This window comes from Anthonomus grandis, chromosome 11 (assembly GCF_022605725.1).
Source record: "Anthonomus grandis grandis chromosome 11, icAntGran1.3, whole genome shotgun sequence".
NCBI lineage: Eukaryota > Metazoa > Arthropoda > Insecta > Coleoptera > Curculionidae > Anthonomus > Anthonomus grandis.
In genome coordinates this window covers 20968133-21112311 of record NC_065556.1, presented here as the reverse complement: position 1 = coordinate 21112311, position 144179 = coordinate 20968133, and the positions used below count along the sequence as shown (strand labels likewise).

At 29.3% G+C, this 144179-nt stretch overlaps 2 protein-coding genes and 1 pseudogene across 2 annotated transcripts; 2 read left to right on the top strand and 1 right to left on the bottom strand.

The window, feature by feature from the left end:
* Window positions 1–23739: 23739 nt before the first annotated feature.
* On the top strand, window positions 23740–29218 carry LOC126742290 (cytochrome P450 18a1). The gene is made up of 5 exons (XM_050448922.1): window positions 23740–24322; window positions 26566–26954; window positions 27150–27312; window positions 27399–27663; window positions 27988–29218. Exons 1-5 carry the CDS (start codon window positions 23959–23961, stop codon window positions 28385–28387), a joined length of 1581 nt encoding a protein of 526 aa, XP_050304879.1. The 5' UTR covers window positions 23740–23958; the 3' UTR covers window positions 28388–29218.
* A 4927-nt stretch (window positions 29219–34145) lies between these two features.
* On the bottom strand, window positions 34146–138710 carry LOC126742210 (cytochrome P450 306a1). Its single transcript, XM_050448811.1, has 8 exons — window positions 138562–138710; window positions 58735–59044; window positions 39938–40083; window positions 39688–39887; window positions 38651–38953; window positions 38125–38294; window positions 34399–34596; window positions 34146–34348 (listed from the first exon to the last, which is right to left on the bottom strand). Exons 2-8 carry the CDS (start codon window positions 59042–59044, stop codon window positions 34173–34175), a joined length of 1503 nt encoding a protein of 500 aa, XP_050304768.1. The 5' UTR covers window positions 138562–138710; the 3' UTR covers window positions 34146–34172.
* Window positions 107157–108784, top strand: LOC126742211 (uncharacterized; annotated as a pseudogene).
* Window positions 138711–144179: the final 5469 nt, after the last annotated feature.

Genomic DNA, 144179 nt, shown 5'->3' with positions numbered 1-144179 from the left:
TTGAACTTCTCCAGAAACTTGAAATAAAATATAACTTTAACTATCTGGAAAAATTTAGTCCCAAAAAATGTTTTTCTTTACTTCAAGCCAAGTTTTGAATTGAAATTTTGATAATTTCAATTAGGGTAAATTATTGACAGTGGATCAGGGATTTAATGACTCTTCTTACAGTGGACACATTATTCAAGATTGCAATAGAAAATCATGTTTTTTTGTAAAAAGTAACTTAGTTATTTAGTTTTATCAGATTTATTCATATAAACATTGTATTTTGACATATTTATGCGGATATATGAAGAACTTCACTCAGCTAATAAATAAAAGTATTCATTTATTGGAAAAAAACTTTTAAAGAATACTAAGTTCTTAGCATATTTCTATAAATATAGTTTCACCAAGACATTTCAGTCTCATCCATTATGCTCATCACCAGCTAATTAAGATAGGCAATATGGTTGTCTGATGAGTGTGCTTATCTGAGTATGAGACATATTTAGTGATTTTTTATAAATTGACACATTATTGAAAATAGTATTGGAAAATCAGGTGCGTTTTTAAAAAGTAATTTCGCTAACTATCTAGAAGACTTTTAGCTCCTTTATTTAAATAAACTATGGACGTTTCACTAAATCTGGGATAAAGGACAAAACTGTTAGTCATTAAAGTAAATGGTATCTTGATCATGCAGTATGCGAATGACACAGTTTTGATAGAAGGCAATATGATTGACTTTTAAAGCTTCTTTCTAGACGTAGACAACAACCTGGAAAAGTTAGAATTCCTAGTAATCATCCGCGAATTAAATGAGTTCCAGGATCCCAAAATCTTATGCGATAGTAAAGGCAGACAACGAGTAAAAAAGTTTAACCATCTAGAAACTTGGATATGAGAAGATTATTCTTCAGACGTAGAACTCAAATGCACGATAGAAAAAGTGAGGATCTCATTCATGAGACTCAAAAACGTCTGTACAAACTCTGACACTAACCTTAATTTCAGAATGAGATTTACAAATTGTTACTATGGTACTATTGTATAGTATGGAAAGCTGGACATTGAAGGGTAGTACAGTAAATAGGCTGGAAGCATTTGAAATATGGATTTATCAAAGAATTTTCCATAGAAGTCCCATGGACAGCAAAAAAAATAAACGAATACTCAACAGAATAAAACGCAGGAAAACTAACTTGTTTTCAAAAGATTTTTCGCATTTTTTCATTACAAAGTCGAGATGTTAAGGGGACTATTATTGACGTTTTACTGGATCTATCTATAATAGATGATTTCAATATTTTGCTTCCAGTCGACGCATTATACAAAAAGATCACAATTAGACATCAGAGTAATTGGCACATAGATCAACAATGCACAGATGACACAGTCGTAACATTAAATAATATGAATGACCTCCTAGATGTAGTTGGAATGCACGGCCCACTTATAAGAATTACCATGAACATAAAAGAAACGCAAATAAGATTAGAGCAGATTAGAGTTTTAGAATGCGAAACTGTAATACGATATTAAAGATATAGAACAGTAAAAAAGTCTTGATTATGTGAAAATAGATTTTCAGAAAAATGTTACGTACTATTGAATGGTATCGAAAACTGAACATTAAAAGTTAGGACAGTGAATAGGCTAAAAGCGTTTAAAATATGGATCTACACAAGAATCTTGAAATTCTCATGGATAACAAGAAAAACCAACGAGGAAATTTTAAGGATGATAGAAGGAGAACGCGAATTGTTGGGCACGGAAAAACACAAGAAAACAGCGTTTCTAGGTTACGTGTTTTACCATAAAAGGTACAAGTTATTCCAACTATTATTAGATGGAATAATGAAGGAGGCTTAGGCAGAAAGAATCCCACAGTATCAAATTTTGGACGGAAACAAGAATCACAGGAAAATTAAATGGCACCACCAAAGATATTGAAAAATGGTCAGACACAGAAGTGATTCCAAATATCTATTAATAGATATTAGCAGAAGAAGAAAAAGAAGAAGAGAAAGAACAAATTTTTTAATCTTAATAAGGATCGTAATAAGAATTTATGTTATTTTATGGAAACTAACTTGTCTTTCAGAAATAATCAAAATTTTTAATTACGAAGGCAATGCGTGGATTGAAAATAATAAGAATACTTTTTTGCTGCTTTCGTTAAAGATATTATTGACCTTAAACTGGATATGGGATAGATTTGATGATTTTTCTTTCAGCCAAAAAATTAAGGTTTGCAAGAAAGGTCAATCCTATGCTTTTGCTCTTCTTTCAAAAGAACTCTCTTAATTTGATGTTTTTATTTATGTGCATTGGCTGGATTGGAAACGAGCTAAATGCCTGGATAATTTTTAAGGTCTTTTTATTGAAGTTTCTCTGGATCGAAAATGATAATAAAGCTGGAATAAGCTAGATGATTTCTGTTTCAGTTAGCTCTTCTATACTAAATTAAAAATTGCAAGAAAAGCCAATGAGGTTTTGCTCTATATATTTCAAAAGTCCGTCCCATAACTTCTATATTTTTATTTATGAAAATAAGTTCTAATATTAATGGAAACAAACTGAATATCTGTGAATATTTCAAGCTTTTTTGGTAAAGGAGCTTTTGAAGTTTTTCTAAATCAATGGGACAAACTTGATAATTTTTCTTTCAGATGACACAAAATTAACAATTCCAAGAGAAGTCAATGAGTTTCTGCTCTATTTTGAAAGCAAGTTCTTTAGGCTGCATATTTCTATTTATAGGGATATGCTTGAATTTTAATAGAAATGAGCTGTATATCTGGAAAATCTTCATGCTCAGTTCTTAAATATTATTTGGATCAAAAAAAGAGTCCAACTAAAAAACTAATAAATTTCTTGTCTTTGAAAAATTGTACGTAAAAAAATGCCAATTAAAAAAACATGTGAACCAGCGAACTATGACTGAAGATCAATTAAGTAATGGGGAAATTCGTACAAACGCAATGATGACATAAATCCGCAATAAAATGGCACAAATAACCAAAACATCGATAAAGGTTATCAATGGTTTAACCGAAGCGACATGCCTACAAACGAAAAATCTCAAAATTGACCCTCACGTGGAAGATCCACGTGAGGGAGGTAACGCTTTTGACATCATACTCTAAAATTCCACATTGTTTTTACCCTCATTGTTTATACGGTCAACAGGCGATAAGAAGTGTGTTATTTGGTTATTATGTCATCTTTGCTGTTACACTTATTATAATTGCAACTAATTAGTTGATATTTTATCAGAAATTGTACATATTTGGTCAATTTCGTGGGGCCCCGAATACACTATAACCCACCCAAATGACGCAGCGCATATAATATATACCTACTAACCTTGACATTTTTTAGCTCGTTTTTTCTCGTGTTTATCCGTCTGAGTTACGAAATGCATTGTACATTAATTTATTATAAATCTTCTTAAAATTCCCAAAAAAAAACTGTCAAGGTTAACGATGATGGGACTTTAATTCAAAACGTAATAATATAAAACTTGCAAGTTTTTTTTTTATGCATAATGGAAACGTGATTGTTTTTTTATTTAAATTGAGTTAATTAATAATAAATGCACTTGGGTTATTGATTTTTCGGTTTGGGAGCTTGGATAGAGGTCTAATGCAATAATTACGTTAAATATAAAGAAAACATTAATGTGCATTTTAAATTCAATATTAACAAAAAAAAAAACACTTTTTAGAGCTTTAGAAAATGGTAGTATCAAATCTTAAAAATTCCAAAAACCTCTAGAGATATTCCAAAAAAGCAATACACGTATTTTATCTTCACACATGTTTCTTAGACCGCAGAATAATTCTAAGTTTCTTGCTCATAATGTTGACCTATATCAAGCAGTTTCCATGTAGAATTTTCTCTTCTAGTAAGTCATTTTTCAATATACAAAATGTCTGTGTGTTTATACTCATTTTTGTCATGTAAAATATTGACCAATTTGCCCTTCGTTACGACCTGTATTGCAAAGCAATCCACCTTTTCGTTCCCTTTCCATAGAAAGGAAGAAAGTTTTATTGCTGTAGTAAGCATATTTAAAATTTCTGGAATAAGGCTTAGGGAGATTAGACTAAGGAGCTTAATGTGTCAGTTATGTTATTATTATAAATTTATCCTAATTTAAATTATGTTCGTCTTTGATCCCTTCCTTACTAGCCAGGAGTGTACAGAAAACCGATGTAACTGCGCTCAATTTTAATATTATTAAAAATTCTTTTAATTACACCGTCGCTACTACACCTGCTGATGTTTTAGAGCTATCTGAATTGATCTGGACCGATGAATGGAAATGATTGTGTATTACATTATTAAATTTAGCTCTAATAATAATCTTTATTAATGGTGTCAATTCAGGGTATACAGGAGATTTTTTGAATGCCAGTTGAATCTAAGTGCTTGGTGTTGAATAAAGTATGTCAAAGAGTTTATAGATAACGTGAATAAGGATATGCTGAATATGTCAAAAGTATTAGAGAAACAAATTTGAAGGCATATGTTTGCAAATTGAAAAATCTAAAAGTGAATGATGACCCACCAGATTCAATTGTAATATAACAATTTATTTCCAATTAATATCATATGCTTGACTGATGTCCAGAGAACAAGTTAACAAACATGTGTTTCTATTGTACCAAGGAGTCCTGAATATCTATCATAAGACCTACCAAGTAGTCTATTGTAGTCCTGCGTTAACGAAAATTTTGCTGGTGTTAGATCAACAAGTCCTTTGGTTCTAATAATAAGACGATGTTAACCATTGTTTCTAGGATTTTACATTTATGATTTGTTGTTGATATAGCTATCTATCTGGTTTTTGCCATTTCATAGTTTATCGGACCTAGAGTAGCAAGGCTACAGCTATTTGGAAAAAATATTTTCCTTTCAAATTAAATTAGAAAACTCTATGATAAGTTCCAGGAATTTATTTAAAAGATATTATGAGAATAGGAATTCCGTCGAACTTGGCTCCTAAAGTTCTAGCTACCTTAATGGATTTTCTTAGTTATTTTATAAAAAATTTAAGATTTTATAATAATAATGGGTTATCCATTTTATGCTTGGGAAAGTAAAGTTAAATAAAACACACAAGATATTCAGAGGAAGACGAAATTTTTATTTTGTTTTATAGATTGAATCATTCCATTATATGTAAAACACAATATCATTTAAATGAGGTCTACGGCGGGATCTCTGAAAAACTTCAATCCTTTTAAGAAAATATTCAATCACTTTTCGGTACATTTCAGGTGATATCTCGGCTAGAACTTCACGAATGTTGGCTTAAAGTTCTTGAAGAGTTTGAGGGTTATTGGCGTAGACACGATCTCTCGCATAGCCCCACAAAAAAAATCCAAAGGTGTGAGATCACAGGATCTTGGGGGCCAATAGATATCATCTAATCATGAAATTAAACGTCCTGGAAACTCGGAAAAGAGCTCGGTTGGCCTGTGTTGTGTGACTTTTGGCCCCGTCCTGTTGGAACCACATGTCTTCCAGATCTTCTTATTCGATTTTTCTCCAAAAATAATTGGTCAACATGCTTCCATACCGCTCAGAGTTTACTGTTAAGGCTCTCCCACGATTGTTTTCAAAAAAATACGGACCAATGCACACCATACAGTTAATTTTTTCAGGATGCAAAGGCCATTCTATGATCACTTGAGGATTTTCAGAATTCCATATGCGGCAATTCTGTTTATTTACGTAGCCACACAGCGTAAAATGAGCCTCATCACTGACGAAAATTCTGCTCGAAAAATGAGCATCAGCAGCTTATTGTTGAAGCACCCAATTTCCGAATGTTTTGCGTTGTCCATGATCTGTAGGCTTAAGTTCTTGAGTGAGTTGGACTTTGTACGGATGGAGCTGTAAATCCAAATTGAAAACTCGCCACAGTGAGCCGTAAGACAAACCCAAATTTGGGCACGCCGAGGAATTGACAAATTTGGGTCTTCCTCCACACTTTGAGCCACAGCAGCGATATTTTCAGCTCAACTGATGCACGTGCCTGACAATATCAGTAACCGATCCAGTCTCTTCAAATTTTCTTACTGTGTTCGAAATTGTTGCTCTGTAGGACGATTATGTCGACCGTAATCAGCTCGTAAAGCTCTAAACGTTGACACAGGAGAATCACCATTTTTATAGAACAATTTAATAATTTTAGTACGTTGTTAGACTATTAAACGATCCATATTTATAAATGGCAAACTTTCAACTAAAAAAAACCGCTTCACATGACGTTTATTTTTGACAGGTGTCAAACGGCAGGGTTTTAATTAGCATAAGTACTAGCCAACCTCGAATTCGATAACCCGCTATATCCTAAGTACATAAGTGATTTGTATATTTTCACTTTTAATCTTATATTGCATGAAACTATTAAGTTTTTAAGTTGTATTTCATGAATTTACTTCATAATAAATAGCAAATACTTTAGTTAATAGGGTTTTATCCGTGACCCATAAACCAGAAGGTCATTGCTCTTGGAGGCGTTTAGTGATGCAGTAAAATTCCTCCAAGAAGACATTTTCGCTTGTTTTATTATTCTTTTTGTTAATGTTTCTTGTTTTTTTTTAATTAATAAATTTTTCAGGTGATTTAGTGCAGATTTCGTTTTTTTGATTCCTATTTTACATTCCTGGATCCACCACGAAACTGGAGATTTGTTTTGTGAAAATGATGTTTATTAGAGATTAAAATATTAGCAGCAGATAGTATTTCTATTTTAATAACATTTAGCAAAATATTTATATCCGTTAAGCTAATATGTAACAAAAAAAATTTTCAGTCATCTTTCTTTAGGTTTTCTTCCTTTATTGTTTCAGTGCCAGATGTATTTAAATTATTGTGCCTTAAAATAATTAAATAGTGCTAACTTACTATATCTTCTAGGCTGTCCCATTATAAATCTAATGCTGTTTAAGCGCTAGATCAGGAAAGGTAGAAGTGGATCCTATTATAGAACTTATTTATGTTAAGCATTTTTTATTGACTAGACTGTATTTTTTCAGTAATTAACAATAATAAACCCCAGAGAGTACCAAAGTTAGAAATGGGTGAGGAATTTGTGAGATGAGATTACTAAAGTCTTCTTCTTTGACTTGAATAGCAGGATATAGACAGCATATTGAGTTAAGTGATTTTAAGAACATGGAGGTGATAACTATTTCTAAGCTTAAGTTTAAACTTACTTTTATATTTTTAGGACTGATGAATGTATATGATGAATGTTCTGCATTAGTTCTATTTAATAGATGAATATTGTAATAATTTAGACCTAAAAAAGAAATATTTTTGAAATTAGTTCCTGATAGAAATAAGATGAATAATTTATTGAAATACTATATTATGTCTTTTCTTTTTTCAATCAACTAAAGTCATCAATTCCCTACAGGTAAATCAACTTTTTCATCTGTTAGGGCAAAACGAATTTTCCGTGTTTTCTAGGCATCTGGAACTCTTTGTATTTTAAAATGATAATGATAAAGAAGAAGAAAAAGAAGAACTCAGATATACTTAGGAATTTTTGTTTAGGCAATTAAATGATCATTTAAGATCATCAATTTAATGCAGTTTTCAAGTCAACTTTGAAGTCCGGTAAATCAAAAAGGAATTTTCTCTTTTTTTCCAAGCAACTAGAATATTTGCAAAATAATAATAACAAAAATATTTAAAAAAAGGAAAATGAAAAACAAGGTTATGCCTAAGTGTTTTTATATAAGCATTTAATGTAATTAATTAAAATCATGAACTCCATGCAGTCAAATCAATTTTTGCATCTGTATGGCAAATGGAATTTTCTGTTTTTCTAAATAACTGGAATTATTTATGTCTCCATATAATTATGTTAATAATGACAGAGAAAAAGATAATTAAGAAGAAGCGACAGATGCTAAAGAGAGTTGTTTCAGGAAAGTAATAGATCAATTAAAATTATTGAAAAGCTGAACAATTATTACACTTATTGAGAAGCTGCTTAAACTCGCTTAATATCTTTTCTGACTTCAAATAGCATCCAGGGATTCACTTTGCCTTCAAGGAAAACTCAAACACAAGTGATGCTATTTATATTGTCTGAGTAAGCCTTATCTCCAGATAAATACTATTATGGTTTTGCTCTTATTTTAAGGATCATTGACAGCGAGTGTTCTCCGCCTCCATAACCAGCTCTTTCATGTCATAAAAGAATTAACATTACTGGACATATTTAGGACTAACTTAAAAAGATCTCACTACAGTTTCTTGTATTTCTTTGTTTTAATAGTTTTTTCTTCCAATTTTTTTGTTACTTGTTTTAATTAAATGTTTTCAGTGGTACACGTGATACATGTATTGTATATTCATTTTTATTTTTGTTTTGTTGTATTGTTCTAATTATATGTAATTGTATTAATTACACCTATTTTTGGCAATGTATATTTACCTGTTATCAGTTTAAAATTTAATTACTTATTTTGTCTGTTTTAATTTCCTCCGGATCTATGTATCTATTTATTGTATTCTGTGTAATACTTGTGTAATACTATTTCCATTTACCTTGTTATTTGGATTTTATATATTGTAAAACAATAAAGTAATATCTGACTTGGACGTATCTATTTCAATCAATCAATGAAAGTCATTAATTCTATGCAGTTAAATCATTTCTTAGACCTATTAAATGAAAGAGAAATTTTCTGTTTTTTTCAAATACGGATTACTATACGACACATGTTGCTTTGGTATATGGTTCTCTTACTGACGAAAATATGTTATTGAATTAGGTGTATAAAATTTATTGTTACTGTTATATGTATTTTTATTTTTATAAATTTTTGGGGAAATTATTGGTTTTTGTATGTAGCTATTTATGCTTAAAAATATTTATAAATAATATTTATTTTATCAAATGAGAATAATAATAATAATGATAGAGAAAAACAACATGAAGAGGTTAACATTTGTAGTAGTGAGTATGTTAGCAGTTCTGCATGTTTCCTCGCTTAGGTACTTGATTATTTTTTCTTTATTTGTGTTTGTCAATATTAATAATTTATTGTTATTTAGTTATTATGGCAGTTTTAAATTTAAATTTGAAGTAAGAGTCGCTGAGGAGATTTAGCTTTTAAAGAAGTTAAAGATAAATTAAAATTGTCTATGCTGTTTAATCAACATTTAAATAAGTAAAAAAAAATAAATTTTTGTTTTTTTCTTACTTTTGTCACTTTTCTTACAACAATTTTTAGGAAATTTATGCAAAAATTGTCCTTATCTGAGCATTTTGTCTCTTTTATTAAAAATGTTTTTAAGGTTTTCTAGTTGTTCTGGAGAAACCGTTTATGTTGAACGGTTAAAAATAGAATTTTTGATATTCTTTCGTAGTGGAACTAAATGGTTAAAGAAGATCAGAAATAAAAAAAATGGAAGTTGAGATAATTGGATAAAAGCATTTTATTCGAAAATATAGAGAATTAAAAAAAATGATGATAAGCTAACGTTTTGCTCTAGTTCCATAGAAAAAACACATTAAATTTAAAGACAACTACGCTATTGGGAAGACTCTGGATAAGCTTAATGTTTAAAAGAGTATTTTGAGAGATGTAAAAAAAAACTAAATATCCAGAAGGAATTTTTTTTAATTGGAATTCTTAGAGTCTTTCTGAATCAAAAAAAATTCAAATAGTTCTACTTTACTATTAGTTTCAATTAAAGAGAATTCCGTTAAAATCAATTTAACGTTAAATTTAAGCCGAACTTATGGTAGAACCTCCCACTTACCGAAAGCAAAAAAAAAACCATCCAAGGTTAACCGTTTTGTTTTTGTTGCTTGTCAACTGTTAAAATGTCTAAAAGTATAAATTATAATAACGCCGGACATCATGATAATTTGTTTTAAGATTCAATGGGAATTAGATACCCATTGCGTCCAACTGTGAATAGAATGTTAACGAAATGCACAAAGAAAAATAAGATTGTTTGCCGAATGTCAAGGTTGGTGTGTAGCCGTCAAGGTGTTACGTCTCTTAGTAGTTTCTTTAACGTTCACTTTTAAATTTTGAAAAAAAAATGTTTGACCAAGTTTTTGGGTATGGAAATTACTACTGTAATATCTCTCTTTCTTCTTCATACGGATGTTAATTTAGAAGAACTTATTAGGATGACCAAACAGTTCAAATGTGAAAAGAGATACTATTCGATAGAGAGAAAAAGTAAAAACCCTAAATCTAGGTCTAATTTTTTTTATATGTATCAAATATTACATGTTTTGCTTAAAAAAGCATCATCAGACCTTAGAAACTAGTCATAACGCTCATAAGGTCTGATGATGCTTTTTTAAGCATATAAAAAAAATGAGACTGAGACTTAGGGTTTTTCTTTTGTATTTTTTTCTCTACTTACGTAGGTCTCTTTGAGATAATGGGCGAGTTCTCTTAATTCTATTGGTTAGAGATCTAAATGAGAATAACTTATTTTCTTAAGTCAAGAATAATATTTAAAGTTCTCATCTGGAAAACAATTTGTGTAGAACAATTCAAGTACTACTGCGAAAACAATGCAACAAATGAATAAAAAATGGAGAGTATTGATAAAATCTGAAGATATGAATTCGATAGAAAATTTTGAAAGTCCCCTACGGAAGGTTATTGACCAAGAAGGTCTTTAGAAAAATCTCGAAGATATACCGTTATCTTAGACAATTTAATTTGTCTAGGAAAACCCATGAGGGAGTCAAAAGGGCCGAAAAATTTTGGGTTCAATGGACTTAAGGCAAACGTTGAGTGTTCCGTATTAGGGATCCTGACAGAGATGGACTTGGCTTATCTTCTTATTTATACTTAAATATTATTGTATAAGAATTTTTGATATTCTAGGCGACAATACTCAAGACTAATTATTATTAGACTCAGCTCTTTTAATAAAAATAGATAATACAAAATACAAAAGAGACAGACCTAATACAAAAAGCGGTTTGGTAATGATAAAGTTACAGGGATTTCAATTATTAGAAAATGCTAGAAAACAATGTTACATCTAAATAAATTCTCTTAGAAAAATCATATTTTTTATGTACTATCCTCAAGTTAAGCTCCAAGGCAGTAACATTAATTCCTGCTATTTTTTTTATCTCTTACCTACTTAAAAAATTATGTTTGTTCATCATGTTTCTTCCGGACTTTCAAAGCCAATATCATTTACTAATTCTCTTTATGTTGATACTATTACCAATCCTAATTTTATCTTAATAGTACACTTAAACAACAAAGAACTTAGCCCTGACCTGAAGTGAAATTGAAGGGAAACGACCCTTACGCATCAGAAATTTATATCGAGGAATTCTAAGAAAATTGCTAAATAGGATCACTGAACTTTGGAGCGACCCACTGGGCGCATTTTGACCATATTTTATCTATTTAAGGAATTTCGTCAGGGTTTCAGGTATATTTTTGGAAAAAATACGAAATATATATATTTTGTGAGAAGAATTATAATGGAGATTCTGAGCAAACCGACGAAAAAAAAACAAACTCTTGCAATCATAGGATCGAGTGTAGAGACCGGAAGCAGAAGAAGAAGAAGAAGAACAATCAGAACTTGAAGTAGATGCATAAGAAGGTGTAGATGGAAAAAGAGAAACAGCATTATATGTGGAACTAGAAGTAGATTCAGAGGCAGAACAACAAGAATTGCATCATAAAGCTACAGCGGTTGAGCTGTTATTTTTTGAGAAAAAAATTATTCTGTTGAAATACTTAAAGAACATTCTCATACAACAAATACAAGCTCTTATTAAATATATAGTGCATCCCAAAAGTTATGTCTAAATTCATTTAAAATTCAGGGGTGTGTTCGAAAAAAAAACGCTCGGACCCGTCGATTTTTATTTCAAGTTGCGCACTTTTGTACGTGAAGTTTGTATATATAGGGTTGCTCAAAAATAAATTACGACCGGCAACTTAATTTTTTCAAATAAAAGCACCTTTTTTAATTTCATTTTTGAATTTCGCGTGGAATTCTACGTATATTTCATGCATCATGTCCTATACCTAAAGTCAACAGTTATCGAAAAAAAGACGACCAAACATTATTATTGAAGTTCACCTTACGAGTCACCTTATCTCTGAGAATTTTTATACAGAGCAAAATTCCATTCATTCGTATTTTTTTATTGTTGGCTAGTGACCGTGTATTGTCATCGGAACTGTATGACAGTTGGACGCCAAACAAATATTGTCAAGTGTGAAGTGTACGAGCAAAGTTGTGGTTTTCACAATAGTAAAGTGAACGGAACGAGAAAAAATAGAAACTCTGTGCATGGTTGGGTTTGGTGATACGTACTCAAAGAGAAGCTGGTCAATTATTCAATGAAATCCATCCTGATGGTCCTCCGATATGTCAAAAGGTGGTGAGTAGAATAAAGGCTAAATTTAGAGAATTTGGTAATGTTAGAGATGTGCCGATCTGGATTGTTTGCGAAATCTGGTTGTCCTGCTTGAGATTAAAATGAACTTGACGTTTTGCTTTCTTTGGAAGAAAATCCATGCACTCCTCTATCGCAGATTTAAATTTACACATGGCGAAATCTATAGTTCACCGAATAGTTAAAAAGCACAAATGTCACCCCTACAAGTTATTCCTGTGCAAGAGTTATTTGATGACGATTTCGATAGGCGAAATGAGTTTTGTGAACGCTTACAAAACATGTGCAATCTAAATAATAATTTAGTAACAGATATTATTTTTTCCGATGAAGCCACGTTCTGTTTGAATGGTAGTGTGAACAGACAAAATTATCGATATTGAACAACAGAAAATCTGCATTGAATGATGGAGGTAAACACCCAGTACCCTTAAAAACTAAATGTGTGGTGTGGAATAGTGCGCGGAAGAGTAATAGGTCCCTTTTTCTTTGAACATACTTTAACGGGACAAGTGTATCTCAATTTTCTCCAATTTGAATTAGTTCCAGCATTACTAGCTTTATTTCCAAATCCATTGGACCCATACTATCCTAACGAAGAACTAATTTTCCAGCAAGATGGCGCTCCTCCGCACTATGCTGCCACTGTGCGTACATTTTTGGATGAAATCTTTCCCAAACGGTGGATAGGAAGGAGAGGACCCAACGAATGGCCTGCTAGGTCGCCTGACCTAACATCAATAAACTTTTTTTGGTGGGGATATCTCAAGTCGAAGGTATTTGTCAATAGGCCAAATAATCTAGACGACTTGAAAGGCAGAATTTGCAGAGAAGTGCGCGCCATAACTCCGGAAATGATTGAAAATGTGCAACGAGACTTTATTGATCGCCTTGGATATTGTCAAGCCGTGAATGGCAACCATTTTGAACATTTAACTTAATTTTTGTTCTTTTTTTATTTGTTACATGAATCGTCTTTTTTTTTGATAACTGTTGACTTTAGGTATAAGACATAATGCATGAAACATACGTAGAATTCCACGCGAAATTTAAAGATGAAATAAAAAAAGGTGCTTTCATTTGAAAAAATTAAGTATTTATTTTTGAGCAACCCTGTATATACAAACTTCACGTACAAAAATGCGCAACTTGAAATAAAAATCGACGGATCCGAGCGTTTTTTTTCGCAGACACTCCTGAATTTTAAATGAATTTAGACATAACTTTTGGGATGCCATGTATTTGATTATATGTAAAAAAAGTAGATTGTAACCAAATTACAATGATAACAAAAATATGAAATCAAAAAAATCTTTACATAATTTTTAAATTAAAAGTAGAAATAGAAGCAAACGTAGAAATGACAAAAAAGTAGTAGATGTAGAATCATTATTGACATGATTACATTATAAAACTAAAGCTTTTTTATTAAAAATAGTACCTCGTGTTAATCAAATTAAATCTTCAGAAAATGTATCAACATTGTGACACAAGTATATTTAAAGCCTACAGATTTATCAGTTTATTGATCACTGAGTACTCTTATATGAGCTTTGACCCTGGCTCATGTCCAACTAAAAAAATATAAATAACTCAACAGTAAGATTTCAAGATTAATTCTACATACAGAAGGTTAGTGATACTAACTGACCCCTATAGCTCTAGTAGCTTACACCACTAAAGGGTACTACATTCAAGGATATGAATATTGCAATTATCTGAATAAGAGATCAAGCTTAAAGCAGTTTAAATATGCCAGGACATCATGCCTATGAAACTGTATTTAGGAATCACTCTCAGGAATATTCTATGTTGGAATATGCGTTACATTGAATGATTAAGCACACTTATGATATTAAGAGCTTCTATTAAAGCTGTTAACCATTCTTAGTAACACACTAATTTTTTTGTAAATGTGTAAGTTACTCATTTGATCTGCCTTAAATTAAAAGAATCTTTACTCCTAAATTAGGAGCAGAAGTAGAAGCAAATGAAGATGCAAATGCAGATGAAAAAACACATATAGGTGAAGAAGTTAAAAAAGAAGTAAAAGACGAATAATAAAAAATTGTTAATGTGTTATCATGAAACTAAAGAGTTTTACTTTTAAAACAGACCCCAGCACCTATTAAATACCTTTAAATATTTATGGCTACATACAGAAAAAAGTATGTTAAAGCCCAATTAAAATGATGTTGAACATTGAATAAAAAGAATGGTTATGTAGCTCTTAAATCAGAAATAGAAGTAAAGGTAAATGGACAAACAGAAACAGATAATAATGCAAAAAGAGAAGTTAATGCAGAAGTAGTAAATATAGAATCAGAGGAAGAATGATCATCACAGTGGCATCATGAAGCTGAAGCTTTTTTATTAAAACAAATCATTATTATTATGTTTACCTCGAAGTTCAATGCCATTAAAACAAAACCAGTGATACAAGCTTTACTTGAGAAGCTGCTGACAATTACGTCACCTACTAACCTCTTCATAGTTGGCTCCAATTACTATTCTCTTAAACTAATTCTGGATGGTGGAGCCTTTATCGCTAATAGCTTAAGTTTTAGTTTTAAAGATCTTTTTGGGTTCAGTGATCCAGCATTCTACGACTCATGAGCTCTTATAAAGTAAAAATCAGATTCTATGTTATGTACATTTTTCTTTCTAATTCAACTTGTTGTGCATATGAAACTTTTGAATCTCTAAAACACAAACATAAAACAAAAATGAAATGTAAAACTTTTGTTTAATCCTACTCATTTCATCTGATCAAAAGTAGAAGCAAATAAAGATGAAGTGCAGATCTGCAGACGAAAATATACGAGTAGATGTAGATGAAAAAAATTGATAAAGAAGTAGCAGATTCAGAATCAGAAAAAGAACGACCAAAATGGCTCAAGTCATAAAATTATTCTGCTAAATTGCTTGAGGAAATAAAAAAGCTTCCTCTATCTATCAAATACCTTGAAATATATTTAACTGCATAGAGATAAAAGTGGGTTAGAACCCAATTAAAATAATATTGAAAACCTTGAATAAAAAGAATCTTTACTTGTAAGGTCAATCAATTTAATCAGCTTAAGAAACAATGGTAGTAAGTATTCGGTAAATTGTTCAAGCTCAATTTTAAGTCGCCTTAAGCGTTATCGAGTGAAAATTAATAAATTCGATAATGAGTGCAGTTCAACGGCCAGTAAAGTGTCTTGTAATAACCCGCAATGGAGAAATATAATAAATTTTTTGCAAGGACACTGATAACGATTGTCAATCACTAATATTGTTGAATGTAATAAAATAGAATCAAAAATTTTCGTTTGGGGTCAATGAATTTATCGGGTTCGTATTAATATTCGAGAATCGATTGCATTATTGGAGTTTTTTTTTTTGACTTTATTGTGTAATTTTTATTATTATTCTTTTTATTTTTACCGTATTATTATTTTTTTGGTCTATAAGGACTATAACCTAAAAATTGATGGGCCCAATCAAGATTTATCAACTTTTATTACGCTTTTATAAGCGAATTACTCCCAGCCGGAAGTATTAAACTCAATTTAATCAAATCTAATTGATAATGTGAATATTTTTATTTGACGTTTAATCTGCAACGAGAGGTGCCTGACCCCGTAGATTTGGGGAAATTATTCGTTTGGCAGCGTTTATTTATTTTTATCCCTCGTATATTCTCGTAACTGTTGTTAAAAGTGCAACGACCCATAAGGATTTATAGACTTTTATTTGGAGAAGTTACAGTAAAAGCTTTTTACAAAAAATTAATAAATAAATATAGTAAATTAGCATTCTGTTTAGAATATTTATAAATGTTTATTTAACTGTACTTTTATCTCTTTTTGAATGAGAATAATGCCTCATGCTAGACGATGGCATACAAGTTTTACCATTAACTAGAAAGAGAATCTTCCACGGCAAAAACAGAATTTTTTTAGGCACTTTTTTTAGGTTATACCAATTAAAGGAATCTACGTCTAGTTCCCTAAAATTATACAGTCATATTGCTATAATATAAAATAAATATTTAAATATAGAAGTCTCTCCATCCATGCAGTTTGTCTAATAAAAACTGTCGAAATAGCAAAACCGCCTCTCGTGCGCATAATAATGTTGACCTGCTTAATAGCCGGGACCGTCTGCATGAAAGATTCTTATGGTTATCATAAGATGTTAATTGCATTATTATGTAACAAAAAAAAAAGAAATACAAAAAAATATTAATTAAATAATATGAACAAACTAAAAAAAAATTAAACTTTAACTGCCTGGACAAAATAAAAAATTATTTTATTGTGAATATTAAATACTTCCAGGTAGTTAAAATTTAGTTTGAAATAAGAAATGTATAATTGTTATTGAAAAAATTAGATTAAAAAAGATATCTTATGTTTTTTGCGTATCCTAGGATATAAAATTAAAAGCATTTTTCCACTTTTCTCAAAAATTATGGAAAAAACAGTACTTTTATTTCTGCATTTGTTTCTATGGATAAATACCTAAAATAAAGCTAAAATACTCTTTTTTTACAAATTGCTTAATAATAATTTGTTTAAAAAATCGCCAGTTTTGAGTCTAGTTTTTTTGAGCCAGTTTTTTTGAAAATTAAAATAGCAATAAATAATCTCAAAGTAATAAAAATTGTGCCCGCCATTTGTCCAGTTCGTCCATTTAAAACTGTCCAATCAACGAAACCGCCTTCGTAAGGCTAATAATGATGTCGGAACCGGCTTAAAATTTAGGATCGTCTGCATGGAAGGGTTTACGAGTCAGATTGCATATCTCAGGGTCGGACTGATTTATTAGGATGATTAAATTATGGATTAATATAAAATAATGCAGTAAAGGAAAAGTTTAATGTACTTACACAATTGGTGGATCTCATTAAACCTATTAATACAAGCTTTTATTCATTATATCCAAATATTTACTCGAGTTTTGACCTTAATTTTTTATCTTAGATTTGGTAATACATTTTCGGTAAATTGAATGTGATGATGGAAATATACGTTTCTTAGTTAAGTTTTTCAGATATATTAGTAATTACTATGTTTGATAAAATATACAAATAATTACAATATATCGATAATAAAATGAAAAAAAGGTAAAAATGAGAAATTAAAGATTTAGGTTTTTGGAATTTCATTTAGTATAGTTAAAAGAAAGTAGTATGACTCCTGTTAAAAAAATATAAAATTTTACAAGTTTCTTACTACAAAAGATCCAACACATCATCTTTTACCTTAAATTTAAATCGTGTTATGAAATAAAACAATTTCTAATAAATCCAAGCTTTGACTAAAAAAACAAACAAATAAATACATGTTGAATTCCTAATCCGACAAACTAAATCCTACATATCAAATCTGGCACTATTACATAATAAAGTAAACAAAAAATAAAAAAATAAAAATTAAGCGCAGTCTATAGTTACGCAACACAAAGGCCTTCTGAATTTACAAACAAATTCAAAAACGCCTATAATCTACTCAAAAATTGACTTATCTGTTTATGATTTATTAAGCGTTTTGTCAAAAGATATCGAATATCGTAAGGAAATAAAGCAATAACTCATTGTTCTATTGATTTTTCCAATTTTTGCCGGTCAACATTGGGTATATATTACGAAATTCGAAGATTAATAACGTTAGATGAACATAAGATGCCTTTATTGCTATTACGCATTACGCATAATTATATCTGAATATAAACAATTTTCAGCTTTATTAATTGGTTATAAAATAACATTACTAGTTTTAATTATTTGAATTAATAATGCTGGTAGAATGAGAAAGATGAAAAGCTTAAAAATTGCCATATTGACAAGTATCCTTTTTTCTCTTCATTATTATTATTATTGCAAATTAGTAATCTCAATAATTCTTATAAAAAGTGTGATAAAAATCATCAACATTTATTTTTGATGTCCTTACTTAACTATTGTTTTTAATTATTTATTTGATACTAATGCTTACTTATTTTATAACTTAAAATTATGTTGTGGCATTTTTACAGTATTGCTGAAAAATTCGTGCTCTAGGTTACTCTGTAGGTTGACTATCGACTGGGATTAAAAATAAAAACTAATGATACCTATATCTCTATTTATTACTGTAAATTATGTTTTAATAAACAGTAATTAAAAATGTAGGTGCCTTTTAGCTTTATCGTAAGAGGCACATCATGTTATGCAATTACTTTAGTTTTTATTTATCTCTTAGTCATTTCGAGATCCGCCAAATTCCTCTTATGCCATAAAATGGTGGTGTCATCAGCAAACATGCCATGCGTGAATCTTTTGTCTTTAACAGAAAGAGTAGTGGTCCCAAGACAGAACTTTGAGAAACTAGGACTTTACATAATGAACTTGTTCAAAAATTAAACCATTACTTTCCTCATCAATCTATTGACAACTTTGGACATGACAGGATAAGAGCTATAGGCCTAAAATTAGATATACTGTTGTGGTCATTTATAACATTTCTCAAAAATAGCTGATTCCATTCTATCCGGTTTTTAAATTTTTTAATATGTTCCTGATCCAACCTAACCCAACCCAACCACAGAGGAGATGCAGAGAAGAAGATGAGTCCAATATTCTTCATCCTGTTAATGAATCGCATTATAGACTAGGTGAAAAATGTAGGACAAGGTTACAGAATGACCGAATTCAAAGAACATATCATATGAGCATTTAAATATCCAAAACAAAATCTATGACCATAAAAATGAATTTTCGATTTTCTTTTGACAGTTTTGAAATATTTGCAAGAATTTCTTCAGTAAACACTATTAAATAGGTTTTAATTTTAAAATGCTAAAAGTTAAACGCTTTTTTTAAATCATAAAACTCCAATATTATAGCGTCTAGTTTATTCTTGTTATATCTTTACCGTACTTTGCATCAAATGGCTAAAAAAAATTAATTTGCTGCAAAGGTGTGAAATAAAAAAAAAATTACGATTTTCATATATTTTTTCGGTATTTCAAGTTTGGACCTTTTTTGAATTTTCTACTTTTTTTATTACTTTTTTGGTCTGGAAGCCTGAAAGAAATATTCCTTATTGTTCAAATACCTAAAAGAAACGAGAATTCTTTTGCTACAAAATTTTAAAATATTTTCCAAGCATTTGTGTTCTAGATTTTTTTCAAATTTTGTCAAATTTCTAGTATTAAAACAACTAACTATGAAAAAAGAAATTGATTTTTTTACAGGCATTTGTAACAAAAATCTTAGCTTAGTAACTAGGGGTACGTAGGTCTTCAATAGAAATTACTGAAGAGCATATAGTAAAAAACTAAGGACTTTAAAATATGAAATGATACACGTACATTACTACAGACTCATCTACAGAAGATTTTGCAAATAACTAGGAGTACGTAAAAAAACTAGGCGTATGTCTTCCACTATAAATTATAAGTTAATACTTTGCACCATTTTTTTTTCTTGCTTCTCTACGTGCTTAATATCCCTAAGAAATTTCGTTTTTATCTTTTTATCATGTGTGATAATTTTTCTGTTGAAATAATTGAGAAAGTTCGCCAAATTCATCTAATGTAAATTAATTTGAGTGTATTATACATAGAAGCAACTATGGCAATTTTTATATAAGCAATTGAACCCATTTTGTAGCACATTTATTTACAAAATTTACTTCAGTTGATTTTTTGCCTATACTCTCAGATTAGAAATGAATAACTAAGTCTATATTAAAGGAACAAAAATATAGATTTAATACAATTAATAATATTTCTAACATGCTTTTATTATTTCAAGTTTCTATTAAAATTTCCCATGAGAATTTCAACTTTAGACTTCAGTAATAATCTTTAAAACTTATAATTATTTTTTAACTGATTTAAATGAATATCTTTAAAGTAATTGAATTTGTCATTAAAAAATTAACTGAACTAGTTACTATGTTTTTTTTTGAAATTTTAAAATCAAACGCCAATTATAATTTTTTTTAAATGTTTTAAATATAAATATTACTATCTGCCATTAAGTTAATAATTCTATTTATAATTAGTAATATTTCATGAATATCGGAAAATGAATCTCTAAACACATACTTGAATAATTTTATTTTCAAATATTTAGATAAATTTCAATTTTAAATATTGGTTCAAATAAATTTTCCAAAATTTTCATTTAATAATATCAGTAACATTCGTTGGAAAATGTATAAATTTTACCAATTTTTACCAATAATAAGTTTTAATTAAGATTTTCGAACTTGAAATTAGAAAACATTTATAAATTTTCTAGTATGCCGTTATATTCTGTTGTTGCATTTTTTAAATGAATTCATTTAATTGAATTAACATTTTTGCAAATATATTTAAAATTAAGCAGGTATTATATTACAATTAAGCATTTAGGTATTTTTGACAATTGTGTTAAAAATTCAGAAAAAATATATATTTGATAAATGCAAATTTCGACATAACTTGGAAGTTATGTTGAAATAGTATTTATATTATTATTTTTTGTTGCTGTTAATTTTTATGAATTTTGCTCTAATCGCTTTAAATATTTTTTCAATTAAAATATTTTAATTTTTAAGGCTTTAGTCAATTGTTTTAGTTTTTTAGGATTGTAGATGTTTTAATAATTTTATATAATTAAATCAAAATAATTAAGAGTAAATAGTTGACAACGAATTTTGGCTAAATTCCAATTTCTATTATATTTCTTTCTACGCATTTTTGACACTGAGCTATAAAATTTAATAAAAAAATTATTTTTGATTAGTACAGGCTAAAAGTTGAATTGTATTAAAATTTAATTTTCTTTTGGCAAATAAAACTAGCCATCCTTGACACTTCTAGGCAGTTGACCATAGTTTTTAATGATTAACTGCCTGTAAGAATAAAGTGAATATTCCAGATAGTTGAAGTAATTTTTGAACGCAAGTTTGACCTGAAAATATACACCATTTTTCACATAAGATACACTAAGTTTAGGGTCTCAACTTTCTGGAAAAATAACAAAAACATTTTTGCCAGGCAGGTTATCACTGAACATCATTTGGCTCTTCCAGGCGGCTAAACCTTTTTATTCCCTACCTTTTCACGCAGTTCAACGCATTATGTTAATTATTGGAAGCAGAACTATACTGCTCAAAAAAATCCTGAAATTTTTAACCCTTGTTTGAATATATTGCCTTGAGGAATATAAAAAAGATATGTGTCAAAGCCCAAATGCCTTATATTATCTCAATTTAAGTCAGTTGATTACTTACAGTTTTTGGTTCTTAACTGCCTGGAAGAATGATGGGAAAACGTTTGATCCTTCCAGGCAGTTGACCATAGTTTTTAATGCTCAACTGCCTGGAAGAATAAAACAAATTTTCCAGGCAGTGGAAGTATTTTTTTTTTTATTTACTTCTATATTTCGGATTATATTCACATATTGTATGATGTGCCTTTATTATTAAAAGTTTCGATTAAATTTTTTCTTAAAAATCCTAATCTCGAGAAGTACTTCAGTTCTAATGTTTACATTTTATAATTGAAGACACAAGTGGATTAAGGTGTCACGTCACTTTTTTTTTAAATATATAGTTTTTCTTCATAAATATTCTTAAAAGATGCCATATTTTTTATATCTACGAGTTTTTTTCTTCTAATATTAAAAATATTATAGGAATTAGGAAATTAGGAATTTTTTATTGGATAAACGTGCTAACGTAACATGACACCTTTATCCACTTGTGTCTTCAAATATAAGTGATTTTACGAAAACATTTTGGAAGATAGTCAAGAAAATGTCAAGAAAAAGAGAAAAACTAAGTAATACTTTATTAGGTTAAGTAAAGCTGTTTATTTTGTGTCATAAGTTTAATAAATAAATGATTTTGTGCAAATAGCGTTTTTTCCATATGTTGCCTTAATTCTTTTAATTAAATTTATAATGGATAAAGGTGTTATGTTCATTCAAAGTATATTTTTTCCAAAAGTATATATTTTTTCTAAAATATTAATCCTTCCATTAAAAAGTGAAATAATATGTAAGATATCCCATTTGTTAAATTTAAAAATATAAAAAACATAAAAAAATCCAATTAAAAAACTTTAAACTCATTTATCTCAGAATAACAATTTTGATACATGACACCTTTATCCACTTGTGTCTTCAATTATTTTCTTATTATAAGTTTTTAAATATTTAATTTTATTGTTTTGAGTTTTAATGGTTGGGTTGGGTTGGGTTGGTGTGCTCAAGTGCGGTCAAGTAAAATCCAAGCCGTTTAAATATTTTTTCTTTATTGTTAACGTTTCGGCTTATATTAGGTCTTCGTCAGACGGTATAGAGTAAAGCATTGACAGCATAGAGTGAAAAATCGGTGTTTTTTTTGGTGATTCCATTAAGTGTCTAGTTTTTGAGGATATCGAAGTACTGGTGTACAAGCAACTGGACTAAATGAATAAATACTTAATTTTAGACATTGCTAGTTAGAGACTCCATCTTATATAATTTATTTTTTATTTCCATGATTGATTAAAATAATATATGTAAGTTTGCCTAAGGTTGCGATATTTGTTAAAAATTAAAAACGTGTTTGTATTGTATATTTAAAATATGAGTTTCTTTTTAAATTGTAACTAATTTTAAATGCACCAAATATTAAAATATATGAAATAAAGCAAATTAAACTTATTTGAAATAAAAATTTAATTGTAATTCTTGTTCATAAGTCACCAGTTCAGATTTTTTTGAGTTGGCATTTTTTCAATTTGTTATGTGAAACTTTACTTAATAACTTTTTTAGTAAGTTTTTTTTCATATGTTTGGTGTATTTGCGATTTCCATTAATGAAAGTAACATTTTGGACAAAAAGCAATAATAAGTCGATTAAATGGGGCAAAGGCTACTAACACAGTAAAAAAATAAGCTAAAACCAGCAAAGTAAATTAATACTAAAAAAAGCTTAAATAAACCATTAAGAAAGCAATAAAAAAAAACTTCACCCCAATTAATCCGACTTACCCATCGCTTATTCCCAAAAAATCAATTTTCACCAAAAGAAAAACTTGAACACTTTGCAACACATGAAGGAAAACAAAAAGCACGCGTCAATTGCAACCATAATACTACAGCGTCAGTACTACTTTGACCTTGATCTTGAATAAGCAAGAAAAATCGCACCGCACCTCGTCGCTACAGTACTCCCAAATGCGACAGTACAGAATCCTTAAGCAACCGCAGTACGACTAAACGAAAAATTAATGAATGGACTCTATTACCCACTATACGATTTTTAACCGGTACGACTTACGATTGGTCGGATTATCGCGCCTCTCGACCAACTCTACGCATTCTGGTCGCCCCACTTCGCGCCTTCTTAAGTCCGTAGTAGACCGATATAAACCGCTAGTATGGTAGAATTACTGCACCAATAGATACAACGTGAACTCGAACACTCACACTTACCAAAAAAAAATTTTTTTCACTGAATTCGTACGACACCATACCGCATCAAAAAAACTTTATAATAATTAATTTTTTTTTTTGAAAAATGTTCGTGTATAGTGCCTCGGTTCTGTCGAGCGTCTTGCAAGAAGACGCGACCAAAAAGATCCTTTTAGTGTTTATTGCTGTGTTGATTTTGGTGAGGAGTATACAGTCTTGGATGGAGAGCAGAAGTCTACCGCCAGGACCCTATGGTCTACCGATCCTGGGCAGTCTGTTGAAGATCAAAGGCGATTTGCACCTGCACTATCGCGATTTAACTCACAAGTACGGATCGCTCATTTCGACGAGGCTGGGCTCACAACTGATCGTGGTACTCAGCGATTATAAGACGATCAGGGACGCGTTCAGACGTGAGGAGTTTACTGGAAGGCCTAACACGGAAGTTACCTCTATTTTAGAAGGATATGGTAAGTTTATATGAGCTTTTAATTGTTTGTTTATGTAAATATTTTTTCTTTTTTTGTCAATGTCCTTGAATTGACTTTGCAAACTTCCCGGTATATTAATACATTGTTAAATTGTCCATAAAATTCCAATAAATTTGATGTGCTACATTTAATATTTTGCATAAGAACTTAAGAGTATCATCATGTTAAATTTACTTAGAGAAATGAAATGAAAATGGCTTATAACTGAAATATTTTAAATAGGACACCCTATACATATATTAACATATTTTTATATTCAATGTAAAATTTCAAGAAATTTGATAGGTCGCAGGCAAATTTTGGTAAAATGGTTTCTGAGATACATTTAATTAAAAATTTCCACTTTTTTAAAAATTGCAATTTTAAAGTTATAGCAACTCAAAAACTGTTTTACCAATGTATGGCACGTGATCCTCAAAATTTTTTGAAATTTTATGTAGAATTTAAAAATACAAAAATAATTTCATTTCATAAAAAATTAATAATAAAAAAAAGTATCAATGCATCCAATATTTTACAAAATATACTCTGTAAACAGGTAAAAACTTACAATTACACTATTTCAAATGAAAAATGTTTTTTTCCCTGTACATTAAAATTTTAACATTTATTTAGCTCAGCAATTATTATTTTACATTGGTCAAACGGTTCTTGAGATATATTCAGTTGAAAATTTCCACTTTTTTAAAAACTGCAATTGAAACTTACAATAATTAAAAAACTGTTTTGCCGAGTTATTGCATCACAAATTTCTTGAAATTTTACGAAAAACTCACAAATGTATAAAAAAAATTATTTAATTTAATAAAAAAAAAAATATGAGTGCATCCAATATTTAAAAAAATGTAGTCTGTAAACAAGTAAAAACGTACAAAGCCGTATTTTAAAGGATAAACCCTATATATTATATATTTTTTACATTCTTGATTAAAATCCAAAAAGTTTGATGGGTCACATTCAATACTTTGCTTAAAATATTTTTTAGATACAATGAACTGAAAATATCCATTTTTTAAAAATTGAAATTTTTAAGTTACAATAACTCAAAAATTGTTTTCACCAAAATATGAAATGTGCCCCATCACATTTCTTAAAATTTCAAGCAGAATTTAAAAATTTATAGAAAAAATTATTTTATTCGATAAAAAAGTAATAAAAAAGCAATTTTATGAATGCATGTTTCTACATTCTACATTCAAACCCAAGAAGTTTTATTTATATAAAATTTCCACTTTTTAAATTAATGCAATTTTCAAATTACAATAACTGAGAAACTGCTTTACCCAAGTATGGTATGTGACCCACCAAACTTCTTGAAGTTTTAAGTAGAACTTACAAATGTAAAAAAAAATTAGATCATAATTAATAAATTTTATAAATACATTTAATATTTTTAAAATAATGTTTTACAGCTGTATTTTAATTGATATACCTTGAATATTATAATTTTTTTACATTCTATATTAAAATCCAAAAAGTTTGATAAGTCGCATTAAATATTTTGCCCAAAATACTTTTTAGGTAAAATTAATTAAAAATATCCACTTTGCAATTTTACCAACATATTATTACCAAACTCTACTAAATTTACATCAGCTTCTAGTTTAGTCAATAATGACAACATCCCTTTAATTAATTTTATTATTTTTTATTTAAAAATCCCTTAAATTCGTGCGTTGCTCCAACATCGCTTTATCTAAGTTTTCGAAAACTTCCTGCTTATCTGAATTTAAATTAACCATTTAATTAATTTAATCAATGTTTGAAACGATCAAACTAACTACGTCGATTTTTTTTTCTATTAAGTACTGCACAGCACAAACACAATAAAGAACGTTATCACTTATCACTAAATAATTGACACAGTTTTAACCAATGGCCTTCGGGGTCGGTTCTCACATCAACAAAAAAAAACGCACACTATACTCTTATCACATTTAGCCCAGTTTTCCTCATAATCTTTAATAGTTGATTACAAGTACAGCCAATGATCTCATCAATCATCTTGCTTAATCTCTCGGCCATTAAAGAGGAAAAAAGTGTTACGAATATATTTGTTTTCGTTTAGCACTTAATTTGCGACGAGAGTCTCTCTTTTTTGTTGATGTTTTTTATTATTTTTCAGAAAAAATTCCCTTTTAAAAAAACCGTTAATTTGTCTGGTGGAATTTTAGCTAAGAACCCAATTTAACTTTACACTAATTCCCAAATTCCTTTTTCAGGTGTCATAAACACGTCCGGAAAACTCTGGAAAGACCAAAGAAGATTTTTGCACGACGGCTTACGAAAATTCGGCATGTCCTTCTATAGATCCCGTAAGGATCATATGGAGGCCAGAATCGGGATCGAAGTAAGCGGATTCCTGGACTTCTTGGAGTCCAACAGCGGCCAGTCGGTAGATCTTAACCCCATCCTAGCGGTTTCCATCTCCAACGTGATCTGCGACATCCTGATGTCTGTTAAGTTCTCCTACAACGATTCCAGATTTATCAGGTTCATGGAACTGATCGAGGAGGGTTTCAAGCTATTCGGCTCCCTGGAATACGTGTTTTTTATCCCCATCTTACGCTACCTACCTGGAAACAGCAAGACCTTCCAGAAAATCGCAAAAGTAAGCATATATACACCTTGCACAACAATAAATTTCCTTGATAAAGACTTTCACTAGAACATAAAATCTTAATAGCGCGCCTTAATAATAACGCGGTTAGCCTTGACCTTATAACGCGCGTTTTGATTAAATGTGCATTATCATAATCATTTTTTATTTTGTGGAACATATTATTTGATTGGACGTTTGTTTCAGAATCGTGAAGAAATGGCCGAATTCTTCCAGGAATTGATCGACGAACATAGAAGGACTTTTGACCCCAGCAACCTGCGGGACCTTCTGGATACGTATCTGGACGCTATCCAGAAAGCTCACGAGGATGGTGAGGGTGATCAACTGTTTGAAGGAAAAGACCCTGGTGAGTAGAGAAATCACTGCGTTTGTTCTTTCATTTTGGCCCTAGTAGTCGAATGATCGTAAATTAACTGTATCGCTTTTTTCTAGATCGTCAGATGCAACAGATCGTGGGTGATCTATTTTCCGCTGGTATGGAAACCATTAAGAGTTCCTTGCAATGGGCAGTTCTGTTTTTACTGCACAATCCAGAGCATATGAGGGCGGTGCAAGAGGAACTGGACCAAGTGGTCGGTCGTCAGCGGTTACCAAAGTTAGAAGATCTAACTTTCTTGCCAGTGACCGAGTCTACCATACTGGAAATCCTTCGGATATCCAGTATCGTGCCCATGGGAACCACCCATTCGCCCATAAGGTAAGCATTAAACAAAAATTACTTCTTAATTGAAATTCACACCTGTGAAAAAAGTGAAAGTATTGTATGCCTAAAATTCATTTCAATAAATTTTTCTCGGTCATCGAACTTTTAAGTAGCAGCAGCAGCAGCAGCCCCAGTAGCGTTTAAGTTATAAGACGATTTCTTTAACGGGATTTCGTAACTATACGCAAAAAGACTTTTTAATTGTTAATGAATGTGTGTGTGTGTGTATGCGTACCAGCTCAGCTCATTTTACGCAACTCGCTTTAAACTCGTTTACGTAAGTAAATGTTAATATTAATAGTTTGCTTATTGTTGCAGAGATATTAAGTTAAATGGGTTCCATCTGCCACGCCACGCCCAAGTAGTCCCTCTTCTCCACGCTGTCCATATGGATCCCAATCTCTGGCAAGAGCCTGAAAAGTTCGATCCATCCAGATTTATTAATGGAGAAGGAAAAGTGCACAAGCCGGAGTATTTCTTGCCTTTTGGAGTAGGAAGGAGGATGTGCCTTGGAGAGACCTTGGCCAGGATGGAAATGTTCCTGTTTCTGTCCTCGCTTTTACATAAATTCGACATCAGTGTGCCAGAGGGAGACACTTTGCCCTGTTTGAAGGGCATTGTCGGAGTCACCATCAACCCCAAGCCCTATAGGGTGAGTCTGAAACGAAGGCCGATGGTTGGTGAGGAAGAATTACTTAGATCAGCAGGAAGTCACTAGTGTCGAAGTGTAGAAGGGCACGGTCTTAAAATAGTTCCTACCTCTGAGGCACTGTACTTAATTAAGTGGGCCTTTGCTACAGTGAATGTGAAATATCCAATTTATGATATTGAACTTTTTACTAGTTTTACTGTTAGCTGTAATTAACTACAAAATAATGAATTTCCAAAAGTGGATTTCCAGTTTTGGACGGCTGTGCATTTAAAGTGTTCATATCCGCTACCTATTACCCTAGTATTAGTTAATTTAATATTCTCTTCTCCATTGTGTTCATGCGTTGATGGTGTGCCATCGCTGAAGTATTAAAGCTTAATACTTACTCATTGTTAAATTGAGCTTTACAGTCGAGTTAAATCGACCTGCTCCAGAGCCCCCGTTTGATATTTTTTATAGTACAATTGCTAGTCAAGCATATTCAGTGTTTACCGTAACCTCATGCAATTCCTAATACATGTTTTACCATTTTGACTTGAGAGTTCAATGATTTTGTTTTGTTTTTTACCATTTTGTGTGAGGTTGGTTACTACCAATCCGAGCATATACGTTTAACTTTAGGCCGTACCATGAGTAGATATAATGCCACTAAGGGTCTTAGCCATATTGTTTGTATATACGGTTTTAAATAAAGTATATAGGTATTATTTTTTTATTTATGCGTAGTACCTATATGTACGGATTACCATTTTTCTTGTACTGTTTGCCTTTGGTTCGCAATTTGTGCATGTAGTGTAGTTATAAACAGTTTTAGAGATGAAGACTTTTTGTTTGTAAGGTTGTTGTTTTAATAAACTTTTATCTTAAATAAGTTGCAATAAATTATTTTAATAATTAGTTGATTTTTTTTTAATGTTCTCACTTCCAAGATGCAGCAAAAAACAGTTTATAAGGTAAGTAAAAATTAAAATTAGGTATTTAATTTTTAATTTAAATTCGTGATGCCAGAATCGCCTTCTACATCTTTAAATCTAATAAAGTTTAATTTTTTTTTATATAATACGTTGGTTCTATATTATTATTGAAACTTTACTTTTACATAATTTTTCAAATTTATTTTTTATATTGTTTTCATACTATATCTCACAGTTATTTAATAAATTGTTTTAGCCTCATAATGGTAATATAAATGGTCGTTAGGTGTGACTTAAAACAATCGATGTACCAAAATAGTCAAACAATTTTTTTACACATTTATACTTCTAAACACGATGACTTTCCACTAATAAGAATATTTATTTTCACCGTATTTATTTATGTCCGATTTAAATATCGCGCCAATAATCCGAACTGCACTGCATTGAACTGTCAACTGACTCTTAGCGGCGATAAGAGTAATTATAAACTTCGCTGACCATAATTCCGGAAGATTCGCCGACCTTTCATGCGTCCGCAGAGGCATCATGCGGTATGCCACTTGTGTTATTCCGGTTTGATGGAGTATAAGCTGGTATTCTTAATATTTCTAATATTGCTAAAATATATATAAAAAAACAGACTTTTATGGTATGCCCGATCTTCTCACAGATACTCTAGCCCCAAAAATTAAAAATACAATTTTGCAAATGGTACAATTAGTGCGTTTTTTACACACCATTTAGGATATAGTTAAGTACATTATCAGGTTTTAGGAATAACAAAAATATTTAACCTTATGTTAATTGGATTTTAGGAAGGCATCCGATATTCTAAATATCTAATGATGTGCTCTAAGATAAATTATCAGGTCCTATCTGACTAGCAGGTTTTAATACATGGAAATTGATTCTGACCCCTTATACTCAAAATCTAAATTTATCCCTCTTGCTATTAAGGTACCTCAGGAATCTATGTTCTGCTATATGATATGCAAAACTACAATAATACCCAGATGATTCATTCTGAGATTTATACATATTTATCACTTAACTCCTTAATACTCTTACAAAGTTTAAATCCGACTTAAATAACTTAAATATAATAAAAAACAAAACAAAAACAAAATATATTTTATGACAGAGACACTCGGTTCAATAGCTTATTAAGTACACTGCTCAACAATCGAAGTGGATATTATACAAATCTGCAATTTTAGTTTGCCAATGATTTACAATAGAACAAAATTAAATGTAATAAATAAATCTCTATTAAGTTCACTCACAATAGCCCCAAAAAAAAAATTAAATAAACAGATATCTCCTAAAAAATTTAAATTTTTAACACACAACAGGAAAAATTAAAATAAAATTACACCCTGTAAAGCGTGCCCAAAGTCCCTGGCTCGTCTTAGTGCTGTCACCCTGTTTGGCATAGTTCTAATTAAGTTGTTAATGTAGTGTTGAGGAATGTTTTGCCATATTTCCGGTAATTGATTGGCTAGTTGTTCTAAGGTTAGAGGTGGCTGTTCGACCTGGTTTAATCTTCGAGACATTTCGACTTTATCATCGATTAAAACGAATTCTTCGCCTATTGCACAAAAAAAATGGTACAATTATGTTCTCTATAATAATGTCTCTATATCGTATAGCGTTCATTGTTTCATTTCTTAACACCACTAAATCGGTGCGGCCATCGAAACATATGCCTCTCCAAACGCAAACTGAACCGCCACCAAAAAGGGTAGTCGTCGCCATCAAATTTTCATGGTATCGCTGTCCCCTTTTCCTGCACACCAAAATTCGACCATCACATATACGTAGCCGAAATCTGGACTCATCCGTAAACATACAAGACCTCGAGTTTTGAAAATTCCAATTATTGTGTTCTATTGCCAACCGATTTCTGCATGCACGATGTTCCCCGGTCAACCGTGGATGTGTGGCACGTCGCGTCGTCTGGCTCTTATGGCTCGTGTCCACTAGCAAATAAACTTGCTAGAGTTACTCTCACAAGTCACTTGCAGCGCGTGTAAACAGCCACCGTAGAGTAATATTGCAGAAAGTTTACTTGCCGGGCAAGTACTTGCTGACTTGCTAGAGCTTGTAGTGTACACCGCGTGTTTCAGCAAGTTAATTTGCAATTATCAATATCGAAACTGTTCCGAAATATTTGCAGCAAGTAGTGAAATATTTACGTGTATTTAAAAAAAATGGTGGACCGGCGTGTTTGGAGTAGGGACGACACTAATTGATTGAAAATGTTGAACTATACCCAGAATTATGGAATGTACATTGCAAAGACTTTAAAAACAGAGTAAAAAAACAGGGTGCTTTTCAAAAATTAGCAGAACTATTTAAAACGTCTGAAAACGAAATTCAACGCAAGTTACACAACTTAAGAACACAACTGAATCAGTAGTGAAAAAAAATTCAAAAGAAAAAAAGTGGACAAGGAGCAAATGAAGTGTATAAGACCACATGGGAATTCTTTGATTCTTTAAAATTCATGTTAGCTGCAAATGTTCAAAGCTTTACAGAAAATAATCTGGTAAGTAAAAGTCGAAAATTAATTTTATTTTATTTAAAGTATTTTATATTAGGTGTTTAAAGTAATCAGTAGTCAAAACCTTAACCTATATATCATTTTAGATGTATTTGTACTGCCATGGAACCTCACCTTGAGGGGAAATAAAGTAGTTTTTGAAATCTTCTCAAACCATTTTAGCATTTTGGGAACAATTATGGAGATTTCTGGTATTAAGTGGCAATAAGTTTTGTTTTGGCATACCTTCCTGGTGCCACTGACCATTTATAATACCTCCATCGCTTTCTGTATCGAAAATTCCTGTCGGTGCATAATTTGCTTTCGACGAATTTCTGGTTATTAAAAAGTTATGAAGAACGCATATTGACAAAACATTTTTTTTAACTTTTTCAGGGCAAAGTTGTATAGGTTTCCTTAATACTCGAAAACGATTTGCTATAATACCAAATACATTTTCAATTATTCTTCTTGCACGTGAGAGTCGGTAATTAAATACGCGGTTTGGCCCTGGCTGATTTTTGAATGGATATGGTTTAAGCAAGTTTGGTTTTATTGCAAATGCGCCGTCTGCTACACAAACAAACGGTGAAAAGTTTTTCATTCCCGGCAGCTGTTGTGGAGGAGGCAAATTTACAGTATTATTTTCCAAAGCGGTAGACAGAGAACACATGTTATACACGCCACCATCCGAAATTCTTCCATTACAACCAACATCCACATAAATAAATTTATAATTTGCATCAGCCAATGCCATTAAAACTATGCTGTGCGTGCCTTTGTAGTTAAAATAATAACTTCCACTGCAAGGTGGGGCTTGCATAACGACATGTTTTCCATCCAGAGCTCCTAGGCAGTTTGGGAAATTCCAGATATTTTCAAAATCTTTTGCAATCCTAATCCATTCTTCTTGAGTATTTGGAACCTAAAATTAAATATTTTTTTCAGACTCAAAAAGATGAGGATACACTGACACAAAATTCCACAATAGATGAGGGACAAAAGATTAAAACAGAAACAAAAAGTACACCGTCCAAAAAACCTAAAAAAATTAAAGTGATTGAAGAAGATGCGATGTTGGCAAATGCAGTAAAGGTGATGAATCGACCCTCAGATAACTGGCAAATATTTGGAGATTATGTAGCATCCGAGCTTAGATCCCTACGTTCAGAGCAGCTCCAATTAAGGTTGAAACGAATGATACAAAGAGATATTCTTACTATTTCAGAATTAGCTGATAACTATGATTCTGGACATTCAAGACCGGCCTCTGTCCCTCTTTTATCCCCTACATATGATTCAAGTGCCTCATCGTCAACTCAATATACTGTGCAGCCCTATACTGACAAGACAATTTACACAATTAAAATTATAGACATTTAAATACATACCTTTAAATATTCCTTTTTTAGAGCTTCCACAATTGCAGCACAGCACTCAGGAACAATCCTTGGGATCGTACATACAGGGATTCGATACAAATACATAAGAGAATGGTAGGAATCACCTGCGATATTTTAAAATTTTTACTTTTTTCTTTGTGATTATATAATTATCACAAGAAAAAAGTATATGATATATTATTCTCTTTTCGTTTTTTTATTAAATATATCACAACCGCAGCAGCTATTTGCCGAGATGACATATTTAAAAACTAGTGTACACGTTTCACTTAAAGAAATACAGCAAGTAAAGCTTGCTGAGTAACCTGCCCAAATAAATTTGAAAATAATTGAAATAAAGTGTAGACACTCCAGCAAGTTACTTGGTAAAGAACTATCGCAAGTTAATTGCATGTGGACACGAGGCTTTAAATTGGACGCATGTAATCTTCTTCTTACAGTCTGATTAGAAATTACCCTCCCAGTAGCATGCCTTAAGTAGCTGTTAATTCTCGAAGCCGTAAATGTTTGGTTTCTTCTTGCGGTTACTGTTATATAGCGGTCTTGAGCATGAGTTGTAGCACGCTCTCGGCCTCCACCATGCCTGTAAGCTGCAGACCCAGTCTCTACATATCGATTCCATGCATGACTCACGACACTTTGGGACACATTTAGCCCGTTAGCAACTTCTTCTTGAGTTAGGCCCTCCTGTAGCCAACGTACTAATTGCTCGAGTTGCACTGTAATTCTTTAAAAGAGATAAAAATGTATGAAAAAACGACAAAAAAATATTTGCTATCAACAGGATTTACTCATAGTATAAAACACAACTTGATGAATTTTATTTTTTTAGGCAGTTATCGGTAATTTATAAAATATCCAGTTCGATTGTTGAGCAGTTTATTTCTAAGCATAGAACAGAATTTTTCGTCCAACGAACGTCTAAGATTCAAGTTATTAGAAGGTAAATAAAACCATGGATACAATTATTTAAAATTTATTACACAAAATTACAATGTTTTGAAGCGAATTTTAAAAGGTTTTGGTGTTAAAGTGATGCCACAATCACCCTCAGTATCCACCAACTGTTTGTCTTCCAACATAAAAGTGAAATTTTGCAAAAGTCGCACAATGAACAAAGAGAGCAACATTTTTGCCAGCTCGTCCCCCACGCACATCCTTTTTCCTAAAATTTAAATTTAAATTAACAACTCTTTATATGTAGAGTCTTCGTACCGCTCTGAAAAGGAATAAAATGCTCATTTTTACAGAATTTTCCATCTTTATCCAGAAAGTTATTGGGGTTAAACATTTCTGGGTTCTTGTATTGTATTTTATTCATATGTATCGCCCATTGTAATGGTATAATCATCGAACCTTTGGGTATGATATAATTGTTTAGTGGTATGTCTGCTAAGGCACCATGTGGAATACCTAAAATTGAAAGAAATTCATCGCTTTAAAGTATCACTACAGTGATTTAAGCCATTTAGTGATTATCAAGGTTTACACAGAACTAGTGAAAAATCTGTTTCCAAAACTTTTGAATCTTAGAGAAAAAGTCAAGAGACCTTTTTGATAGGAATTGCCTCAGTTTACAATATGAAGAGTCAGGGGGAAGAACGATGAAAGTCCACATTTAACGGAAAATAAAGTATTCAATTCAAAATGATGCCTATAGCCTCTATTTTGTCGGGTTACAGTATAAGCAGAAACAAGGATGAAGTCCAAAGTTATAATCGAAATAAAATTAAAATCGAGTCCCATATGGATTGAATGGCGCCTTTAAAAATATTACTTCAAAATATTTTAAAAATATCACTTTTAAATCAGTGCGACTGTGTTGTTGTGAGTGATAACTGATAAATATTGTAAACACGTGCATTTTTGAGGTTATGGAGAATAGTTTGCCCAGCGCTCTGACGAAAAAACGAAGAAAAGATGGACGTATTTGTGATGCTACAAAGAAACTTCGCTTGAAATCTAATGAGACTGGCAGTGATTGTAAGTGTAAGAATTTGAAATGTTTTTCTGCTGTAAACGAAGAAACGCGTCGTATAATTTTGCGTGAATTCAATAATTCTTTATTATCATACAATGAGCAGAACTCATATCTTGCCAGACTAATTTCCGTAGTGCCCATTCAGCGACGACGACCCGGTAAACCGCAAAATGAAGTCACTACGTTTAATCAGTCATCAGACAAATATAGAGTTAGAGTCTTGGGGCAAGACGGTGTCACTTCTGACGTTCAGATATTCTTCAAAGCGTTCCTGTCAATTCAGAACTAGAAAGCATGCTCTGTCCAAGGAAACAATTGCGTGTGTAAAGCAGCACATCTCGTCTTTCAAATCCTGTAGCAGCCATTACAGCTTAAGTAAGTCCAAGAAAACCTATCTATCAGAGGACCTAAATGTTGCAAAAGTGTATAAACTATTTAAACAAAAACATCATGATATGAAATTATCTTACGACAGCTATCGAGAAAATTTTTTAACAAGAATTTCAACATTAGTTTTGGGTACCCTCGTTCAGATACCTGTTCTTTCTGTGACGAGATAAACGTCAAAATACAATTCAATCAAAACTCTCAAAGACAGAAAAAAGTACTGCTGAAATTCTCAGAGAATTGAAGAAATTGCAATTGGATAAAGATATTCATTTGAGGAAAGCAGATACCTTTTACAAATGGAAAACAGCTGCGAAGAATGAGAGTAGAAAGACAATGGAAATGGAATCAATATGCATCGATTATGCCAAGAACTTGCCAGTTTCAAACATTTCCACAAATGACGTGTATTATTGCCGTCAATTGTCAATTTACACATTATTTTATCGGATAATCAAGCTATTTTCTATACGTAGCCAGAAGTAATAGGCAAAAAGGGAAGCTCGGATGTTTGTTCGTTATTGCATCATATGCTGTACAATCATCTAAATCAGCAAACGAGGAAACTAAACATTTTCTGTGACTCATGCCCAGGACAAAATAAAAACTGGACTATGTTTAGATACTTGCATTATGTTATACATTTCCAGAAACGTTTGGACTTTATTCAAATGACATTTCCGCAAGACTGGATAGAGGCTTTCGAGTCAAGTCGGAATAAACCATCGCCCTTTAAAACTGAAAATGTTCAACAGCACTTTTACAAAAAAAAATGTCCCTTTCCAACTAGAGTTATTAGGCAAATAAAATTTTCAAAGGAAAATCCAAGGCTTTTGTATTTCCGGACAACATTCAACGGGGAGTGGCAGTCAGCTGATATCGTCGGAAAACCATTGGTGCCAAACAATAGGGGGGAGTTTGAATTACCTGGAATTTCTTACGAAGGTATAAATTTGTATGCATTTTTCGATAAGATTTTACCTTATCCAGTTTGTCTTGTTTCAGGTCTACTCCCTTTATCAGATGCTAAGTTCAAAGATCCAACTAAGCTTGCAAGATTTTGTAGAGAATCGGCACAGGAGTAGATTTGCAGCCTGCCACACAATTGAGAATTTCTATTTTATTTCGTAGTCTCCATTTTGTCACCAATAAAGATTTATTTTGTAAAATTGAGCTTTTATTGAAAAACCGTATAAGCTCTTAATAATAAGAGGAAATATCGATGAAAGTCACTGGACCCTCATTTTTCTTTCTCAGTTTTTTGCGATCTCTTCTAGAATTTTTTGTTTTTTATTGTTCTAGAGCCTTACAATTTTTTTTTTTTGGGTAGTAACGCCGTTGAACTACCCAATAGTACATATTTATTCATTGAATAGTTTTTACGCTAAATATAAAATGGTTTCAAACTTAGTTTTATCGATATTTCGATTTTATGTTTCATGGACTTTCATCCTTATTCCCCCTGGCTCTTCATATATTTTTTGCAATTTTATCATCAGCTAAATACTTTAATAAAGATAGCCCAAAAACCCTTTTTTGCAGAGGGATAACGCCTGCAATTACTGATGCTGACGTTTGATAATTACTTTCTCAAAATCTACTTAATTTATAAAAAGAAGATAACAAACCTTTTTAAGAGAATAATAATTTTAGTTATATAATAGCTTTAGAGTTATGCCACAAAAAACCTTTTTATAGAGGCCCAACTCTTAAAAGCATGAATGCTAACTTAAAACCTCAGTTTTCTACGAAACTGCTGAATCTAGAAGAAAAAGTCAAGAAGTCTTTTTGATAGAAATTGACCCAGTGTAGAATTTTGATTCTATGCAATTTCATCACCCAACCACATGGATAAAAACCCACTTTACAATTTTAGTTATGTGTAATTTTATCACCAGACAAATAGTTTTAGAGTTAACACAAAAAGCCTTTTTATAGAGGCACAACTCGTAAAAGCACAGTGTTAAAACTTAAAACTTCAATTTTTTGCAAAACTACTAAATCCAGGGGAAAAGTAAAGAGTATAGTTAAAGTAAAAACTGCTTAATTATGCATGACCGTTTGTCTTAACTGTGATTTTATTTACAGATATATACAGTAAAAAAATATTTTTTTCCTTATCGAATAAAATAAAATAAAAATATTTATCTCAGCAGTGGCTTTCCAAATTTTGTCAGTATGTAAACAACGTTTGCTTTGCTCGCCTTATCTCTTGACCCAATCAAAATCTACTCTTCATCAATATTACTTAAACCTTCTTTCTCATCTGAGATAAATATCTTGCATATTTATCTCAGTAGTGATTTTATGCTTTAATACATAAAAAAAGCACGTTTAACCAATAAAATTGGATATTTCGACAGTCACGACATAACTACATTTTTATAACCAGAAACATGTTATACGATAAATTATTTATCTTAACAGTAATAAGAAATTATTAATAAATCCAAGACAGTATCAACTGTGATTTTATTTTAAGACTTATCTAAATCTAAACCTAAAATAATTTTTTTGCAACAATGATTTTAAGGATTTCTGTTCAATTCATAGACAAGTTATGTAAAACTTACCAACGGGCACAACTGATCTAATCCGTTGTGTTTCAGCAATACAAGCTTCGACTAAAGACAAATAAGTTATATCATCCATAGTTGGTGTCCTTTTTTCTGTCACAGATAAAATCTCTTGCCTCACTTTTTCTTGTATATCCTCGTTTAATGCCAAGTATAAAATTAGCCATCTAGGATAAGAGAACCGTCAAAGTTTTATATTAATTTAACATCATAGACCCCTTAAAGTCAAAAGTAGAAATCTTCATAAGAAAGTGAAGAATTTGATGAAGTTAGCTTTGAAGCATGAAATAAAGAAGCTGGATTAATTTATGCTAGATAAGAAAAAATGGCCTTCATGGAAATGAGGAAGCTTATATATGAACAACGAGCATAGTCTAATCATCACTCCAGCTATACTAGAGAAAAGATAAATCCTCAAATTCCACCACTATCACTACAGTCATCATTACCCAGACTTATTGATCAAATTTGTTTCAGCCTTGGAGTTGGATGCATTGCTGAAGTTTAAGAGGGAGAAACTCACCTGAGTGTGGTCAAAGTGGTATCCAATCCAGCCCCAAAAACGTCGGCCAACAAATGATAAAACTGCTGATCGTTATAATATTTACAAGCCGACTCGCTGTTACTTTTTTTCACTTTTTCAATAAGAAAACCTTGTAACAGGCTGGTATAGGCGTTATTAGTGTCAAGGTCCCCATCGGATCTACTTTGCTCGGATAATAATAATTTTTGTTTTTCTTCTTCGATCAGTTTTTGGTAAAACCGATGCGTTTTCAGTTTACCTTCGATTAGGAAAGACATCGGCCGCTTAAACGTTGGCAAAAACCTGTGAAAAGTGAAAGTTACACCGCTACCGTTCTGACTTCATTTACACCATTATTGTTTGCGAACTTAATAAGGCGGATTCGTTAATTACTACGGATCAATCCTAACTCGTCCTTAATATCTTCAATCATCTTCTGCTTAATACTCTTTGGAAGCTGCTTGTAGACCAGCGGAGGAATATTTAGGAAATTTTAGAATTAATTAGGCAATTACCTTATTAGATTTCTCACAATTTTAAGAAGAGGAAGCAGGTAAAATAAAGAGAATTTTGTAGTAGAAGATTATATATAAATAATCGAAAAGACGGAGAAAGAAGATTCTGAAATATTTAATGTAAAATTATTTAACAGTGATTGAAGTAGTCCTAGATACAAGGTACTATAGTTGAACTCTAATGACTCTCTCTAAGACACTAAGAAGGTAAAAATAAATACACGAAGAGAGAGTCTATTAGCCAGAAAAATTGATTATTAATACCCTTAAATTGAAATATGATTTTCACGATTTAAGGACAAGTTAGGATGAGCCAAGACGCCAAAGGCCACCAATGCAAATAAAATTATACTTAAAATACGATAACCTGTTGTGAACCTTGTAGACGTCGTGCTAGACGGTACGACTGTAATATTTTATAGTAAAAATGTCACTTTTGCCACGTACCAAAAACCGATTGAGCGGTCAAAGACAGCAGACGCGAGACCACTTGTGGTTATGGCAATTTGCATATAAACTTACCTTAAAAATGGTAAGAAATTAAGAGGACCGGCCACACCGATATGTTTGATTCCTTCCTCTTGTAGTTCTTGGAGCCATATCCATGTGGGGTCGTCTTTCGGCCAGTAGGTGCCGAATACTATTTCATTAATGACTGAACCTAAGTGGTGACGAAGACTTTCCAGAGGGTCCAGGGGTTCGCCATTTGTTGTTTTTAGATACTAAAATTAGCAGAAAAGTTGGAGATGTTTAAGAGAAACTCATGTGGTACCTCAACAAGGCTCTCAACATGTTTCAATATTAAATTTTCCATTTTATGTCGTTGCTGACCGATTTTGGAGCCTCCTAAGGTTCTTATGCAATTATGGACAAATCTTCTTTGGTCTTTCCATAAGTCACCCTCGGCGCAAATAAGACCTATAGAATAAACCTCTTTTAGCATATTTGCCTTAAAACTTTGAATATTTTAATAATTTTTGAATATCCTTTATAAGTCGAAGAACGAACTCGCTTCCATGTAACGACCCAAATTGCCAAATTTTATTGCAAATCTCGTAAAAAACTCATTACACAAAATACCTGGTATACCACAGTTTAGGTCAAACTTAATGAATTTTTTCTTCGAACTAATTTGTACGTGTCAGTAGGGCACAAGGCGCACCTGGTATTCAGGTTCCTGAAAATTAATACTTTTTATGGGAAGCATACGTGCAGTTTGGCATATACCTTTTTGAAGTTTATTGGATATTGTTTATGGGTTCTTATTTTTCTCTTTGGAGTATGCAGATTTGGATATTTTATTTTTTATAGGAACATATTATAAATTATAGATATATTAGAACATTTACAATAAATGAAAGAAGTTAAAAATTAAATAAAAAATAAATTTTAATTTTAATCAGTTTTAATAAAATGATTCTTTAGTTGACAATTCTTGCAATGTAAACTATAAATTTTTTTTAGATGTATTTAATAAATTTACATTAAAATAATATGTCGAAAGCCTAAAAATGTAAACATTTTTGCAATAAGTTTTAAATATTTATTCTCTTTTTAATTTATTCTTTATTTTTTCTAAAATATTGAGAAAGGTGCGTTGAATCTTAATTCAAATTATTTTAATAAAAGGAGTGTTAATGCCTAAATTATTTATTAAAATTAAAATGAAAAAAAAAAATTCTTTAATAATAAGAAATCAAAAATTTGCAATTTTTATAAAGTTTTCTTGTCGATTTTTTTCATTAAGTATAAATTAAATATGTTTAAAAGACTTAATCTTATTAATCAAGTTTTAATTCAATTTATTTGTTAACATTAATAATTTTTTTTTCGAATAATTAATTCATCTAAAAATCATTGAAAATTTATTCGTTAAATTGATATTTAATTAACATTTTTGAATTAATATCTTACAATTTTTATTATCTGTTTTAACAAAAAACATATTTATTTTATTCAATTAAAATTTCATTTATTAAATTCCGACTTTAAAGATTTACATTTTTCTGCAAATATATTTAAAAAATTTCGTTATTTAGCTTGAGGCATTTTTAGAGCATATTAAAATAGCGTTAATATTAAAATTAATATTAAAAGTCTAATACTTTTTATATATATTATAATTTTTTTTTCCATTTATTCGTAAAATTTTAATCTTTTTTAGGTCAGTTTTATTAATTTTTGTTATTAGTTGAATAAGAGAAATAAAAAATGAGGATTTTTGAATGTTTTGATAATGTACTTTGCAACCTATGTAAATATATCATTAAAATTTTAATATCAGCTTTTAAGAATAATATTTTTTTAATAATGGATTTATTAATTAGGTTCCTAAATAGCTCCTAAATTAAATTTGCATTATAAATATTTGCAATTGTATAATTTTACTATACTATATTAAGCACGTTATATTATTTTGTTACGTTTATTATTTTAGTAAAAATTAGTAAAAAAGTAAAATCTAATTAAATTTTTTTATTGATTGATTATATGAATTTAATAATATTTTGTTTTTAAATTGAGTTTTTCTTGTTTAATTATTAATTTTAGATATAACATTTTAGAAAGCAAAAACTTAAGGTTACGTTTATTCGTTAAATTTTAGTATTTTCAAGATTTATTTATTATTTGATTTAGCTAAATAATCTAAAGAAATTAAAAATTTAGGATTTTAGAATATTTTTATAACATACTATAAATGTCCAAGTAGTCACCTTTTAACAATTAATATTTTTTTAATAAGGGATTTATTTATTAAATTTGCATTTAACAAACATATTACTAATTGTATATTAAAATAAAATATCCCAGGAATGTCTAAATTTGTCCATAAAATTTTCATGTTATGTTTAATTGATTTTTAATTTGACATTTATTTGTTAAACTTGCTTTTAATTAATACTTGAGGCTAGAAATTTGCTGTTTGCTAAATTTTCTTGGAATATTTGCTCTTGGCTTTATAAATTTACATTAATTACGTTATACAAGTTTACGTTAATTTTAGTAAAATGTAGTATAAAAGTTAAATTTAAACCTATTTAAATATTGAGTATTTATATAATTTTTAATAACAAAATTATTTAAATAAAAACTGGTAAATTATTCGTTAAATTTAAGGGTAAATTAATGTTTTTGGAAATTAATTTTTAAATTTTTTATAATCCTTTTTAGTAAAGTTTTTGTTTAAAAGATTTATTTATTTTATTCATGTCTAATGTAAATCAATTAAAATTAAAAAAAAGGTTTCATTTAATAAATTCACATATAACGATTATTATAAAATTGTATATATTCATTTTACTTAATATTTATCAATTTTCTTGCAAACTTATAGTCTTTTAGTCTTTTATAATTCAAATTTATTAATTTTGGTTATGCAGAGTTAAATATTTAAAAAAAATAGGAAATTCAGGACGAATTTGCTATATTTGCGACTATTATAAATTTTATATACATTAAATTTTGATGTCAATTTAAAATAAAAATTATTTTTTTAATTGGGAATTTTTTCGTTAAGTCTGCATTTAATTGTAATCATTACATATTTCGTACTTTAAACAAGCTGAGCAAACAAATTGTAATTTTATTCTAAAACTATTAAAATAGAATAGAATAAAATATCCAAGGAGTCTCAGTAAATTTGTACATTAAATTTTCATGTAATGTTTGATTATTATTTTTTAATTGGACATTTATTTGTTAAATTTACTTTATGGTTATTTGAGATAAGATATTTGCGTTTTTTTTTATTTTCTTAGATCATTCATTAATTACTTTATTTAATATTTATTTAATACAGAATTCATATAAGATTTAAAAAAAAATTGAAACTTGACGTTTATTTTACTAAAATATAGAATAAAAATGAAATTTGATTAAACTCACTTTTAAATCACTGGTAAAATATTAAAGTTTTGCTTGAAAAATGTATTGTTTAAAAATGTTAATTAATTAAAATCTAAAAAAAAGTTATTTATTTAATAAACTCACAGTTAACTAATATTATATGACTCCAAAAACTTGCGTTTTACTTTATATATAATATTATTTAGTTTTTTTAAATTAAATTTATACAATTTATTCATTAAATTTAATAATTCTTAAGTAACGATTAAAATCGCATTAAGAATAATCAACTCGACACTTCAGATGTAATGTTGTAGCAGGCAAAAACTTAAACTTACATTTATTCGTTACAACTTTTAATAATTTCTTAATTTATTTATTTTGGTTTAATTATAATATCTGATTTAATCTATCTAATCTTATTTATTAATTACATATTACATAACATATTACAATTATAATTAAAAATTAATAAAATGAAAGGCAATTTGTTCATGTCATTCTTAATTGAACATTTGCTTACTAAATTTGCCTTTAATGAATATTTGAGATCAAAATTTTGCTGACTGTTAAGTTTTCTTGGATTATTTACTCGTTGATTTATTTATTATTTATCTTACACCTACTTTATTAATAACTATCCCATGCATGTTTAAGAGAAAATAGGACTTTTCTAATTAAATTAATTTGTTTAGTTTTCATGTAATTTTTTAAAAGAAAATTTATTTAAAAAAACTGGGAATTTATTTGTTAAATTTTATTTTAATAATTATTATTTTAAAACATCAACTTTTAATGTTTTTTTGTCATACAATCTATTAAATTTAAGATTTCTCTTAAAAAATTGCTCATTTTATTTATAGTTTATGTTAAATAAATAAAGTCTAAGATTCCAAAAGCTATATTTTTTTTTAAAACTTATTCATTAAATTTAATAATTCATCATCAGAATCTTAGAATTGCATTAAAATTAAAAAGCAATTATATCATGAAAGAAAGATTGTCTATGTGTAATGTTTTCCAGAAACTCTATTGAAACATCATAAGGATTGAAGTATTGTTTTACTTGTGAATTAATTAGAATTTAATACATTACTCTTAAAAAAATAAACGCGTGATTGGACAATTTCATGGAAGAATCACAGTCCATCTAAAGCTATTATTAATGATTTTGATTTTTCATATTATAATAATGGACTAAATAATTTGTTGGTAAATTTTCTTTGGCATAAAGAAGTGACAAAAGTTTAACAAAGGCTTACCATAAATACTTCCTAAAAATATAGTTTAAAGTCTGTTATCTTATCTCTGCATAAAAAGAAACACTTACTAATACCATAAATTGAAATAAATATTACATGTTTGGGAATTTTTTATGGTAAAGAAGTTTGTCTTTGCCAAACTTTTGTCACTTCAATATACCAAAGAAAATGTACAAGCAACCTTTAGTTTGCTCTATTAATAAATACTTAAGTTTGGATTAATTTTGAGAGACTTATATGTTGATAAATTTTTCACTATTTAGGATAAAGCAAAAGTTGTTTGAGTATACCCTCGGGTCTCTAGAAACTGCATATATTGATTGATTGTAGGAAAACTACAATCATGCATAAGAATAATTAAAAATATTGAACTTATATTTAATATAATTATCGTTTTTCCTAATTTTATCAATAGCTCCCATTAAAAACGTTCCAACCACTCAACAAAGATCACGTGCAAAATGTGTGGAATATTTCAGGTACCTCTCGAATTAATTCCTCTCTCTCTAATAGCAGACGGATGCGTCAGTCAGGACCTTCCCAGAACCATGTGTTGTCTGGTACGACCGCAGCCGCCACATAACCTGTTACAGCAGGCGATAATAGTCCGCCCCGTCAGTTATTTCAAACGTTTACTCTTCTTGGAACCATCGCCGACGGTCTTTTACCTTAATGGGACCTTTTGGCTCCTCTTTTTTCTTCTTTTTTGAAATACGAATCATTTCGTTTTCACACACGACCAACGTCATTTGGATTTTTTTTGCACCCTGAGTAGGCAGACAGATTAACTATATAAACTTACGTCAGTTTTTAGTACCTTTTAATGCCATAATATTTAGTTAGGATTGTTCAAGGGCTTACGTCATTTGGGTTTTATACGAAGGTGAGATGGGTCTAAAAGATTTACTTGACGTGGGTTTTAAACTTAAGGTGAAACTAAGCATTTTATCTATCAAAACAGTCTTTCAACGACAGTTGAAATTAAAATATTATTAGCATATTTCCCTCACTAAAATTAATGAATTACTTGCCTAAACTAAGCAGGTTTTGGAATTCAAAAACACATAAATAATTCCGTTGTACGTTAAAATCAAGATTAATCTTAATGTTGACTATAACAATAAGAAACCAAAGTCGTTAATAATAATGTTTTTCCATGGAGAGTTCAGTTACCTGTATAAAAAACCATCAAAACACCCTATTATGACGTCTATATATTATAGAGAAATACGGGTTTAGTTGTATAAACGATTTTAAAATGCTAATAGAAAAATCACTATTAAACATTAAAGATAGTGTGAGTATTGTGAAGGTTTTTAAAGTCAAGGACGGGTTTTGACCGATTAATCTGCGTCTTTTTTTAAGTTAATTTGTTTTTCTGTTTGCGTCTGTTTTCGGAAAGTGTTAAACTTATTATACCAATATTTGTATGAAAAGCAGGTTAGTCCTTAGAATAAAGATTTTTATGTTGTTATTGTTGTTGTTGTCATGATGAAAATTAATGAGCAAGTGGCTTAATTTATATTGCAACATATTTTTTTGTTTTACTTTTTTTTATGTAATTTTTTTAATTTTAAAGATTTTCACTACATTTTTGACTTATTATTTCTCTGCATTGGTTTAATATGTCCTGTTCGTTCCACAACCTAAAATTCCTGATATTGTGATTCTCATAATATTTGAAATATGATAATGTCCATCTTTTTTTGAATATATCAAAAAAACGCGAAATCAAAGCTATAATTATCCAAATAAATTATATATTTTTTCCGAATTATAGCAATTTTTTTTATTACATATATAAATTTATTACTAAAAGATTACTTTAAAAGTATGTATATATTTACATTTATTGTCATTTAAATGCAATATAAAATTTATTCATTAACTTTGCATTTTTAATAATGAATTTTTATTAAATTATATTATTTCCTTTACCTCATTTATATATTTAAAAACTCATATTGTATGTTAATATTTACAAAAATTATGAAGACAAATCCTAAGTAAATTTATTCATTAAACTCAATTTTAATTTACATTAAATTTAGGCTTTGCTTAGAAAATGTCCTAATTATTAATTTTAAGTATTTTCTTGTCTTACTTATTTAATAATTTGTACTTTATTAATTTTCTTAACTTATATTGTATAATAATAAAAAATGTAAAATCAAAGTCTAAGTAATTTTATTCGTGAAGTTTGCTGTAATAAAATGAATTAAAATTTATAGGAAATTGGGCCTTATTCATTATAATAAGGAGATAAAAAATTTGCATTTTGGCTAAATTTTCTATGAATTTTTATTATATATTTTATAATTGCTATGAAATTTAATTTATCTTATAATTATTGTAACTTACAAATGTAAAAATAAATTTCAAGATAACAGTAACATATAAATAAACATTTACATTAAGAAGTATTTCTAAGTTTACATAAATTCAAGTAGATAGTTTATAGTACAATATTATTACATTAACAAGAAGCAAATCTTACAGCAATTTAATTTCGTGTAATAAATAAGTTAATTCACAAAATCTATTTTTAACTTCTATTATATCGCTTTGTAATTAATTAAAACTCATATTAATAGTGTTAATATTAGTTTTTAAATTATATATTAAAATATTATAATAGTGTGGATAACTAAATTAAAACCAACTTCTAATAAATTTTATAAAATATTTTGTTTTTTTTCTAGATATGCAATAAACGGGCTGTATAAAATATTATAACAATTAACGTGTCCACCTTTTTTTGATATCATAAGGAAAACGTAAAAGGACATTTACAATTTTCAAATTTAAACAGCTTTTCTGAAAAAAGTAAAAAACTCATACTGTATGTTAATATGAATAATAACTAGAAAGTAAAGTCTAAGTAATTTATTCGTTAAATTTGTCGTTGATATTGAAATTTATAGAAAATTAAGGTTTTATTAATTAGACTTGCAGTTTGTATTTAGCAGATTAAAAATTTGCATTTTTGTTAAATTTTGTATGAATTTTGTGAAATTTTCGTATTTATCATTTATTCATTACATATGTACCCTTAATGAATTTTCTGAAAAATTAAAAAACACGTATTTTATGAAAATATTAATAAAAAGTATAAAAACAAAGCCTGAGTAAATTTATTGGTAAAGTTTAATGTATTTTTTTAACGAATAATTAATTTATTTTAAAAGCACTGGGTATTTATTAGTGAAATTGAACTTAAATAATTAATACTGAAAAATATTTTTTTTTTAATTTTTTTTTTAAATCTATTTATTAAATTTATGCTTCGTTTAGCAAATATAGTAATATTAATTTAATAATATTTCATGTCAGGTAATTAGGATATAAAATAAAAAATGCATTTTTAAAATAAAATTAGCATTTTACAATTTTCCATATAAAAAGTATAAATTTTTCTCTAACGTTTAATATATTTTTTTAACGAATAAATAATTTATTTTAAAATTACTGGAAACTTATTAGTTAAATTAATCTTTAATTATATTTTTTAAAATTGTAATTTTTGCTTGCTTTTAAATGTTTTTAGTTGGCTTAGAAAATGTACTAATGTTAATTAATTAATATTTTATAGCAATATTAACTTTCTTTTTATTACGTAATATTTCGTGCTAATATTGGATGTATTTCATGTAAAATTTTAATTTGTAAATTTATATTTAATGAATATTATAAGAAAAAATTATGCATTTGTGAAATAAGAATGACATTTTATAATATACCATATAAAATGTATATATTTCTATCTAAATACTTTAACCAATATTTTAATTTTACTGATTTTCATAATACATAGTAAGCTACTATCATAAATATACAGATCGTGTTATCGTGAGCTACGTATTACCCAAAATAATGGTAAGTAACACCGCTTGATTGAGGCTTGCAGGCGGCGGAATTTTTTGTTTTTATTTTTTGAGCCGGGAGTCAGCAGACCTCACTTTGTTGTGTGATTGATTGAACTTGATTCGATACGGTCCACTAGAAGTGTTGAGAGGAACTTGGAATGAGCAATAAAACAGTTACTCGTATCTGGAAAAAATATGAGTACAAATGTTTCAAGTATTCAAAAACTCAGGAAATATTTCCTGAAGACCAGTGATGAAGAATGGAATTTTGTGAAACCATGATGGAAAAGGCAAATGAAAACGAATATTTTTTAAAAAATATTTTGTTTTCTGATGAATCCTCTTTTCCATTAGATGGCAAACACAATCCTTTTATTGTTCGTTATTGGTCTCAGGAAAACGAGCACAGAAGTTTCCAGTTTCGTACCCAGTATCCTCAGAAATTAAATGTTTGGGCAGATATTTTGGGTGACAATGTTATAGGGCCATTTTTTATTGATGGCACTTTAAGCGCCCAAAAGTACCTTGAGTTGCTGCCAAACTAAGTTCTTCCTGCCATTCAAATCCTACCTGATGTAGACTCGGAATCGGTTTATTTTCAGCAAGATGGCTGTCCTGCTCATAACGCGGCTAGGGTAAAAGAATTTTTAACAAATACTTTTCCTAACCGCCTTATTAGTGGCTTAGACTGGCGATATTAAATGGTCTTATTAAATCTCCAGATTTGTCTCCAAATGACTTCTATCTGTGGGGTTACCTTAAGCAGATCATTTACAAGCATGAATTTAGTAGGCCAACAAATTTAGAGGAGTTGCGAAATAAAATTGTCGAAGGTGCCAATTCCATTTTACCTGAAACTCTTTTGGAGGTGCGAGATAGCTTTTACGATAGGTTAAGTTTTTGTTTAGCGAAAGAAGGCGGTTTACTTGAGCTTTTATTTAAAAAATGATATGTTGTTAAGTTTGTTTATTAGAGTTTTATTTCTGATTTTTTATTATATTTTTATCAGAGTTGATATTTTATTTTTTATTAGAATAACGCTTTCATTTTCATTATGCAAAACACAGTATATTAAACATTTTAAGATTACAATTCTATGCGGGTTTTACACATTGTCATGTCTGTAAAACCCGCATTAGAATAAATATTTTAAAAATGCCTGGATTTTCGCGTAATATTTTGGGACATTTTGTCGCCAAACGACGCAGCTCCCACAAAAGTCACATGTTTACTAATCCCGTCCTCGGGCCGGCCGGGGCGGTGCTCTGTCGCAGGCACTCGTACACGCGCGACTGCAAAATTTGGCCTCTATGCGGTTTCCTATAAGTAACGAACGAAAACACGATCTGTATACTATAAAATTACATTGAACATGTATATATTTTGTTTGTAAGTTGTAAAACGTTTTATTAGTATAATAATTTTGTTTTTCCATAAATGGCTAAAAATTTCCTGTATGAGTAAATATTATTTATCCATGGAATATATTACAAACAAACAAATATATTAAAACAATAATTCTTGTATATATTTGCGTCTAATATATGTAAAATTCATTTTTTTTTTGTAATATTAAAATCATCTATTAACGTTATTTCTTAAAATCTTATTCTTTGTTTTTGTAATAGAAAATTATAAACTTACTTAAAGGGAATGTTTCCAAATTTAAAGGCATTAACTAAGTACAATTAACTTTAGTAGTAGAAAATTATATTTTATTAAAGGGATAAAACATTTATTATTATGAATAGTATAAATTTCATTTAATAATACATTAAATTTGTAAATTATTAACTTAACACTTCTTACACTTTATTCTAAACTTGTAAATTTGAAATTAGGTTAAAATCAGCGGTTCATATGTTAAATGAAGTACCGTGACGTGTTTTTGTATTTTTTCTTTTGTAATTTATGAAAAAACGAAATCTATTTACATTAATACATTAAACAGTACTTGTAAATTTACATTAATTCTATTGTAAATTTAATCTTAATATCCCAAATCCTTGCTAAGTCAATTGGATCTGCGGTCATATAAAATTCATGTTTTAATATTGCCGATATTTTGGCTTACTTATATAAGACAATCCTCGGGGAGATGAAAATTAAAAATCTGTTGATCATAAACATTACACCTACAAATAAGTAGTGAACTATAAAATATATTATTAACAAAAATTGTCATTTTAGTTCTTAAACGTAAGTGGAATAAACAAATGATTTATAAACAAATACAAATGATTAAACAAATGATATTTTGTATACAAGAAACATAGCAAATTTTTGGGTTACGAAAACTAAAAAAATCTAAAATGCGAAAAATTATGATGAAATTACAATAAATTCATTTTTCGTAAACTTAGTAAAGATATAAGTTTACATTTATTTACATAACTTTTTTTGTAAATTTATCATTTGTTGGTAAATTAAATGATACACTTACGTTAATCATATTATATAATTAAGTTAAAATCAATTCTAGTAGATTTTAACATATTAAATTGTGCATTTGTAATTATTTGTATATGAAAATACATTTTTATGTAATAGTTATACTTACAGACTATAAATAATAATATGGAAACTAAAGATAAAGCATAATAGCAAACGAGTACATATCTGTTCTATTGAGAATGTGAGTAAGGTAAATAAAAAATAATTTTTAAACCTATAAGAATATGTAACACAAAGCAGTATTAGGAAAATTAAAATATAAAAATTCTTTTATCAAAAGTTGTTGAGTGTAAATTTACATGCTTTTAGGTTAAAAAATATCACTGGGGAAAAGATACTTTAAACTTCTTGACATAAATTGTAATAAATTATTACAGGTAATAATAGAAAATTCCATACGTAATCCTTAAAAAAAAGATATTTATCTTAAAAAAAACGCTTATTTTCTAACAACAGATTGGTTTTATCTTGTGTTTCTATCATACAAATGATACTACACCTCAGTTTTAGAGTCTGGATCGTAATCTCACTTTCTGGTTCATCACAATCTTGAAAAATCAATATGTTACATGCAATAGCCCTTATTCCTTTTACTCGTTGCTATCATCTTTGTTGTTCATGTAATACAACTGTCTGAAGATGACTTCAATACTATAGGGATTAAAGGTCCTTAATTTTTACTTGTAAATAGCCAAGTATCCCGTGATATTTAAGTGAAATAGTCACGTGAATTATGTTTTTTTTTTAGTCAGTCAGTGACTAGTTGTAGAAAACAGTTAAAAATTTAAAAAAACACTCTTTTTTCAAAAAATTTTTTACCTTTTTAAGTTTTTGATAATTTATTCGGCATAAAATAATCGTAAAAATTGCGGTTTGCTTTAATCTGTCAAGAGCCAAATTGATTACTGTGCATAATCAGAATTACAGTCACAAAACGAAATTTGGGACAGTGACCGCCGAAATTCTTCGCTTACGCGTTTTCTATTCGCACTTTGTTGTTGCTATGCTCTTTTTTCGAATATCTTTTGTAGCACACGCGGTAAAATATTTCGTTTAAGTTTAACTGAATTTACAGTTTTTGCTGCGGAGTTTTGGCCGTTTAACAAGTTAATCCCAGAAAGAAAATAACAATTTCTCATTTTACAAATTGTTACATATTAAATCTAAAATTAATTTTATGATCATCATAAATTTCTTAGGCAATATGCTCGCTATAGCTGATAGTACAAGATTTTATAGCTATCGCCTATGGTTCTTGAGTTTAATGACCTGAAACCAAAAATTAAAAACCCCTTTAACAAATCAAGGTAAAATAACAAAAAAACGACTATTTACTAATATCCGAAGCACTAAAATAACTCTCTTAGTAATTCTATTAATATTAATGGCTCAATAAAACGTTTATGACGTACGGCCTTGTACTTGCTTGCTGATAAACATATTTACCATAGAATTTCTTAGAAGTCGCCATTGACGAGAAAATTGATCCACGAGGACGGAACTCCAGAAATTCATTTGAATAGATCAAAGAACTACCGAGGGTCATTCGTAAACGTGACGTAACTTTTGACGACGCATGTTGTTTTCACATGATGCAATAATGGTCGCGATTCGAACATCTTAAGACGTAATTAGGACGTGGATAAGGGTGGCTTATTATGAAAGACAATACCTTAATTTAATACCTTTTAAATCGCATTCTTTTTGTCTACAATGTATGACCTACAGTGTTTTTTTAGATACAAGTCTTTATGCATGTTACTCAATGAGTAGTTTATGTTAAAATGTTTTAATGCCTAGTAATAATTTATAGCCTAAGAAAATTTAAGTTTTGCTAAAGGAGTTTTACATTTTAGTTTTCTATAAAATGGTTCATCAAGTTTTATGTTATATACAGTGGGTTCATTTAGTACTAGCTTCCTCTATTGTGGTTATATTTTTAAAGCGAAAAAGACAGTTAAAACTCGACTTTCTTTTAATCTTTAAGAAGCTATAGATCTTTAATTATTCATTATAGGATAAAATAATTTTCATATTCCTATTTTAACTTTTTAAGATCAATCTCATGACATGCATTTTTAGCTACGTTAACCATACATTTGTTTTTGACATTTTAAGAAAAATTGACAAAATCACATTAGCATTTTTTTCATCACATCTTAAAACGTTAAGATAGCATTGTAAAAATCGTTTTACCCTATGACAAGTACCCTCTTAAAGTAGAAAAAAAAACAAATTTTAAATGTCTCTAATTCCAGAACTATTTGATTAAAATATGACCTGCCTGATATCAAATTTTTTAGAATTTTACGAAGAATTTAAAAATCAAATAATATAATAAGGTCTTCCATTTAAAAACCCATATATGTCTTTTCTTTCTTCATAAAACAATAACAACCAAGCATTTTGTAATCACCCTGTATGAGCCAAAACAATTTTAAAATGTACCTTTTTCCCCCCTGTACAGTGTACACAAAAAAAATTAATTTTTTTTAATTCAAAAATTCAGCCATAATGGAAGAAAATAGTACTAAATAGATACGCTATATACCTATATGTTTTAAAATAATTATGTCTCTGTCACTAACATTCCCAACTGTAATTTATTTGTTTTTATTTTCATAATTATTTATATATGAATATAGGCTGTTAATTATTGTATAAATATTTTTTTGCCTCTTTAAATAATTAAAAATGCAAAATTTAATGTGTAAAAATCTGTTAAGAACTGATTTTAATTTAATTAACCAGTATGATTTATGGAAATGTCCCATTTAATTACAAGCAAATGGATATATTAAAATAGGTGAGTTGAGTGTGTATTTTGTAAACTTTATGTTCAGTAAATTTACACTTAATGAATTTACTGTTAGATTTAATTATTGTTTATTTAATAATTTTATCATAAATTATAGAAAAAAACTATTGTGGATATTATAATTAAATTTATCATCAGAAATAATATATATTTACAAGTACTTTAGAGTTACTTCTTTAGTTTTTATTGTAAATGTTACAGTAACAAACGGTCATCCTAGAAATAATTTTTTAATATAGTTCAGTTATTAATTACAAGAATAATGTTACAAGAAAAAAATATACTAACATAGGTCACGATACTACAAATATAATGTAGTTTGACATGGAATTTTATTTAACATTTGCAGTGTTAATTATTAGAAAAGATTAAAAGCCTAAATTAAATATAGTTTTCTGATGCAGTTATTGATACTTAGCAAATGCCTTAAAATTTGGAAAGATTTTCTTTAAAGTAAGCTTAAGATAATTTATTATAAAAAATTAGAACAAGGCAAAAGAATGTTGTTAATAGATAATTTTATTAATATAAAAAAAAAATTACATGCAAAAAAGTCAGCATTTAATCAAAGTTTTGTGTCATACGAATAAAGGGACTAATCACAACAGTTAACAATTAGCTGTTGTAAAAAACAGACCTAGAACCTTCAAATTATAAATACAAAAATAATGAATATATCATTTTTCTAAAACAACAAAAGCACATGTCAAATAAGGAACAAAAAATCGCTCCAATATAAATTAAAATTTATCTCAATAAACAAAAGACCAAAACTATAATTTACGGACTAAAGACTTGAAATGATTACAGATAAAAAGCTTACTGCAAAACATGAGAGAACAAAGACAAAATTAAAACGTCAAAAGTCAAAAACAAATATGACGTGAGTCATTTTGATGCTATAAACCTGAAATTTAAAAAAGCTATTATCAGGATAAGAATGTCTAATAAAGAGCGATTCTGGAAGCGATTCTAAAGGTTATTGGATTTAAGAACAAGCAACGTCTTATGACAACCAGTGAGTGTGATGCACTAACATTTAAGATGAACAAAACCACAGTTAGTATAGATTATGATAATTATATGCTCTCTATTTGAATGTATAGATATAATGCGGTGTTTCTTTTGTAATTTCTTTCTCACTTCCACCCACATTGAAAGTGTCATTTTTTTACGTCAAAATATTATCAAAGCCACGTCAAAATTCTAATACTGTTCTGCGCTTGTGCGAAAACAGAGATGGGATTTTTTGTCTTTTATAATAAGTTGAACTTGAAATTCCCGCCAAATTTGGAGCGTAAAAATTTAAATTTCCCGCCCGCTAGGGATCTTATAGTCGTTGGATAAAATTTTCTAGTTTGCAGTAAGAATTAAAATTTCCCGCCGATGCAAGAAAGTACATTTTCTCAGCTAATAGTTTATTTTATGTAGGATTTTAATAAATACGCTATAAATTTAAATTTTCCACCAAATCGCCTTGAAAAGTAATCAAATTCCGCGCCAACTAAGGTGGTTTCCCATGCCTATATATATATATACGATGGTGCGAAATATAGCAATGACAGTTGTCAAAATGGCGAATACAAGGTGCATTTGCTGTGATTTTGATAATCATCGATCCACAGAATGTCAGTTTTTAGTATAGTACCTTTAGCATTTTAACGAAGATAATTATTATATTTTTAAGTAAATTAAGTAGGGAAAAAAATAAGTTAGGCCAATAGGAGCTAAGTTTTACAAAAATATTTGTATCTAGAAAAATTATATGTAACAATCTTCGGTTTATCCATATCAAAATAGCATGGACGTTTTCTTAAAGGAAATTGTTTCTTCACTCAATAAATGCTAATCCTATTAGATAACTCATCTACACACTTGAATTGGTTTTCAGGATTATAAAAAAAAAGCTGAGTTTAATTATGATGATGTTATCTCATCGAAATGCTTTTCAAAAAAGATAATGACATTTAATTATCAATATTATTATATTTTTAGTGTTATTATATCAATCACTAAACAGAAGTCACAATTGAGCAATATAATATTGCAACAAATATTATTGTATTGGGAGATTCATTATACGTTAGAAAAAACAAAATGAGCATATTACTACAAAATTAAATTGTATAATTAAACAACATTCAAATAATTAATAAATACACACTAACTAAAGATTAGATGCAAACAAATGCATGGAGTTCCTTGTAACCTGTGATTGAGAACGTTTTAAATTTGAATTTAATTTTGAATGTTTTTATCAATATATATGATTTTACTAAATACTAATATTATCCCGGACTGCCAATCAGGTTTTAGAAAGAACTTTAGCACTACCACGAGTCTAATACACCTTCTTAATAACTGTAGGATAAATGAGGAAAAAAAGAAAATAACATGTCTTGAATTATTAGATTTTAGTAGAGCTTTCGATACTTTAAACCACGAAATGTTATTAGCAAAGCTTTATTATTTTGGTTTTTCGAATAACGCGATTGATTTCTTTAAGTCATATTTTAATAATAGAGCAAATTGCGTAGTAATAAACAAGGCTTTTACAACTAAAAACTCAAGTTATGATCCTATATCTACCGGTGTTCCCCAGGGTTCTATTTTGGGGCCGTTGCTTTTTTTATTGTATGTTGCAGATATGAAATCCTGCATAAAGTACTCAATGCTACAACAATATGCTGACGATTCCCAGCTGTATACTTCATTTTCACGTGAAACTCTACCCATAATAGAAGAATAATTTAATAAGGATTTAGAAAATATAGATAACTTTTCCTGCCACTATAATTTGAAATTAAATTCGTCTAAATCATATGTAATTTTTCTGTGTGGTGGAAAGAACGCCCTTAATGCAGCAACAACTTTAAATGCAAAAATTCGTAATGAGCAGCTGCCAGTAGTACGAGAGGTCAAAAACTTAGGAGTGTACATTGATAGCGGTATTTCATTTCAAACACATATAAGGAATGAGCTCAAAATTGCATACATGCGCTTAAAAAAACTTTACAGCTTAAAAAATCATTTACCGCCTAAAACTAAATATTTTTTATGTAACACAGTTGTTTTATCCTTATTTGATTATTGTGATGTGGTATATTCGGATTAATTGACTGAAGACTCCGCTTACTTACAACAAAAATTTCAGAATTGTTGTATGCGTTTTTCTTACAAAATGCCATTTATAAGTCACATTTCGCCTTATTTAAACAATAACTTAATTCTAAATATGAAAAATCGTAGAAAATATCACATGTATTCCTTCGTGTATAAAGTTATAAAAACTAGGGAACCATTATATTTAGCTAACAATTTTACAAATTTTCTTCATGAGCATAACACTAAATTTATACATTTATTTAGAATACCACAACATAGAACAGCAAATTTTCAAAAATCTTTTGTTTTTGTCGCCTCTCAACTTTGGAATAGACTTCCGGCTAATTGCAAAAGTTTTCCGTTTACTGCATATAAAAAATATATTCGTAATAAACTGAAAACTCAAAAAAACAATACTTAATCTACAATAAAAAATTAAAATAGCTGAGCCGCTCGATCTTCTATTGCCGTCTAGTTATTATTGTTATAAATATTAATTAATTTACCTTTCCTGCATATCCAGAACCCCCGCCTGCTCCGCCTTACTTAAATACTTAAATATGATACTCAAGACATGCATGTCTCGATTAATTCAAAAAATTTTTTTTTTACTTTTAAGGTTTTTGAAGGGCTATGCCACACAGGTTCCATCTTATGATGAACCTGTGTAAACGGTTCTCTATAATCGAGGCATGGTCCTATTTATCATGTATTTGGTAGGTTGTACAATATATGTATATTATTATGATACAATTTTGTATATGATTATTTATTTGCATTCATGATGAATAAATTTGTTTTGAATTTGAATTTGAAAAAATAGTAGTCAACAAATATTTTCTAGTTTAGCGTTCAGAATATAGTCAACCCAATATACTCGTTAAAAAGAATTCAGGTGAACTTTGATGAATATTGTGACATTAACACTGCCATAAAAAATACGATTGCCATAGATTCCTTCTAATTTTCATTAATTTAAGAAGATTTATTTATCAGACTTAAAAATTTGCATTTCAATACTTTAATTTTGATGGAATAGATTGAATAGAATTCGTTTTTCTTAAATCTATGTTTCATGTTAAAGGATATTTATTACTGAACTTAATTCTGAAAGTTGATAAAATACTAAAAGACCTAAAGTGCTCAATTGTAAAACCCATCTACAACCACTTTTCAACCACAGGTCCCAAGGGCCCTATAGTTGAAAAATTAGTTAAATACGTTATTTATGAACAGTTAATAGGACTATTTATTAAAAGTGATATAACAAATGGAATATATAAATATGACGCAAAATATTTTTAATTAAAATTACCAAAACTATGTACTACTTACTTATCTGAGACATATCAAATGGTCAAATGTAAATTGACTTTTTCTGAAAAATGTCAAACTGTTTACTGGGTTCTATAAGTGTCTTTAGACCAATATTATCTGGCTTGTGTATCAATAATATAACATCAGACTTAACAATTTGCCAAGCACATCAATTTTTCGATGATATCGATATCTTTTTTTAATCTTTTCTACAACTTCTAATGACAAATTCAGGTTAAAGAAGTTAATTGAAAGTAGATAAGAAAATTGATAAAAAAATCTTTACACACAAAGTAATAAATTTTTAACAGTACAATAAAATGATATTTAGGCAACTGTGGGTCACTGCTTTATTTCAAAAACAAACCAGATATAAAGAAGTCGTAAATACTGCAAAATAGAGCTATGTGAACTCTATTAAATTGCAGCAAATATAAACCAATAATAAATATGTTAAAATCTATAAATTGGCACAATATAGAACAAAGTTTGAAATATCAACTTCTTCTACTTTTTCTAGGATCATTGAATAAATTTGCATTCATTATTATCTCAGTTGCAATACAGATCTAAAAACTTTTAATGTTGATAATTAGGATTTTGTAGTTCCTATGTATAGTCTTATTAGCTTAACTTTTTTATTATCTATTAAATTGAACAAGGAGGTTTTATAAATTGAAATTAGAAATCTATCTTGTAGAAAAAATTATCTAGGCCTTATTATAATACAATATAAGCTACTAATAAAATAAAATTTCTATTAATTATTCGTGAAGGTTTTAATTAATGTAGGACTTAACTTAAGAATTGTCTTAAAAAATTTTTATAAAACGATTACATTACATTTATCTAATTTGAACTTTAATAATTCCCCAACAACCACCACCTTACTCTTACTCACCATATCCATTCATAATCCCATGGGTTAAGTACAGTGGTGCCCTCCCAGTGGTGGCATCTTTAGCAAACAAACTTTTTATATCTTTAGGGTCTGTAAGGACCACAGTGCACACACTCCCCAAGGTTAAACTATATACACTCCCATACTTCTTAGACAGTTCTGTAAGGGTTACGTAAGGAGCTTTGGGGCTTAACCATGGTAAGTATCCTAGCAGCGGAATCCCCCAAGGACCTGGAGGTAAGTTACGGTTTTTCCATAAGGTGTGTCCTAGGACCAGCAGCAACAGGGTAAGCAGCAAGTAAAAAAACATCTGGAACAATATAATTAAATAAAAAATCAAACTAAATATAGATTTCAAAGGTCGTTTAAATCGTTAATGATTTTTTTATGTTTTAAAGGTTGCCCGCCGAGGTAAATGAATTAATAATTATTTTCTGTTTCACCGGTCAGTATCATCCTGAAAGTTCGTTGACATTTTTAATAAATACATATGTGCCCGGTTACAACTTGCAATTAAGCAATATTATATTAATATGATAAATAGCCTTGGTATTTAAATAATCAGTTACGGATTTATGCAGCCAGAGATACATACAATAAAATTCTTCCTTATTAATGTAATAAATGCAGAATTCGGTTTTTAGGCTTGAAAACTCGTTCCTTTTGAACGTATAAGAACAAGGAGGATTAATATGGTTAAAAGTCTATTTTATTTAATACATAAATTGACTATTTTGGTCCCAAAATATAAATATTTCATTGTAAAAGTTATATAAAAATATAAATAATTAAAATCAAATACATTTTACCAAAAATTTCGTCAAATATTTTACACATCGATCAGGAAAGCGAGTTTTTAATTAAAATTCAGTGAAAAAATTATTTAGTCATAGAACACGAAGTTTAAGTAAATATTTTGTTTAAATTTGACTTAAAACTAACCGGAAATATTATCAACATTAAATACTATAATATGTGTATTAATTAGGATTGTTTTCTTATGCATAAAACGGGAATTTTGACTATTGGAATTTCGCTTTTATACCATAGAATTTAAACTTGGGTGTGTTGGCTAAAATAGGACCAACATGTAACATAAAATGACAATTTTATCTAAATATATTGTCGATGAAATAATATTGTCTCTATTTTTTGACTAAAATTTTGCTTTGCTAACGACCTTAATGCAAAAAAAATCAAAATATTACCAAATATAGCTAGACTGATTTTGACTTTTTTATCAGTCCTAAAGCAGTAATTTTAACTTAATATATTTTTATTTTCTTACCATAATATGCGTAATTTTTCTTTAAGAGAGCTTATTAATTAATTAAAAAAATAAATATATTCTATATAATAATAAATTTATATTTATAAATATAATTGAATTTCTTTTAAAAATGTTTATAAAGGCTATTCGTTAATTTTTTTAAAACAATAAAAATCCTCTGCCTTATTAATTTTTTGTTTTTTTTTAAATAATCAAAAAGTTACCTGCATAATAAAAATTCATAAAAACACACTTTAATTAACTCGCAAATTTCTTATGCTCACAATCTTATAAGAAGAAAAAAAAATGGACCTGATGGTTAACATGCGGAACACGACCGCGAAGAAACGTAAAGTACTTCTCAATTACTTTTACCTTGCCGCAAAAGAAGAAAGGTTTTCTTCGCTTAAAAGGTTAATAGCCTTCCGTTTTTCGATCTAAATTAATAAACAAAAACCCCCATTTTTCATTATAAATATTATTTACAACCGCTCATATTCCAACCGCAAAGTATACACCCGACAATACTTTATGATCATAAAAATTAACTATTGCACACTGTGACAGCAATTCCAGTGTAATAAACCCATAAGAATTCAAAGTATTCACTATACATGTACCATTAACCTCTAACTGGGTTAATACACTGAATTTTCCGATATACGTCTTAAAATCGTTGAGCTTCGCCACCAAAGTGGTTGTCCTTAGATTTTCATAAAAATATGAGGCAATTCACCTACCGGTAATTGACCCTTACCGGTGTGATGTCGCAACTCGATTCACCCAAGATCAGTTGGTAGATATTCGATTTATTTCGGATTTGTTGCAAAAACTATAAGGTTTATACTAGTTTTTTAGTAAATATAAGGCTTTTCTAGACCACGATTTACCCATTTTTATAAAATTCACTTTTTTGTTTTTTTCTATCTATCAAAATCAAAATTCGGTCTTATAGTATGTTTAGTAACAGTTTTAACTAATAAATGCAATATAAATAAAAACATAGCAATTTATTGAGCCAACTTAAATATATGGCCATATTTTCTCCCACAAATTTTAGTCACGTATTGTGACTAAAATTTGTGGGTGTAGAAATTTTGCATGTGCTGTTTTGAAAGTCTGTTTTTATTACGAAATTGTGCTGATTTTAAAGTAAAACCAGGGTTAGTATTTAAATGTAAGTGTATACTTCAGATTCACGTACGCGGAAATGTCGTTTAATATGAAATAAGATTATTCTGCATTAACAAAGGACTATCTGTTACTACGGGTAAAACGACACAGATAGGCATGAAGGTAAAATGGAATACTATGTCATTTTACAAACAAACATCAAATTAATTTAAATTTAAGTAATATTGTATTTTTTGTTTATTTTTAGCTACATTATGGTGGGAAAACGTGAAAGAACATCAACTAGACAATCGTGGGATGAACAAGCAATGCTAAGTGCAATTAACGCTGTAAAAGGTGGCCAAATGGGGTGGCTGAAAGCATCGAAATTGTTCAATGTTCCGCAAGCCACATTAAGGCGAAGAGCAAATGATATGATGGGACTGGATGGATGACATTTGATTCCTTTGCTTTGTGGTTAAAGCATTTTCAGACTTTTGTTAAAGCTTCTCCCGACTCAAAAGTTTTATTACTTCTGGATGGGCACACTAGCCACAAATCATTAAATGCCTTGACGTTTGCCAGAAGAAATGGAATAATTCCTTTATGCTGTCCTGCCCACTGTACCCATCGTATGCAGCCCCTGGATGTCAGCTTCTATGGTCCACTAAAGACATTTTATAACCAGGAATGTGCACTTTAGTTGAAAAACCATCCAGGGAGAGTAATAACACTACATCAAATTGGTGAACTGTTTACGTCCGCTTACGGGAAAGCAGCTCCAATTAAAAATACCACAAGCGCATTTTTAAATACGGGAATTTATCCATTTAATCCACATATTTTCCCAGACGAGTTTTTTGAGCCGGCTGAGACAACAAATAGATTATTAGAACCGACCATAGAAGAGGGAGCATCCCATCGCCCAGAACAACCATCAACAAGCAACGAAATAACAGTAATTGGTGTTACAGAAGAAGCAATGCAACAAAAACAAGGCAAAAGTGTCGATAAAGAAAATGAACCGAGAGGTGATCAGATAGAAAGCAATATAAAACAAAATCAACCATTAAGGAAAAGGTTTTCTCTACAGGAAATTTCGCAATGCCTGTAGCAAGAGGAACCAAAAAAAGGAAGACCAGACAAACTATAACCGGAGTCTTAACAACTACTCCCAATTTAGAAGAGTTAAAGCTAAAGGAAGAAAAGAAATTGCGAAAAAATGTGCGTCAATTTAAAAAGAACCTTTCTATCTAATCTTCTATCAAAAATTCTATTCTATTCAAAAATTCTCGATCCAGGGAGTCTTGGATTAGTTGTATTAATTGCCATAATTGGGCACATTGCTATTGTTTGTTTGCGAGATTTGCCAAGACTAATTCCTTATTAGCTTACTTTCTTTAACTATATTTTATATGTTCTATTTGTGTTATCACTTGTTTTAAGTATATTTTATTTTACATATACATGTTTGTAAAACGACATAATGTAACGTTTTTTAAAATGCATTTTCTTACAAGTTTTAAATAGAGTTGAAATATTTTTGTTTATGTTTGTCAATAAAGTTTACTTAAAGCAACATAGTGTATTATTTTGAGTTAATTATCTTAAATGGTTTTTGCATAAACAAGATTTAAATAAAAAGTATGTCATTTTAGGACACCTTCCCCTACTGAAATACTAAATGAATTTATTGGAAAATAAATAGTAGAAAATATTTAGTAAATATTACAAAAAATTGTAAAAGATAAAAAGAAATAATTCACTAAACAAATATAAGAAAAAAAAAATTTTTAAAGATATACTATTAAATTTTAATGAATATAGGGAACTAAAATCTTTTAACAAAGAACACTCATATTCTCTTTTTATGACCACAAACTGCCGATATATTTAACCAAAATTGCTATTTTATGACTTATATAGATAGTCATATTTTACTTAAAGCTTATGGCTATAAATTGACAGTATAAATACCCAAAATTGTCAATTTTGTAGCAAATAAGAAAGCCAAAATTAAGGTTAAATAAAAAAGGTTATATAAAGCCATATTTTCCTTTTTCATCCAGAAAAGTCAAATTTTAATGTTAATGTTTTAATTAAACTTGTTTTAATACAATGTAAATTTTAACAAATAAATATAAAAAATACAAAATGTTTTCATGATCCCAATAATAAATGAATAATGTTTATAAATAACTTAAAATATTAAAGTTAATTACAGAAAATTATTTTAAAAAAATTAATAAATAAATAATTTAAAACGAGCCATGGCAAAAAAATAAATTAAATGTGACTATATTTAACATGTTTTTTTTTAATTATAAAGCAATTAAAAAATTACTTTTTTTGTAAAATAATTTATAAAAATAAAATTGGATAATATATTTGTTTCTAATTTTTCCGGGGCAATTTTTTGTTTATTCCAGACATTTGATATGTTTTTCATTTTTTTGATGTAATTTTTTGCCTTGCATGGCTAATTTTTATTATATTCCCGGCATTTAAAGTCATTTCCTTTTTTGTTCTATAACTTTGAAAAAAAATTTGCTTTTTCTACAGTTTTTTTTTGTTTTTCCAGGGGTAATTAATTTATTTATTCCAGTCATTTAACGTCATTTTAAAGAGTCGTAATCCAAACTATTTTAAATTAATTTTATAATGTTCTATGCCATTTTAACTTTATTTCAGAAACTTTTGAAAACAAAATTTCCGGTTTTTCCAGGGTCGTTTTCTTAATTTATTCCAGGCATCTGACGTTATTTCTTTATTTCCTATATCAGTCGGGGATTTTGAAAAAAAGTTCCAAGTTTTTATAGTAATTTACTGTGGCTTCGATGAATTAAAAAAATATTTCCAAGATTTGTTTTTTTCTAATTTTTCAGTCACTTTTTTTTAATTCCAAGCATTTGATGCTATTAATAAAACCACTGAAACTAAATAACGAGTAACTAACGTATATAACTAAATAAATAGGATTTTCAATTACAGATGTGAGTCTTAAACAATTTAAATTGAATTTAAAACAAAGTCTTAGCAAAGTTATTGCAATTACATTTTTAAATTTTGAGTAAACCTTTGGGGTTATATAGTCCCAGAATACTAAAACAATTTATTGATAAAAATAAACAGCGCAGAATATTCTAATAAACTGTGTATTTGTAATAAATAGTAAATAGATAATAAAAATATGAATTTAAAAAAGGAAATGCTACAGAAAATTGTAAAAAATTAAAAAATTGATGAATTGTTATTTGTATAATATAAATATTGTAGAAGCAATGAAGGTATTATAGGAAAACTATAATAAACATAAAATTTAAAGAAAAAAAACTAAGATTCTAAAAAATGTGGTCATCAAAAATAATTTTAAGGAATAAATCGCTAAAAACACAAATACAAGCACATTTTCAAATTTTTAATTAGTTTGTCTTATAATAGCACTTAAATACTAAAAATAACTTAATTATCTGAATAGGATGATTGCAGTAGAGATTCTTATAATATATTAATGAAAATATTTTTTAACAACTTTAAAAGAGCTACATATTAACTTAAACGACTATACGATGAAGTTTTAAACGTTGCAAATACGTCTGGATATTTCCATATATACGCAAACATTCAGAACGAACCCAAGGCGAAAAATTTCGTAAAAACAATCCCGTTTCTCCAGGGTTACAATGATATCCCCTATGTAGGTCAGAAATTATAAGCAGATAAACTGGTGCTATTTTTGCCGTTTAAAAAACTGGGTTAATCTCAATTAACGCGTGTCCTTATCACTTGATGAAACATATTTTATTACTACGTAATTATTCTTAATATAAAACGTTTATTATAAACAATGCGAGCAATTTAGCATTTGTTAAATGGAATTTTTCTTACTATTGAGTCTATTATGATTCGCTGTAATGGCGCTTCGCAAAATCATTATTTTAGATAAGGGTATTTATTTATTTTTAGTATTACGTCATTATGAAAATAAAGCATCACGGAAAGTGTTAAATGAGCATGCACTTTAGAATTAAAATTGTTAAAATAGAGACTTGATGAGTAAGTTTTATTAAAGTCCTGAAAAAAAATTAACAAATATAAAACACCGGAATTAATTACAAATTTACAAAAACTATTTGCGACTTCTTGGACAAATTAAACCGACTTCAATTGCCTGAAATAAATGAAAAATTACTTTTTTAAGAAAATGGGTTCAACTGCCTGAAAATTTGAAGTACAAATGTAACACAGAAGACAATTTCCTAATAACTAAAATTTATCTGATGATCATATCTCCTATAGGTCCAGAGATCTCAGGTACCTTTTAAATGGGTGTAATTTTTTAAGGGTTAATCGGATTTTAATTATTTTTATTTATTCAGCAGGCAATCAATTGCCCTTGACCTCTTATATTATTAATTATTTTCTTAAAAGCACAAGCATCAAAGACATGAGAGATTTTTGGGTCACATCTAGCTACTAGAGAACCGAAAATATATTGAATATCTCTGTCGGAACTACTTTTAGAACTTTAGAGCCCATTTCTTAAAATATTATTAAAATTAAAATTATTTGCAAACTTAATCTTAAAAGATCCGTACTGTAAAAATGCTTTTTTTTTCAACTCCTTCTTTAATTGCAAAAACCATATTTTTCTTCTAGGGAGTTGGAGTCTTTTATTACTCCGTCCAGTTTCTTATCTTAATTTTTCTATTTTATCCACATAACTGCAGTAACTTTGTTATATATCTGAGTCATTTAAAATCAGTTTTATATTTTATGTATAATAACTCCTTTGGCAGTCATTCTTTTACTATTTCTTAGGAATTATTATAGCATTTTTTTTATTTTAAGCATTTCAACTGCATATTCGGTTTTCTTAGGTAAAGTCTAATTTCTTTCAGGCAGTTGTAGCTGCTTTTATTCTTGTTTCAGGATAGTAAAGCAATTTTTAATTTTTTTCCAGGTATATCCAATAATTTTTACAAAAACAATATAGTCAATTGTAAAAGAAATTCTTTTGATTTTTCTTTAAACTATTCCAGGCCTTTAATATTAATTATTTTATATTTAAAGGTCAAAATTAGTTATTTCTTGAGATGAACAAAACTGTTTCAAGACAACATGATTGAAAAATTTTGTCTGTAGAGGAGTAAAAAAAATACGTCAAATAATTGTAAAAAATTTCCATATTTCGCGATTTTCAAATAATTATATAAGTTAAATTATGAATGTCTGGAATATATATATGGAATTAGTCTACAAACGTGAAAGGCATCTAAAATTATGTTCATATGATGAAAAACTGTAAAAAATACGCCAAAATATTTTAAGAAAATCAAATTTTTGGGCAATTTCTTCAATGATAATTATTAAGCTAAACGGTCTAAAATAAATAATTTTAGTTGTCTTCCAGACACTTAAGGTCATATTTAACCGCCTGAAAGAGTCCCTCAATTGATTTTTTGGAAAAAAAACATTATCGTATTTCAAATATTATTGAACTGTCTAAAAGATATACAAAATGACGTAGAATACCTAAAGATATATGAAATTAGTCCAAAAGCTTGAAAAATGATGTTCAATTTAAAAAAACAAGAAATTTTCTAGAGTGAAAATTATGAAGCCAAACTATACAATAAAAAACTATTTTTTTTTCTCCATATACCAAGAAAGTCACTGATACAGCTTTTTCATGAGCCACACATATTTTTTAAATTGAACTATAATTTTTTATTAATAATTTTCGAAATATCTCAGTTCAAAACAATTCAGATGGTAATCTTGAGTACCTTAACAAATTCTATTAAAATGTAACAAGTGGTCTAACTAAAAGTAGTCTCAAGATTAGTCAGTAAACCAATAATTCTTAAATTATGACTACTAGAACTTAAGTTATTCACTTGCCAATAAGAGACAAACTATTTTCTCCCTTACAAGCACTCCTGGATTAAGAGATCTAATATATCAACTTTTAGCACATCGCTTTTAATCATTTTTTTTAGAAGACTAAAATGGTATTGACAATAGTCCATAAATCAACAGTTTTTAAGTTCTGACTACAAGAAACTAATTTTCAATAACAGACAAAGTATTTTGCTTCTTACAAGCACTCCTGAAATAAGAATTCTAATATCTTGACTTCTAATGCATCGATTTTAGTGATTTTTTTATAAAAGGCTAAAATGATTTTTAGACTAGTCAATAAATTAATAATTCTCAAATTCCGACTACTAGAACCCAGGTTATTCACTTGTCAAAAAGCGACAAACTATTTTCGTCCTTATAGACACAGCTGGACCAATAACTCTAATATCTTAACTTCTAATGTATTGATTCTAGTCATTTCTTCAAAAATGACTTAAATGATCTTTAGACTAGTCAACAAATCAATAAATACTAAAATCTTACCACTAAGGATTTGTCTTCTGGAACTGAAATTTTGTCTAATCTTCATAATTTTAATTTTTTTAGTAATTTTGCTAAACAGTTTATTTTAGCCATAATGAACAAAAAATCTAATGGGATAGAGGACATTTCTGCTGAAATACTGTTACGTCAACCAGTACTGGCTAGATGGCATATTTCCCGTCTATCTGAAATTTTCTTTGGTAGATCCCTGATATTATAAGGATGGGAATTATATAACGGATCTCTATCTACGGTTATCGAAAAACTTACCAAAAAAAGGGTTTGTAACTATTTACAATCTTTCAATATAATCACAATAGAGCAGTTTGGTTTTCAGACATCGAAGGGTAGTCGCGATACTATATAAGACTTTTCATGTTACGAAATGTTTACTTTAATGTGAACCAACGGCTACATATTGGCAAGGGTTTTTTGGAATCCATGTATAGCTTTTTATTGTGTGATTTACAGATTATTGCTGGTTTAAGTTGTATTTTAGCAATCGCGATCTGAATTCCTTAAAGACCTTTCTACACTCACTTAAGTTTTACTATTGAGTAGGGCTTATTACATTATGGAAAAATGTTACCAGGATGCACTTAAAAATTTGACATCGTTTTGTTTTTATTAAGGTTTTTATGGGTTAATGTAAGATTATGTCTGATATCAATGTTTGCATTTTTTATATAATTTATTATTTTGAATTACTTTATTTAATTTTTCTGTTCACTTGTATACTTAATACTACATATAGTGTTGCTTTGTCCTCAAAATTTTTAATTTTTGGATTAATAAATTTTGAACTTGAATTAAATTTGATTTTTTTTCTAAAGAATTGAAATGATCCTTCATAGAATTACAATTTAATTTATAAAAAATCCAGTTTTCTTGGTGCCATATTTTTCTTCTTAATTTTCTAGGCAATTGTAGTATTTAAGAAATTTTTCCCAGTAAATTATAAAAATTTTCGAAAAACCTGAAAATATTTAAAAAAATATGTTGTTTTTTAAGAAAGAGCAGTATTTGTAAGATTATTCTTACGAAAAAAATTAATTCGGTAAAAGTGTCTAAAAAATTTTAGGAATATTCTGATTCATCCATTACAAATATTTTACCAGAAATGTTTGCAAAATCCAAGAATATTAAAAAAAATTTTTTTAGTTCAATTATTCAAACCATCCCATATACAACATTTCGTCCCTTATAATACTAATAAAACATTTAATGTAAGAAACTACCTAAATATTTTGTCAACTAGGCAACCATTTAATATGGATAACCAATGGTGTGTTGGTATTTGGATGATTTTTTTACAGTATTCTTCCTTTCATTAATATTCTCTCCAAAAAAAAGTTACCAAATTAAGTGAATCTATTAACATTTTACTAAAATGCCATTTTAAACCAAAAAACCTTTAATTAATTCACAAAAGAACGCCGACGCGACGGTTACAGATAAAAGGAATAAAAAAATAGAGAAAGCCAACCCGAGATATGGTGACCGCCAGACATTCCTTCATATGGTATTGAACCCCTTAAAGGTTCTACGACCGTTAGACACCTTCCATAATGGGAGATGGTACTTGGTTCAAAAACCCTTTAAAACGATTCGTATTTTTAGAACTTTTATCGCTATTTATGACTCTGATATAGGTAAGCAACGTTGCCGATATATCTTATTTAGAAAAGTGAAAAATGGGGAAGTACCAGTTGCTGTAGATTCTACATCGGTTGCCCACTCTATATCAAACAATAATGACACACAATATTCGCTATGTTTTTTGTATAGTATATATTCCTCCTTCTTCCTCTTTGGCTCTTTATGTGGAACATATTGGTTCGATCGATTATATGATATGAGACAGAAAAATGATATAAAAATTGATAATTCTTGGTGTGTCTTGATAGATTCACTTATGCAAAACAAGTTTCCTACTATATGGAAAAAAACTACTGTTACTTCAATATTTAAGAGTGGAGGTAGATGTATCTGGATATCAGGATAGACAGACAATGACAATCTATCTGCTTACATACACGGATTATTCATACCTAAATAGTACTACCAAAGAGATCATGTGAAGTTTACTTATTAATTGGCGGCTAAATTGGACAATAATATACAAGTTGATACAATATATTTTGACTTCAAAGAAGCATTTGGTGCATGGACCACTTTATGCCCTTTAACAAAGTTAAGCCACTATAGTATTCAAGATCTAAGAATGAATGAAATGCATGAATCTAAGATTCGATAATGCCCTTTCAAATAATTTTTTTATAAACGGTAAAAACACAATATCTACAGCTGATGAAACTCTATCTCAGCATCACCTGTAGATTTTGTGTGTTTACCTTTTATAAAAGTGTATGACCAGCATCTTTGAAATAATGGATCAATTTTTCGACTTTCAAATGATGTTTTCATTCTGAAGGTCTCACAAGGATCTCATGTAGGCCAAACATTGCTTCTGATCATTATAAATGACTGATCATTTGTGTTCTGATACTGCTCATACTTGTTTTTTGTAAACGATTCATCAACTGAGTTAAGCTTAGAAATGAATCTTAATTTACTAAAGACTAAATCAATAGCATTTACTAGGAAAAGACAGCCAATATCAAGTAAACTGCATTTGGTTGCATCAATTTTTAGTTTAGTATGCATGGATCTATTATAAGGCAATGTTTAAGGTTTAATTATACCTTAAAATCTATGTTTTATGCTTTGGTAAGAAGTCCTCTGGTATATAGTTTAGTCCCCAATCTACAATAAAGTCAAAATTTGTCAATTTCCTACTTCTCAAACTACACGTCAATAAGAATATACTTAGTTACAATGAGCAACTTAATGTTCTGGGTATGAATACATTGGAGATGCGTTGAATAAAACTGAATTTAAATTTTGGATCCAAAATTCTTAACAATTAAAATAATTTTTCTCATTTGCTTAAAAGAATTTGGTTTTTTCTAGTTTAAGACTGATATTATTATAAACAAACCAGCTTAACAAAGAATGTCACTATTTAATAAATATATTCCATATACCTAAGAAATTAGTGTCCGTTCATTAAATGGCTTTATATAATGGATATGATGATTTGTATGAACATGTTTAGCTTAAATGATGTAAGCGATCTTGACAATTTGTAATTATACAACAATGCAAGTCATTTTAGTAATTACTTATTACATTATATTTAGTATTACTTACTTTGTGATACTGTAAATATTGTAATGTATAAAGGTTCTTTTAACTTGTTATGTACTGTACAATTTTAGTAATAACATTTTAAAACGTTTAAGGATAGACATGCCAACATTGCAAATCTTTTTAAAGGTTAAGCGGTGTAAAAATAGTGCTATGGCAAATAACCTTGCGGGCGACCATGCAGACGACCTGCAGCAAATCTGCAGGTACTCGGCGGGATCAATGCGCCCCCATGTCAACGACTTTAGAATTATGGCACTGTCAATGAAATGGAAAATTTCTAGAAGATTAATAATAATAATTTAAATATTTCTTCATATTTTCATTTATTGGTTTATGATTTATTTGTGACAGTGTTAGGGGGGAGTAGGCGTTAGATGCGGGAACCTGCAAAATATTTTTTTACCTAATTTCGTTAATTATTACTAATGTACCAAGACAACTAGATACCAAGACAACTATAAAATAGAAGCCTGATAGTTATATAGAAAATAAATGTTTTCTTAATTTGTTCTTACAGAAGTCGAAGTGTTGAATATTGAAATGGTTTTGCTTTTTTGGATGAGATAATCATAATTATAATAAACTTTGGTTATGCGTTATTTAATAAATATGTTAATATATAAAAACGCAAAGCGTTTTTCCATACTACTCAAAAGTTCATAATTTCAAAAGGTCTGTTCTATAGATGAGAATATAATTATACTGAAATTTACTACAAAATGACTGGTCACTGGCAAGTAGCAAACATTTATATTTAGTTTTAAAGGTTAATACAGAATTATTTTTTATAAAACGGATCAGCGTTTTATTGAATTGTTAATTTTTAAAATATCTGAAGAGTATCCAAAACTTACACCGAGAAAAATTTCTAGTAACCATTAATAAAAACTCGATCCTCATAACTAGGAACTTCAGTAAAATAGACACTAACTTAAACTTTAGTTACGTTAACTTTGATGATCTAGTTAATGATATAAAAATAAAAAGTAATAATTACTGGTTTCCTTGTAATCATTGACACACATTGTAAATACTTTAATAGCTACTAGTTATTATTACTTGATATTTAGTAAGGCTGACTAAGATATTTAGTAACCTTTAATAAGCGTATATCCTGTCTGAGATTCTGGTCGTGGTCACCTGATTATTAGTTGAGCTAACTAAGCTATCTAATAATCATTACTACCACTTTCTACAGAGCACCAGACTGGCTACCAAATCTTTAGTAGTACTAACTAGCCATATAGTAATGGTTACTATAATTATTATAATGGTAATAATATATTTCTAGGTATGCTGACATTGTAATCAAATCAATTTTAATAAAATATTTAGTTGAATTGGCTTCATAATCACAGTAACTCTTAGCCATTACAATACAAACTACAGATACAAACTAAAAATCTTTTCCAAACTTCAATGCCAATGATTTGATGAAGAATTCTGGTGAAAATAAGCAAAAAAGTTTCATTCTTCAAAAAATATGACATATATTAAGTACACTTTCTTTTTGGAGATGCAAAGTTTTAATTTATTTTAAATATCGACTTGTTCATAAAGCACAATAGTGGAAACAAAAGTATTAAAATACATATTTAAAATAATAACTTTTTATTTTTAATTATTCAGTAACAAATTAATTAATTATTTTTTACTAATTAACGAATACACTGTTAAAACATGAAATAAATAATAATCCAAATGTTCTTTTACATATACCTGATATGGTAAGAAAATACTAGTATATATACTATACTTATTAAGTTGGAATTCTTTAATTTTATATTTTCATGTATTATTTAAGAAACCCATTTAAAACAAATATAAGAACAAAATACAAATTATTACAAAATATAAAGAAGAATAAATTGTTTTGGCTGATCAGTACGTCAAATAAGTCTGACAACTCAACAACTGTCTTCCTCACTAAATTTAATTTTAAAAGAAAACAAGTGCTCATAAAATTCTGAAAGAACTATATTAATACAAACAAAACATATTTCTTCTAGCTCAATAATCAAAAATAAATTTAATTTTCTTAAATGTGATATCTCTCAATTCCTCAACTGCAATAATATAATTCTGGTGAAATAACTTACTTTGAATGGTTACAAGTTTAACTGATATTACTTTGCTAAACAATTTTTGCACTTATGCCATATTTCTCAAAAAGTTCTGTGAATACAATTTTTTTAAAGATGTTCGTAGGGTTATTAAGTAATACTGTAACATAACTGACAGCATTTTGAATGTCTCTACGACAAGAAGAATTTTGTGCATAAAACTTTGTTATGAATGAAACATTATTGTATATTAATGATAATTTAAATTCTTTTAAAAAATCAGTATATCAATATTATGATAATTTCCAATTAGCTGATCTGTAAACCTATTTTTTTAAACTTAAGTTTTGAAAAAGATGAGCTGCAGATGAAGCAAACTGGCATTATTAGTCTAGAAAAAGAACCTTTATTTAACGAATCCAAAAAGTTTATTATTCTTTAGGCTTGTACTAACCATTATAGTTGTAAGTAATATTTTATGTCTCCTATAGCAGCCTCAGAGGTTTTTCCTTTCGGATTCTAAATTAAATAGTATCTGATGAATAAAAATCCAGATATGTTCACTTTCCGCAGGATGGTCAATATCCATAGAATTAAAAAGCTAAAATAATAACTCAAGAGTCCTTAGAGCTGTATCAACTTTGGACCTCAACCACAATGTAGAAATCTTCCTTCCGTGCACCATATACAACTACTGCAAGGGGCTAAGTAATATTGTTCCAAAGCGTTTCAGTTTTTCTTGCCTTTGTTTGATGCATTGTTCTAATTCATTGAAATTCTGAAATAATAAAACTGCTTTAATGAAATAAATCCATGATCCGACATAAATTATTACTTTTTTTAATAAAAGGTTATACATCTAATATCTACAGGAATCAACAATTCATCAAGTATTATCTGTAAATATTTTCTCAAGCACTGGTATTATAAAAAAGATTATTGAATTAAGAAATATTGAAATTTTTTAATCGTTTTTTTTTTCTTAATTGCATTTTAGAACATTTTTGCAAATGGCATGAATATTTCACTGAGGTAAGTACTGGTAAAGTTTAACTAACATGTAGGACTACATGTATGACAAAGAAGAAAATTTCTAAGAGTTTTGATCTAGATGGCTTCCAGTGCAAATCTTTTCTCGAACTTTTCAAATTTACAGTTCGAAAAAGATATGATAACAAAGTGATTTGTTGGAGTGCTGGATCTAAAATTAATGAAGAATAATTAGCATACTTAAAGTTATAACGAAATGAAAAAAATGTTAAAGTAATTTTATAAGGCTATTTTTTATGGTGTCCATAAAAAATTAATCAATCCCTTGTAATATGATGGGTTTAGTAAAAATAAAGAGAGTGCTTTGTCACAGGTTACAGGTTTCATTGGATTAATTACAAACGGTATAAAAATGGTTACCTACCTCGAAAAGCTTAGAAAAAATCTTGCAGCCTCCAGGCCTTTAAATGGATTTTAAATTTATTATCATCCATAGAGAAACAAAAGGAAAAGAAAGAACAAAAACGCCGACACGACCACGTTTTGATCCTCTATCAATCACGGCGGGCGGACAGGTGGATGCGGAATTCTGAAATGACAGTTGACAACAATGACTGCGCGGGAAATATAAAATTTGCGAAATTATTGCATGATTGCATGGACTCACTATTAGGATTTAGTTACTGTTACTAGATATTGTAGTAAGTTTTACTCCGTAATTTGTGCGTTATAACTAAGTTTTCATATTTTGCTAACTTGACTTTACTGTAACCATTACTAGGAACCTAGTTAATTTTATAAATTTACTAATAAAATGGTTGGGTTAACTTACATACCGCGTAGCGAGTAATAAATAACGTTTAACTAGACCAGCTTCGTTATTGTTACACGAGAATTTGGTTAGGACTGCGTGTAAAGTGGTTATACCAACTAGAATTCCTTTAACTAAAGTTTGTAGTAAGGCCATTTTTCTCAGTGTATCTTTTAGAAATACTCAAATTTAGATACGCTCCTACTTCCAATAAGTTCCTATCCTTTAGTGTATAAAGAATACAGACATTTAGATGTTTTTTTAACTCCAATTTTTTTTTTAAATGTTACTTGGGGTATATATATATTTTACTTTTTTTTATTAGTTGTTAGGTTGAATAGCTATGCTAGACCCCGCCACACTTAAATAGTAGTTTTTATAAATTTTTATGATAATGAAAAGACGTTTATTATTATTATTATTATTATTATTTCAAAAATAAACAATTTATTTATTGTAACAGCCAAGAAACAGAAAGACCTTTTAAATCCAATAGTTCCATACAGAGAATTTTCAAATTTCTATTGTCTAGCTGTTTAGAGTTCAAGATAGTGAGGGCATTCGTGCTTGTGTACCCTACTCATAAATCCTGAAAAATGAAGAATCAAATGCTGGTATCTCAGAATATTGTTAGCTGTGTCAACAAATATAACATGCTCAAATTTACGCAAATTAGACACAAAGCGAACTCCTGCATTTTCTGACCATCTATACCTTATGTTAAAGGTTGCAGGTTAACTCAAGAAGAAATTTGTAATTCGTTTAATGCAAAATATCCGGAAAGGCTTATTACAAGAAGTACAGTATCTAAGATTGAAAGATAATTTAGAGAAACAGGAACAGTAAAAATATGTATACGACCAGGTCGTTCAAAAATTTACGAAAATATAAGATTGAATATTTTATTAGAAGTGAAAGATTATTTCCATATTTCGTCTTTTGACGTAGCCTCAAATAATGTTGTTAGCCAACAAATAACTTTGCAGAGCAAGTTGCACAGCATTTTCTGAAAATTTGTTGGAAATTTGTAACTTAAATCCAGTGTTTATCGGCAGATCTATTTAGTGATGAAGCCACTTTTGTTTAAATGGTACCGTAAATAAGTAACATTTTAGGTATTGGAGCACGAATAATCCCCATTTAATGAGAAAAAAACATACAGAGCATCTGCAAAAATAAAATGTTTGGGCAGGGATTTTAAATAATAAAATTATCGGATTTTTTTTTTATTAAATTATTACCGGAGACCGATATTTAAAATTTCTTCAAAGTAAGTGAGTCCATTTTGCTCGTCAGGTACGCGAATGTTTGAATGCGGTATTTTCCGGACAGTGGATTGGTAGAAGTGCTCCTACGCAATGGCCTGCAAGATCCCCAGATCTAACACGTCTAGATTTTTTTCTTTGAGGGTATATTTAAAATCAAAAGTTTATAAAGAGAAATCGGGTATTTAGGTGATCTAAAGTTTAAAATTAGATATGCAATTAGCCAAATTAATGAAAATACTCTTAGCAATGTTTTGGATGAGTTTTAAAATAAACTAGCACTTTGCCATGGGCATTTTGAACACTTAATAAAATAATTAAAATATTTAATTCGATGAGTTTTATTTGTATTTTAACGTATGTACATTGATTTTTTTCGGATGTATAATATTTTTTATGTTTTCAGAAAAAAAGCATTATAATTCACAAAAGCGGCAATTTTAAAGTCGCGTATCTTAAAAACAGTTAAATAAAAGTATGGCAAGTGATACATCAGAATGTTTATAATTTTGTGTAGAATTTTAAAATGTAATCATATACAGCGTGTTCTATTAAAAATAAGAAAGTTGGTATTAACCACGGTGACAAGAGATACCCTGCATACACATCGCAACTGAAAATATTATTCGACGTATTCAAGTGTTTTTCCCAATACACCTTCATTTATTATTTATTGAATTAAACACATTTTAAATTTTTTTTGACAAACCCAATGCAAAACCTAAATTAGTCAAAATAAAATGGAACGTCAGTTTTTTGACCTCGCCGGCTACTTTCTTATTCTAAACCTTTCTCAATCTGATTTTGGTTATCTCTTTTATGTTTGGATGTTTGCAAATTCGGACGATACGTGAATTTTTATGCGGTTGTTACACTATGCAAAGAAGAAAGTTTGTAGGGGTTACTGCCCCACGATACAAATACACGATACGTACTTATTTGTTTCATTAAGAAAATCAGGAATCGCAAAAAAAATAATCCAGACTTGGTTTGTGAGTAAATTGCTGTAGTTAAGAATAAAGAAGAATAACAAACTATTATTGCTTTTGTAAGATTAGCTAAAAAAAATATTTTTATATCAAACACCATAGCAACAATGCAATAATTTAATCTTAATGTACTTGATTTAGGTAAAAATAATGTCATTCAACTTTGCAGTTTCGGTTGGCATTGATCTTTTCAAGTCGACTATCTCAATAAATTCTCGGTTTACTTATGCCCAAGGTTAGTTAAATCAGTTGTTGCATTATTTTACTGGGCCGAATATAGAATGAAGTAGAAATGATCGACATATAAGAAAGTGAAATATCGTGTGTCGGCCACACCGGAACCAGCGGAAATCTACGCGTGAAAATGGGTCACAGCACAGATTCCTCGCGAAAATAAAAAGTTAATGGGCATCTTAAACGACCGCAGATTTCACCCGGTCCGTTGTCTATTAAAAATGATGACGGAAAAGTGCTCCACATTCGGTTGCGTTTCTTTAGACGACGAGTAAAAATAAACTTCTTTTTCACTTTCGGCGAACTTGAGATTGCTTAGGTGTAATTAGTCGCATTTGCGGAATAGTCTGGTGAAAATGAAAATGCCCGATGATGTTTTACCATTACCATAACTAATTTTCAATTGCCGCAAAAGATAGTGGACTAATTTTTAGAAAATGCTTTAAATCGATGCTTTAAGACGATCTCAATGATATACTTCTTATACCTGCTGACCTCCCATCTTAACGTGAATATAACTCTTTCATATTTGTTAGAAGTTTATGCTGGTAATTTTTAGGTGAGGTATAAGATAACCCTAACGCCAAAAAAGGAATATTGGACAGGAAGAGGAAATCCTGGGCAATGAACGAAATTTATCAGGAAGATATACTATTTTATTAACTCAACTATTTCTAGCAAAATTCTTTAACCTTGATCATACCACCATTGGATAGTCTATCCAAGATTCTCATATAAAAAAAACCTAATTTTTAAACCCAATCATTGATTCATAAGAGAACCTTATATTTACTATTTCAGTAATCCTCGATTAACACACAATATTTCCAACAGCAGTCAGGTCAAGAACTCCTCTATCCCCAGCTGAGAGGACAATGATTCGGGTTTTTTAATAGTTTTCTCTTTTTAATTCCATACGATTTATCGTTAGGTATTACTGGTGTAAACAACCATTTAATCTGGGGAGCAAGGCCCAGTATCTATAAACAATAACAATTGTACATACACTGAAAGATCATCATCCGCTAAATACTTAAATGTTAATGATAAGGAGGGCATGACTTTTCGAAATTTTTTAATAAATTTTTCTTTTCAGATGGTAGACTGAGAGGAAAAGTTGTTTTTAGCATAGAAACTGATCCATATAAAATGTAACATTACAACTTGTTTTTTGGTGTGTGTGCAGCTATATGATAATTATTAAAATGTAATAATAGTTGTATTGTAAAATGCATAGTCTACCACAACAGACATTAATTAATTAATTTATTATAAATTGATGTGGTAGGTCAATACTTATTATCAGCACGAATTCCTGAATAAGTTATACGTGATAATATATTTTACAGGATTTTTTTTTGAAAACAGTGCTCATCAGGTGACAAGAAAAGAAATGGGTCAAAAAGATAAGATAGGGGTAAATAAAACGGATAAGATATAGCCAATAGGGCATGAAAATTAAATGATACTTTGTCTGTCTTAATAATTTTCCTAGTATCATATATTTGGTGATTTAAGGGGGTCCGGTAAACTTAAAGGAACTTTTTTTTTTAAATTTTCACATAGAATGTTGCGTTTGAATATTTTATTAATAAAACAGTGAGGATGATTGGAAGAAATACCAAACTTTGGAAATTATAAAGATTTTTTTACATACGTTAAATACGTAATTACTACCGGCTTGCACAAGGTTTTTTAGCCCTTGATTTTGCTATAATTAAAAAATATATATATTGGAACTTTTTCGGGGCTAAAGCTGTAAATTTATAGGATTTTTTATCGCTTTGTACCCCCATAATTACATATTTTGTAATTTACACATACGAAAAATAAAACAATCTGATTGACAAAAATGGGAGTGGCTTCACTATGTCCCCAGTAGTATTTTTCGGTTTTGTCTGGAACACTTTTTAGTTGGATGGCTTGGCTGTGGACTCAATTTTAGATAATAAAGGCATAATAAACTCAGATTTTACATTACACACACAAAACACATTTATCAGGTGTTAAAAAATAGGAATGTAGTTTAATATATTATAAATATAAATTAAAAAAAAAAACATAATTTAAAATAATTAATTATTAATATATTAATAATATTATGATGTCCCATACATTATGATTATATAAATAAACAAATACTTACCTATCCTCCTGAGACCCAGCGTCCATTTTAATGGACACGCAAACAAAAATTTTTAATCCACTTATTTCTAGAAATATCTGGTAATATGCGCGCGGTTATCATTCTAAGTGCTTGCGCGCAACCACCGAATATAAGTTTCGTCAGTTTAGCCACGTGCTTGAGAGGTGACGCAAGTGTTTGTTTACAAAAAAAAATGGCGTCAGGGCGCCGTACTTCCTATGATGGTATGTACTCTACATCTGGTAATTTATTTATGTTTTTTTTAGAGAAATTTAAAATATAATGTTTATTTAACAATTTAACGTAAATAGTTTTTTTATTGGTCCTTTGTTTTTTCTTTAATCTGCCTAAACATTACCTGTCCATTTTAATGGACATTGGGACTTAATCACCACAATTTGTTATTACCGTCTTTTTGTTTGTTTTAGCTGTATTCGGCCGAAAAAAGTTTTTGAGGCCTGGAGAAGACGACGAAAAGTTAGAGAAAATTTGGAATCTTATCCAAGACGACTCAGACTGTAGAATGTCCGACGACGAAGGGGAAACTGAAGATCTGGATATTGAAAACAACCAGCAAGAAGATGAGGCTGAAAATGTTGAGTCTAGCAGTGAAGATGAGGAGGACAACCTTCCTCTTAGTGTCCTTAAAAAAATAATTTAACAACTCCCAATAAGGTTCCAACTTCTTCAAGGAGAGCTGTTTGGAAGAAAAATCCTATATTCTCACCTCAGGAATTTGGAGATTCCTCTCCTGCTGAATCTGATTGTGAAAGTCGAAGTACATGGGCCGCAAAAGACTACCTCGCAATGTATATTGATGATGAACTTTTTCAAACAATGTGTGACTGTACAAATGCTAGATATGTTGAATTAAAAGGATTATCTCTGAAACTTACGTTAAATGAGATAAAACAATTTTTTGGCGTAGTATGCCTAATATTCTGTTTAAAGTATCCAAGGATTAGACTGTACTGGGCGAAAACAACTAGAGTTTCAGCGATTGCAGATGTTATGGCCAGAGACATATTTTTTGCGATAAAAAGCAATTTAAAACTTGTGGTAGATGGTGACATCTCTGAAGATAATCGTAAATTTTGGAAAATACGTCCAATTTTCGAAAGGGTGAGACAAGGATGTTTGCAGCTACCCAGAGAAAAAATTGTTACTTTAGACGAGCAGATGATTCCTTTCACGGGAACTTGTCACATGAAGCAGTTTGTGAGAGGTAAACCCAACCCTGAAGGACTGAAAAATTTTGTATGTGCTGCTCCTGATGGCCTTGTTGTAGATTTTGAAATGTATCAAGGCAAAAATACATTTTTGGATAATGCAGCTAAAAATCTTGGCATTTTGTCTGCTGTTGTTCGGTTGGTAGAGACTTTACTTCCAGGATCACATATTTACCACGACAAATATTTTACAACCATTCCACTTCTTGAATACCTCCATGAACGGAATTTATATAGCACTGGTACCATAATGAAGTCACGTGTACCAGCAGCTGTTCACTTAACACCTGACAAAACGTTGGCAAAAATGGCTCGTGGAACCTCGGAACAGTTTAAAAAGGAGGATGGCAAGTTGGTTGTTGTGCAATGGTATGATTTAAAATCTGTTCTAATGGCATCTACGGCTTTAGGAAGTCAACCAATCAATGAGTGCAAGCGATGGTCAAAAAAAAGATGGGAAATATATCCAAGTCCCAAGACCTGAAATTGTGGCAAAATACAATGACTGCATGGGTGGAATTGATCTCATAGATAGAATGATCAGCTACTACAGAATTCAAGCAAGGTCAAGAAAATGGACAGTAAGAACAAATTTCCATTTTTTTGATTTGGCAATGGCAAACTCTTGGGTTCTTTATCGGAGAGATAAAGCATTTTTTTAAACACATCCCTGAAAAGTTCAGCAATTTTTTGAATTCAAAATAGAGATTGCCACATACTTGCTAACAAGACAGCCTGATGCTGCAATAGACATGCCACGAAGTACGGCTACTAGAAAAAACCCAGCAGGAAATATGGTTGACTCTTTATCTCCAAATTCAACTAATAGAAAAAAACGCGAACATTTTCCTGAAATAGATTCTGAGATAAAAAATTCTGTAAGATGCAAATTAAAAAATTGTGATAAAAGAACCAAATTTTATTGTGATACTTTTTTATGCATAACAAGCAATAGAAACTGTTTCAAAAAGTTTCATTCTAAACAATTTTGAAATAACTGCACTTTTCGTTTTTTTTCCAGTAAAACTTGTATTTTTTTTAATTTTGCATGCAGAAATATAATATTTTCTGAATTCTTAAGCTATGTTGACATTTTTATATTTTTATTTTTAAATTGTTAGTTTAAAATAAAACATGTATTTCTTATTTTAAGAATTTAAAATATTTTTGTTTATTTTATTTTTTCTAGGGATTAAGACCCAATGTCCACTTAAATGGACACCAGTTTTTTTGTTAACTATAAAAAAAAATAAAAAAAGTTATTAACAAAAAATATTGTTTCTTTTTACACTTTTAAACGAAATTGAAAAAGATTTTTTTTTCCTAAAAAAAAAAAACACCTCTGGGTTCCAGGAGGGTATAATGAGACACGACAGACAATTACGATAATCGTATTAGTAGTAGTAGCCACCCCCGATAAATAATAAGATATTATTTGTGGACGTAAGCGACATTTGATAGTCTTTTTTATTTATGAATTAATCCGTATTCACATATTTGATATTTTTGCTTTGCGTGTGTAAATTTGTGTTTATGACCTAAAGAAATGATGTAAAACCTTCCAAGTTACAGAATTTGGTTACTTAAGGCTTTAAATTTAAATGAATAGCATATATAATGGTCAACGTGATGGCTAGTCGCAAATAGAGTGTAGTTAAGCCGGGTGTAATTGTGAATTATACGTAAGTAGGAAATCCTTTAAAATTTTGCATTTTTTTACTTCATCCTCACTTTTTTATCAATAAAATGTTCAAACTCAACGTTCTATGTAAACATTTTCAAAAAAAATCTGTTTTTAGACATCCCTTTAACTGGATCCATTTAAGGACCTTCATAATATTTAGTTTATAACTTAATTCTATGCAATTATGTGAACTGTACCAAAAAGGCCTAATTTTCCTACAATCTAGAGGATAATTAAAAAAATAAATGACGATAGAGAAAAAGACACCTATGAAGGATCATAATAAAATCATGCTTCTGGTATGCAGTGGACTAAAGTACCGTCAAACGGGGTGAATCGGGACCAGGGGGTCAATCGGGACAGTTTGAAATTTTTTTGCAAACACGTGATCTTCATGCAGCAAATGTTTTTAGGATGGGTAATATGAAAAACCTGTTGTTGACACAACAGCTGTTTGACATTCACGCGTGGCCGTTAGTTATTTGGAAGATTTCAGTGCGTAGAGGTGTCCATATATTAGAGCGAAATTTAACGTTTTTTCAATCTGCTGCTAACTTTGTTTGAAAAAGGTATTTATTGGGAGATATAAGCATTGGGTTGTTATTATAGTATACCTGTGGGTATTTCCTAGATGTTGAGTGGACTTTTGTTAAATTATTTTTCCTAGTTTTTTTATTATTAATTTTTAAACATAAAAACTCGCTTTCAGGGGTGAATCGGGACAATGGTCCGGAAATACAAAAAAAAACGCCTGGGACTAAGGTCTATCAGAATTATAGTCAAGAACAACTGGAAAAGGCTTTGAGGCAGTTCAAAAGAGGCCAGATAACTCTTCGAGACGCAAAGGAGTTATATAACATCCCAACATCGACATTACAGCGTGTTGCGAAGCAGAAGCCAAAGAAACAAGGTGGTCAAACAATTTTGACAGGAGCTGAGGAATCTAGACTGGTCCATTTATTAGTACTGGCGGGAGAGTGGGCATACCCAATGGAGAAAACTACTATTCGATGCATTGTAAAAGGATATCTTGATAGAAAAGGGGTAAGAGTGGCGAAATTTAACAATAATATGCCCGGTGTTGATTGGGCGAATTTGTTTTGTTTCCGACATAAAGAACTTCTGACTGAGAGACTGTGCGACAATATCAAACGGTCTCGTGCAGCCTTGACTCGGGAAACAGTAAATAAATACTTTGATAATCTTCAAACCAACTTGCAAAACGTTGAACCTGAGTACGTCATTAATTATGATGAAACATGCTTTGTGATCCCGGACAGAAACAGGTCATCGTAAAAAGAAAAACAAGGCATCCAGAACGGATCATCGATTCAACAAAATAATCGACATCAGTGATGTTTGCAGTCAGTGGTGATGGCCATCTATTACCCCCATTTGTTGTTTATAAAAGCGAGCATCTCTTCGATATCTGGTTGATAAATGGGCCCTCAGGTGCGCGGTATGGACGAAATAAAAGTGTTTATTTCATTGTTTGAAGACTGGTTTTATTATATACTATTTCCATAGCTCTACCTTTCTTGAAGAGGCGTCCGGCACCAAGAGTTGTCATTGGCGATAATTTGTGTGGTTATTTGTCGCATAGGGTGCTTGAATTATGCGAAGAAAATAATATTCGGTTTTCTTTTTTGCCGCCAAATTCAACACATTTAACACAGCCACTTGACGTGTCCGTTTTTGGCCCGATGAAAAGAAAAAAGCTTGGAAGTCAACTCTAGAAGGTTGGAAAAAACAATACAAGGGTTCTTTACCGAAGGAGTATTTTCCAAGTCTACTAAGGCAAGCTATAAGCAAACTAAAAGCAACTCTAACACAAAATATTAAAAGCGGTTTTCGTGGCACGGGAATCATTCCCTTCGATAGAAATCAAGTTTTAAAAAGGTTGCCACCAGAAAGAAACCTCGAACAAGATGATCCTAATGGCTGGACGGAATCTGTGGTAGAAGTGCTTAACGAAAGCAGGAATGCATGCAAGCCTACTGTAGCAAGGAAAAAGAAAGTTACAGTCGAGCCAGGCAAAACCATTTCTACCACAGATTTTTTAGAAACGCAACTGCAACCGTTAACAAGCAAGACAATAGTGCCTCAGGACTCTCAAGAGGACGACATTTTCGAACTTGAGTCAGATAAAGCAGAATCTGAAGCAATGGAACTGGACGAGTGCTTTGATGTACAGCATCCAATAGAAAATAGCATTGCCACTGACGATTTTCTCGAGGTTGAGTTTAAGACAAATAAAGTGGAAAAATATTTTATCGGGCAAATTAAGGGACTCTTTGGTAAAAGTTTTAAAGTTTCTCACATCAAACCGAAAAATAAAAAATTGTTTTATTTTTCCAACAGTGGAAGATATTTGCATGATTACGCCGGAACAAATTATTAAAAAACTACCTAAACCAACCGAATTGCGATGAGGAGGATACAAATTGAATTGAAAATTGAAAGTTAAAATCTTATGCCATCCAATATCATTATATTATTTCTGAAAATATTTTTTTTAAAGTGGTTTTTTTAAGTTTGTAACTAAAAACTGTAAAATAAAGACTGTTTTTGTATTTTACTGTAGTATTTTTTTGTTTTTGTAGAACTTAAAAATATATGAAAAATATAATTTTTTTAAACTTTTGGTCCCGATTTACCTCATACGCGGGGCGACATGCATTTTACATGGCCTAAAACGGCGCGTCCCGATTCGCCCCAAAACGGGGTCAATCGGGACACCCTATATTTATTTATTTTTTTTATAATCCATGGAAATTAAAAAATAATCGAATACATATTTCTGCTGTTGTATGGACAACGGTCACTTTCTGCTAAATTTTAACTTTGTTCGACAGTTGCATAAAAAAATATAACATAAATATCTAATAGTCGTCCCGATTCACCCCGTTTGACGGTAAGTAAAAATACACAATTTTCGAAAGATTTAGACGATCGTAATGACATTATACTTCTCGTATGTAGTGGACTAAACTTCAAAAGAGAAACCTAATTTTTAGAAGATCCACAGCGTAATAATGGAACTGCGAAGAGGTAGAGACGTGAAAAGTGCAAAAAATTCGACAATCTTTCCACTTTTAGGCTTCTCACGTCCCAGAACCTTGGATGATCATTATGAAGCTATCATTCTCGTATAAAGTGGACCAAAAAACTAAACTACATAGGAGAAACACAATTTCTAGAAGGTTTAGAGTGTAATAAGGAACTGAGAAGCAGTTCGATATTCCTCGCACTTTCAGGCTTTTAACATCCAAGTAACCTGAACTATTGTCATAAAATAATGCTTTTCGTATACAGTAGACTAAACTACGTAAGAAAAATATAGTTTCCAGAAGATCCAGGCCATCAAAAAGAACTGAGAAACGGTAGAGATGTGAAAAAGTCTAAAAGTTCAACACTCGTTCTTTTTTAAAAAACTTCCTTTATCTTTGTTTTTTTTTTTTTAATTGTTATATCATATTCTAACAGAAAACGCTGATTCTATTTTACTGAAACCAATTAAAAGATGTTTCAGTATTTAAAATTTTATTTTTGCTGTTAATGAAAAAAAAACACCATTTCTCTCTATTTTAGAGCCCTAAAGATGAATTAAATATAATTCAAAACGTTGGCTAGAAACATAGTTTTCTTTAACCCTTTCTGTCCCAACGCCGCATATATATGTTTTTTAAAAAGTGGGTCTGTAGTCCCAGCCGCCGTATATATACGTTCAAGGTGTTATGGTCTCAATTTACCAAAGCCGAAAATATGCGTTGCTTATAAAATTTTAGACCCATTGGTGTCCCAATGCCGTAGAAATATGTCCAAAAATGTTAGATTATTGTTCCCAAAGCCGCAAAATGTTGGCACCTAAGACAGGTCATGCGGATCCACTGCCGTATATATTTGTTCACTAGATATGCTTCTTTTCAAGGGGCGCTTGAGATTTAAACAGTACATAAAGACCAAATGCCATCGTTTTGGAATAAAACTTTTTCTAATATGTGACTACGAGACAGGATATGTATTAGGTGTTATTGTCTATACTGGAAAATCGACAGATATAACTCTGTTCCAAGATCTTGGAATATCAGGCTCAGTAGTAGCAAATCTTATGGAACCATATTTGAATAAAGGCCATAACCTGTATACAGACAACTGGTACACTAGCCCTACTTTGTGTACATACCTGCATAAATATAAGACTAATTCCTGCGGGACAGTCCGTGCTAATCGTAAAGAGATGCCCAATTTAACTCAAAAATTATCTAAAGGCGAATCTATCTCGATGTGTGCCGAAAATCTGCTTTGCGTGAAATGGAAGGATAGGCGTGATGTTATGATGCTGACTACTTCTCATGAAGATCGCATGGTAACGTTAGACAAAGTAGATTTCAAGACCAAAAAGTCCATACAAAAACCAGCGGTTGTTATAAATTACAACGAAAATATGGGTGCAATAGATCGATCAGATATGATCCACGGAATGTGTAAGAAAGGCCACAAAATAGTATAAAAAGCAATTTTTCCACATGGTTGAATTGTCTCTTCTTAACGCACATGCACTCTATTTGACCCAATCTTCAGAAAGACTACCTCTTGCAGATTATCAACTTACCATTATAGATAGGGGCATTTTTTGATAGGTAAGTTTGTAATAATTTTTTTTTATTGTGCACTTATTTCTTTATCTTGTTTCAGACATAAACATGAAAAAAACAGAAGTATAAACCCTTTAACCAATCCTCAAAGGCTCAAAGGGCGACATTTTCCTAGTTCAGTTCCTGATAAGAAAGTGAAGCGATGTGTCGTTTGTAACCACAGAAAAGACCAGAAAAAAAAAGCGAATCGAGATACATGTGTGCAAGATGTGAAGTCGTACCACACAAAAGAAAACTTTTAATTTTAATTTACATAACATTTTTTTTTAAGTTAGTTAAATTTTTTTAAGTTGTTTCTGCTCTCTGAGTACTTTTGAAAAGAAACCGTTTAAGTTTGTTAAAAAAAGCTCATTAAAAACACGTTGTTTGGTTATTTATTTGGTCATTTATATGCGACGTATATGTAAGGCAATGGGACTCTAAGTATGGAAAAACCTTTGGGATTGAGAGACCAACATGCAAATTAAGGCCCGGGATAGAAAGGGTTAACAATTGACCCAATACACCCACAAAATACCACTTCTGATGTTGAAAGTTATTGTATTTAATGTAATTAACATTCGTTTGTTTAATTCACTGCTATAAAACTTTGCAAATAAAGCATGCATTTTTTACTTAGAGAGTGTTGGATCAGTGCTAATTTTTAATTTTCTAAAAAAATAAAACTCGACCAAAAAACTAAACTACATAAGAAAAACACAATTTTTAGAAGGTCTAGGACTTAATAAGGAATTGAGAAGCAATAGTTACATGCAAGAAAGAAACCTGAACTATTGTCATTATATTATGCTTCTCGTATAGTGTACACTCAACTACGTAAGAAAAATACAATTTCCAAAAGATCCAGGGCATCGTAAGGAACTGAGAAGCGGTAGAGACGTGAAAAAATCCAAAATTTCGACCAATTTTAGTCTTTTCACACCCCTGAAACTTGGACGATCGTTATAAAATTGTTCTTCTCTTGTAAGTAAGAGACGTCGAAAAGTTCAAAAGATATTTTTCGATAATTTTCCCATTTTCAGGTTTCTCACGTCCAAGAAACTGGATGATCGCAATGCTTCTATGCAGTCAAATAGCCTCCAAAAAAAGCCCAATTTTTATTTTTTAGATCGATATTTTAAAGATACCCTAACAAATGGTAATTAAATGGTATTTAAAAATATAATTTCTAAAAGACTTTAAAAATAGTTCAATTTAAAACGCATTTTCAGCACTCTGAGATATCATAAAAAAATCATAAATTTATTTAATGGTATCTACTTTATGTTATTATAGGAACCGTGCTAAAGAAGTACAATTATCCAAACAATTTCCTGGACAAAAATATTTATATTTAAAATAAAAAGTGAGAAAAATTCGAAAAACTAAATTGTCTTTTCCAGTACGCACTTAGGAATATTCTTCCTAATTTTTTAAAGAAATCTGTATTCTTCCCAAACGGATATCCGGCTAACGAATCCTTAAGCTAACAGAAAGTAGTCAAAAACGAGCAACTAAGGCAGTATACGCATCTCTCTCCGACCGCAAATTATAAAATCTCTGGTCTTTTTTGCCACCATAGTTGTTGATTCACCATTTTAATGGCAACGATTCTAGGACAAAGAAAAGTGTTGGTATATAATAAAAGGCCTTTAATATCAAACAGCAATCGGCAATAAATAAAGTTTTACTATCGCATCCGTGACTATGCTAATCGCCACAACAAACACTCATTTCACTGCCAGGGTTCTTTAACACCGGGTCGAATATTTTCACCTAGTGCACTAGATTTTACCCAGAAAATGGGACGGTACTCGGCTTACCTACTCCCACACCAAAGATATTCTTTTTCTTCTTCTTCTTCTTCTGCTTCTTCTCCGGTCGATAACCTGCTTACAACTTTTACTCGACGCTTATTATAATAATTGCTAAAAATAGCGAACAAGCATTTTGTTTTGCATGGAAACCAACCGATCGTCGATCAAGCGATCGTTTTTTTTATTGCAGTTTTTTTTTTAAGGTTTTTTTATACTAGGTCAGGATTTGCGAAATGACGCCATGAATACATTGACATTAAGATAAAATAGAAGGAGAGGCCAATAACTGCTTAGGAGTGTGCTCGTTTAGAATTTTTTAAATGCTGCTATGAATAATTCGTCACGTAAGAGTAAAACGATTTGCTTAAAACTGTTTTTGGAAACGTTGTTTCTCGTTAAAAAATTTCTTAATATTTACGATCATCATGATTATCATTTAGCCCTTTGTGTCCACTGTTGAACATAAGCCTTTCCTATAATTTTTTATTCCAATTGATTTTGTGCTGTTTGTATCCAGTTGCAGCAGATCATCTAGTTCCACTTAAGCTTTGCAATGGTTCCAATGACATCACTGCAAATTCTCGTTTCTTATGTGATCCCTTAAGGTCACACGGATCTTTCTGTGTAGCTAAATTTTTAGCTGTTGCTGTTTTTAGTGTTAGGGTGTACATTACTGGTAGTACGCACTGATTAAAAATCCTTCTTTTTAAATTGAGGGAAACGTCATTCTTGAAAAGTCTTCCAAAAACTGTTTATAAGAGAGTGAGCCTTCTCTTTAGCTTGCATGTCTGGTTATCTCTTGAGGTGCTGACCTTATGTCCTCAAGATACACATATCTACCATTGGAATTTCAACTCCCGCCTAAGTCACAACTGGGAACAAGTTTTGTCATTAATTTTGTTTTTGATATACTGACCCTAGTAGCATTATTTATATATTTTCTTAATATTTAAGAGACTATGCATATATTCTATGAATATTTAAAATAAATATTACTGTTTCGATATGTAATAAATATTATATTCATATTGAAGTACAAATAGTTGGACATAAATGTGACTAAGCTGGTTGGATGGAATATACAGTAGATTCTATATTTTTTACTCGAAACTTATTGTATTATGATGATTATAATAGGAATATATTTAAAGGGTGTTTTCAAAGAAAATGTAAATTTTTTAAAGCACACATTTATAAATTTCGAGTGTTCTAGTTAAAAATATTCATTTTTTCACTATTCGATTTTTATTCATTTATTAAATATTTTGGTACTACTAGGGTTGATTTAAAGTTAAAGATTTTAAAGATCTAAAAAATATATTTTGAACTCCTATAAGTCATAAAAAATTAATATAAATGCCTGGAATAAAACTCGTACAAAAATTTGAACATTGAAGATTTTCAAACAACTGTTATTGTTTGAAAGTTACAAAGAATGTCTCAGTTTAAGTTTAAATGAATGAAAAAATTTGTTATCTTCTCATTTTCGTAATTTTTTTTATCTTTGCCACCTCTAAACTTTTATTTTCCAAGAATCATTATATCAAATAATTTTTCGCATTAAAAAAATATTGATTTATATTTAAATTTAAATAATTTATTTGTTTCCAAAAAGAATACAATATAAAAAAATGAAGGATTAGAGAAAGATGTTTACTAATTAATGACAAAATAAGAGTCTTTCGAGATTACAAAATCGTATTTACAAAAAGCACTTAAACCATACCTGTAATAAAATAAAATAAATTAATAACTTAAAACACTTCAGTTCTATATTGAATAATTATCATTATAAGTTATATCAAATATTGAATATTTGATATAACAAATCTCTGTTATTGTTTGAACGTTGTAAAGAATGTCTCAGTTTAAGTTTAAATGAATGAAAATCTAATTAATCATTTTGTTATCTTTTTCTTTTTCGTAATTTTTTTATTTTTTTTTTTACCTTGTCTACTTCTTCCTACCCCAAATATCTATTTTCTAGGAATACTAATTAATTTTTCTTAATAAATAAAACTAATAATTTTAATTTAAATTCAATAATTTATTTGTCCTCAAAAAGAATATAATATAGAAAAATGAAGTATTAAAGAAAGATGGTTAATTAATGATGAAATAGTACTCTTTTAAAATCAAATTTACAAAAAGCACTTAAAAGCATGCCTGTAATAAAATAAAATAAATTAGGAACTAATAATAATGATAAACCAATAAAGGTTTATTACATACAGGGCTACATTAGGTATAATAGAGTGGTGATCAGCGTAATAAAAAAAACGTACACAACAATTATTGGTATAAATAAAATATAACCTAGGACAACACAAATAGTATAATAAAACTTATAAATAAAATCATAAAAAGAATATAATGAACAACACAAAAATAAAAAAAATAAAAAATAGATATACTCTTAGCTATCCCTATATAAAAGATGTTTTCTCAATAGCCTCCTAAACTGGTTTACATTATCACAGGCAATTTATTAAATTCTATTGAGCCTCTAAATAAAATCGAATTAAGTAGCTGAACAGTGTTACACCTATCCACTATGGCGAAATCTTGACGATGTCTAGTATTGTATGTGTGTACATCCTCAAACGATTTTAACTTATCTTAGATATAGCTGGGTAACAAACGATGTTTTAATTTTAATATAAACAAATAGACATTAAACTTTATAGGTTCAGTCACAGACATCATATTTAGGACACTTAACATACATTTAATTGGTGTATATCGATCATATTTTAAAATCAGTCTCATTGCTTTATTCTGTATTACTTCCAACTGGTGTATTTTATATTGTGGCAGATTAAACAATAACGTGGAACAATACTGCAAATGCGAATGCTATTAAATAAAAGCAACTTTGTGCTGATGGAGAGGTTTCTTCCCACTCTGGTGATAAATCCAACTTTTTTGGAGAATTTTCGCATGACATAGTCTGCATGTACACAAAAGTTTAAATTGGCATCTAGAATAGTACCCAAATACTTTATTTCACTCTCATAAAGAATGCTATCCCCATTTACAGTAATGCTCACACTATCCATGTCTATTTGATTAAGTCGTGACTTTTTGCTAAATATGCAAAACTTCGATTTAGCTGTATTTAAACACAATTTGTTAGTGCAAAGCCAGACAAATAAACTATTCAATTCATTATTTAGGTCGATTTGCATTTGCTGTAAGTTTTTGCCCATAATATACACCATTGTATCATCTTCAAATAATACCACCCTACACTTTTCAAAAACTTTTACCATATCATTAATGTACAGTAGAAATAACAATGGTCCTAAGACAGTTCCTTGAGGCACACCATAATTAACAGAAACACACTGAGATATACTATTTTTAAACATTACACGTTGGACTCTGTTGGAGACATACGACTTAAACCAACTCAAAGCATTATCCCTAATTCCTAATTGCTGTAGGTTGGTAATACAAATTTGTCTATCTATCGTTTCGAAGGCTCTCTTAAAATCTAAAAATACCGCTAAAACAAGATTATCACAGTCAATAGCTTTGAGAAAATCATCACAAATATTAACAACAACGGATTCACAAGAATGATGTTCACGAAATTCCGACTGTCCAGGAACAATTATTTTGCCTTTATCACAAAACTCAACAAGTTGTTCCTTAACACAATTCTCAAGGAGCTTTTCATAGACAGGTATCGTATTAATGGGTCTAAATTCATTATGCAAATTTGTGTTTTGTACTTTGGGAACAGGAATAACAGTAGACAGTTTCCAATCATCTGGGAAAACACCGCTAGACAAAGAAGTATTAATGTTATCTAACAATCTATTACCAACCACAAGAGAGACATCACAGAGGACATGTTTTGATATACCAGATTCACCACCAACATTTTTTAAGTTCTTTAGAGTATTTTTCATTTTTAACATAGAGACAGGTTTGAATTTAGAAAAAATGTTAAACACGGGGGGACATACAACATTATTTAATCTGTTTCCGCTTTGTGGTATATTATTTATAATATCCTCTATACTCTCTACAAAATATTTATTAAATATGTGGGATATAACATCTTCACCTTGGAGTATTTCTAAATTAAAATTAATTTGCTCCGGTAGTGTGCTACTTTTACTCGGCAACAGTGGTTTAAAATTCTTCCATAGTTCCTTCGGGTTCTTTTTATTAGAATCTATACATTCAAAAAAATAATTTTCCTTCTCTATTCTGATCTTGTTAACAGTAAAATTTCTTTTAGCCTTTTAGTGATTCCAAGTATTTTCACTTTTATCATTTATCGCCCTCTTATATAAATTATCTCTTTCACGCATAAGTTCTCTTATCTCCTCGGTTATCCATTTTTTATCACTTTATTTTAATATTTGTAAGCATTTAGTCCTCGGACACATTTTATCTAACTTTAAAAAAAAATCTTTAACTTATCCTTATTAATGATAAATATCTTATATAAAAACTATGCAGAATTTAGATATGAAAGTTAAATAAAAATACTGAAAAATACAAAAAAGAAGAAAGCACTATAATACATAAATATATAATTTATCATACCTATATTCCTCATTTTTATAGCATATAGGCGAATGATCATTAAAACACTTCAGTTTTATATTGCAGAATACTAGTACATTGATTACTTGTTAAACTCCGAAAATCTAAATAAATTCTAAATAATTTTCATGGAATACTATAGGCAAATCTCAAACAATTATTTTGAAATTTTTGAATAATTTTTTCTGTTAACTAGGACAAGGAGTCTCTATAAACCACATCGCCACAATCAAATAATGATAAAACAAGCGTGTTGCACATTAAAATATACATTAAGAAATACTTTTCAATTTTGTGTATATTTTTAAGTCCAAGATAATTTGTCATTAATATAAGGGTTAAACGATGTATCACTATTAAATAATAATGCCTAATAATGCCTACGTTTTTTCGGTTTTGCAATATCGGAATAATATTATTATTAATTGAAACGTAAAATAGCTCTTCAATGTATTTTCTAATACGCGTTTCCTTTTCCATAATGAGAGTTTTTGATTGATGAGTGTTTAAACTCAAATTATAGTTTTTTCAATAAAAAAATTAACGTATATGTCAGAGGTTAATTTTTGTTCTAATTATGAGATTCGGAATTTTTATATCTGGTAGATATCAGGTAAATATACGTATTTTTCTTTTCCTCATTTTTCTCATTTCTCTTCTTATACTTCTTTTCATCTTCCCTTCCTTTCTTCTTCTTTTCATAGCATCTAATAAAAAGAATATCTAATAAAGAATACAACATAGAAAAAAAACGAAAAACGAACTATTAATGAAAAAAGGATACTAATTAATGACAAAATAGGACTCTTTTGAGATAAAAAAATCGTATTTACAAAAAGCAAGCTTGTAATAAAATAAAATAAATTAAGGTAATAGTGACTTAATGATAAAATATTATTATACGGGGTGTCCCATTAGTGCGATAACGGACGATAGCTCCTTATACAGTAATACAAAAAAAAAATTTATACAAAGTTACTTTACTGTCTAAGGTGCATAACATTAAAATATTTTTGGATATACAGGGTGATTCATAAATGTGATATGATACACAACTTTTTTAATTTTAATAGAACACCCTATATTTTATTGCATTTGCGGATTGCTTTAAAAATTCTGCATACCTTTTATCAAGCATCGTCTATACCAAAACTTACCCGTTTGTGAGATATTTAATATTTTATCAAAAAATCGCCGTTTGCACGTCTCCACAAAAACAAAAATAATTCACTCATTTGAGATGCTACAAATCTTTTGTAGGTTGTTAGTGCATACTTACACTTATATTATGGTCCTATGAGAATTTGATAATATTCTACAGGGTGTTCGCAATACTCTATCCAAAACCACAAAATGTAAACAACCATATCTTATTTTTTTCAAATGGAATGACCCATATTTTTTTATCTTATAATATTCACAATGTGATAAGCTTTCTTTTTTGTTAAGCATGTCCTATACCTATCTGTAATAGTTATCGAGTTTTTTACACTTTTTCCTAATTTCGCCCTTAAAATCCACAACAGTCGCGTTTTAATTTAAAAGAAGTTTACTTAGTTGGCCATAGAAATAACAATTGCACAAAAATCAAGCAATTACTTTGACAGAAGATTTAGGGTTGTCAGTTTATCACTAAAGCGAAACATTTTTTCAATAAAAATGAATTTTTCGAAAGAGGATATGGTGAAAATGTTTTACTGTTTGGGTGCAAGTGAGAAAAATTGTTTACTGGCAAGCAGAGTTTATGCACAGATATATCCGGATGCGGAACGACATCTAAATCGAATGGCATTTGAAAGACTAAAGGAGAGATTTGAAAAAACTAGAAATTTAAATTATGAAATGTCACAAAGACAAAAAACAGGAGCAAATCCACAATATGAAATGCTTGTTATGTAAGCCCTAGTAGAAAATCCGCATGTCTCTTGTAGGCAAATTGAAAGGCAGTTGGACATTAAAAAATCCACTGTTAATAGAATCACCCGGAAACACAAATTCTTGTACAATCACGTAAAGCTTGTACAAGAATTAAGCGATCAAGATTTTGCTAATCGCCGAAACTTTTGCCGCTGGGCTTTGCATCAAATACAACTGCAACAGGACTTTTTTGACTTTGTGTTGTTCACTGATGAAGCGACATTCCATAAAAATGAATTTGTAAACCGACGCAACTTCCATTATTACAACGATGTAAATCCAAGGCATGTGATACCACAGGATCATCAACATAGATGGTCACTTAATGTATGGGCTGGTATCATTGGGACAAAGCTTCTTGGACCATATTTCTTTGATGGGGCAGTGAACGGTCAGAACTTTCTACATTTTTGCAAAATGAATTCGAAGAAAAGCTGGATGATTTACCGTAACAAACAGTAAGACGAATGTGGCTACAATTAGATGGAGCGCCTCCTCAGTTTAACCGTGTTGTGAGGGCCCATCTAAATGCCCATTTTCGAAATAAATGGATTGGCAGGAGAGGACCAGTTGCTTGGCCGGCCAGATCTCCTGAAAAATCGGGTTTATCAAAGGCCTGTTACCATCAAAAACGACATGAAGCAAAGAATTTGGAATGTTTTTTAAGAAGTAACTAGAGAAATGTTACAGAAAGTAAGCAGTTCTTTTGTTAAACGAATTCGTTTAACAAAAAAACCAGGGTGGACATATAGAACATTATTTATAGTTTAATGTACATACCTTTTTGGTCTAGTCATTTGTTGTTGTTATTGTTCACAATTTTAATTTTTTTTATTTAAGAAATATTTTTTTGTTGATTTTTCGATTAGTTTTAAGATTTTATTATTTGGTAAATTTTAAACAAAATTTCTTTTCTGTACATTTTGGTATCTCATTAAATTTGTTGTGATTTAATAAAATGCCAAATTTAAAAATGCTTTTCAATCCGTTCCGTTTACTATTTTTAAAGTTTAAGGTTTAATAAATTGTTTTTTTCAAACGTCTTTAAACGTTTAGCAAAATCTTTATCAGATAATTCTTGCATCATCTGTAGGTACCTACATAAAAACATGTGATTCTGTTAACAGTGCATTTTTGAATTGTCTAACTGTGCTTGCCAGTAAACAATTTTTCTCACTTGCACCCAAACAGTAAATCATTTTCACCATATCCTCTTTCGAAAAATTCATTTTTAATGCAAATATGTTTCGCTTTAGTGATAAACTGACAACACTAAATCTTCTGTCAAAGTAATTGCTTGATTTTTGTGCAATTGTTATTTATATGGCCAACTAAGCAAACTTCTTTTAAATTAAAACGCGACTATTGTGGATTTTAAGGCCGAAATTAGGAAAAAAGTGTAAAAACCTCGATAACTATTACAGATAGGTATAGGATATGCTTAACAAATAAGAAAGCTTATCACATTTTAAACATATTAAGATAAAAAACTATAGGTCATTCCATTTGAAAAAAATAAGATATGGTTGTTTACATTTTTTGGTTTTTGATAGAGTATTGCGAACACCCTGTAAAATATTATCAAATTTTCATAGAACCATAAAGTAAGTGTAAGTATACGACCTACAAAAGATTTGGCTTGTAGGATCCCAAATGAGTGAATTATTTTTGTTTTTGTGGAGACGTGCAAACGTCGATTTTTTTATAAAATATTAAATATCTCACAAACGGGTAAGTTTTGGTATAGACGATGCTTGATAAAAGATATGCAGAATTTTTTAAGCAATCCAAAAATGCAATAAAATATAGGGTGTTCCGTTTAAATTAAAAAAGTTGTGTATCATATCACATTTATGAATCACCCTGTATACCCAAAAATATTTTTATGTTATGCACCTTAGACAGTAAAGTAACTTTGTATAAAAAAATTATTTTTTGTGTCACTGTATAAGGAGCTATCGTCCGTTATCGCACTAATGGGACACCCTGTATATGATTATTTGATAAGATTTTTAACTTATCCTAGATGAATATTGTATATAAAAACCATTAATAATTTAATATTAATTCGGATATCTGGTAAAGATACGTATATTTCTTTTCCTCATTTTTGTTCATTCCTCTTCCTATACATCTTTCCATCTTCCATTCTTTCCTTCTTCTTTTCATAACATCTTACAAAGGACCCTTTGATACATTAGGATAAAAGCGGATAATATGAGATGCTATTGGGCATAACAGTAGTATTCTAATAGCCCGTATGTCTTGAAAAAAGGACTTCTAAACTACTCATAACTGACTCTTCCCGAATCTTCCCTTCTACATAACTTTCTGCAAGCGATTGACCACTATCAATCAATTGTAATACTCTATTAATAAATCAAGTAAAATCCATACCAAATCAAACCTTTACCGCTTCAAACCATCAGATTCCATACAACCTTTATGCAAATAAAGCAAATAACAATAAATAAATAAGCTGTGGCGCTTTCTACCCGGATTTTCCTACAATAAGCGAGGCAGTTCATCTGATTCGGGTGCCCAATTCGCATGGTATCGGTCAACGGTAGCTGCTACTGGTACTACTGCTGCTGATAAGGTCGTCGAACCCTGGCGACAGCGAAGTTCGTTCACCTCCTGAAAGTTTTTAAGCTGCCTGAGCGCCATAGTACCTTGGTTGCTCTTATTGACCCACTGCCTGAGTACCACGCTTTGGGCGGTCACCGCTATGGCGGAATTGACCCTATTTTCGTTTCTTGAATACATGTGTTCGGTGTCTCGTTAATAGTTGTTTAATTGACCACTCAATTTAAATGGTATCAACCCCTTTGATGTGTTTGTCTTGTGATTGACTAAGAGAAAATAGAAGAAATAGGTCTCTTATGATACAGGAACCAAGCTTTTCTTTAAATTTTAACAAAAGAGTCAACATTTTTTCTGTCAGTAAAAGATACTAAAGAAGACACAAAAATGTCAACTTTACTAAATAGTGATTAGTTCTGTGCTTTTCCTTTGAAGCTATTCATCTTTTTCTTTTAGTTTGAATTCTGCTGACTTCTGTCCTCTTTTCTTGTCTTATTCCAAAACAAGATAGGTAAATTACTTTTTCAAACCTGCAATATGCTTTTAGTATATCGGTGATATGCTCACAGTTCACTCACCTCAGTTATTGCAAACTGTATATAGGAGTAAATGGCCTACAAAACGATATCATATTCTTGTAATTAGGAGAATATTAAGAGATAAAAGAAACTGGAGAAATAGAGGTTTCTGATGAAAATATGATTAATTTGAAAGTTGTCACTGTGGTCATCATCGTTACAATTACAAATTTCAACTTTTTTTTGGATCAGGAGTTAAAGAAGGTAACAGCATATTATGATTTGAATAATCTCACTATGATATAGACTTTGATGACTAGGAAAAAGTGTGTCTTCGCTTCTGTTAGTTAAGCTTATGTACGGTAAATCCAGATTTATATGTTCAAGACTCTTAGAATAGTATAAAGGCATTTCTCAAGGGACATAAATAGAAAATAAATTCCTATGTAAAGGTATAATCTACGAAGAGAATGAATTAATTTTTAATTTACTAAGGTCAGTAAAAGCAAATCGATATAGAAGAAAGATTCTTGTTGGAGAAGGAGAAATCTTCTCAGATTATCAATGATATGCGTGCAATATGAAAACATGCAAAACATTAGCTTGATTAAGTCTCGTATATCCCATATAGAGATAGGAAAAAGATCAATTACTACTTAATTCATAGGAATATTACTCAGTGATCCCTGCTAAGTGAAGTCTGCTAATAAAATGGGAATTACAAAGATTCTTAGGTACTAGAAAAAGAATCACAAAATTATATAGGAATATTAGGGAATATAAAAAAAAATTGAGATTTTCATTTAAAATTATAATCTAAACTTTGATCAATCAATCAAGATCTTTATGAAAAGAAGGAGCTGCTCCATGCTCTGTGAACTAAAGAATACTTAAATCCGTTTGGACTAATAGACAGTACTTCTGGTTGTTTACGATAGAGCTAGAAAGTAAATCCAGATTTTATTTCAAGGAAACCACAGACCTTACATCTATTATCAGATGTGAATTTCATACGGATATTGTAATATTTTTCATGACCAATATAACTTAGTATAATAAAAAAGCAATTTTGATAAAGAAACTGATGAAATTCTAATAACACCCATGGTATGAGCCTATTAGTTAACCTATGGACTATGGACTAAGGTCAGTAGTAGCAAATTGTTTATAAAAGACTGCTAGAAAAATTTTCCATTGACATATAAACTTTTCATATACTTTCATTATGTCCATGACATACTTGTAGTTTGGAATCATGAAAAATCCAAGTGAAATAAAACTTGGATGACTTAACTTGAATCAGACGGATGGAAAAAATAACGAATAAGATACTTTACTCAGATTGGTTGCACTAGATCCATAAGAATATAATAAATTCCTTTCCTTTTCCTACCATATAAGTATTAACATAAAAAGCTTTCAAAGGAGGTGAAGAGAAACCCATGAAAATACATGATATGCTTGTAATAAAGAAAAATTCTGAATACTTAGTTTTTCCATAAAAAAGCATTACATTAAGGAAAAATGCTAAAGGTGTACAATCAAAAGCAGAATAATATCAAAACATGAATTCTGATAAGAAGCATTAGAATAATAATACTTATGGAAGACGTTGTCTCCTTCTTCAACTGCCTGGAATTTGACTATTGTTTTTTCTTAAGAGTATTTTTTATTAAAAATTAAAGATTTTAAGAAGTAGATTGAAAGAGAAGAGAATTTGGATCAGTGAATGCTTGTTAAATAAGAAGTTTAATCTTCTTCTACAACTGCTTGGAAGAAAAAAAATATTTATTAATGCCAGGTAGTATATAATCAAAATATATTAAATCTCTCAATAAAAAATGCTTTAAAGGACACAAATTGGAACAGAAGACGTTGCATCTCTCTCCAACTGACGTGAAGAAAAAAATTACGTGGCTTATGCCAAACAGAGGATCAAAATATGATTTTTTTAAACTAGACTTAGTTTTCCACATTAAAATTTGACACACTGGTAAACTCCATATATCTTGTGCAAAGGCTGTTCTTCTTCTCCTTAATTTTCATCATCTTCTTCTTCTTTTATTTCTACTTTTTCTTTTCCCTAATTCTTAATTGCATCAAGAAATCTTTGGCACAGTTTATATCTTAGTACTTTTTTAATTCAGTGTGTCTTTTGATGAAATCAGAATATGTCAAAATTTCTCATAAATAGGGTCTAGAAGGACATTAACATTAAAACCACAGCAACTATTTCTTTCTCCAAAAGTCAGCAATGGTGTTAAAACAAAGATTTAAAGAAGAAAATTTGGATCAATGAGCAAATTTTTTATAAGAAGGTGAATATCATAAAGAAGGAAAGCTACCTGGAAGAAAGTTTTTTTTTTAAATAATTCCAGGTAATTGACCATTAAAATATATTAAATATTTTTATAAAAAAATGCCTTTAAGGATACAAATTGGATCAAAAGACCTTTTCTTTTCCAGTTTCCGGGAGTTTAATTACGAAATTTTTCTTCAGAAGAGTCAAACGGGTTTCAAGACGAAAATTTAGTAAGACAGCTGAGAACCAAAAAAAAATTCGTGAACATTTCATTTTCAAATAGTACTTTACGCAACATTTGTATCTTGTCCAAATCTATTCTCCTTATTCTTTAATCCTCCTCTTATTTCTCCTTTTCATTATCTTTTTTTTTTCTTTTGCTTTTACTTCTTTTTCTTTTAAACTCCTTACTGCATCAAGAAATCTTAAGCCATTTTTAATTATTTTTTGATAAATTAGCTTTCTCATGAATTTTCAAGAAAGGAGGGATTTAGAGAAGAAAATTTTACATTTTAGGATTTAAATATGTTAGATTTCCTGATAAAAAATGCCTAAAAGAACACAAATTGAGGTAAAAGACGTTGTCTCTTTCCTAAACTACCTGTAAGAAAAAATTATTCTGCTAATTCCAGGCAGTTGAAAATAAATATTTGTCTCTTAAGACAATAGTCCTTTTCTTATTCTTCATCATCATGTTCATCATCTTTTTCTTCTTCTTCCTCTTTTTCTTTTGCACCTCTTTAACTATTAAACATCTTTTATAAAAGTGGAAGTTTCACTAAGAAAAAAATCTTTTTCTCCAGAAAATTCAGTTCTTTATCCTGTATATTTTTAGATGACCTCTCTCTCCTTTTCCTATCATATTAGTAATAACTATTCTTCTCTATTAGATATTATTTTTTATTAAGTAATTTTCTTTTAGATTAAGTATTTTTCTTCTCTGTTAGATTTTTGGTAAAGTCTGCACTGATCCTTGATGATTATTCCCGAGTATCCATGAATGTTTCCATTGAAATCAATGTACTGTGGACAAAGAAATCTCAGATGCCTATAAGGAATTCATTGTTTAATATTCAATACTAAATAGATTCTTTGTAGTTTCTGGATTTCGTGAGTGACTTCTATGCTCTAAAAAAATTCAGTCAGTCCAAAAAAATCAGTTTGCACTTGATAACGGTTGGAGATACTTACCAACCGAAACGTCGTGATACATTAAATAAATAAGACAATGCAAGTCCGACAAGATGTTTTCACTGTACCATTGTCTACCACCTTCAAAAACATTCTATGCTCTAATCGTCTTATTCAGGAATGTTTATCCATTGTTAGGATTTAATATTGGCTTTTCCTAAGAGAAATGTTCATGCATCTTGAGACTTTACTAAAGTAGGTAAGTCGTGGATAGATAGATTCTTAGATAAAGAGAAGTATTGTGGGTCAACAATTTAGTGGAAAAAATTAAATTGTACCTAAGGATTTAGGATGACATATCTTCACTATTATGGATTCTGACATAAATAATCATCTTAATATGTATAACAAGCGTAATTTTGCATTTGATGTGATTGCAATAAATATAGGTTAAATAAAATATTTTGCAATTTTGTGCAGGTCTGACAAAAAAAAACTATCGTTGCCAATTTCTTTTACTTCCATCGACCACAATTCAAGTTCCGTTTTACAATTACATGTCGTTATCAAAATGCGGTTACCGAAAACGAAAAAATGGCTTAACAAACTAGGTAATAACAGGGCTATCTTCATTGGTTCCAGTCTATTAACCTTAAACTTAAGTCGGTTTTGTCGTACAGTACGTAGGAACGATCTTGCGGCGTACCAGATTAATGAATCACTGTGAAAGATGGCCGCATAAAAAAACGCTATTATGGTGATGCTAAAAGGCTTTCTTCTTTCACCAATAAACTGTTTTAAATCAGGCAATTTTTATGTTCACTCAAGTTATTTTATCGTTATTAACATAAATCTATTAACGATCTTTAGGTAATCGATGCGTACAACCTGAGAGTAGGTACTTACGACAGACCATCATAATCTCAACATTAATTTTACATAAATCAACTTTAAGCCTATAATTATATTCGTTTCGAGTCTCCAATTATTTGGCAATTCTGGAATATCGATAATTTACGCGTTCGTTGGCATTTAGCGAGATCTTTATGGTCGGTTACGAAGTCAGTGTAAAGGTTACCCAAGAGATTACTGAATTAAGTTGTAGCCATTTGTTTTTAACCGAATAATTTACTTTATTTGGACTTGAATAAGACATTTTATTATTTAGGTGGAGGTGTTCTTTTAACAAATCTGGGAAATATCCTTATGTTATTTAAGAAATTTTAATAAATTACCTTAAATTAAAAAACGGGTCGTGGAAAATTACATTTTCTGTTTCTAAAATATGAGTTTCTAACAATACTTAACCCCATGTACTTTGGACATTTTTATGCAAAGACTCGTTCTCTTCTTCTTATTCTTTTTGCAAATTCACTTTATCAGATTTATTAAAAAACTATGCATTTTTAGAAAAAAACATTTTTAAGGGAATTTAAATTTCTTTGATTTGATATGCATTAAAGCCCTTAATACTTTTGTATACTTAAGATACAAGGCAAATAACATCTTTATGCAAAAAGGCAAAAGTCATATTGATTCAGTTTTTTCCAGTTTTCTGAAGAATGATCAATTTCTAAGAAAAACTTTCTAAGATATTTACTTAAAGAAAATTCAATTCCCTGTAATTTAATATGCAATACAACTACGAATAGACTAATCATATTTTTATATAAAAGAACTAGGGGTACGTATTAGTCTACTTTTGGGACACCCTGTATATATATAGATCAAATTTTGCAAAGCTATAATGACATAAATAATTAACCATATTAAATCCGTTTTTTCCTAAACATAAGAGGAATTAGTAAATTCAAAATAAGATAAGACATTTTTTAAGAAAATTTAATTTTATATAATTTGATATGCATTACAACTAGGAAGGAATCTAGTAACATTTTTATGCAAAACATCCAGGGGTACACATTGGCTTAGTTTTTCTAATAATACTTAAGTCTTTATATTATGAGCATTTTTCTGCTTCTCTTCTTTTTTTTTGTACAATTAAATTTCTAAAAATTATTTTAATATGTGGTGTTAGCACTACACTCTGCAGTTACATATTCAAAGATACATACAAATCTAAATTTAATGGTTTAGAGCTCACGAAAAATAGAAAGTAGCATCTCAATTCCTGTAAGGAAAGAGTAGCAATTGACAGAAAAGAAGAAGGAAGAAGCATGATAGATCTCGAAGAACTACATACGAAGCAAATCCAGCAACTTCGGAAATTCTTCCTTTGTAAACAAACATCCCTTCACCAGGCAGTTTGAAGAAGAAGATTTAATACGTGAACAACAAATTAACTAAATAGAAAACAGTAACATACAGCTAGACCACATATCAAAAACACTCTCGTATAAATGGCTCAAAGATGAAAAACTTTTCAAAAATTTAACTATAAAAAAAATTTAATCAAGATCTACTTAAAACTCCTTGTAGTTATTAAAAAATCTATTGCTAATCGATGGCAGAAATTTAAAAACGTATAAAAAATTAAATCATGGACAATTCACTTCGAACTGTTTTTTAATATAAAGAAATCTATTGGTAATCGATACAGTAGAACAAGTTAATTGGTTTAATATTTTTTAAGTTATTACATTTTTTCCAAAAAAATTCAAAAATTTTAGTCCTATTTAAAAACTGATAAAAAATCTAAATCAGAGAAAATTAACTTAAAGCTTTTTGTAATTATAAAAAGATTCATTGCTGATCGGAGTAGGAAGATTATAAAGTAACTGGTCTATTATTTTTTTTATTATTTTTTTCCAATAATTACTTCAGTCCATTTTCACAAATTCATAAAATAAATTAAATCATAAGCAATTTAAATAAAAAATTATTTAAGACTATTTAAAAATCTATAAGAATCACAAGTCAAGTGCAATTAAATTTAGATCAGAGAGAAGCTCAAATTATTTATTCCAGGCAGTTAAAAATCATTGAATAGGTTGGGAGGGTAGATTAACTCAGATAATGAATCAGATTCTTTAGTTTTATCTTTTATCGCTTTTTAAAGTTTGTAATAAAAAGATGAGAATACTGATTTAAGAGCATAAAGATTAACAGAATGAGTTGGTTTAAATAGAAACACTTCAGTTTTATAGGATTTAAAAAAGAACCTAGGAACACTGACTTTCATGTGTCAGTAGTATGCAAGAGTGAGTAGAGTTGAGTTTTATTTAAGCGAAGAATAGTTTTCCCAACAACTACTATAATTAATTATTTCTTCCAATTAGTTGAAATCATTGAATTGATTAGAAAGGTGCATTGGTTGAGATAACATTCTTCAATTTTACCAATTAACCCACTAAACACATGAATACTGATTTTTAAGAATATAACGCATTTAATCTATGTTAAGCGATTTTTAATTCCTCACAACCAACCCAAATTATATTTTTTAATTGCTATTTATTACGACCCATGCAATACTAACAAACATTTTCGTGTTTTTCGGAATTTTCACGTTATTTCTTTCAGTTATGAGGCGTTTAATGCCAATATACGCCAGAAGTTACACAACAAACTGCGCATTAATTACATCACGTTTTATATTTAAATTTTACGATATTTGATATGGGTTATTCACCTTATAAAGTACCTTGTCGCAATGTTATATATACAGGATGTATATCAAATCGAGTTGATGATGAAGAAAAGACGAAACGTCGTGTTTTAGATCTTATGCATCAGAACCAGAAAATGAAAATAAAAATGTCCGATTTGTTGATGAGTTTTTATAATTTAGTTTTTTTAGGGTATTTTTTAAAATCAAAAATAATTATATATTTTACAAAAAAGAATGCCATTAAAGCAGGTATATCTAGCATAGAAAAAAGTTATAAAACCCCGTGTTATTAAGTGGTTGTTGTCCTAAAAACCTTTATCTTTTCCCCCAAAATCAAAAACCGATATAATTATATGGTTTCGTCTATTATTATGGCTAATTTCGGTTCAAAAAAGATGATTATTAACCAAAAAACCGGTCGTTTTTTACCAAAAAAAAATCAAAAAGTGGAACGCGTTTTATAATTCCATGCGTATTGTGCGTTTCTAGGTTAGTAGAACAATATATACTAAAATATTATTCGGTTTTAAAAGTTAAAACTGGTAACTTCCGAGATGATTATCTTAATAATCTAGGTTCATTTAAAATGCACGAGTTAAGAAAACAGTCGATTATTATAAGAATTTTTGTAAAACAGCACTTCTTACTGTATTAATAATATTAATAATAATAATGAGTTTGAATGGGAAAGTCATAGCCAAGGCTACATTAAAGTCATAGGCCAGTGACCCTCTTTAACAGTACCCAACGTAAATGCAACTGTATTCGTAGTAAAAGGTTCGGCATCCGCTGGACCTCACTTTCAACAGAGTACCACATAAGCAAGATAATAATAGTGATAATAATAAACATCTTAATATCATACAGATAATGATAGAGGATACGATTCTTTTGATCAGGCTGTTGAACTACACTTTGTCACTCATTTTTAGAGCGCATCAACTAAAAATGACGAATTTTCCAAAAGTGCTTCAACATAACCCATAAGTAATAAATATTCGCATGTCACAACCTCGAGTTGAATATTTGGTACTTTTTCTGTCCTCGTGTTACATAACTTGATGAATAACTTATTAGGCAGTTTAACTTAAAAATTTGGTAACTTTTTTGATAAAGAAACAAAGTTTGTATTCAATGTGATTGTGTGAACACAAACTTCTATTTCCTTACCTCACATACTCCATATTCTAGCCTAAACAATTAGTGTTTATAATTAAGCATAATAGGGTAACGGGTACAGTTGTTGGCCGGCCACTAGTGATTGGCCACGTTTACAAAATTCCGAAATAATAGGGTTTTTAAAAATTAAAAGGAAATATTATTATTTGCATTGCAATCTGGCAACATTGATATTTATTTTCTCTAACTGTCATCTGTCTCAGTCAAGATTTTCTTGTTGCTACGGCATGTGTTGTTCGAAGTGTCAAGCTTGGTGCATCCAGTTTTAAGGATTTAACAAGGAATTTGTTTTGAAGGGAAGCTATAAACAAGATTAGTTATCCTGGGTAATAGTATTGTTCTATATTTGTATATTACACTTTTATAGCAATTAAGAAGAGTATTTCTTAGATTATTGGTGGTTTCAAAAGTAAGGTTATACATTTTGGCAATAACATTTAGTAGCCAACGACTGTGTTTAAAAAAATGTCCGTGTTATATTGACAATTGAACCGGTGTAAACAGAAAGGGCACAAGTCAATATTTTGACAAATTGCCATTATACCTAAAATGTGTTCTCCTATGGTAGACGCAACGGATTATGCATAAGGGGCACAAGTCCGCATCCCCGATGTCTTAGAAATGTCGGGTGATAATGCTAGCGTTATGCATCAAAGGCACACGTCAGTGACATATGTCCTTTATGCGAAATGTTAGTGTTTCAAATGTTGGAGTAAACATGTGTTTGTCGTGCGTTTTACGTCATCAGCGAAAATTCGACTTCAGTTAATCTGTTGGTTGCTTCGGGGACAGTTGCACGTGGTTTTAGTTTCATTTGACATGGATGACAATTCTGAATTAACACCTAATAAAAGACAAAAAGCAGAGCCTTCTAAGTATGCTCGCAACATACAGAAAAAGGCAAGATTGGAAGGAAAGTCTTATGAAAACAGTAAAGGAAGAGACGTTTGTGAGAAAAAAATTAATAATGGAGTCCTTTGCAGTTAATTTCGTTATTTAGTTGTAGAATGAAATGCTCTGAAAAGTTCTCTGATGCAGATAGATTGGCGATTTTTCAACGATTTTATAATTTAAGCTCTAAAAACGAACAAGACATTTTTCTACAGGGTCTTGTGGATATGATGGAAGTAAAGCAGCGGCGTCCTCGACCAGGTGACAAAAATAAACCCAAATCAAAAAGTTTCAAGTACTACTCATTTAAAGGAAGTTCCAAAGTAGAGATTTGTGTTAAAGCATTTTTGAATTTATATGCTATCACATACAAACGCATCAGGAGAATTAACACCTTATCCTCACAAGGCAAGTCACCGAATGACTTACGCGGAAAAATGACTGTGTGAAAAAGTGCTAATACTTTCTCAGAAGAAATTAGGAATTGTGTAAAGGAATACATACAATCATTTCCTACAAAAATCAGCCACTATTCAGGACGTGAAAAACATTATTTGAATAGCCAGCTAAATTTGACAAAAATGCATCAGCTTTACCTAGAGAAGTATCCAAACCAAAAGGTAAGCTTTTCATTTTAATCTCTAAAATTTTAATCTCTCTTTCGGAAGACCACAAGTTGATGTTTGTTCGACTTGTGAATTACTAAATAACAATATAAAAGACCAAAATTTGAATGACTCGGCCAAGCGTACTGCCGTCGCAGAATTGATAGTTCACAAACGAAGGGCTGTCATTGGCCTTCGATTTTATGCAAAATGTCCAGTTACCCACAATGCCTGTGGGTGAGGTATTTTACTACCAGCAGCTTACTGTGTCCGTATTTTGTATTCACAATCAATCAATCGGAGCTTCATCTTTACAGTGATAAATGCTAGGGCCAAAACAAGAATCATACTATGGTCAGGATGCTTTTGGCTCTCACAGATTCTGGTAAATTTAGCATGATTTGGTACTTTTTCCCAGTTAGGGAGCATTCATTTCTCTCGTGTGAGAGGGACTTTTTAGGAAAATTTACGGAAACATGATAGAATATGCACTATTCACGAGATCTCTACGATTATTATTACCAGTAGAAAACATAATACAAAATTTTCATAGAGGTTGCAACAAGTGACGTATTAAATTTCAAAAACTGGTGGGAAAAATTTTATAAAAAAACCTGTGTCTCTGAAGAAACAAAACATTTTCCTCGTAACGAAAAGGTCAACTTTCAAATAAGCACCTTTTCATGTTTTAAATACACATCCCAACAAAAAGGCACTGTTCAAGCCTATCCTTTTACTGACGGTTTGGTGTCACATACATTTAATTTATCACAACCTGGAATGGCCTGTCTAACTTTGCCAACGAGCCTTGCGCATCGCTTAGGAAAAGTTCCTATTAAGGCCAACAAAATAAAGCATATAAGGAAATGTACTGCTTTTGTTGCAGAAGAACACAAACCATATTTTGATGCTATTCTTCAGTGGTCTACAATCAACAATCAATGAGTGATCTGAAGATTAGTTTTTCCAAAACATTGTACTCTTCTATTGAAATTAGCTGTTTATTTTTGACTTGTACTTTACATAACTAAAGCTGTATTAAAAAAATAAATATTTTTCGAATTTACTAAATAGCATTATTTGCAAAAAGGGCATATGACAATTCTTTCAAAGTCTTCTGGGGGAGATAAAATCAATTTTTAAATTTAAAATATAAGGAGACAAATCGTGCTATTCAAACTACAAATCAATTATAACAATAAATGTTAGTAATTTTACTTAATTTGATGGAAAAACAGTTTTTGTCGATTTCCCAAAAATGTGTTTTTTTGACATGTGCCCTTTCTGCTTACATCGATTCAATTACTGTACTAAATTAAAATATTTATTATAATTTGGGTTTTTTTAGTCTAGTTTGGTCCAAGAAAACATATTTTATGCATTTTTATAGAAAAATTATGGCAATAACCAGTGGTTGGCCGACTGCCAATCACTGAACCACGGGGTGGCCAATAATTGTAATTTGTAATTTTAAATTCCTCATTACAATTGTGGGCCAATTATTAGCTAATATATTTATAAAGGTAATATCATTACCATTAAATTATTTTAATTTCTAGACTAAAATGCCTACCGAACAAGATCTGCAATCTGCTTTTCAGGCCATGGAAAATGACATGAGCCAACGAAAAGCCGCTGAACAATTTAATGTGCCAAGAGCACCACTGCAGCTTAGAGCAAGATACGGGGTGGATGAAAAATGAAAACTTCTATGAATACATAGAAAACGTCTTATATAAAAACACAAAATTACCGGTTATTTTATTTGTTGATGGACATAAAACTCATTTAACCATGAAGATTTTGTAAACACAGTTGGGCCACAAAAATATTAGAATTTGAAAGTCTAGAAAATTCCGAAGAACTTATTGGAGATTCAAAATTGCTCTTCAGAATATTTAATTTATTTCAAACTAACCAACCCACAACACAGCTTACAGAAACCAATGGAATTACAAATGATAAACAAGATATCTCTTTCACTAGAGAAAACCATATAGCTTCAGATATTTCACTTGAGCCTTCAGAGAGCAATGAAATTATATGCAACGTACAGGATATCCCTATTAACACGGAAGACGATCTACTTTTGGATTTTAGAGTACAACTTCCAGAAAACGGTGATATCACCGGCATAAAAGATAGTACTAGTATCACAGAAGATAATATAATGGCGTTAGATATTCCATCGACATCCAATATTCCTTTACATATTCAATCTTTTGAAGATGCTTCTAAACAACAATTACCACAGGATAATTAATTGTCTAAAGAAACTGACACCTCAATAGAAAAATACTTTTTTAAGAAAAAATAAAATTAGAATGGAAACAAAAGCGAATTGATGCAAAAGCAAACAAACAAACAAGTCAAAAAAACAAAAACTCCAAGATCAAAGTAATTAAAAAAAATGTCACAAAAGACAATGCTGAGAGCAAAAAAAGTCAAACTGTTCTAAAGAAAAAAGAAATTGTTGCTTTATCTACTAACAAACGAGTAGATCAAATTGGAAGCAGTAGCAAAAAAAAGTTTTATTATGATCTAAATAATACTTCCCGAGATCTGAACGTTGATGCAGGTGATACTGTAGACGTAGATATTTTAAAGGCAGATATGCTTTCCAGTCACACAATTAAATGCACTAGTTTAAAAAGTGGAGTTAGAGTGCCCCAAAGATGATAGCCAAGAATTATTCACAGAACAGAACCAATTTCCTGATTCTGTAGAGCAAAATATTAATCCCACAATTGATGACACATTTTTTGATGTTTTGAGTAGCAAATATGCTAATTTTAAACTAGGATATAAAAACATGCTGGTGAGTCGGTTAAAAGAAAATTATTTTTTGAAACTGATAGGTATCCAGAACAGAAAAAAATACGTATTCTCTTAGATAAAACAGTGAAACACTCAGAAGACACCAAACCATCTGTAAAGAATCTCTTGTTTACTGGATTATGTTATTCTTGTTCGTATAATATGACTAAATCTAAAGTTGGAATATGATGTCAATTTTGCGTTAGAAGTTATTATATCGGGATTTGTGCAAAGAAACAACAAGATATTAAAAACTTAGAAGATTTTGTGTGCTCTACATGCTATAACAAAAAAAAAACATAAAACAATAAAGAAATTTATAATGGCCAATAACTGTAATTTTATATGCCAATAACTATTGCCATTAACTGTCAAGTTTTATAAGTTTTTTAAATTTATGTTTATTTCTTATACCCAATGTTATTTTACTTAAAATAAATTGATTTTTTGTAAAATTTGGTGTTTTCTTATTATTAAATCATCCTTTAAAAATATTCTATTTAAAAACATTCCCATTTACAAGATTAATATAATTCGCAATCCCTTAAGTAGCCAATGACTGTACCCATTACCCAATTATAGCGCTGTTGCTATGTTTTGACCGTATTGTCGAAGATAATACAGAGATAGAAGAAGTATAGAATATTGGCAATCATCCTGTATATGGTGACTTTCTTTACCGCAATACACTTTAAATTATGATATTTGCATTTGTTCCTTAAAATATGTCCAAGGTACCTTCACAGTCTCCTAATTATTATCGAAGGACTAGCCCCTAACTGTCCTAGTTCTTCAATAATATCTCAGAATCCTCCTATAAAGTTATATTTCAAAGGCTTTAAATCAACTTTGTAATACCTCGCTTATGACTTGACTTCATTGAAAAGAATCGAATAAATATAGCATCGGAGGAGTCTGATTGTTATATCGATATTAAGATTATGACTTTTCAACAGTTTAACCCTTGCTAATCATTGATCATGGTTTTCAAAAAATGTTCATCTTTCACCAGTTTCTATACTGATTACCATGAATTTAGTTTCAAAAATGTTAAATTATATAATTTAGTTCATGCCTTGATATCTGCCAGGACTTATTTTAGCATATTTATTTTCTTCTAAGAATTCTAGAAGTTAACATTTTCTTTTCAAGAAGTTAAACTAATCTCTTACAGGAATTTAAACGTAATTTTAAATGATCCCCTGCTATTTTTAGGCGGTTCAAGGCCTTAATGTCTTTTAGTGTACAACAGTTAATTTGACTCCCTTAAAGTGCCATAAAAGACTCGAATTACTTTAAAAGTGGAACTGCCTGGAAAAGTTCACTTTTTGGTCTCTTAGGAACTGAATTTCAATAATTAATTCGAGTCAGTCAGAAGAGTTTTCACGTAAAAGACATTTGGAAATTGCCTCAATTTCCTAAAATATTATGAATTTTTTTGAGTAATTTCCAGGGAAAGGTTTTCATTAGTTAGAAGTGTCAGAAAATTCCAGGCAATTTAGGCAGCGTTAAAGTCGTTTTCTGCCTTTTTCAGGCAAAGTCTAAAAGCCTTTATTTATGCAAGAAGTTGCCTAAAAAAGTTTCAACTGCCGTGAAGAGCTACATATATTCGAAGTAGTTAGAGGCAACTTTCGCAAGAACTCCTGAGTCTGAAGATATTTTCTAGGAAGCTGAGACTATTAAAAGTCATTTTCTGGTACTTTTAGACAGTTGGATGCATCAATTTCTTCCAGAGAATTAATTTGAAGAAGTTTCAACTGCTTGAAAAAGTCATTTCAAAATTCCAAGTTTTTAAAGGTATTTATTCCAGGCAGTAAATTCAACTGAATAACTCGAAGTCTTCAGAAATTCCACATTCTTTGAATATCTTTTAAATTCCTAAAAATGTAACTCACTTTTGTTAGCACTAAAAGCAATTTTAAGATTTTCGAGGCAACTGATGATACTTTAAACTTCGTCTTGGTTTATGTACGTCGTCCAGATATAACGAGTCCAACATTTTAGAGCAATTTCCCAATTTATTTCAAGCTTTTTTAATTTACCTTCTGGTTTTTGAAGTGATTCCCTCAAAGCTACTGAAATATTGGGTTATGTGTTCCAGGTATTTAAAAATAAAGTTTTTTCTGGCATTTAAAAAAAAATTCTAGCACTTTAAGCAATTTTAAGCAATTTTTAAGGCAATTGAAGACACTCCTAATTTTGTTCGTCTTAGGTAGTTTCTTGAAATAGTGTTTTAATTCCTAGAAGTTGAAGCCATTTTTCCAGGCAGTTGAAACTATTGCAAATTATTTTCTGGTACTTCCAGGGAGTTAAAAACATAATTTCTTTAAACCAGGGATCATAGGAGAAGTTTCAATTGCCTGGAATAGTCATTTAAATCATAAGTAGGTAAAGTAAATTTTTTGAGGCAGTTTATATAATTTTAAAGTCATTTTTAGGTAGTTGAATGTCACCTCAGTATCTGACAGAAAATTTATGAAATATTATTGGTATTTCCAGAAGTTAGAGTCATTTTTCAAGTCGTCGTCTCGTACTTCAAAGCAGTTAAATATATTAATTTGTTAAAAAGAGTTGCTCGGAAGGCGTTTTCATTGCCTGTACCTGTTCTCTTTAATTCTTATAGTTATATAGTTATCCTTGCCACGCAGTTAAAGCAAGAACAAGTGATTCGGGTACTTTTAGTCAATTAAAGCAGTTTTGAGATAATTTTTTACTGATTCTCGGTAACTTTAACGAAATCAAAATTTCCTAAAAGTTTAAGTAACTTTTCGTGAGGTTGAAACCACTAGGATTTAATTTATTTGGAATAACATTGAAGTAGCTGAAATAAACACTTGAAATTCAAGTAGTAAAAGTCAATTTTTCCAGTCAGTTGATACTGTTTAAAATGCATTAAGGGAATCTTTTGGTTACGTTTAGGCAGTTGAAACTATCAATTTCTTCTAGATAATTGCTCGGAAGTAGTTTTAACTGCCTGAAATATTTTATTCAATTGCAACTAGTTAAAATCATCGTTGCCAGTCAGATGAATTAATTGAGAGTTATGTCCTGGTACTTTCAGGCAATCGAAGGCCTTTTATATCATCTGGGATTCCAAAGCATGAAAAAAATTTCTTTTTAGTCGATTGAACCAGTTTTAAGGCGATTTTTTGATCGAATCAGTTACTGCTGATTTCTTTTATTTTGTTTATTATTTCTTGTTCTTGTTCATCATTGAAAACCACATTATCATCTGCATAAAACATGTTGTTTATTCATTCTTTATTCAGAAAAATTCCTGTGTTGGTATTTTCAAGGGCTCTCTTTAAAGAGTTCTTTCGAGTAAAGATAAAATATGAATGTAAGCAAAATGCACAATTTTGAAAAATGTCCTGGAAGAATCAAGTAGAACAAAATGAAGACCGCAGTTAGAAGAGAGAAGGAAAATAGACAGATTAAGGAACAGAGATGTTGAACTATGAATAAATTACAGACTAATTTGCTGAAATCTCAGAATAAAAAAGTTATTGAAAAAAACTGAAGAAGAAGAAGAGGATCTCGGAGACCATGGAAGAATGATGTGGGAACAAAAGAGCGAGGAAAATCTGGAATATGAAATAGAAGAGATAATGGGTGAAGAAAATAGTAGATGATTTCTTTATATTATTATAGACGAGAAAATACATTTTATATTATTATAATAAATTTATTTTTAGAAAAACCTGTTATAAATTAATTTTAAATTTTTGGGATTCTTATCGCTAAAAACTTTTTTTTACTTAAAATAATTTTTTTTTAGAAAAATGCAGAAAATTTTTGAACTTGGGCGTGGCTCAAAAAATTTTTTAAAAAGTTATTGAAACATAAATTTCCTGTCCAAAAATCCAATAAATTAATAACAAAATTCTAAATAAAATTAATAATTTAATAAACATATAAAAAAGAAGTTTCTTATTATTGATTAAAGAAATTACATTGTCGATTTAGCTTTTTCAGTTTTTAACGCATAATATAAGATTATATACAGCGTAAAAAATCCTCTATTTTATTTTTTTATCTAACACTCCTTAATTAAATTATTATTAACTAATTTATTTCTTTAAAAATAGTAATAATAATAATAAAAGTAAGAAAACACAAAGAAAGAAGAAGAGCACGTAAAAGAAGGTCTATAGCCAAAAACTAGAATTGGAGTTAATGGGAAAAGAAATATGATGACTTAGAAAACGATGAAAGAAAGAAGATAAAGTAATGAATGAATAATTCAAATGCTGGTGGATAAAGAAGTTAAAGAAAATATGTAAATTTAGTTGTGAACAAAAATTATTAAAGTATAAATAAAAAAGAAGAAAAAGAAAAAAGTTGAAAGAGTGAAAGAAATAAAATTACGAAGGTGTTTCTGGAGTTTCTTACACTGAAAATTACACTTATAGGACTACTAAGGATAGACAAAGAAGATAAAAAATAAAAACCATAATTTAAAAAAATTAAGGAATCAAGTTAAAAAAATTGAGGCAGAGGTTAGAAGAAAGAAGGAAAGAAGAATAGAAGCGACATTAAGTATCAAATAATTAAACCAACAAATTTACAAATTTAAATAATTCCTGATTAAACTAAATTTTCCTAAAGGAGCTGGCGATATTATTATCAATATTTTAGTAAATAATATTTAAAATCTAAACAAATTTTAAAACAGACCTTAAATAATTAATTAAGGATCAATACACTAAAATTTTCTTTTAAGGCACTAAACTCAAACTTTAACCACCTTTTTTTTTAAAAAAAAAAAGATGCAAATTTGTATTCAAATAAAATAGAAAAAGGCCAGCAAAGTCTTATAAGCCGATGACGCTCGCATAAATAACCTTTTGGACACAACAAACTAATAATGACCATAGTCGTATAAATAACAATAAACCTTTTCGACAAGTTACAAAAACTCGATCAGCATAAATTTAAAGCAGATTTTAATTTTGGAAAGTTGTTCTACGGTGTATTTTTGGCATTTCGGTTTACTCCTTGGTGCGGGGTTCGTTGAACCGCGCTTGCCTGCTGTTTTATGGTGACATACATTTCTCAATGTTTTGTTTGTTAATATTACATAAACAAACAAAACGTTCCGAGCATTTTGTGCTTTTTTCTGAGAAATTTTAATTTTTTCTTTTCGGATTTGCGACGCCTACGCGATGCGAGTTATCCAAAAAATTTCATTACATAACTAGAAAGTTACTATCATATACTGAAAAATTTACATAAATGTTTAATAGAGTGTTATTATTATTATTATTATTATTATTAATATACTTTAATAATCACGTTCATCATTTAATTAAGAGTACTTTTGCAAAGATAAAACTTCTTTATATGCCTATTTTAACTAACTTTAAATTAAGGTTATGTGAATCATCAATTTTTCTGTTACCTACTTTATTGGTGACTGATATTTAACGTAATAAAAAAAAACATTGTTTACAAAAAATTTTGACCCAAATTTTGCTAAAATGGTAAAAATTTTGATCATGTAACACCTTTATTTAAATCATCCAAATAGTTGTGTTCAGAAGAGATATATCAAATACATCTCTGGACTCATTATATCAGTTTTGTTAGAAAGTGTTGTATACCTTTCTTAGTCCCAAACATTGAGTAAGATTAGTAAGAAAGTACAGAAAAGAAAAAATTAGATTATTAATTAGAATTAGAATTAGAAATAATGAGTAAGAAAGTACAGGACTATAATTCGACCCACCGCTAGTCTGTCGCCTGCTGCCCGGAGCGTGAAATTTTCTCAGTAAAGTGACTATTTCTTTTTGAAGTTATTGTTTATTTATTTATTTTTTGTCAGGTATATTACGGAAAAATTTTCAGGTTCCTTTATATTTCTTTTTTTGTTATATTTTTCTTTAATTACTGTTAACTATAAGTTAAGACTTCATTATTTAAAGTGCGTTTCAAGTGCATAATTATTTGGCACATGTGTGTTGTTTAGCATTTAATGAAATCTGTTAGAGGGTTGAGTTTGAATAGACTTCGCCAACTGATAGGTTAAGAAACATATTATAATACAAATATTATGTAATGAATTTTTGCAAATAAAAGTCGTTTACTATTATTATTATTATTATAATTTCCAGGACATCCAAATACTATTTAGAAAATGAAACGATGATATAGAAAAAGGTGGCAGTTGCTAAAAATTGAAAAATCAGTAGTGACAATATAATTTCATTATGAAAGAGGAAAAGAAAAATGAATTGTATGGAAAAGGATGAAGCATGTTTGTTATTGGCTTTAAGTAATTTTGTTTTATTTAATTAACGCTAACAAAGACATAATTTGTTATAATTTTGGGATAAAAAAACAGTTCCGATGCCGGGTCAATAAGTTTTACAAAAATTATTGTTAAAATAAATATTTTATGTTTTCCTACGACGTTATTAAAATAAAATCCACTTTTAATCACTACTAAGAGAAATCTTTTTTTTCTCAACTTCCAGTGCACAAAGTCAATGTTCATAAGTCAATGAACATTATTTAAATAATTGCTAACATAACTGTTGCGTCAGACCGATGATACAATACCAAGTTAACCATTTTTTTAATAGAGTCTAAACAATCCCTTCTATGATCAATAATGTATTAATAAACTCATAAATGAAAAATATTGATATAATCTATTGTTAAGAAATTAGAAATCTCTACTAAAATAAAATTTTTATGACCAAGGAGGAAAGCAAAAAATGAATGGTGTAGAAGAGGAAAAAGCATTTCTTTTATTATAGATCAACAATTGTTTCTTATGCAACGCTGAGAAAACAATATTTTTTACAATAAAATATCATTTATAAAACACCAATGTTAACGGTGCCAATGAAATGAACAACCCTTTTTTTATTGGTACAAACTAAACTTAGCTTAAGATGAATAAATGTTGAGACCACTGTTGCGATAATTTCTTTTACATACGTAACGTCAATAAGAGATTTTTAAACCATTTTTTGGTCTTAAAAAAAAACATTCAATTCATTACTAAGATAATTACTTAAAAATGATCGAGTGGAAGGTTCTTAATAGTCCTTTTTAAATCATTTTACTAAAGCTATATTGCGGCAGTTATAGTGGTAAAAATATATAGTTTTGTATATTTATTTTGTTTGTTCTTATTGCAACTGACTATTAACTTAAGGTACATAATGTGAATCTACAGGTCAAGCTCCATCAGTATTAAATAAAGCCAAATAGTTGACATTCAAAAGCGTAAATAAATAAATAAACAAGCCCACTGAGGTGCGCCCATAATACGAACTGGAAACTCAATTGCACTGCACGTATCAGTGTTTTCTTAAAATTTAGATCACGATATTATTAAAATGTTTTTTTTTTATTTTCTTCTCTTTGTCGTTTTTTTCTTTTTACTTCTTCGTGCTTCCGAACATTTGACGATATATATATATATATATATATATATATATATATATATATATACGCAAACCGCTATCTTTACGCCCGATGACCAAAATTCGTTCCACTGTGCGTGCTGAAAGCCGAAATTGATTTTCGGTAAACTTTTGGCATACATGGCACTCGTTCTAGGCCACATTCAAGTTGAAAAGGTAACTCGTATAGGTTGTACAGTTTGTTTTTATGTTGCAGTTAGCTTCCCAGCTAAAAAGAATCATTTAGCAGTCAGAATTTGATTTTTTTTTTTTGGTTTTTGGTGCATAAAATTATCATAATTGGTTGAGACGTTAAAAGTAATGCTCTCAATAAATTTTCGTAATAAAACAGGTATATATTTTTTTAAATAAATTTTAAGTTTTAAGTCACCTAAACAGGGTTTTAAAATTCGAAAATCAAAAACTTGCCTATTTCTTGCTGATTAGGGATTTTCTTACATAGAATAACAACAAATCAATTTTTTGGCCATATATAATATTCATTAAATAATGCATTTCTTGTGAGGCAAAATATTTGTGAACCACTCATATATTGATTTTTTTTAAGTCGACTGATTGACCCAACTCCGGATTTAATTGGAAATTTAAAAGATCATTGAACTGCAATAAATTGGCTGTTTTTTTGCGAAATAATTTACCCTTAACGTCGTAAATAAGTAATATAAACATATATACTTAATTTTTTACTTGAAATATGTCACTAGTGTGACACTGTGGCTTACATTTAAAAAAAAGTTAAAATTTTTATGTACAAGTTTTTAAGCAAATATAGGCATAACTTAAATGGACGCGATACCTTTTTTTATATATTTTTTTTTAATGCATGCATTTTTATATTAATCGTTTCTTCCAGTGTTAATTTACTGATGGACATTTGTGATCAAATTTTCTATTGCTTATCAATGATTTATCCATAAAATATTTTATTCAATATTAGCAATTTAAATTATGCAAAAAAATGTTAACTTTCTCTTTAGTAATAAACCACAGAGTTCATTTAGTTCAGTTACCCGGTCATTAGTTCATTGCCCGTTTTTTTTAAATATGTAATTTTTTAAATTTTTATATAACTCCGCATAATTAATATTAAATATTTATTTTTATTGTAAAAGTCTATCAGTGTATGAGTATGTTAAAATAAATCATTTTTAAGTACTAATTACAAATTTAAAAAACTCGAAAAAATTATCGTTTTTTGAGAACACATAATTATGTGCGTTAAAATTTTTACTTAAAGTTAATTTCTCAACAAATTAGAGGCAGTTTTCTTAAATTTGCATTTTATTGGTAAATGATTTTTAAAAAGAATTTTAACTTAATTTCATTAAGTATATGGAAAAATAAACATAATAAAATCTGATAAGCATTGGATCTTGGGTCTTGGGCAAATAAAACTGCCTTTAACTCAGAAATTATTAACTAAAATAAAACATAAAAAGTAAAACTCTCCATTAAGTACTTCAAAAAGTTTTTAAATGATCCTTAAAAAACTAGAAAATTTAATTATTAATTGACTACCTACTCCAGCCAAGTCAATATTTAGTTTAAAACGTAAATTTTTACATGTTAATTATCTATAAAGTCTCCTCTATAAAACGGTAAAAGGATTATATAAATATCCTGCATAGTTTAAAAGTTATAAGGAAAAATGTCCTGGAATAATTTAAAAATTTAAAGTGTCAAATGTATTTTAAAATTTTCAGATCTGATTGGACCTATAAAAATGATTCATAAAAGAACAGGAACTCTAATATCAACTTGAACATTTTTCCAATTTTTTTCACCATTAAAAAATTTAAAATCTTAAACTTGTTATTCAAAAAAAATTATTTAGAAATTTTATGATAAAAAAGCTTGTACCGGAATTAAATTAAAAGCTTAAATGTTTAATGATTTAGGATAGAAAATGCGAATGTTAATCTTATTGTAAGCATAACTTAAATACATATAGTATAGCTTTACTAATTTAATTGTAATTGAAGCTTTTAAGAATTTATTTCTATATTATTTCCCTTCCATACCATTAATTGATGTTGAAGAGAAATAATATATGATTACTGGGTATGATTTATCAATAAAGTATATTTCATGAGCCATGTCGTAATGCTTGTACCAAATTATATAATTTTTTATTATTTTCCAAAAACTTTTCTTTTTTTTTGTTAATACTTTAATTGATTCAATAACTTTTTCTTCAATTTTTGGAGGTTAGTTTGTTGAGTTTGTTTATACATTATCTTGTTATTTTCTAGAACTTTTTTAAATACAAAAAAAAAACAGTAATAAAATTTACCTAAATTTTAAATAAAAAATTTTTGAAAATTTCAAACAATTAGAAAACAGTATTAAAAATTTAAAACTAAGTGAAAATAAATTTTTAAAAAATAAAATAAATGATCTAGAAAATACAAAAAACTAAAATATTCCTTTTGATCGAAAAATAAATTTAAATGATTATTAAAAATACTTGATTTAAATGAGAAAAACAAGTTCGAACTAAAATATGTACATAGAAATCGATTTTTTTAAAAAACTCAAAATATTTTGAAAGAAATAACTCTTGAAATATATACAAGAAAATCATATTATTAATCCAGATAATTAAAATAAAAAAATTCGCGTAATATGTATTAACTTTTTAGTTTTTTTTTGTAACAAACATTAAAAAATGTTAACTTTACTGATTTAAATTAATTTCTGAATAAAAAAAAACTTTTTTGCTAAATATCTCAAATTTTTCATAAAAAATAATGAAAATCGTATACAAATTTAATAAGAAGAAGAAACAAATATTTAATGTAAAATTAAAATTATTAAATTCTTACAGTAAAAAAAGCAAGTTTTTACCAAATTATAAGCATTACTTAAATGGATATGATCCACCTTTTTTTTAACATTTTTTTTTCGTTGATTTATTAATGCATTATATTTTATGACCTAACTAGCCATGTTTGTTATACTGATTAACAAATAATTATCAAGCATAAGTGCCTGCAACATTAATTAATTAAAAGCATGATGTATATTAAAAAAATTGAAAGAAAAGTGAAAAAAAAGTGAAAAATAAAATAAATGTACGGCCAATATGCTAAAAGTTTAATATATTTGCTCGAAGGTGTAAAAAATTTAAATGTTGCCTATGATTAAAAAATAAATTTAGCTGATAGTTAAAAATAAATGATTAAAATAAGAAAAATAACTTTGAACTAAAATATATACATATAAATCGTGTTTTTTTAAATCCCAAAATATTTTTAAAAAAATCATAATTATAGAAAAAGACTATATAGCCTAGTAGCTTTTATTTTCTTGTAATTTATTAGTTCAAAAGCACTAGCGGTGGGTCGAATTATAGTCCTGTACTTTCTTACTCATTATTATAGACTTAAATTACACAGATTTAAATTTTTTTGTTGTAAATACACACCCCACAAAAATTATGGAATCACTTATTATTTCTTAAATATTTTTAATTTGTTGCCTGTTTTTTAAAATGTTATTGATATTGATAATTAAATCACCAAATAATACGACTTTTGCAACATTTATTTTAAATCAGTTCAAACTACAGAGGACAAACATTTTGATTTACCAAAACATACAAAAATCAAAAAAATTGTACAAAACATGTATACAAAAAAAATGAACTTTATCTAAGCCAATGAATTTCTAGTAGCATGTGTTACCGCCCCTGGCTCTAATTACAGCTTCCATTCGTCTTCGAAGGCTTCTAAACAGGTTCTGGAGGTATTCTTGCGGCACGTTTGCCCAGAAGTCAAAAAGAATATTTGGAAGATCATCTAGTGTTCTTATTGGTGCTAGATGTTACTGAATTTGCCATCCTGATGGTCCCAGACATGTTCTATCGGATTAAGGTCCGGGCTACGTGCAGGCCAATTTAGGGTGGGTATCTCGACCTATCCTAAGTATTGCCAAACAACTCTCAAGCAACTTAGCATAGAATTATTACCGATATATGGCATATAGGGCACTACATGGGGTTCTAGGATATCGGTTATGTACCTGTCAGCATTTAGTCTTCCATCATTTACTGGTACTAGCTCCGTGCGACCCTCAAAAGAAATTCCTCTCCAAACCATGATAAAGCCACCACCAAAGCTTTCAGTTTGACAAAAATTAACCTGATCGTGCCGTTCACCACGTCGCCTATATACTGGTATACGCCTGATGAATATAAACAAAATCTTGATTCATCCGTGAATAAAATATTGGACCAATCTTAAATATTCCAATTTGCGTATTCTCTAGCAAATTGCAATCTTGCTACTCGATGTTCTCTGGTAAGACGTGGACCTCTAGCTGGTACTATAGCTCGTAAACCTGCTTCTCTCAGCCTATTTCGAACTGTCTGTAGCCTTATTCCGACATTACGAGCAGCCAATAGATCTGTTTGCAGTCTTTTAGTGGTGGTATGCCTAATTCTTAAAGCCGTTAACCTTAAGTAACGATCATCTACTGCCGAAGTTACCCTTCTGCGGCCTTGTTCGAGTCGTCTAGAAAGTTGTCCTATTTCTTGGTAGCGATTAACAACTCTGGAAATGGTGCTTTGTTGAACTCACATTATCCGAGCGACGTATCTTTGACTGCGGCCATCTTCTATGAGCGCAATGATTCTAGCGGCTTCTTCGTTAGTCACATGTCTTGTTAAACGTTCAGGCACATCCATTATGAACAATAAATTTAAATTTTTACTTTAGAATAACACTATTTGCTTAGAACGTTTTCGATTTCAATGCATTCGCCAACACAGGAATAATCTACGCGAGCATTTTTACTTCAAAAAAATATGTAAGAAATTCCGATCATTTGTTGTCCATGATAAGAAACCAGAAATATCTTTTAAGTTGATACATATACAGATTATCCCAAAAAATATTAAAAATATCTTAAAATACTAGTGATGCGATAATTTTTGTGCGGTGTGTACTTTCATATAACCGGGCAAAGAATTATAAAGATGAACAGAGGTATACAAAGAACTTTTTTAAAAAAATGCTGTTTTATGTTTAGGAATCACGAACTTTGTTTTAGTTCTAGTATTTTTAGAGTGTACGTTGTCATTGGTCTTGATTTTTTCTATGAAACACGTTGAAATATATTTGCGTTTATTTATATGTAAGTTCATGAAAAAAGATTTGAAGATGAAATAGCCTTCGATTTGTCATATTTAACCATTTAGTTTCATTCATTTTATAAGATATGCTATCATATTTTTCAATATTAAATATTAAACGGCAACACATATTTTGGATTTTTTGTATTCGAAAGTTGTCACACTGTCTGAGGCGCGTCTGAATAGCGTTTTTCTTTCGTACTGTGTCTCGTTATACCCATAAAACATCATTTCATTGTTATCCTTTTCTAATTTTCAGACAGACACAGGGATTATAAATGATAATTCGATTTCTCCACCTTATTCCTATATTATCGTTCCACTTTCTAAATAGTGTTTGGATCACAAAAAATAGTATTTTTCTTTCGTAATGTGTCGCACTATACGCGGACAACATCATTTTATAGCCATTTTCTTCTAACTGACTTCTAACTTTTTGACTGAGATAGGAATATATAAAAGAGAAATCGATTTTTCCACAAAACAAATGAAATAATTATCATTGCATAGATTTTTTTAATCAATTATTAATAGTTTACTTGGTATCTTGCACATTGCTTATCGCTTTAAAAACAGCAGTAAAATTGCCTCTTTTTATTGTCCTTAACGGTATGGTTATAATAATAATAATAATAATAATAATAATAAACGGCTTTTATTAATTATTTAAAAAATTACAAAAAATAATAAATAATTAATTAGTTAACATAAAAAAATATTTGTGTGCCTTTGATAGGCGAAGTCTAGCAAATTTCGCTATTCTCACTTAACCATATCAAATTCCACATAATTTTATAAATTATGACTATTAACGCATTTCTGTAAAAGCTATCCACATAAAAAAAATCATATGACATGAATATTATTTTATTAAGATACTCACCATTTTTCCAACTCCTGGCTATATAGCCATTGTTGTTCTAAGGTAATAAAGAAAAGAAGGATTAAAATGACCAACGATATTAAATGAATTAACATTATTTTAGTAATTATTTTAATATTGTTTATTGACTTAATGGTTATTTGTCTAATAAATCAATTATTACGGCAATGGTTTTTTTGACAGGACTTTGAAGAAGAGTATTTTTCTACTACCGTGCGTAAAGTATTCACTTTACGAACTTCCCACGGTTTATAAAGTTTAACTTTTGACGCACTAGTGCGTACATAAATAACTATTTTCTCTCCGGTGATTTTTTTTCATCAGTTTCGATATAATAAAATATTTATCTAAGTAGTGATTTTTATAGTTTTCCTTTAAAACATATCCTTTCACAGCGTTACAGTTATATGAAAAATCATTAAGGTGGTGATTTTCTACTTAAAACCAATAAAAAGCAGCTTCTTCTTTTCCCATAATATTTATTTTCTTTAGCCCTCTTAGTAATAACATTATTATCTAACCAGTGTTTTCTAATTTCTTATCAACCCAGGCACTCATTTTTTCCTCATGTATTTTAAAAGCAGTAAAATAATTATCACAGCAGTGAATTGTTGCACTATAATTTGACAAAAAAAACTTGTCTCTTAAGTAATCAGTTTTAATGTAATAAACTATTTATCTCAGCAATGACTTCGTCTACGTAAAATGATTAAAAGGGCTTTGCTTTAATAAAGTCGTTAAAATTTCACGATCTTTTTTGATTTTTGCAAGCCTTTAATAAATCTCAAAAAACTGAACTATTGCAGGTTATATATACCAAAATTTAAATTCTAAAATGACTTGTTTTCACATTTTGCTAATCCACCCTGTAGATTCTCCCATAAAAGGTGCCAACGACCTCTTCCGATTTACATATATACGCGATTGCCGCAATATTTCAAAACGTGGATTTTTTATTAAACTGCGGTTAAGTGTTCGAATGGTCATGCGAAGGTAAATCCCCTAATGCCGACAACGTTGATGGTAATGTCAATATCAAATTAAATAAATCGTTGGGAAATCGTTATGCATAATTTCGTGTTCAGGCATATCATTATCTGCTAGTTTATTGTATAGTTTTGAAGACTATAAAACAATATGATTAGGGTTTTATATTAACAATTAACAAAGGAGCTTCACGTGCTCCACTTCAACCTCTGTCTTATACTTCATAAAATTTAAATAAATATCAAGAAATTCAAGTAATAGTTAAAAGTAAAACACATTTTTTCCAAAATTGGTTTAGTGCTACTGAACCTAAAACAGTCCCAGTCGAAATGTCCCGATGGTCTGCTGGTCATTGGTCCTATACGAAACATGGGTGTGTCTAAACCATCTACCTACGAAAGTGAAAGTGGAGTTGACCGAAGCCCGTTATACACGCACGTAAACGGTCCTGCTGATTTTCTTCTGATGCGGATCATCTCCAAGAGCTCAATGACCTTTTGGCGTGCCTTGATCGATAGAACAGCTGATGAGATCGTTGTTCCTGAAGAATTATTTCTTCAGTTAATTCAGAGACATATTTACTGCTAATGAAGGCATTTCAAATAGCACTGCCTTAGTTCTTCAGTTGAATTAAATGTAAAGAAATAAAGATGAATAATTAGTGCAAATTAATGACTTTTTAAAGACTTTTGATAAGGTTTATTTTTAAATTAATTCGTTGATGCTCCTGCAGTTGATGTCTGATCCACAATGTGCAGAATCTTTGAATTAGAGATTTGGGTATTTTAGTTTTTATCTTTGAACTCAACTTTTTCATATTTCTTTATGTTCAAAGAAATTGATAAGCCAACATTTTAATCACATAAACCATGAATGTTTTTATCCGTTTTGGGTAGAAGAACATTCAATTAAAATCACTGTTAAGATGATAATTTAATTGTTATTTGGAGATAAAATGTGTTATGTGTGAGTCTGTATTTTCAGGAATTTCTGAAAAAATTGACTAAACAAGTTTGACTAAACAATGCTTTGAAAAAATTAAAAAAATTAAAAAAGTATATAAATTAATATGTACTTTTTTAAGAATTATTAAATTTAGAAAGTTCAGGAATCCTTAGACTAATTTAAAAAAAAAATGCTTTAAAATTAAAAACAAGCTGGCTTAAAATTTAAAAGCAAGCATTGCTTAAAAATAATAAAAATTATTGTTAATATTTTTAAATGTTGAATTTTCATTAAATTATATGAATTTTTATAAATTTCTATATGTTCTTTCTTATGCTAAATAAAGGTGAATTATTTAAAAACCGCTAAGAAAAAAATTGCAATTATTAAATATTCTAGAAATTCCATTCCAATTGTAAATTATAAAAAAATTGTAAAAATTAAAGTATTTTAGGAATGCTCAGACAAATTTGGAAATGGACCGAAAAGTTATTAAAAAATATAAATGTATGTATATATAAATGCCTCTAATAATTTATTGAAATACTTTTGAAATTCTATTGAAATACCATTTTCATTTTAAAACCAAAAATAATTCAATTTTTTTTTGTCATTTTTTCGATAAAAACACACCCACTTGATATTAAAATCTTGAAATTAATATAGATAAAATTAAAAACAAAAGACTACATCGATCTCAACGCAATATATTTTTCCAACTTCTTCGCCATCTTTTGTCAATTTTTTAAATTTCCTTTAGGTATTTTAAAAATACGTAATAAGTTATTTTACATCAAAAGAATTATTGAAAATTTTCGTTTCCGTGCTTCTTCACGAACACTTACACACTTTGAAATCGATAAATTAATGTGGAAAATATCGAAAATGTAACTACATTCTAATGTAACTATATTTTTCCAAGATCTTGTTCAATTTTTAACAGTCCTCCACGTTTCTTGAAAAATTTTAAAAATTTATTATGTTTTAAAACAGAGAATTACTATCGAGAATTTTTGTTTTTCGGCTCTTGCACCAAAACCTAAAAGCTAAATTTCAAAATCATGAATTATCGTGGAAAAAATAAAAAAAACTACAATAATTGAAACAAAATTATAATTTACTAACTCCCTCATCAAATCTTCAAAATTTTTATAAATTTTTTTACAATTCCTTCACGTATTTTTAAAATAAATTAACAAGTTCATTATTTTTTTAGAAACCGAGAATCTTACATTTTGACTATATTGATACCATTCGCCATTTTTTTACATTGATTTTTCACATTTAAAATTTTTAATCCATTTTTAAAATTCCTTCTACTACTCTAGAAATATTTTAACGATATTTTAACACCAAGACTGAAACACTTGTTTTCACACATATTTAAATTTTTTCCTTTCAGCCAGTCAAGATTGTGATTTATTTTTTCCAGACAATTAAATTTATTTTTAATTTTATTCCAGGCATTTAGTCAAGTCTTTACCCCCAGTCAGTTATAATTATAGTTTAATTCTTCAACGAACTTGAAGCTATTTTTAATTAAATTATAAGCAATCAAAGTCTTTCCTAGAGTATTAATTAAGTTTTTTTCTTTCAGGTCTTTAAAGTCATTTTAAATTTTATTTCAGGCATTTGAGGTCTTATATTCGAGCCGGTTCAGAGTGTGTGATCTGTTTGTTAGAAACATTTTAAGCTAGTTTCAATTTTATTTAAGCCATTTCAGATCTTTTTTTCCAGACAGTTGAGTGTTTATTTATTTCTTCTAGGCATTTGGAGTCTTTCCCTCTAGTCAATTGAGATTGTGATTTAGTTCTTTCAGATACTTTAAGCTATTTTTAATTTTGGTTTAGACATTTGAAGTTACTTATTTTAATTTATGCATTAATAATTTTACTTTAAGAATTTGAAGTGTTTTCATTTAGTCATTTGTATTTGTGAGTAGTTCAAATTGATGCAATTTCCTATTTCTTTTTTTGAGAAACTCCTTGTATTTAAATTAATTCAATTCTTATTTTATGCATTTTTGACTAAATATTGACAAACTATATTACATAATCTAATAAAGTAATTTACAGACCTGGATTAAGTCTTCAGGATGCATCAGATCCTATTAAATATATAAAATGTCATAGTATCCCCAAAAATAAAACTTTTTTTGAAATTCTTCTAAAATTTGCTCAAAAATTTCTCATTCTCAAAAATCTGGAAAAATTTTAATATTCTGCCAAGAATCTATACGGGAATCTTATCTAATAAAATTTTAAAAAATATGGGAAATCCAATTTTGTGAATTATTTAAAAAATCTCCAAATTATTTCTTTTTTTAATATGTGATGTAGAAAAACTTGAAAAATTCTAAACAAACTAATAAAAATCTATAAAAGAATTTGAAATTAAAAAAAACAAATATTTCTCTAAATGTTCAAAAATAGCAAGAAATTCTCAATAATTTTAATTATATATAAAAGTATTGAAGATTTTCATTAAGTCACCACAATATCACATTTTGCCATTAATTTTATAAAATTTACACAAAATTACCTGTAATTTAAATCTAATAAAAATGTCCAAAATCCTTGGAAAAACATGAAGTACACATCACAATTCACAACACTATAAGGTGTTGTGAATTGTGATGATAATTGTTATGGTAATTGTGATGGTAATACAATTTTTGATGGTAATTGTAAAAAAAAAAAGACAATACTTATTAACTATAAGTATTGTCTTTTTTTTTTTTTTTCTCTGGACTGATTGTTCCAAGTTATAGGTAATCTTTATATTCTAAGCTTTAATTGTATGTTAGGTTAGGTTAGTTTAATCATCCAATTATTATTCTTATATTTTTTTGTAATATTGGGCCAAAGCCCGTTGATATATTAAATAAAAAAAAATAAAAATAAAATGTTTTTAAATTTGCAAGCATTTTTCATTCATCTGCGTTTATTGCCATTTTTACATTTCTAAAATCCTGGACAAAATCATTAAATTTTACAAATAGATGACACCCAAAAATCCATATACCTATGATTATTAAAAATTTACATTAAAGTCTTATTGTAAAGTGATCTTTATACTCAATTAGTTTGTTTTAAATAGAACTACTACCACACTTAAAGCAACGGTTCGCTTTAATCAAACGATTGTGATTGTATAAAATTTATTAAAAATGAATTATTTTGTTCCAAGCAAAATCTTGATAACACACAAAAGCAAATAAAGAAAAGAACGAGCAAGTGTAATTATAGTCACCTTAGCATACAATGAACAGAACCTGTATACGAAACTCACACCAAATCAAAACAATGGCATAAAGCTTAGTTGGCATGATCTTAATGCTCAATATCCCAAAGCTTTTATCAACTACATATAGTCCGTCCCTGGAATGAAACTTTCATGCAAACGATATCGAATGAAGCGTCAAAGCGTCCTTTGTATGGAAATGTGAAAAATAATAGTCCATTATCGAGTGGGTTGGCGCTCTGAACCACTAACCTACTGAAGACCAGGACCCAGCTGCTCTGCTATACCAGCGGCGGCTACTTCCATCTTGCTCTTATTCTTCTTCGTCTTCTTCTTATTCTTCTTCTTCTTCACGTCGGTCGTTTCGTTTTATTTTTGGTTCCGGACGTCGACCTCGCCGATATGCCCCGAGACCTCTCAGCTGTACGAAAGTTTATTGTGAGAGGAAGGAGTTTTTTTTTCTTTTTTCGGTTTTTTTTTGGCACTCGAACAGAGACGGAGTTAGGTTAGGGTTTTCGTAAATACCTCACAAAATTCTTAAATGATATTATACATACATAAGATTGTCGAAATTATACAAGAAGAGGAGGACCTGAATGTGTTAAAGAGTATGCTGACTGTGAATTTTTAGATGACTACAAAAAGAGCTTATTCCTAAGAATATATGTGCGCATAATAATCATTCCAATGGTAGTCTTAATTTATTTTTTAATTACATTCAATGCCATCTTACTACATGCAATGAAAAGAGCTGATTGTTAAATATTATGTCAGTCTTTTTGCTATAACTCAAATAAATTAGTGTTATTTATTCAAAAACGTGAAAACTATTTTAAAGCTAACGCTTATTTTATAAAAGGTACTTAGATTCATTGTATTCTATTCACATCAGTACTACGTTTATGTTCACCAATGTTCCGTGCAATTAAAGCATTCCCTTCCAACATTAAAAACATACAAAATTTTAATTTATACAAGAGAATAATTCAATCACTTTTAACCAGAAATCTGCTATATCCTGACCCATTTTAATTCACTTGACAATTTTAGCAGCATAAATTTTAGATCTTATTACTCTCAATTTTTCCATTCTTTATTTTTCTAGTTTAGTCTTTGACTAGTTTTATTGTTATTTTCAATCAGTTTTGTCGTGTTTAATCTTGCTTTTTCTTTATATGGTAGCTATTTTTAATTTTGTTTAACGAGTTTTTGGCAAATAATTTTTCATTTGTCGATTACGTTCTTTATAATTATAACTTAACTTGTAATTATAAGATTTTAGAATTGGGTTTTATTGTACTACGATGCACCTCATATACAGTATATACAGGGTGTCCATTTAATATCGCGGTGCTCTATTGCGGCTAAACCGTGAAACGGAAAAAAAACTTTAATAGTGGGAATGTTAATTGAGTTAGAGGACTACATTTTAAAATTAGTTTTGTTGATACAGGGTGTCCCAAAAAAGCGTGATACATACTTTGAACTTTTTTTAAATGGAACTACCTATATTTTTTTCCTGAAATAGGAGTCTCATTTGACTCTCTCTTTAACCCTAAAATTATTTTGCCCTAAATACGACGTTGCCTAGTTATTAACAATTTAAAGAAATTTTCACGAAAATCAATGTCCCACTTAAATATTAATATTTACCACCGACGTTGTTTATCTTTTTGATAAATCTATGTAGAATTCTTGGCTAAGTTCATCTTATCTTATGAAATTTCAAAATTTATTTATTTTTACACAGGGTGAACAAAATTGTTACTCAAATAATGATATTTTCAATTAAATTTTGCGCTATTATATTAAATGGAATACCCTATATCTAGTAACGCATTTTGATAGAGCATTCTTTTATCTTTAATTTGATACCAACAAGTTTGCGTTTATCTCTAACCGTTTTCTCAAAATTTATTCTTAAAGGAAGAGTGACACTTATTTTTGTATAGGCATTACAACGTTTAATTTTATATAGTAATGTTTTATTTATTTTATTAAGTATACTGTAAGCGTAGAGTACAAAAAACAAACTAGAACAGAAACAGTTTTAAATGAAGAAATCAAATTGGCATTCACCAAGTCGGTTGGAGAAAATCCGAAAATTACAGTAAGACAAAAAATGTCTTACAAATAGGTCCGTTGGAAAATGCAACAAGAAAGATTAATATCACCCTCATTAATTTCAGTTACATCAAGGATTCATCAAAAACATTAAAAACATTATAAATAAGTTCTATTACAAAAATTGCTCAAAATATTTACCGTTTTACTCTAAACACAAATCAGCCTTGCGAAAATTTTTTTAACTGCACGAAGCGTAGTAGACGTCTGAAAGACTCTTGTATGCGCTCCACCATATCTTGCCTAGATTTACAGACTTCCCCACAAGAAGAAATCCAGAAACGTTAATTCAAAAATTAATTTGAATAGCTAACCTAGCCTTCCAATCCATCTATTACCAAATTGGTGTGTGATATGTTCCCTGACGTCAGTACAAATGTGAGCTTGTGCACCCGTCAACTGATGCCTTACAAAGTCGGGAAGTGCGGAAAATTCTCTCTTAAGAAACTTAGAAAAACTTTTCCTGTTAAACGATTTTCAAAAAGGATGGAACAAAAACAAAATCATGTAATATTGCACCCCCAAACATTGATGCTCCATCATTGTTGAAAATTATTCATAAAAACTCGATGGAGATTCACAAAATCATTTCTGTGAAACGTACGTTCATTAGTGAAGTGCATACATTTAAAAAAAAATCTGCTGCTTTATTTTGTGCCTTAATGTAGCTGTGCATGATAGGGATCATATTTGCTTTTATTGGGATATTTTCCCACGGACGATTAATTTCTAACTAAGTTCTTACTTTTTCGTTCTCTACAAACTAAATTCCAGTGTTGCAACAACCGACATGGTGATTACCAATTGGTTTCTTCATTTAAAACTGTTTTGGTTCTAGTTTGCTTTTGTACAGGATGTTGGAAATTATTAGGAAATTTTTCCTTGATTGATAAGCAAACATAATAATTGACGTCACATAATAAAGAATAAATGAATTATAGCTAACTTTTTACTTGTAAGACAAAATTTCTTATTTTTAAGTGAGATAGCATCAGGGGTTAATATTATTTGTCTCTAACTACTCTTATTTTACTATGGTTATTAAAACTATTGACTTTTTTCGTACTAAAAAGTGTTCGAAATAGAATTGAACAGAGATCTGATTCCATAAAATATCTATTAATTGTTTTCCATCGTAAGTGTCGTAATGCCTATGAAAAATAAGTATCACTCTTCCTTTAAGAACAAATTTTAAGAAAACGGTGAGAGATAAACGAAAATTTATTGGTATCAAATTGAAGATAAAAGAATGTCCTATTAAAATGCGTTACTAGATATAGGGTGTTCTATTTAAAAAGATAGCGCAAAATTTAATTAAAAATATCATTATTTGAGTAACGATTTTGATCACCCTGTATAAAAATAAATAAATTTTGGAACTTCATAAGATAAAATAAACTTAGCCAAGGACTGCATAGATTTTTTAAAAAGATACACAACGTTGGTGGTAAATATTAATATTTTAGTGAAACATTGATTTTCGTAAAAATGTCTTTAAAATGTTAATAACTGAGCAACGTCGCATTTTAGAGCAAAACAATTTTAGGGTTAAAGAGAAAGTCAAATGAGACTCTAATTTCAGGAAAAATGTATAGGTAGTTCCATTAAAAAAAAAGTTCAAAGTATGTACCACGCTTTTTTGGGACACCCTGTATCAACCAAACTAATTTTAAAAAGTGGTCCCTCTAACTTAATTAACATTTCCACCATTAAAGTTTTTTTCCGTTTAACGGTTTAGCCGCAATCGAGCACCGCGATATTAAATGGACACCCTTTATATCTTATGCTTTTGAGAAATCACTGAAATAAAAAAGATCTCTAAAGGTAGTAAGTAAAAAATGGTGTTTAGGTAGTTAGGATTGCTAATTGTAAATTAATCTGCGAAGATCTCAAGAAACTCAAGACTTTAATATAGAAAATTCTGACCTAGGAAGAAAAAAGGGATTATAAAAAAGTTTAAAAAATGTATGCGAATTTTTTTTTTATTTAAAAAGTAAATTTATCCATATTGCGCACTTTCTTTAATTTGTTTGCCATTTATTAATAAAAGTGGATATATGTTTATTTTAAATAAATATTATATTTATATAAATTTAATTCTCATTTTTTTTTGTTTTCTATATTTTATGGCGAATCTATTATAAAATCAAATCAAAATCAAAAAATGCTTTACTGTCAGAAAAGTTAGTCTCAAAAAAAAACATATAATAAAAAGCAGGCAAACATTTTGCAAATAATAGGTAGCTAATAACGCCAGTGTGTGTGCTTCAAAAGGAAATATAAAAAAAGTCTTCTACTGTATATAGGGCTTTTTGCAGTAGTAAAGATTTTAAGGCATTGTGAAAAAAACTAAAAGTATTATTTTTTTAATTTCAGAATTTGTCTGCCTAATCGATTTGGATTGTAGATTATTAATTGTGGTTTTATACGAAAATTCAACTTTTGAATGATTCAAAAACACCAATTTTTCCCAGGGTGAAAAAGTTATTTATTTATATACATTAGTATGATAAGTGAGGAACACTTAGATTATAAGGATTTATATAAAAAGCAGGGGTATATTGTTTTATATAATTATGTAGTTCGTAACTCCAAGTAAAGCCAATAAGTCCAAGTAAGGCCAATAAGTAAAATATAATAATTGTGTACAAATTAATAAATAGATGATTTTTTTATTTAAAGACATTTATTAAAATTTCAAAAAAAGGTTTTAAATTAGAAAACATATAATTTTTATAATAACCAAAGAATTTAAAAAGTTGATATTTGAGATTTTTTTAACTCAATTTACCAGCAGTTTAATATTAAAATAAGACTATAAAAGAACTAACTAAAACTTGATGACAATGTAAGGATTGACATTTTTATTTATCCATTCTTGTTCAAAAACATAATTTTGCACAACATTAATTTTGGTAAAAAAAAAATTTTCCAATATAAAAACATAAGTGTTTTCTGCCATCCTTGCAAAATTTTGGAAAATTTATTGGTGTACTTTGAAATGAAATATTTCCTCTTAAAATCTCTAAAAATTAACTTTTAAATGCAATTTTTTAACTCTTCTTTATTTTAATGGTTAAAAAAATAATAATAATTCAATAAATAAAACTAATTTTTATATTTGGATTAAAAGTCCCTAAAATACTAACTAATTAAAATTTTCTTAAACCGCGGTACTTTTTAAATTTGTTTTTTAATTCATGAAAATGCTAACAAAAAAAACTTTTTTTATAATAAAGCTAACTCTAATCATGTATATTCTTTAAAATGAATACATACTTAAGATCAATATTATTTATTATAAATTCACTAATTATCAAGCCAAAGTTATTAATATCAATAGTTATAAAAATTGTATGTTCAAAACTCACCTAAACATGCTTCATTTAAAACTACAAAAAACACATATTTCAAAGAATTTTCTCCTAAATTTCAAACTAATTATTCACGACAATTTAAATAAAATTATAACTAAAATAAAATTCAATGTTGTTGGGAAAGATGGTTTTTCAATAAGAGATGCAAAGTTGTGTGTAGCATTCTGTAGAGACGCCATTATTTGTATAATTTATTCTTGTATATTAACTTCTTACTTTGTAACTCTATTAAAAAGGCTTATATTTATAAGTAACACTTGCCAAATTATCAGAACAAACAGAGTTGAAAAATGAAGACTCATTATAGTATAGTTGTTTTATTAAAAACATGTTATTATTAAATGTAAACTTTGTAGAAAGAAACAATATAACCAGACGGCCAATTTAAAATCCATACAACAAATGCATATTTTTTTTTTTTTTGGAAATTAATTAATTCTTACATTATTTACCTTTAGGTCTCTTTGAACATTATATTATTTCGTTTTTATTATTTATTATACCGACAGCTATTTAATAACATATGTAAGTATTCCGGTGCATTAAATTGCCCATAAAACTATGGAATGTTATGGGTTTCTGTAGTGCAACACGTAATAGCTGTCCATATTGCATTTTAAACGGGAAGATTTATGTACTATTAATAATAAATCGCCGAAGTATATTAAAGTATGTTTTAGGGGGATATAGAGTGAAAGTATTCAGGATAAAGCAATTTAATCTAATTATTATAGTATATTGGATATCCTGTTAATAATTATAAATCCTTTGAGCCCTAAGATCCAAAAACAAAGATTATATACAGGGTGCCTCTGATTAAGTCGGCACTATTGGTATCTTTGTTAATATTTAAGATACAGGGTCGGTTAAATTAGCAAACTAGTAGGATTTTTTCTGTTGATTAAAATGAAAAAAACAGAAAAAAATTGAACATCGCGTTTTCGAGAAAATGTGAAAAATGTACTTTTGTTAAATTCTTATTTTCTTTATAATATTCTTAATAAAAATGTTTATTTACACTAATAGCCTAAACCTAAAAATAACAAAGTTATAGCGATATTAATAATTTTGTCAAATTTAGGCAAGTTGGCCTTTTGAGAGCAAAACAAATAAATCATTGTTTGAATAATAAAATGACAGTAGCCGTAGAGATTTTATTAAATAAAGAAATACTGACAATTACATGTCATAAAAGTTTGTGATTTTTGTAAAATCTAAATTAGTAAAATGCCTTTTACGCATATTAAAAAATATGATATGTTACCTTGTATGTCGAAAAAATAGTGACAGAACTCTAGAAGAGTATCGCTAGAGATTTTAGATTCGTAACTTGCCAAACCGTAGATACTTTTTAATTCTCTACAGAAAATTTAGAAATAACGAAAACGTGTTTAAAAGAACTAGCAGAAGAAACCAATTTATAGTAAGCGAGGATGTTGAAATTTCTATTTTGGCATATTTTGAAGCTCATATGGGAAACTCAACTAGAGATTTAGCAAGAGCTTACGGTTTGAGCTTAGTAACAATTTGACGGGTCTTAAAGAAACACAAATTTGATCCATATAAGTATCGACCAGTACAAACATTGTTGCCTGGCGATAACGAAAGAAGACTTGCTTTTTGCAACAGGTTACGTAATACATATGAAGCTAATGATAATATCTTAAGCCGTATAATTTGGAGCGACGAAGCTAATTTTTCAAGCAAAGGTATGTTTAACCGTAAAAATGTACACTATTGGTCTCAAGAAAATCTTTTCTTACTGATCCCAGAAATCCCCAAAATCAATTTAGTATAAACGTTTGGTGCGGCTTAATAGGAAGCCAAGTAATAGGACCTGTGTTTTATGATGGCACTTTGACTGGAAGGAGATATGTTGATCTTATATTATCTGGAGCGCTGGAAGATTATTTGGATAATGTTAACTTGGAGAGACGGCAACAAATCTATTTTCAACAGGATGGAGCATCTCCTTATCAACTAAATGATGTAAGAATATTACTTAATAGACTGTTTGACGATAAATGGATTGCGACACGTGGCCCGATTCATTGGCCACCTAGATCACCAGTCCTAATCCTTCTATATTTTTAATTTTGGGGTTACATAAAAATTGAAGTGTATAAAAAAATACAGAACCGTTGATGAACTTCAAAAGAACCTATTAGGCAAATAATTGGATGAATAGATAGAGGACAATTTTAAAAGCTACAAGACGTGTGCTTAAGTGTGCTCAGAAATGTATTAAACAAGATGGCGATGTTTTTGCTCATTTATTGTAAATTAGTACTTTTACTTGATGTTATTTATTTCAAAGCCATAACTTTGTTATTTTTAGGTTTATGCTATTAGTGTAAATAAACTTTTTTATTAAGAAAATTATTGTCTTTTGATTTGTGTAAAAATATACAGGGGATTCTATTTACCAAAAGCACATTTGTCACAATTTCTCGAAAACGCGATGTTCAATTTTTTTTCTGTTTTCACCATTTTAATCAAAAAAAAATCCTACTTGTTTGCTAATTTAACCAACCCTGTATCTTAAATATTAACAAAGATACCAATAGTGCCGACTTAATCGGAGGCACCCTGTATATTCTTACAGAATATTCTTGGAACTTATTAAAATTAGGCACCTATAGCATAAGGCTTTATGCAAGATTAACTTTAAAGAGTTTTTCTTACAAGAAAGGATAATGCAGTTAATTTAATTGCCTGGAAATCTATTTATTTCAAATCATTAAAGCGAAAAACTGCTTCCAGGGATTAAAAAGTGGCTGCAACTGCCTAAAAAATTGAAGAAATATTAATTTTTTTAAGGATGTTGACTATAGGATACTTGAACTAGTTATATTTGTCGCTATAGAATTAGCTAGAAAAGTTCCAAAAATATTTGCCCAAAGAATCTAGTTACTAAGACACTATAGTTTTTAGATAATTAAATTTACATTTTCTTAAGAAAACTGCGTTTAAGTGGAGAAAAATGGTTTAAAAAAATTATTAAAAATTCATACATACATAACCCTAAAAAAAGGTTTTTAATTTTAGAACGTAATTTAAATAAATTTCTTAGACTACTAGTACCTGAGATTCAAAAAAAAAAATCTTCCTGTTAAAATTCAGTTTTAAATAACAAAAAACGAGTTTTTTAAATTACGTCTAAGGGGTAAAAAGTGGCTTCTACTGCCTAAATAAACTCCAATTTTTTAGCATTTAGAAAACAATTTTTAAAACTCTGATTTTAAAGTTTGTGAAACATGTATTTAATTGCCTGATAAAACTTTTAAAAAAATATAATATTTCAACTAACCTTTTCAAAAAAATGTGAAAATTCAATAAAAATTATAAAAAGAAAAACATACTTTCCTTAGCAAACAAATTAAACAGAATTTTTTTTTACCTTAACTTTACTTCGCATTCCCCTAGTTCGAATCGAAATCACAATTCGTATAGAATGACCAACAAACTGGTCATAAACTACATTACAATTACTTAATAGACAATTAATTTTATATTAGTGCATATGGGTTCAATGAACTACAAGGTCGTGGTGCACAAATTTAAGATATTTACTTAAAAAAACGTAGGAAAGGCGACAACAATGCCCCATTTATTTAACTCAATTATTCTATAGAAGGTTTGGCAACAGAGTGCACATAAAACTTGACCGCGTGCCGGTCGTACCCAACTCTGAGCAAGATTATCTTCAGACAGGTTAAAGTTGTATTAAATTAAAGCGAGGATAATCTTACCTTATTAATATAGTAGACAGAGAGTTAATTGTTTGATATATTGTCCTAAATTAACGTTAAAAACAAGGAAGATTAGCACAAAACCGACACGACCGAACGACTATTAGTATGCGGGACACAGTGACTGTCAGGGGATAAGCGACAACCTGGTACTACCTAGCCGGTATATAGTTTATTCCCTATGGGTCTTATTATAATTTTAAATTCGTTGCTTATATGGTGATAGTGATGTATAAGCGAGGCATAACATTTACGTAAACTGGGTGATTGATGATTTTTTATGGTATATTTGCAACAAGTAACTGTCCAATACTTAGGTGCATTTTTTTTGCAAGTAAAATGACGAATATAAAATAATTTAATGACAAATTATTTCTGAATATTTAGGAGACATGAATGAAGAATAATAATTTTTCTTTTTGTCCACGCCATTCAGGATAATTCAATAAACGATTAATAATTTAAGTGATAAAATTATTATTGGTCCGAAAAATCATAAATACAAAAGCAATTCGGCTTGAAGGACCAACCTGTATAAGATTTTCGGCAGGGGTGTACACTTTTATCCAGCCTTAGAGGACATTACAATAAAGAATCTGAGGCTGACATTACAGCTCCTATAGCTAAAATACATGGTGAACTAGTGCAGAAACCATAAGACCATAGTATAATTATAAATAAAAATAATGAAAGTTCTTCAGAAAGATCAGATGCTGTTTTGGAGATGGAAGTCAGGACAATGAAGAAGAACCTAATAGACATTAAGGAAAATATTACATATTATCATCATGCAATGAATCAAGAGATCCGTAGTAACAAACTGAGTCACGACTAAAGAATTTTACATTTTACATTTCCAGCTAAAAATTCTACTCGAAGAACTAGATTTTTCTGATAGAAAAAGAAGAGAAATTAGGTGTTTCTTTGTAAACTTTTATAAGAATTTTAGACTAAAAAATATATGCAGAGTTAATTTTGCATCGATAAAAATAAGCACAAATACAATAAAATTAATTTTCCATTCTCTTTTATAGAGAAAAAACGTCGCTAAAACATGCTATGTCCTTATTATTATCCGATGACCAACTAAAGTAGTTTTTTTGCAAAAATCAATCCAAATATGATTTTAATGAATTAAGAGTAGAAATTAGGCAATTTTTTACAATTATTAAGGTATCTATATGAGTTTGTAATTTGAGAATTACTAAAGTTAATTCATTTGAGAAGACAGATACAGATCTTCTCAATTTATTGATTTACTTAAATTATTCAAAAAGAAATTTCTTCAATGAAATCAAATAAAACAAGCTTAAACCTAATACCATTTTATGATATACAAAAATCCTGCTAGAATGTCAGCTTAAGTGTCTATAAGAAGAATTCTATAATACTCAGGTCAAATGATTAAACCTAAACCTAATTTAATTTTCTTAAAGAAAATCCGACTCAAAGGATCAAATATATGGAAATGTTATTAAGAATTTTTCTGAAAATATTTTTAAGGCGAATTTGTAAATTAATTTAATTAAGCTCCTTTAATTTAATTTCAATTTTAGTTAATAAAAATGTATACCCGCTGTTAAATATTGGCATGTAAATGCAAAAGCCGGCTCGAAGGACCAACTAAGTATGGATTTCTCACAAATATCAGAGAAAGATTTTTTTTAATTTACGATGATAACAGTATGTTGCGAAATGAAGATTTCATTTTATATTTGGTAATGTTGTTTAATATAGGTTATCAAAGGTACATAGGAAGAAGACGACTCACGACTAAAGAACTTTACAAAGTACTATTTCCTTGATGTTAGGAATGAAGATTCGCTTTTAAGGTTCAAAATCATCTTTTTTTTCATCTGACCAAATTTTTAATTAAAGGAAACAAAATAGTTTTTTTTATAAAATAAAGTTTTTAAAGCAATTTTAGACTATAAAACGTATAAAAAGGTAATTTTGAAGTGATAAAAATAAGCACAAAGAAAATAATAATAATAAAGCATTTATTTAGCATAAAAAAGCTACATATAAGTACAAGTTTGCCTTATTAGTCTTATTACAATAGTAGAAATAGAAAAAAAAACAACATTTGTAAATATGTGAAAATTAAATAAAAATAAAAAGTGTAATGTATGTACAAGACACAAACAAAAAGAAACAAGAATAAACCTACAGTACCTAATTTAACAAAAACATTATTAATACAAATACCAGGGGGCAACAATAAAATTAAACAAAGATAAAACTTAACTTATTAATAAATAATAAATAAAATAATTAAAAACGGGCTAAAATGTGTAAAATAAAAAATTAACATGTAAAATATTTATATACAGGACGAGAAACAAAAAAAACGAGAATAAACCTACAGTGCTAAGATGTATAAATAAAATAAATAAAAACGGGCTAAAATCTGTAAAATTAAAATAAATAATAAATATAACTATATGTACTAACAGAAAAGAAATTTTCTTAGGAGCCTTTTGAACTGGTTTAGATTATCACAGTTTTTTATTATCACAAGTAATTTGTTAAATTCAGATAATCCCTTATACATATAAAACCGAGTTTTGCATTTGGGTCGAATTGCACTGTTCCAATAAAATAAAATCTGTACGATTTCTCGTATGATAACTATAAATATCACTAAATACCTTCAATCCATCACACAAATAGTTAGGTAACAAATTATGTTTAAGTTTAAAAACAAACAGATATACATTAAATAAAACCCTTTGCTTCAAAGACAACATATTCAGAACATTCAACATACATTTAATTGGCGTATAAAATCAAAAATACGCTCCAAATCATTATTCAAATATTTCTGCATTTGTTGTAAGTTTTTACCTATAATATAAAGCATTGTGTCGTCAGCAAAAAGAATAATTTTACACTGTTACTGTTACAAGTGTTACTTAACCATATCATTAATATAGATTTAAAATAACAGCGGACCCAAAACCGTTCCTTGTGGTACACCATATTTAACATTTACAGAATCCGACAAACAATTTTTATAAGACACACGTTGAGATCTTTTATCCAGGTATGACTTAAACCACTCTAAAACAGTATTCTTGATTCCTATATGCCCTAATTTGTTTATTAAAATACTCCTATCTACTGTTTCAAAAGTTCTCTTAAAATCAAGAAAAACGGCTAAGACATAGTTATCACAGTCGACGGCCCTAAGAAAATCATCACACATACCAACAACAACAGACTCGCAAGAATGGTTCTCTCTAAAACCTGATTGGTCAGGAATAATTATTTTATTTGAATCACAGAAGTTAAGCAACTGTTCTTTAACAATAACTTCTAAAACCTTCTCATATATTGGCACCGTATTTATTGGACGAAACTCATTATATACATATATACATTATACTCATAAATATAATTATTATTTTTAATTTGCCTTTGAAGAATAAAAAATCGAGTGGAAGGAACAAACGAGTTTAAAAGTTTTTCGCAAAAATTGACGAAAATTTAATAAATAGAGAGTAGAAATTAGGTAATTTTTTATAGCAACTAAGTTATCAAGGATTGTATATGAGTTCTTTAATCAATTTGAGAAGTAAGGTATTAACTTAGGTTTCTATAGAAATTTCTGAAATACTTAATTAAATCAAATAAAAGAAGTTTAAGCCTAAGCCTAATTTTGATGAACAATCCGACTCGAAGAACCAAAAATATGAAAATATTAACCGATGTGCCTTTTAATATATTGAAGAGAAAATAAAAGATTTTTGATCATCGCGTTTATTGTTAAAAAGGAAAAAAGTCGAAGGACTAAATAATTAAATTCTCTGTTAGGATTTCTTAGAGGAAATTGATAGGGTCTCTAGTTTTTTATTTAAAACTGTTTCTTATGTCCTGATTCAAAAAAAAATGCTTCTGTTAAAAAAATGTTTGTTAAGCTTTTTGTGAGGTTTTTTTTATAATTTTTATCCTAAAAACCAAAAAAAATTTTTTTTTCTTTTTTTTTGATCAGGCTTTTAAGTGCTTGGAAAATCATTTCTTTTTCCAGATTTTCAAACGTTTTTTTCCAAAATTATTATTTCCTTTAGAGAATTTTTTTTGTAATTATTACTGGTAATTGGAAATTTCGTAAAAGGCATCAATAATTTAAAAAAAAACATTTAAATGGCTTAAATTTATTAAAAAAACAAATCTTTTTTTTATATAGAGTCTGACAATAAAGTGCAATTTCAAACAAAAATAATAATTTAGTTTGCCTTAAAAAAAATTATTTATTTATTTATTTATTTATTTCAATATACGACAGAGCCAGTTTACAAAAACAAAATAAATAATACAAAATACTAGACAATATAACAATATAAATACAATACTAGAATTACAAAAAAAAAAGATACCAAAATAAAACCTCTGAAAAAACAATCATCAACAGGGCTAAAAACTTAACTAAAAACTTAACACTATCCAAGGAACGTAGGTTAAAGTGTAAGATTATTTATTTATGATTTGGATGATCGTAAGCCGCCGGAAAATGGATCCAAACTATTTTCATTAAAGACACGCAAGGTCCTAGTCAGTGAAGAAAAAAACCCATAGTTGGCCGAATGAAAGGGTAAACGAAACATAGAAGAGTTGATCCTTCTTTGACAGGTGTTAAAAGAAATTGCTTCCAAGGTGGTAGGACAATGATATAAACCATTTAAGATCTTATAAAACGTTAAAGCATCAGAATAATGCCGTCTGACTTCAAGATTAGGGATATTAAATTGGACACTGATAGCACTATAGTCGATTTAATAATTACGAAAAATATTAGCTTCAGCTCTGTAAGCAAGGGATCTTAAGAATCTTCTTTGTACAGCCTCAAAGCGTTCAATATGAGAATCATAATAAGGGGACCAAATTACAGACGCATACTCAAGCACGGAACGTACCAAAGAGTAATAAAGTAGTTTGAAACAATAAGGTGAAAGATGTACACTATTTCTTGTGATAAAACCAAGACTACGCATACTCCTGTTAATAATATCCAAAATATGCGGCAAAAAGTTAGCTTGGAGTCAAAAAGGATACCTAAATCTTTAACTGTATCAACTGACTTGAGTTCGTTATTGTTGATTATGTATTGATAATGAATAATTTTATTAGAACTACCAAACGAAATACATACACACTTCTTTACATTCAGTTCCAGACTATTGCTATTACACCACTCAGCAACACTATTTAAATCCAATTGAAGTAGCTCAGCATCAAGATATGACTCAATGGCTTTATACAGTTTAAAATCATCAGCAAAAGCAAGATGTTTTGGATGAACAATTACATCACTTAAATCTCTTATAAACAAGTTAAAAAAGACCGGTCCAATATGCGAACCTTGAGGCACGCCTGAAGATAATTCAATACTATTAGAAATATAGTTACTTATCCTGACCAACTATGTGCGACCAGTCAAAAAACTGTGACAAAAATCGACCAATGTCCTACCAAGGCCAATAGCCCCAAACTTCTGAAACAGATGTTCATGACCAACCCTATCAAAGGCCTTTGAGAAGTCTGTGTACACACTATCGACCTGCACAGACCTCTTAAAAGCACCAATCAAATCATATTGGTAAGTCAACAGGTTAGTC

Coding starts and splice junctions, on each gene's coding strand:
- LOC126742290 (XM_050448922.1), top strand. CDS start 23,959: ATGTTCGTGTATAGTGCCTCGGTTCTGTCGAGCGTCTTGCAAGAAGAC. Junction 24,323..26,565: donor CTCTATTTTAGAAGGATATG/GTAAGTTTATAT, acceptor TTCCTTTTTCAG/GTGTCATAAACACGTCCGGA. Junction 27,313..27,398: donor GTTTGAAGGAAAAGACCCTG/GTGAGTAGAGAA, acceptor GCTTTTTTCTAG/ATCGTCAGATGCAACAGATC.
- LOC126742210 (XM_050448811.1), bottom strand. CDS start 59,044: ATGTTTTTTTACTTGCTGCTTACCCTGTTGCTGCTGGTCCTAGGACAC. Junction 40,084..58,734: donor TGGGATTATGAATGGATATG/GTGAGTAAGAGT, acceptor TTTATTCTATAG/GTCTTATTTGCGCCGAGGGT. Junction 34,597..38,124: donor TAGATCAGTTGTGCCCGTTG/GTAAGTTTTACA, acceptor TTTCAATTTTAG/GTATTCCACATGGTGCCTTA.